General features: G+C 41.5%; 2 protein-coding genes and 1 long non-coding RNA gene across 9 annotated transcripts; 1 reads left to right on the plus strand and 2 right to left on the minus strand.

Moving 5' to 3' along the window:
* Positions 1 to 39,184: 39,184 nt before the first annotated feature.
* On the minus strand, positions 39,185 to 40,961 carry LOC105012843. The gene is made up of 7 exons (XR_004576405.1): positions 40,875 to 40,961; positions 40,532 to 40,645; positions 40,241 to 40,294; positions 40,015 to 40,104; positions 39,823 to 39,903; positions 39,536 to 39,618; positions 39,185 to 39,250 (listed from the first exon to the last, which is right to left on the minus strand). It is a non-coding gene; the product is annotated as an uncharacterized LOC105012843 (long non-coding RNA).
* Positions 40,962 to 49,417: 8,456 nt separating this feature from the next.
* parp14rs1 (poly(ADP-ribose) polymerase family member 14-related sequence 1) lies at positions 49,418 to 78,752 on the minus strand. Of its 2 annotated transcripts, XM_010873949.5 has the most exons (17): positions 78,525 to 78,752; positions 78,249 to 78,355; positions 78,080 to 78,113; positions 71,716 to 72,006; positions 65,756 to 65,983; positions 62,493 to 64,768; positions 61,666 to 61,896; positions 61,128 to 61,349; positions 60,769 to 60,853; positions 60,483 to 60,629; positions 60,190 to 60,252; positions 54,205 to 54,381; positions 53,178 to 53,390; positions 51,868 to 52,491; positions 51,228 to 51,364; positions 50,756 to 50,930; positions 49,418 to 50,502 (listed from the first exon to the last, which is right to left on the minus strand). In XM_010873949.5, the coding sequence occupies exons 1-17, from the start codon at positions 78,694 to 78,696 to the stop codon at positions 50,219 to 50,221; spliced, it is 5,466 nt and encodes a 1,821-aa protein (XP_010872251.2). In that variant the 5' UTR covers positions 78,697 to 78,752; the 3' UTR covers positions 49,418 to 50,218. The 2 variants fall into 2 exon arrangements, with proteins under 2 accessions (XP_010872251.2, XP_034150940.1); XM_034295049.1 differs by lacking the exon at positions 53,178 to 53,390.
* An 18-nt stretch (positions 78,753 to 78,770) lies between these two features.
* parp9 (poly(ADP-ribose) polymerase family member 9) lies at positions 78,771 to 105,020 on the plus strand. 6 transcript variants are annotated; one of them, XM_020051025.3, is made up of 8 exons: positions 78,771 to 79,077; positions 80,191 to 81,161; positions 81,280 to 81,504; positions 95,890 to 96,108; positions 100,027 to 100,102; positions 100,451 to 100,923; positions 100,997 to 101,159; positions 103,790 to 105,020. In XM_020051025.3, exons 2-8 carry the CDS (start codon positions 80,223 to 80,225, stop codon positions 104,080 to 104,082), a joined length of 2,388 nt encoding a protein of 795 aa, XP_019906584.2. In that variant the 5' UTR covers positions 78,771 to 79,077; positions 80,191 to 80,222; the 3' UTR covers positions 104,083 to 105,020. The 6 variants fall into 6 exon arrangements, with proteins under 6 accessions (XP_019906584.2, XP_012991155.2, XP_012991156.2 ...); XM_013135701.4 differs by having other exon boundaries at positions 78,773 to 79,077; positions 80,191 to 80,261; XM_020051026.3 differs by lacking the exon at positions 78,771 to 79,077 and adding an exon at positions 79,124 to 79,147.
* The last annotated feature ends 9,525 nt before the right edge of the window (positions 105,021 to 114,545 follow it).

Below are 114,545 nucleotides of genomic sequence, written 5' to 3' on the forward strand. Positions count from 1 at the left end.
CATGTAAACATACAAGGATCCAAACTTCAAGTATTGGTGTTTATTCACACTCATCAAAACCAAGACAAAGTCAGAACACAAAATAGTAATTTCACAAAAAAAAGTAAAAGACAATCAGCCTACATCATGTCGTCTTTCTGGGTCCAGCCACAAAATTTCATCCACATCGCATGCGATATCCTCCAGTCCAAGGCACCGGGGAAAATATCTCCTTGAATGCCGTATCCAGGCCTGACATGATGCCTGGTCAATATCTCCACATGCCTCCTCCATTGCCTGTAAAAGGGCTACCTGTTGATGAGGATGACGGTCGTACACTTTCCAGCGCCAGGCAGAGAAGAACTCCTCGATGGGATTTAAGAATGGAGAGTATGGCGGGAGGTTGAGTGCCATGAAGAATGGATGGTCTGTAAACCAGTTGCGGACCAAAGCAGCCCTATGGAAACTAACATTGTCCCATATGATGACATGGTCTCTGAACAGTGAGCATGTCATGTAAGGTGTCCAGGAGTGCAATAATGTGTGCAGTGTTGTATAGGCCATGGTTGCATGATGGTGAACAACACCATTTAGGCTTATAGCTGCACACATGGTTATGTTACCACCACGTTGTCCTGGGACATTGATGGTGGCACGGCGTCCAATAATGTTCCTGCCACGTCTCCTGGTTTTACTGAGGTTAAAACCGGCCTCATCTACAAAAAGTAACTCATGTCCCATGGACTTCCAAATTCAGAACCATTGACACTATAGCTTACCTGCCCATAGTCATATCGCAGTTGCTTTACACGTTCTGTGTTTTTCTCGAAAGGAACTCTGTAAATTTGCTTCATTCTCATTCTGTGGCACGCAAGTACACGACTCAGTGCAGAAATGCTTACACTGTGTATATTTTGAAAGATGGTGTCATTATCAATTATGCCCTGCTGTATTTCGCGCAGTCTTATTGCATTATTGGCAATCACCATGTTCACTATATGGGTCTCTTGCTCTGGAGTGAACATTCTTCCTCTGCCCCCAACATCTGGACGTCTAGCAATTCTGTAAAGTAACAATTTCAGTATTTTTGCATGTATGGTACTGTTGTGTTTCTCATTAGAGTATGGCAGTGCTACAAAGTACTTACCGATTCTCATTTCGAAATTTCCTAATGATGCTTGCCACAGTGCAGCGGCTCAAATTAGGCTGAACCCATTGGCCAGCTTCCCTCAGGGTCATCCCATGGTTGATGACATGGTCCACTATTGTAGCTCTGATGTCATCAGTTATTCTATTTCTTACTCTTCTTACCCTTCCTCTTTCCCCTCCTCGTCCTCTTCTTGCTCCTCCTTGTCCTCTTCCTCTAACTTTCTCTAACCCTCTCGCTTCTTCAACTCCACGTCCTCTTCCTCCAACTTCTTCACCTCCACGTCCTCTCCCTCGGCCTCCTCTGATTCTCACTCTTCTCACTCTTACTGCTCCTTCCATTGTACTCCACACAGACAGCTTACCTGTGGCTTATTTATAGTGCTTAGGCTGATTGCAAAGTGAACTAATTATCTAAAACAGTTTTCACATGTGAAAGTGTCCCAGACAGTTGGCAAAATGGTGTTAATGATAGCCATACATGTGTATAATTTTGCTAGGAGTGTGTTGGAAATTTGGTGATTGAGTGTAAGCAGTGAGTTGTGTTTAAAGAGTGTTGTGCAGTGAATTGTGCCTACAGTTTTGCAAAGTGTGTGTTACAAAATTGCAAACTGAGTGCAAAGCAGTGTTTGTGCTTTTAGTTTTGCAAACTCAGTGAGTGGTTTTGCTATACGTATTAATAGTTTTAGAAATTGTGCTACAAGAATCATGATTAGCGCTTAAGCATTCAGAAAAAACTGTAAAAACAACATTGTGTAGGTACACATTCTGTGTACACAGACATACTTAGGCATAGATGTACACACACCAGTGTATACTGTCAACAACTACAATGATGAAAAATATTTCTCAACTTTCTTCCTGACGAAAACTAAAAAATAACTGCCGGATTCCTTAAACAATGGTATATTTTGTAATCAAATTTGGATTTAGTTGATATAATGACATCAGATTTATAATGGAGAGTGCAGTGGTCTCTTAATTTTTTTTGGAGCTGTGTATTATCAGTTCTCCAAGGGTATGCAAAGGTTTGAGCACAACTGTATATGTATATTACATGTGGAATGTGCAAATAGTGGAAGTCAGAAATGTTACAAGTATTAGGAATAGTGTATGTTACAAGTGGGATACTAGTTATTCATTGATGGTACTGAGTTGGAGCGTGGGTCCAGCATGTCCACATCTCAGAGGACCTCTCCTGGACCCTCAACACCTCAACCCTGGTCAAAAAGGCACAACAGCCCTGTACTTTTTGAAGAGGCTGAAGAAAGCCTGCCTGTCTTCCAAGATCCTTGTGAACTTCTACCTCTGCGCCACAGTGTGGTTCAGCAGCTGTTTCATAGCCACCCAGCACATCACTGGTGCCCCGCTTCCTGTCATCGCAGACATCCAGCAGAAGCGGTGTCTGTGCAGGGTACACAGGATCATCAGGGACCCTTCACACCCATGCCCAAAACTGTTTGCCCTCCTACCATCAGTGCATGCTGAAGGTCCTGGTTTGAAGGGGCCAACACGACAACATCATCTGCAAAGAGCAGAGACAAAATCGTGTGGTCCCCAAACCTGACACCCTCCGGCCCCTGGCTGCGCCTAGAAATTCCGTCCATAAGGATGGAACGGGAGATTGACAGACGGATCGGTGCAGCTTCTGCAGTAATGCGGTCGATGTATCGGTCTGTCGTGGTGAAGAAAGAGCTGAGCCGCAAGGCAATCTATGTTCCTACTCTCACCTATGGTCATGAGCTTTGGGTCATGACCAAAAGGACAAGATCCCGGATACAGGCGGCCAAAATGAGCTTTCTCCGCAGGGTGGCTGGGCGATCCCTTAGAGAGAGGGTCACCCGGGAGGAGGTGGCTTGGGCATCTGTTTCGGATGCCTCCGGAACGCCTTCCTGGGAAGGTGTTCCGGTCTCGTCCCACCGGGAAGAGACCCCGGGGAAGACCTAGGACACGCTGGAGGGACTATGTCTCCCGGCTGGCCTGGGAACGCCTCGGTGTCCCCCCAGAAGAGCTGGAGGAAGTGTCTGGGGAGAGGGAAGTCTGGGCATCCCTGCTTAGACTGCTGCCCCCGCGACCCGGCCCCGGATAAGCGATAGATGATGCCATGCCATGCCAGTTACTTAAGTGTTTAAAAAAAAATAATCTATTGTTTGGTCCATCATTTAAATACCTCTTTGATAAATCACGCAATAGATTTTTGATAAAACTGAGGTTGAGGTCTTTCTTAAAAATAAAAATGGTTTTGTTTTTAAAATAAATGCATTTTGCCCACATATGTTGTGACTTGTTAGCTACAGATAAATCATTTTAAATAGTTAAACGTGTGTTATTAGATAAGGTGCTGAAAAAAGATGAAGAATGAAGTTGAATTTTGAAAAGTTACAACATGCAAGTAGAACCAGCAGGATTGTCCCTTTAAGGGGAATGACCCTTTAACTAGTGGTGGCTGAAGTTAATTTAATGTCTGCAATCAGGGGCGTAGGTTTGATTTCAAATGTGAGGGGGACAAACAGTGGCGTAGTGTGATGATGCCAGTCCGGGGTGCAAGCTGTCCTTACATGGACACCCCAGGATGAAATATTGTGAAGCGGTTTATATGCATGGAAAGACTATCCTGACGTCTGACTGTGATCACCAAATAGAAACACGATAAAAATACAATTACAAAAAACATTTTTATAGAGGTCAAGCACGCCAGAGCGGATAGATATGTTTCTGCTAATGCCCATGGTTTTGGAATGGGATCGCCAACAAGCTCATATAGTTGTGATGGTCGGGTGTCCACATACTTTTGGTCATATGCTGTATGGGCACTGATGGACACAACAACTCATTGATTCTGCTAAAACAAAGCTCTTAGTGAAGAGCTACTACCGACAAGATTTGCCATGCTAGACTCCTACCCAAAAAGACTGAGTGCAGTAATAAAATCAAAAGGTGCTTCAACAAAGTATTAGTTTAAGGGTGTGCACATTCATGCAACCAGGTTATTTTGAGTTTTTTATTTCATATTTTCCCCCCTCAAAGATTTCAGTTTGTTTTTCAACTGAATTGTAGGTCACATTAAAAGTGGAAAAAGTTCAGACATTATCTTTGTCTCATTCATCACAAGAACCTTGCATTTTAACAAGAGTGTGTCGACTTTTTATATCCACTGTATGTAGGGGACTATAACGTTAGCCAACTTTTCAAGAGATCAACTATTACAGTATTTCTGAATTGCTAAAACACATTTTTTGAATGTTTCTCTCGATTTCTCAAAACCTTAAACACAAATCACCAAACTTAAGCTACACTGTCAAAACCGTTGACTTGTCTTGCTATATCAAACAATTGCCTCAGAACTATGTTTTCTTTAACCAAAACCAAACACTGTTTTCAGATAACACACACATCCAGCTAATGCATAAACGCTACACAGCAGTCATTACACACTACAGAGATAAATGCAAAACACTGCTCTCAGGGCAGAGCAAGGGGGAAATTATATTTATTATGAAGTACTTGCACAATCCTGCACACATATAAATGTAGTCACAAACAAAATATGCAGCAAATCGATAGCAAGCAATGTCTTGGAATCCTTCTGCCTCAGCATCATGCCTCTGGGCGTGGTCAGGCCACAGGACCTCATCACCGTCTCAGGCAATCCTGTCTCTTGCTAAACAACGGGGAAAGAACCCTTTAGCATGCCGAATCCAACCTTGATTTGCATCCATTGACTGAATGAGATTTTCCTGTGCATAAGGATTTCTGTCATAGACCTTCTACCTCCAAGCAGAAAATAATCTTCAATGGGATTAAGGAAGGGCGAGTTTGGTGGGAGGCACACATTTATAAAACTTGGGTTATTTTCAAACCACTCACGAATTCCAGGACCACGGTGATAGTTCACATTGTCCCAGATTACCACATACATGGGATGCTCTGCCTGCTCATCACCTCTCTGTTCACGTCTCTGTAGTGCTTCCTGTAGAGCATACAGAAACGTCATAAGATGGGCAGTGCTGTAAGGCCCTACAGTCACATGGCGATGAATAACCCCGTAGCTGCTGATGGCAGCACATATGGTCACGTTGCCACCACGCTGCCCTGGCAACTCTACAATGGCACGTTGACCAATAATGTTGCGGCCTCTTCTTCTCCTCTTGGTGAGATTGAAGCCAGCTTCATCCAAGAAGATGCACTCATGAGGCCTCTCCATGGAATCCAGTTGAAACATTCTCTATAGAAATGAACAAAAACATGTGCTGCTACAGACAGGCCTAATGCATTGAAATGTCACCAAATATGTACAATACATAAAATACGATTATACAAGTATATCACTGCAAGAAAAGGGCAAATTTTTTGAGATATGTTACAGTAATTTACTGAGACGATCCACGACTGTACATACTGTACTGTAAGTTTGAGGGACCACAAATGATAGTATACTTACCTGTTCTCTTCTCTGAATGTCCTGACAATGGAGGCCACAGAGAACCTGTTTATATTTGGTTGAACACGTAGTCCTCATACTCATTCCATGAACCAGAACATGGTGTATGGTTGTTGCTCTAATTTAATTGGAAATGATGGCTCTTGTTCTTCCTCCTCCTCCTCTGTCTCTTCCTTCTCCTCCGCTGTCTCTTCCTTCTCCTCCTCTGTCTCTTCTTCCTCCTCCGCTGTCTCTTCCTTCTCCTCCTCTGTCTCTTCTTCCTCCTCCTCTGTCTCTTCCTTCTCCTCCTCTGTCTCCTCCTCCTCCTCCTCTGTCTCCTCCTCCTTCTCCTCTGTCTCTTACTCCTCTGTCTCTTCCTCCTACTCCTTCTCCTCTGTCTCTTCCTCCTCTGTCTCTTCCTCCACCTCTGTCTCTTCCTCCTCCTCCCCTGTCTCTTCCTCCTCCTCTTTCTCTCCTGCCCTCCATTGTGAAAATCACACATGCCATTTGGATTTGACGTGGCTTTATATCCTGATTACTGATTAGGTGCAACACATTACTGATTTGAAACAGGTGTGTTCAATATTGACTGCTTGTGTGTTATCGATGACAACAGTGTGTTGCTTGTGTTTCACTTTTGTGTCTGTGTTGTGCCATTTTGAGTTGAAGTGCACCACAATGCTACATGTGCTTTGTGAATGACAATGTGTTTACAGTTTTGCACAAAGAGTGATTCCGATTTGCTGGTTGTGTCTAACCACATGAGAAGTGTTTAAAGTTCTGCAAAATCTGTGATTCAATCAATAAAGTGGTTTGTTCACTTGCAACTTTGGTTTTTCAAATGGATTTGAGTGTTGTAGCAATTCAGAAATACTGTAAGCTAGTTAGTTAGTTAGTCCCCTCCAAGAACTGCCACCTTAACGTGGTGGAGGGGTTTGAGTACCCGAGTGACCCTAGGAGCTATGTTGTCTGGGGCTATATGCCCCTGGTAGGGTCTCCCAAGGCAAACAGGTCTTAGGCGACGGGTCAGACTAAGAGCGGTTCAAACCCCCCTTAATGAAGAACAACATTATGAGTACCGTGACGTCGCCCGGTATGGCGCAGCCGGGGCCCCACCCTGGAGCCAGGCCCGGGATTGGGGCTCGTATCGAGCGCCTGGTGGCCGGGCCTTCCCCCATGGGGCCCGGCCGGGCTCAGCCCGAACGGGTGACGTGGGGCCGCCCTCCCGTGGGCTCACCACCCACAGGAGGGACCATAAGGGGCCGGTGCGAAGAGGATCGGGCGGCAGTCGAAGGCAGGGGCCTAGACAACCCGATCTCTGGACACGGAAACTAGCTCTAGGGACGTGGAATGTCACCTCGCTGGCGGGGAAGGAGCCTGAGCTAGTGCGTGAGGTTGAGAGGTTCCGATTAGAGGTAGTCGGGATCACCTCTACGCACGGCTTGGGCTCTGGAACCACACTCCTTGAGAGAGGATGGACTCTTCACCACTCTGGAGTTGCCCATGGTGAGAGGCGGCGGGCTGGTGTGGGTTTGCTTATATCTCCCCAGCTCTGCCGCCATGTGTTGGAGTTTACCCCGGTGAACGAGAGGGTCGTTTCCCTGCGCCTACGGGTCGGGGATCGGTCTCTCACTGTTGTTTGTGCCTACGGGCCGAACGGCAGTGCAGAGTACCCGACCTTCTTGGAGTCTCTGGGAGGGGTGCTGGAAAGTGCTCCGACTGGGGACTCTATTGTTCTACTGGGGGACTTCAACGCCCACGTGGGCAACGACAGTGACACTTGGAGGGGCGTGATTGGGAGGAACGGCCCCCCTGATCTGAACCCGAGTGGTGTTCAGTTATTGGACTTCTGTGCTAGTCACAGTTTGTCCATAACGAACACCATGTTCAAGCATAAGGGTGTCCATCAGTGCACGTGGCACCAGGACACCCTAGGCCGCAGGTCGATGATCGACTTTGTTGTCGTCTCATCTGACCTGCGGCCGTATGTCTTGGACACTCGGGTGAAGAGAGGGGCGGAGCTGTCAACTGATCACCACCTGGTGGTGAGTTGGATCCGATGGCGGGGGAGAAAGCTGGACAGACTCGGCAGGCCCAAGCGTACTGTAAGGGTCTGCTGGGAACGTCTGGCCGAGTCTCCTGTCAGAGAGATCTTTAACTCCCACCTCCGGCAGAGCTTCGACTGGATCCCGAGGGAGGTTGGACATATTGAGTCCGAGTGGACCATGTTCTCCACCGCCATTGTCGAAGCGGCCGCTCGGAGCTGTGGCCGTAAGGTCTCCGGTGCCTGTCGAGGCGGCAATCCCCGAACCCGGTGGTGGACACCGGAAGTAAGGGATGCCGTTAAGCTGAAGAAGGAGTCCTATCAGGCCTGGTTGGCTTGTGGGACTCCTGACGCAGCTGACGGGTACCGACAGGCCAAGCGGGCTGCAGCCCGGGTGGTTGTGGAGGCAAAAACTCGGGCCTGGGAGGAGTTCGGTGAGGCCATGGAGAAGGACTATCGGCTGGCCTCGAAGAGATTCTGGCAAACCATCCGGCGCCTCAGGAGAGGGAAACAGTGCCCTACCAACGCTGTTTACAGTAGAGGTGGGCAGCTGTTGACCTCAACTGAGGATGTCGTCGGGCGGTGGAAGGAATACTTCGAGGATCTCCTCAATCCTGCTGTCACTTCTTCCATTGAGGAAGCAGAGGATGAGGGCTCAGAGGTGGACTCGTCCATCACCCGGGCTGAAGTCACTGAGGTGGTCAAGAAACTCCTCGGTGGCAAGGCACCGGGGGTGGATGAGATCCGCCCTGAGTACCTCAAGTCTCTGGATGTTGTGGGGCTGTCTTGGTTGACACGCCTGTGCAACATCGCGTGGCGGTCGGGGACAGTGCCTCTGGGATGGCATACCGGGGTGGTGGTCCCTCTTTTTAAGAAGGGGGACCGGAGGGTGTGTTCCAACTTTAGGGGGATCACACTTCTCAGCCTCCCCGGGAAAGTCTATGCCAGGGTACTGGAGAGGAGAATACGGCCGATAGTAGAACCTCGGATTCAGGAGGAACAGTGTGGTTTTCGTCCGGGCCGTGGAACACTGGACCAGCTCTATACCCTCTACGGGGTGTTGGAGGGTTCATGGGAGTTTGCCCAACCAATCCACATGTGTTTTGTGGATTTGGAGAAGGCATTCGACTGTGTCCCTCGCGGCATCTTGTGGAGGGTGCTTGGGGAATATGGGGTCCTGGGTCCTTTGCTAAGGGCTGTCAGGTCCCTGTACAACCGAAGCAGGAGCTTGGTCCGCATTGCCGGCAGTAAGTCAGACTTGTTCCCAGTGCATGTTGGACTCCGGCAGGGCTGCCCTTTGTCACCGGTTCTGTTCGTAATTTTTATGGACAGAACTTCTAGGCGCAGCCAGGGGCCGGAGGGTGTCAGGTTTGGGGACCACACAATTTCGTCTCTGCTTTTTGCAGATGATGTTGTCGTGTTGGCCCCTTCTAACCAGGACCTTCAGCATGCGCTGGGACGGTTTGCAGCCGAGTGTGAAGCGGTGGGGATGAGAATCAGTACCTCCAAATCCGAGGCCATGGTCCTCAGTCGGAAAAGGGTGCCTTGCCCGCTTCAGGTTGGTGGAGAGTGCCTGCCTCAAATGGAGGAGTTTAAGTATCTAGGGGTCTTGTTCACGAGTGAGGGAAGGATGGAACGGGAGATTGACAGACGGATCGGTGCAGCTTCTGCAGTAATGCAGTCGATGTATCGGTCTGTCGTGGTGAAGAAAGAGCTGAGCCACAAGGCGAAGCTCTCGATTTACCAGTCAATCTACGTTCCTACTCTCACCTATGGTCATGAGCTTTGGGTCATGACCGAAAGGACAAGATCCCGGATACAGGCGGCCGAAATGAGCTTTCTCCGCAGGGTGGCCGGGCGATCCCTTAGAGATAGGGTGAGAAGCTCGGTCACCCGGGAGGAGCTCAGAGTAGAGCCGCTGCTCCTCCACATCGAGAGGGGTCAGCTGAGGTGACTTGGGCATCTTTTTCGAATGCCTCCGGAACGCCTTCCTGGGAAGGTGTTCCGGTCCCGTCCCACCGGGAGGAGACCCCGGGGAAGACCTTGGACACGCTGGAGGGACTATGTCTCCCGGCTGGCCTGGGAACGCCTCGGTGTCCCCCCGGAAGAGCTAGAGGAAGTGTCTGGGGAGAGGGAAGTCTGGGCATCCCTGCTTAGACTGCTGCCCCCGCGACCCGGCCCCGGATAAGCGGAAGAAGATGGTATGGTATAGTTAGTTAGTTACGTAGTGAGGTGAACCTAGTATAATGTAGACTGTTTGCTAGCTAGCAAAATAACGTTAGCTAGCAAGCTAATATATATTTTGCAACTATCATTCATATATAACATTACCCTAACTACACCTTACCAGTTTTAGTTAAAAACACTCTGATAAAGATAAATATCTACCTCATTCATATGTTACGCGAGGTAATTAGCTAGAGGTAATTTCAGCTAGGTTACCAAACTTTCATGAGCCAGAGATCACAGATACTAGTTGCAACTATGGCCTCAACTCGTATGGAGTTAGATATCTGCCAAAAGGTTAAGCGCATGTATTGTTTGGAATGTAAGAAGATCCATAGGTAAATTGATATGATCGTAAAGTAAAATATGAATCGTAAACGTGAAATTAGATATGTGAACATACAAACACCCTGTTACGATGACGGACTAATACCTTTTGCTTGTACGAATCTAGTTTTACAATTATAAAATACAGCATTACGATCTGGAGTTTTGGCTGTTTCACATCATATTCCCAAAAAATGTCATAAAAAGTAGGGGGGGGGACAAAATGCCATTTATTACAACCCCGTCTACAATGGCTGTTTAAAAGAAACTGAACCATAGATTAAGGTTTCCCTTGGCTGTTCATATTTTTATTTAACATTAAACTGTAAAAAAGTGGAATCATCTGTGAAAATGGTCTTGATAACCAACTTGAAAACTTCAATAGGACAGACTGATAAGGTAAGGCATTCATGTTTATCTGTCCTGAGATGGACAAGTTGCTTGTAGCATAAATCTATAAATTGTTTGGTGGAGAAAATAGACTGCGCAACACACACCGACACTCACACACTTTGAAGACGTTCAGTGACAGTGCCTGGTGCCCCACTTTGGCAGAGAGGCTTTTCATCACTTTCATCTGTCCTCCAGCTCTGCCAAGATCACCTTCCCCTTCCCTACACACAAACACATACTGTCACAAGCATGCACCCACTTCAACATAATAAATACCATTTCACATGCACATACACACAGACTGAAATCCAGTTCACACACAAACACAAGCACACACAAACATTAAACAGTATTTTACAGTTGTATGGACTGGTCTTACTGCGAGAGGAAATAAACTGTGACTTACTAAAACTATTAGTTTATTCAAGATTAAAAAGACAAAATTGAATGTGTAAACGTGCGTTGGTGAAGATGGTTTGAAAATGCATATTTGTGTTGCATATTAGTGTGTGCATTACCGCTCAAAAAGACAATATCCTGTGTTAATGCCTATGTGCCTAAGATTGTGTATGTGTGGTAGTGTGTAGTTCTCAAAAATATTTACCCCCATCTGGGTAGTCCACATTTAATTTCAATTAGTCCATTATGTCAAATGAAAAATAAAATCTGCAAATTGTTCTAAATTATTTACAAATATATCAGAAATTAACTGATTGCATAAGTATTTGCACCTTTTGCTATAACCCACTTGAATGAGCTGTGGCGCAACCAAATGTCTTTCGAAGTCATGTAGTATGTTAATTGGAGTCCACCTGTCTGCAATTAAGGTGTTTCACATGTACTCAGATTAAATACACCTGTTACTGGAAGGCCCCACAGTTAATTAGAACAATTCCTAAAGAAAAGTACATTTTTGAACATTCAAAGCAAATCTTCAGCACCAATATCTAAGAAATATCTTAGAACATTTCCAAGGTGTTAAGCATCCCCAGGAGCACACGCCGTTAGAGTTGCGGTGAAGAAGGGTTCTGAATTCAGTGTAGCTGGATGTGTTAAAGTTTCTCGATTGCTAAGACACAATTCTTGAAAGCTGCTCTCCTTTTCTCTAAACTTTTCTCTAGCACTTGTAAAAACAAACAGAAATCTTAAGCGTTTGCCACTTGTGTACAGTAAGCCTATGTAAAAATAAAGTACAAAAATATACAAATAAGTGCATTACTCAGCCACAACATCATGTCTCCGTACTGGGTCAGGCCACAGGACTTCATCCACATCACAGGCCACATTGTGTCTGGCCAGGCAAGCCCTGGCATACCGTATCCAGGCTTGGCATGCCTCCACAACTATGTCACCACAGGCAAGTCCCATGGCTTGCAGGAGATTTACCCTGGTGTAAGGTTGGCGTTCATATACCTTCCACCGCCATGAGGAGAAGAATTCCTCAATGGGGTTTAGGAAAGGGGAGTACGGTGGAAGGCAAAGACTGATAAAATCTTGGTTCATATTGAACCACTCTAACCTGGAGGGCTCTGTGAAAACTCACATTGTCCCAAACAACAACATAGATGGGATGCTCATCCTGCTGCCCTAACAGAGCATCTCACATGTGATTGAAGAAAATGAGGAGCTGGTGAGTGTTGTAGGGCCCCAGGTTGACATGATGGTGGACAACCCCATGATTGCTGATGGCAGCACATAATGTGACATTGCCACAACGCTGCCCAGGAACACCAACAATGGCCCAATGGCCAATCACATTACGGCCTCTCCTTCTCCTTTTGGTGAGATTAAACCTAGCTTCATCCATGTAGATGTATTCATGGGGTTGTTCCATTGCATCCAGTTGAAAAACCCTCTGTAGAAATGTAGTTTTGTAAGTGATACGGAAAAAGTGATTTAGGCCACTACAGTAAATCACTACTTAGAGTAATCAACATTGAATGTGTCTGGATATATACCAACCTGTACATACTGGAATCTTTGCTCTTTGACTCTGTCTGAGTTGCGATCAAAGGGCACTCTGTATAGCCGTTTCATGCACAGTCTGTTGCGCTTGAGGACACAATCAACAGTAGAGAGGCTGACACTGTTGATACCCTCAAAATGTACATGGTCCTCAATGATCTTCTGCTGAGTTTACTATACAGTAGGCCTATGTGTGTCTGTATTAGGGTAAATTATATCAAAATAGGCTATGACTGAGGGGAAGTGAAAATACAGGGTACCCATGAATATTTAACAAAGAATTACTACATAGTTATGAAAAGAACTACTAAGAAATTACTGAGGGAAAGTGAAAATAAAGGGAACCTATTAGTAATTAATAAAGAATTACTGCATAACGGAGGGAATTACCTAGAACTTGGAACAGTATTCTAAAGTGAAAATATAGGGAACCCATTAGTAATTAATACAGAATTACTACATAACTCTGAGGGAATTACCTAGAACTTGGAACAGTATTCTAAAGTGAAAATATAGGGAACCCATTAGTAATTAATACAGAATAACTACATAACTCTGAGGGAATTACCTAGAACTTGGAACAGTATTCTAAAGTGAAAATATTCAGGGAATACCGTTGCCATGAAAGGGTGCACATGGTCTGCAACAATGCTCACGTAGGTGGTACATGTCAAAGTAACATCCACATGATTGCAGGACCCAATGTTTCCCAGCAGAACAATGCTCAAATCATCACACAGCCTCCGCCAGCTTGCCTTCTTCCCATAGTGCATCCTGGTGCCATGTGTTCTCCAGGAAAGCAATGTACATGCAGCCAGCCATCCACGTGATGTAAAAGAAAATGTGATTCATCAGACCAGGCCACCTTCTTCCAGTGCTCCGTGGTCCAGTTCTGATGCTCACGTGCCCATTGTAGGCGCTTTCGGCAGTGAATAGGTGTCAGCGGGGAAGAGGGTGGCCTGGTCTGATGAATTACATTTCCTTTTACATGGATGGCTGGGTCCATTTGCATTGCTTTCCTGGAGAACACATGGCACCAGGATGGGAATAAGGCAAGCTGGGGAGCTGGTGGATGCAGTGTAATGCTTTGGGCATTGTTCTGCTGGGAAACATTGGGTCCTGCCAATGTGGATGATACTTTGACACATACCACCTACCTAAGCATTGTTGCAGACCATGGCAGCGGTATTCCCTGATGGCATTGGCCTCTTTCAGCAGGATAATTCGCCCTGCCACAAAGCAAAAAATTTTCAGGAATGGTTTGAGGAACACAACAAGTTCAAGGTGTTGACTTGGCCTCCAATTTCCAAAGATCTCAATCCAATCAAGCATCCGTGGGATGTGCTGAACAAAGAGATCCCATCTATGGAGGCCCCACCTTGCAACTATCAGGACATAAAGGATCTGCCGCTAATGTCATAGTGCCAGATACCACAGCACACCTTCAGAGGTCAAGTGGAGCCCATGCCACAACGAGGCAGGACTGTTTTTGCGGCAAAAGGGGGATCTCCACGATATTAGGCAAGTGGTCATGGTATGGCTGATCGGTGTATGTATTAATTAAAATAGTGCACCCTCAAACTAATTGAATTGTGTATGCCAAGCATATTCTAGTTATGAATTAAAACAAACATAACTTTCATGGCCTTTTATTTGGACAGTAAAATCATTACTACTGTGGGGAGAACACTGTCGATTTTGCAGGTTTTCCCACTTACAAAGCATGTAGAAGTCTGTCATTTTTATCATAGGTACTGTTCAACTATGAGTGACGGAATCACATTATATGATTTTTAAGTAATTAATTTGCATTTTACAGTATTACATAAGTATTTGATACATCAGAAAAGCAGAAGATAATATTTGGTACAGAAACCTTTGTTTGCAATTACAGAGATCATAGGTTTCCTGTAGTTCTTGACCAGGTTTGCACACACTGCAGCAGGGATTTTGGCCCACTCCTCCATACAGACCTTCTCCAGATCCTTCAGGTTTTGGGCCTGTCGCTGGGCAATATGGACTTTCAGCTCCCTCCAAAGATTTTCTATTGGGTTCAGGTCTGGAGACTGGCTAAGCCACTCTAGGACCTTGAGATGCTTCTTACAGAGCCACTCCTTAGTTGCCCTGGCTGTATGTCGTTGTCATGCTGGAAGACCCAGCCAAGACCCATCTTCAATGCTCTTACTGAGGGAAGGAGGTTGTTGGCCAAGATCTCGCACTACATGGCCCCATCCATCCCCCCCTCAATACGGTGCAGTCATCCTGTCCCCTTTGCAGAAAAGCATCCCCAAAGAATGATGTTTCCACCTCCATGCTTCACGGTTGGAATGGTGTTCTTGGGGTTGTACTCATCCTTCTTCTTCCTCCAAACAAGGCAAGTGGAGTTTAGACCAAAAAGCTCAATTTTTTTCTCATCAGACCACATGATCTTCTCCCATTCCTCCTCTGGATCATCTAGATGGTCATTTGAAAACTTCAGACGGGCCTGGACATGCGCTGGCTTGAGCAGGGGGACCTTGTGTGCACTGCAGGATTTTAATCCATGACGGCGTAGTGTGTTACTAATGGTTTTCTTTGAGGCTGTGGTCCCAGCTCTCTTCAGGTCATTGACCAGGTCCTGCCGTGTAGTTCTGTGCAGATCCCTCACCTTCCTCATGATCATTGATGCCCCATGAGGTGAAATCTTGCATGGAGCCCCAGACCGAGGGAGATTGACCGTCATATTGAACTTGTTCCATTTTCTAATAATTGCGCCAACAGTTGTTGCCTTCTCCACAAGCTGCTTGCCTATTGTCCTGTAGCCCATCCCAGCCTTGTGCTGGTCTACAATTTTATTCCTGATGTCCTTACACAGCTCTCTGTTCTTGGCCATTGTGGAGAGGTTGGAGTCTGTTTGATTGAGTGTGTGGACAGGTATCTTTTATATAGGTAACGAGTTCAAACAGGTGCAGTTAATACAGGTAATGTGTGGAGAACAGGAGGGCTTCTTAAAGAAAAAATTACAGGTCTTTTAAAGACAGAATTCTTACTAGTTGGTAGGTGATCAAATACTTATGTCGAGCAATAAAATGCAAATTCACTATTTAAAAATCATACAATGTGATTTTCTGAATTTTTGTTTTAGCTTCCGTCTCTCACAGTTGAAGAGTACCTATGATAAAAATTACAGACCTCTACATGCTTTGTAAGTGGGGAAAACCTTCATAATCTGCAGTGTATCAAATACTTGTTCTCCCCACTGTATTTATACATTTTTTGGTCCGTGGTTTGTGTCCTAAACCCAAACCACAGGCCAGCGTCCCTGGTCTGGGTTCCTGGTCCTGGCCATGCAATACATGAGCAACCCACTATCTATATGACACTTGTCATTGATGCTAGTACCAATGCCTTGTGATGAGATGCGTGCAGTCTTTGACTCGGCTCTATTTCTGATAATAGGTAGATGTCTCCAACATCCTTTTTATAACACCCAACTGACTTTGTTACTGTGTAGGTATTTTTACGCCACCAACTTTATATGTTGCTTATCACCTTATCGTTGCAGGCTACGGATTCAACAAAGTAAGTAAAAGTACCGTACGTGATACAAATCCACTTCTTCACCTCATCTTCCCAACCATTCATTACAGAGGGTAAAGGTAGGCTAATATTACCCTTTTGATCTTCAGATTGTTCCCACATCATTATTAGTTTGGCATGGGCTTCGTGAATGAATGAAGAAACCGTTTGTTCACTTCAAACTGGAAATAACGGCCATAATTCGCGCAAGGCATTGTGGGACACTGGAAACTCATGGATGGATTCTGATTGGTGTGTTCATCGTTCATGTGTTAACTTGAACCAATTAATTTCCCGGGCAGACTATTCCAGAGACGCAAAGTTTAAGCCCAATGAATGAGTCTATTCAAATGTTTATTCATTTTTAAGACTAGCTATTACATTTTATTTTAGAAAACCATTCTCGCCCCCACTCTGGTGAGACACTACTTCTGTGTCTGGTTTAGCTTTATGAGTGCAAAGTTTTGCAGTGTGTAATGCAAGTAATTACATTTGAAGAATGTAGTGAGTTATATGTAATGTATTACAATTATTTTTATATCATTTTTTTAATTTGAGTAACGACCCCAACACTGGTGATGAGTATCAACAGGCAAGGGGGCAGCTGGTCACTTTTGCCTCTTGGTCCTTCCATGTTAACATGGAGCAGTGCGCCTCATATCTGTCATTTAGGCCTTGGTTTTTGCTAGCTTGTCACCAGTGGTGGATATCCCAGATATGGAAACAATTGTTAACAAAATGTGCATTGTGTTTCTAAATGGAAGATCAGAACACCCATTGGGGACAGATGTGCTTGCGGACCAGTTGCCTCTTACCTTCCTTTGTGCATTCTGCCTTATCCAGCTTCCACCCTTATCCAGCCGACTCACTCCCACAGTGGTTACTCGCTCCTGCAGGTTTATGCAACATTTGTTAAGTATGACCTTAATTCCCACAGGAAGTAGCACAAGTATTAATCCAGGTAATGGGTGTAATGTTCATTGATATTGTCCTATAATTTAATCCCTGAGGCATGTTTAATCAACTGATTCCATTTTATTAACCTTGGGGGACCTCTATCGCCATCACCTAATACTCTCCTTAACCCATCCAGCACTTAAGTCCATAATACGTCATACCCTGTCAAATCAACTGTAGCTTTTAGCATTTTAAAAATAATTATTCAAATGAGATAAATCCTTTAAATAAGTAAGATAAACAGATAAACAAGTATCACAATACTTTTTAAATCTTACATTCAGTAGGTTCAGTGCAATTCAAAAGGTTACATTAATAGAATGATTCTAATAGTTTTGACCCTAATCTGTGCAGATCTTGTTGGATCCCTCTGTGCTGGCAGGCTCTGTCACATTGGCAGGGTTACAACATCCGTTTTGCTGTTGGATGCTGACAGAAGCACCACACTGCAGCGTTGACAGTGGACTTGCACTGAAGTCATATTTATCGCTTCTGTCTGTGCTGGCACTGCACTCTCCTGGCATGCACAGCCTTTTGACGAACAACCTGTGGCTGCGGTTGCTTTTAGTAGGAAGTATCGATCTGGGTCATTGACTCATTAGCAGGTGAGCTGGTGACTTCAGACCGGTGACTGGAGTGTTGCAGTACTCCAGCAAGCTAAGGTAGGGACCCTTCCTTTCTGCTCTGACTTTATCCAGTATCTTGACTGTCTGTGTCAGGTCCTGTCTGGGGTCCTGTAGGCATCTCTATGTGCCTGGGGGCCACAGTCAATACCTGACCGCAGTGATGCCTCTAGGCAAGCCTCTGCCACCACTGCCTCCGGAGTGGCGGACTGATGAGCCCCTCCCGTTGCCACCTCCCACTTTTACTCCGGCACCCCGTCTTGCTTTGGGGGTGGAGCCTCCCACTGCTCAGGACCTCTGTCCTGCCTCAGGAGCGGAGCATCCACCTGTCCTGGAGTCCCTTCCTACTCTGGGGGCAGAGACTCCACCTGTCCCGGTGCTGCATCCTGCTCCGGGGGGGAGCCTCCACTTGTTCAGACCCCACGCCCTCCCCCTCTTGGATGTTCCGGTCTTGCGGTCAGGATCCCACACCTTGGGGGGGGGGGGGGGGGTACTGTCATGTCCTAGGCATCTCTATGCGTCTGGGGGCCACGCCTCTAGGCGTCTCTGTGTTACTGTTTACTGTTCTCTCCAGCTGCACCATGTTGTCTCTCATTGGGACTCTCTTGAACTGATGTATTTTTGTATTCTACAAATGGGTAAAGGAATTACTGGTTTAAGTATTGAGTTCATTAAATGCTCTTGAGTTCCTGTGAATAACAAAAGGATGTTGGTTGTGCTTTAACTGTGGGAATTAAAGAATGAGGTAAAAGTAAACCATTTGTCAGAATGGGGGTAGATGCAGATCAGTGAGTTTTAGGAAGACGCACAACATGGTATAGGAAGGATTAGGAACATATGTTGTTTTTACAGTACGATCACGCAGATTCTTACCCCCACCCATTCTTGTATAAGTACTGAATATAGTGATTCTCCATAATTACCTTGTGACTGTGTATTCTCTCTCCTTGCAAGAAATAAAGCTGTTGATTGTGCAATAATTTTCCTCTGTCTTACCTACCATTTTCGTAGACTTTTGAATTGCCATTATAGGACCATATTTAAGTTGCCCTTTTGGATCTTCAATTTGTCGGTCATTGTTTGCTATGTGCTTCAGTTTGCGGTTTGCCTCTCCTTTTGTTGTTTTCTGTTCGAGTTATGAAGAAGAACATTAAAAGGATGATTCCCTTAAACCCTGCGCCTGTGTCCTGCCTCCCACACCATGACAGTCAGGATCTTTCTTTCTGCAAGACCATCACTGTGCATAGTGGGGGCTAGAAATTATGTTGTTAAACTCTCATGCTTCTGCACATTTTTTGAATTCTCTGGAGCTGTAACAAGGACAATTTTCACTGATATCCTTCTCGGGTATCCCTTGTCTAGTAAAGATGGCTTTCAGTTTGTGAATGACGGCAGACAAAGTACTGTGATGTAATTTTTTGATCTCAAAGTATCAACTGTAGTAATCTACAACTACTATGTACTCTTGTACCTCAGACGTGAACGAATCTGTACCAACAACTTGCCATGGCCTCTCAGGAATAGGATGCGATATCATTGGTCCTTTTGTGTTTGAGCTGCAGGGCTCTACATATATGGAACATCTCTCCACCACTTCCTCCATCCTCTGCATTCATGCCGGGTTAAATAGCATGTCTCTAGCTCTTTGTATGCGCTTTTCTATTCCCATGTGTCCTGTGTGAAAACCTGTACCGGTCAACCACACTTTTGAAAGTTGTCAACATAGAAGACTCTTCTGTTAGTTTGATGGCCCAATAGCTTGATCGTGCATCAACCACACTGCAATACTGTGCCCTAGACAGCTTTGTTGTAATACCATCCGTTTTAGGCATTGAGTATTGTGCTGGGTTTTTCAACAACCAGCAGTGTATTTACCTTTTCTTGATGATTCCACCTCTTTCCATCTCATCCAGCTCCCCTTTCAAATGGTTGCAGAGTTTGTGTGGAATCCATCATGGAAGGTACACCACTGTTACTGCATCTAGTTTCAAGTGGGTGGTGCATTCACCTGGGACCTGTCCAATGCCCTTAAAAACATCAGAATACTCATTTATAACATTAGTATGTTCATTTTGTACTGCATCAACAGTGAATGAGGCCTAGGGTAGGTGGGGCCTGTGTACTGACAACATAAAACAATTCTATACCCGATTATTTCATCACTGTTAGCATAGTTGCAGTCTTTAGCAAGTAACTTTAGCTTTGTTACAAAATGTTCAAAAGACTTGCCCACATGTTGCATCTTCTCATTAATCTTGTACCAAAAATCTCCATGATTGAGCACTGAGTTTAGATTGACATACTGTTTTAGTCAATGCCTGGAAGGGAAATACCTTCAACTTCTTGATTATTGATTAAGCTTATATCACTGGTATATCCAAGCATTTATTATATTATTTTGTAAAATGTTCCTAATATATGCATTGATACTGCTTCGTGTCTAAGTTCTGTATAAAGCTATTAGGTTTTCATTTTTCTTCAGATTCACAGGCTGACCAATGATCCTTCAAAATTGGGGGTTTTATCCAGAAAATGTGACAGCAACTTTGACGGTTCACAGGTGTACAGATGCCGCTCCTCTAATTCCAGCTCCAAGGGGGTGGTCCGTGACGGGGCATGCCTCGTTATACTGCCGCACATTACGGTGCCATGCGGCATGGAAAAAAACATTAAAAAAAAGAAGAGTGGCCACCAGGGGGCACCTGTGAGAGCATTGACACCCACTTGAAACTGCTGTTATTGAAATGTGTACTGCTTTTAAATAAAGACTGTCCAATGGCCATAATAAATAATTCAAATCAGTACAATATTGTCTAGCATAATCCTATTCATGGATTGCTATATTGCTGTGTTTGATTCTATAAACTCCCAACTGTCAAGCAACCACTTAATATTCATCCTCAATGAATTACAGTTGCCATAACTGTTTACTGAATCACCCCGGTATCTCAATCCTCGCTCTCCAGCACTTGGATAAACTCGTCAGTCCTTTTGTGACATAATACCTACATTGATGTCTAAACAGCAGCACCAGAACTTGCATTACTCGTCATTTTCACAGAGGTTATTCCTCTGATAGCACCAGAACTTGCATTATAGAAAAAACATTGGCAAAACATAGCAAAATAGAAATAGTATAACAATGAAATAATAAAACACTGAATCAAAGAAAGAGAGAAATATAAAAAATACATCATAATAACAAAACATTGAATAAGAAAATTTTAATATTCCATCAGAAATGTATTCAAGGCCTAAACCATTCAGTGATTTAGAGACTAAAAGCACCACTTCTATTATGTAACTTATTGGAAGCCAGTGCAAAGATTTAAGAACCTGAGTAACGTGCTCTGTTCTCTCTGGTCCTGGTTAACATTCTAGCAGCAACATTCTGAATGAGCTGCAGCTGTTTTACAGTCTTTTTTGGGAGTCCAGTTAAGAGGCCAATGCAGTAGTCAACTAGAGATAAAAGCATGGATGAGCTTCTCTTGGTCCTTTTGGGACACCAAGCCCTTGATTTTGGCTATATTTTTAAGATGATAGAAAGCTGTTTTGGTGACCGCTTTGATATGACTGGTGAACGTAAGGACTGATCAGAACACCAAGATTACACACTTGGTCCATGGTTTTTAGGACCCAAAAATTAAGCTCTTTACTAATAGTAGTTCTCTTACCTTTGTTGCCAAACACAATAATCTGTTTTATTAATAAGGCCTCATTCTTTGTTTAATTGTAGACAATTTTGGTTCATCCAGGTACAGTGGGGAGAACAAGTATTTGATACACTGCCGATTTTGCAGGTTTTCCTACTTATAAAGCATGTAGAGGTCTGTAATTTTTATCATAGGTACACTTCAACTGTGAGAGACGGAATCTAGAACAAAAATCCAGAAAATCACATTGTATGATTTTTAAATAATGAATTTGCATTTTATTGCATGACATAAGTATTTGATCACCTACCAACCAGTAAGAATTCCGGCTCTCACAGACATGTTAGTTTTTCTTTAAGAAGCCCTCCTGTTCTCCACTCATTACCTGTATTAACTGCACCTGTTTGAACTCGTTACCTGTATAAAAGACACCTGTCCACACACTCAATCAAACAGACACCAACTTCTCCACAATGGCCAAGACCAGAGAGCTGTGTAAGGACATCAGGGTATGCTGTTAGCATACAAAATTCTGTGAGCTACCTTGCGCGGTTTAGTGTACTGTTACTAAATGTGATTTCTATAATGAAATGAAGTTATAATATTTACATGTATATACAGTACAACAGTGTTATCATTTTAGACCACAGTTAATTGTTATCTTTAGAAATAAAGAAATATACATTCGCACTGTATTTAAAGTACTATCCTGTATCATCCTACATTGGACCATAGCCATTTTGTACTCTTAAATAAATAAATTATTGAAAACTATTTCAAATGGATTTGTTTGTTAATATTCTGAAAAGTACAGAAATTATATGTATTATGCTATGAATGACAGTGATTTTTTTATATATTATTAAGGAAATGTAACTGTTATAAGAATTTAAATGCCACTTGTTTGTATTGTAGATTGTTTAGAACAGGTCCCATGTAAAATGGCTGTCAAATTGCTCCATTCTGATTTTAATGAAAATGTAATCGCTATTATAATACATTTTAGTGGTTCACTTAATAAAAAGTGCAGACCAAGTGGCAAAATAATGAATACCAGACTCTAATTTAAAATGTATGATTGAACTTTAGCTTGCATTGAACATCACATAAAGGGTACTTTAGCTTAGATAATTTAAATAAAAAGCTATTTCTATATGAAAATACTATAAGATTTGCTCCACTGGTTTTGTTTGTAGGGCACTCTAATAGGCCTAAATTATGCTCAAAATGCCACAATAGTCTATTGGCTACTGTCTGAAACTATAACTTAAACTGGATACAGGCTCAGTGTTTGCAGTAATTGCGTAGCAGGAGTTGCATAGAATTTTCAGAACTTTTGTTTTCGTACAAAAGTCCAGACAGTTTCACAGAAATACATAAAAATAGAGGGAATTGAAATACTGTATAATTTTGCTCTTTAAAACAATTCTTATATTAATTTTAAGTGTACTGTACATTGAGAAACACAGACCAAGTATTTTCTTCCCCAGATCAATACAACTGTTAAAAAAATAAAAAGGATGTAGTGAGTGAGTATAAAGTCAGTGGGATATTTCTGGTCCTAGGCGCCCACCTGCCCACAGTCAAAGGTCAAAGGACTAGAAGTTAACATTGCCAGCTGCTGGGAGAGGCTACATCCCAAATGGTACCTTATACCCAAAATAGTGTAATACTTTTACTTTTAAGTATTTTACTTAATAGGGAACAGGGAGGTATTTGGAAGAGACCCAAAGAGTAGGTTGACTGTTTCTTCAAACACCCCATCTTTAATCGATGTTCTTCTGTTTCGTACTGGTTCTCCTTGCCTGCGGCTCAGCATGGGAGGAGAGTGGAATGACGTGAGGGACGAAGGGGAAAAGGAAGGGAGGGAGGGAGAAGAAAGCGAGGAGAAAGGGGGAGGAAGGATGATGTGCCTTTTCTTTCTCTTATGCATTTCCTTTTTCATCTTGCTCTCCTCTCTCTTACTTTCACGATTTCTCTCTTTTGTCACTACGCTGAACATCTTTGACTACTGAACCGCTCAGTTGAATTCCCAGAAGTGGACATGCTAACAACTGATAAAGATACTGTAAGGTTGCTCATAACGGTGGTTGGCAGAAATGACATGTGTTTTTTCTGACCTTGTTCCCTTTTCTCTTGCCGCAGACAACACTCTGAAGATAGTTATGTGCTCATCAGCTACAAACTCTATCCTGATAATTGCTTTAGTCCAACATGCTACTGCAGAAAAACAAGACACGCTAAAGTAAATACAATCTCTCCCACACACGCACTTGCACAAACACACATGCAAACACACACACATTCACATATACAAACAATGAGAATCCAGACGCGCATCCACACTCCCACACGGCAGTGGGAAGAGGACAAGAGCCATTCAGATTGACTTCACTCAGCGCCAGATTACCATGGCGACAGAGGTGATCTCATAATGCCTAACGGAAAACTACCAAACTTGATGACGAACACAGAAACAGAACCGCTTTAGCACTGTGTTTGTCCTATGTCCTTAATAGCATCCTATGTCCTTATTAGGAGCAATATTTATATATGGGGACATTTTATTCTTTATATGACAGAGAGCACTGGGAAATAGATAGAGGACCGGCTTTTATAACTTATGTTAAATGAATATGTTGTGGCACAAATGTTCTCTCGTCTGCTTCAACATTGCACCAACTTCCCAAGAAAAAATGTTGGTAGATGCCAGAACATACCAATGATCACATCAGGACCTCATCAGGGCAGACATAAGAGGGCCCCATCAAAGCACCTCTGGGGAGAAGAAGACGAGACAGAAGGAAAGAGAAGAAAGTGTGCAATGCCAGAAACGGATGCTCTCTACACAGAGGTATGCTTTTCAGGTTCTTTACTTTTCTTCTATTCCTCCTGTGAATTTTTTATATAATGCCCTCTATTGTCCTGAACACTAGTTATGTGTGCATTCCTTGTTTCTCTCACCATTACAATGTGCTCAAGTGGCAGCAGGCAAAACCACTCGACAACCTTAGGCCACGGAGCACTACTTTCTAACCAGGATTTTGGTCAAAAGCAGTGAAGTATATAGGGAATAGAGTGCCATTTGTGATCCATATTCTGTATTAAGAAAGAATATTACAAAAGAAGACATAAGTTAATATTACTTTTCAAATTGATTATTTGATTCCCAATTTGCTGTTGCCCAGGTAGATGCTACTATTCCTGGCTACTGTTCTATAATGGCAAGAACCAAAGGTTTAGCCTTCCAGCAATTTGAACTATACCAATGTATTTTTTCTTTATTTAATTTATATATATTTTTAGACCTTTTATGCTTGGTTGAAAGAGGCAGTGAGGAAAGACAGGAGGGAAAGTTTTTGTTGAGCACTGGGCCAGATTTGAAACCATATTGCAGCTTTACATGTGCACTGGAGGCAGTGGCTTTGACAGCTGGACCACTTAGGCCACAGAATTATACCAGTGTTTGGGCCCCTTGAGAGGTCATGGTTGGGAACATGAAGCAAGCAACACAGAAAAAGTTGCAAGCAACACAGTGAAGACAGTCATCATCAAGTGGAGAAAAAATGGCACAACAGAGACATTACCAAGAACTGGACGTCCCTCCAAAATGTATGAAAAGACGAGAAGAAAACTGGTCAGGGAGGCTTCCAAGAGGCCTACAGCAACATGAACGGAACTGCAGGAATTTCTGCTACATGTGACAACAATCTGCTGTATTCTTCATGTGAACGGGCTATGGGGTAAGGTGGCAAGACAGAAGCCTTTTCTTACAAAGAAATACATCCAAGCCCGGCTGAAGTTTGCAAAAACTTCCCCAAAAAGCATGTGGGACAATGCGTTATGGTCTGATGAAACCAAGGTTGAAGTTTTTGGCCATAATTCTAAAAGGTATGTTTGGCGCAAAAACAACACTGCACATGACCCAAAGGACACCATACCCACAGTGAAGCATGGTGGTGGCAGCATCCTGCTCTGGGGCTGTTTTTCTTCAGCTGGAACCAGGGCCTTAGTCAGGTTGGAGGGAATTATGAACAGTTCTAAATACCAGGCAATTTTGGCACAAAACCTTCAGGCGTCTGTTAGAAAGCTGAAGATGAAGAGGAACTTCACCTTTCAGCATGACAATGACCCAAAGCACACATCCAAATCCACAAAAGCATGGCTTCACCAGAAGAAGATTAACGTTTTGGAATGGCCCAGCCAGAGCCCAGACCTGAAAAGAATTGAACATCTGTGGGGTGATCTGAAGAGGGCTGTGCACAGGAAATGTCCTTGCAATCTGACAGATTTGCAGCGCTTTTGCAAAGAACAGTGAGCAAATATTGCCACGTCAAGATGTGCCATGCTAATAGACTCCTACCCAAAAAGGCTGAGTCCTGTAATAAAATCAAAATGTGCTTCAACAAAGTATTAGTTTAAGGGTGTGCACACTTATGCAACCAGGTTGTTTTTCATTTTTCCCCCTCAAAGATTTCAGTTTGTTTTTCAATTCAATTGTTCACGTTATAGGTCACATTTAAGGTGGAAAAAGTTTTGACATGATTTATCTTTGTCTCATTCTTTTACATCACAAAAACCTGGTACTTTAACAGTGGTGTGTAGATTTTTATATCCACTGTACCAGTATTTTGTCTTTTGTTTCACTATTAAACTGACTGATTTGTTTGTTTTATTACCCTGAAAATATGTGTGTGTGTGTGTGTGTATGTGTGTGCGTGTGTATGTGTGTGTGTGGAGAGAGAAACTGACTATCTATCTGTCAACAGGCAGGTGAGAGGCCAAGACTGTTGAGGGAGGCTGCCCCTGTGTTGTCCTTCTCTATGTCGTCCATGCATGTATTCATTTGGGCTGATGTGCTTATGGAGCCTAAATAAAACACATCACTCATGGAGTAATGCCTCCAGTCCAGTAGAAATATTCAATTACACCAACAGGCCAATTCAATTACCAGTGGTGCTGACAGGGGCCCGTTGAGCCATCTCACACACCTTAACATATACACAAACAGGGAAACACCTTAGAAATGTTTGTATGCACGCACGCACACACACACACACACTCACATGAGATGTATGAAATATTAAACATGTCAACATTTTTCGTACAAGCTTGTCAAATATTGCTTGCAAGCACAAACTAGATGTACAAACTTGTGACGATAAGCTTGCAAGTCCCTACATAAATGTACAAGCTTGCAACATGTCATTACAGATTTGAGCATCAGTCTTGCGACCACGGCCTTCAATATAAGACCACAAATGTTGTGATATAAGTGCACAGAGTTTTGACATGTTTATTATTCCATAGAGGAGGAACCCACACAATACACACATGGTCAAAGTAATAACATAAATGACTACCTGAACAAAGCCTGTCTCTATCCTTATTCTGATATGACCAGCCAGACTTGACTGAGATATTTTATTGCCTCACTTGAAAAAGATCCCAATTGAACAATGGCATCCCATCCGATTTATAATGCTTTACTTTTGAACAGATCCTTATGAGCTATAAAATGTAGCACACTTTATTTAGAATAGTATTTTATGGAAGCACCCCGAGTGTCCAAGTGGATCTATGTGTAAATACAAAAAAACCCATATGAAAAACCACCACAGAAAGTGAGCTAAACTAAGCAGGACACAGATGCTCACGGCTTTAATGCTCCATAGCTTTTGCCCGGGAGAGAGTGGCCTTGTTTGGGCCGATGCGCCAGATGCTGATAGCTCATGATTCAGCTACCCACTCTCCAGAGAGGTTGTGGTCGTGTCTCTGAAATTTGAATGTCATCTATTTGTAGGTTAAAAAGACATGTTCTTTCCTTTCTAAAATGAATTCATTAATATGTTATTTTACATAAGATATTTTTTCATAAGATTCCAAAGTAAAGAAATATTAGATCCATGGCAGCAATTGAATGAAAAAGATCATCACAAATAACTGACCTTAAATATTTATAGTCCCCAAAATCCTGTGAATGTCCTGAACCTCCCTGACCAGGTGTCAATGGGGACACTAGAATTGATCCCGTATTGCTCGACACATTCACTAAATTTGTAATGAGTTCTAAACCCATAAACTGTCAGCTAGACCCGATTCCAACAAAATTACTGAAGGACCTATTTCCTGTGCTAAGACAGCCTATATTGAACATAATAAATTGCTCCCTTTCCTCTGGATGTGTACCAAACTCACTAAAAACTGAGAAAATTAAGCCTCTTCTAAAAATATCAAATCTGGATCCCGACATATTAAACAATTATAAGCCAAAATCGAACCACCCATTCCTCTCAAAAATCTTAGGAAAATGTGTTTCCCCACAACTGAATGCCTTCCTGAAGACAAATAACATTTATGATATGCTCCAGTCCAGGTAACAAATGACCTTCTAATGGCCTCAGACAAAGGTTCCACATCCGTCCTGTTGCTTTTTGACCTTAGTGCTGCTTTTGACGCTATTGATCACTCCCTTTTCTTAGAGAGACTGGAAACCCATATTGGGCTACGTGGACATGTTCTAGCCTGGTTTAAATCTTATTTGTCCGAAATATATCAGTTCGTAAGTGTGGATGGCATATCCTCTGACAAATCAAAGGTATGTTTTGGTATTCCTCAAGGCTCGGTTCTCGGCCCATTATTGTTCTATCTATATATGCTGCCTCTGGGTGATGTAATCTGGAATTACAATGTGAATTTTCACTGTTATGCTGATGACACACAGTTATATATTACAATTAAGCATGGAGAAGCCCCAAAATAAGCTACTTTGGAAGCATGCGTTTCAGATATTAGGAAGTGGATGACGGAGAACTTCTTGCTGTGACGGTAAGGTGACGGACAGCTCCATCATCTTCCGCTCTTCTCAGCCACAGCCTGTTAGGGTTAGGACTGATTTTAAGGTTTTATTGGTAACCTATAAATCAATACATGGACTTACTCCTACTTACCTCACTAAAATGATCCAGCCATACATACTTAGACGTGACCTTAGATCGCAAGATGCAGGCCTTCTAATTGTACATGCAATTTCTAAACAAACAGCAATAGAGGCCGGGCCTTCTCTCATAGAGCTCCACTACTGTGGAATGATTTGGCAATTAAGGTGAGAAATGCAAATTCAGTGCAAACTTTCAAGTGTCTACTAAAGACTCATCTCTACAGCATGGTCTATGATTAAGTGTAGCCTGGCCCAGGAGCGTGAAGGTGACCAGTAGGCTTAATACTGTCCACCCTTGCTGTCTTGCCAGGTGGGCTCTCATTGCTATTGGGATGCCCTCCCTCCAATGTCTCTCGGGGGAAGAGTCACTGGCTTGTTGTTGTCTCTCTGTTGCGTACTTGTGCAGTTGGGCTGTACTCTGCTGGCAATACTTGGCCCTCATTCAGGGTGGTTGCTGTTGGTGGGTGTCCCTTTGGTTGATGCTTGGCAATGTGGGTGGATTGATTTCCTGCCTGTTGGGCCCTGTCTAGAGCCTCCCCCGGATAGGGCCAAAGTGTCACTGGACCCCCTGTCTCAGCCCCAAGGTCTTACACTGCTATATTATTGTGCTGGGGGAGTAGGGTCAGTTCTCCTTCACTATAAATCCCTGTAGATCTAAGAAATGCCTTTTCTAAATGTTCCCTGTCTTCTGCCGTTTTAAACTAAGGAGGACATGAGGTCTTTGCCCACACCTGAGGAGTACCAGGCTTGAAAGACCTGTTGTTGTCGTCCCTGTCCACAGTCCTCCTGGTTGTGTTGCAGATCAAAATGATACCTGACGATTTCAGCTGCCACTGTGCTGACATCTCCCCCCTCCCCCGTGTTGTCCCTGTCCTTGTCCATCTGGTCATGATTCCGACCTGGACTAAATTTAAATAGACTCTAGACTCAGCACACATGCATTTACTAATTATTACAATTTGTACTCTTAATATGTTCACCCGGTGCAGCCAGAAAGGAACTGGCCACCCCTCTGAGCCTAGTCCTCTCTAGGTTTCTTCCTAAATTTCGGCCTTCTTAGGGAGTTTTTCCTAGCCACTGAAATTCAACACTACTGCTGTTTGCTCCTTGGGGTTTAAGGCTGGGTGTTTTGTAAAAGCACTTTGTGACAACTGCAGATGTAAAAAGGGCTTTATAAATACATTTGATTTAAATTTGATTGACTGCTCAACCAAAAAGTGCTGGCTTACACTAGACTGGGGAAGTGCGCATTCCCCTGCCAACAGCAATTTGCAGGTGCCCAACTTACGACAGGAGTCAGTAGAAGGCAATTAGACAAGGCAACCCTATCTGCCATTCATCCCAGCCACCTGGGAAAGTGCATCCAGTTTGCTCTGCCCTATACAAGACCCCCTGGCACTGTTGGCATGCTGCCACTAGGATACTACAGGCCCAAAGGACACAGCTGTACTGCAGTGACTTGGACCACTGTGCCACCATGTCCTATAATTCTATGAATATCTCGACCGTTAAGAATGCTTTCTAGAGTGGATCATTTACACCACTGACCATAGAAGCTCCAACAAGGAATGCTTGGCAAAGAAATATGCATGTTACCACACTTCGTGAACTCTCCCCTGACACACTGCATTGCCAAACATGTAAACGGTCTTCATGTCTGAGGCCATAACGTCTTTACTCTCAGCTCCAACAAAACAAGAGCTGCTCTTAGTTTTTTTTGTCAACATTTGGAACATCAATACAAATTGACTACAGCGACAAATATTAACACCCATGAAGAGTGTGCTTTATGTCTGTTTCCTGGCCTGGTACAAGGGGCTCTATGGATTGCAGTGCAGAGGGCTTCCAGGCTTCTATGATTGATGCCAAGGGCGTCATAAAATACTTCATAGAAAAAATCCATGAGTGGTCAACGATCGTCCAGCAGTCTAAGCCACTGCCACTGGTGCATAATACTGTAGTACAGAATCATGTCAAAAGAAATACAAAATTACTACAAATATTATTTAAAGTGTACAGAATCTTGTCTGCACAGATTCACCCAAATGCCTCAAAACTATTTGGACAGCACTTCACCTCTGTAGCACAACAATGACTCCAAAAATACTACTAAAGCAAGAGTTTTCAGGGTTTCCATGACTTTCATGACCAAGTCAATCATCAACCTGAAGTCAACTGAGGATGCATTTCACTTGCTGAAGAAAAAAAAAGCCAATATCCTGAAAGAAACAGGAAATGAAGATAGCTGCAATACAGGCCTGACAGAGAAGATACCTAGCGTATGTGTATGTCTATGGCTTGCAGTCTTCAGGCAGTCCTCAAATGTAAAGGATTTTAAATATGAAAGCTTTATTTAACATTGTTAACTTGTCCAACACAATAACTTTTCCTACTCATGTTAGCATAGCATACTAGTTAAGTAGAATTATCAGCAACTTTGTAACAGTAACACTATACACTCACCTAAAGGATTATTAGGAACACCATACTAATACTGTGTTTGACCCCCTTTCGCCTTCAGAACTGCCTTTATTCTACTTGGCATTGATTCAACAAGGTGCTGAAAGCATTCTTTAGAAATGTTGGCCCATATTAATAGGATAGCATCTTGCAGTTGATGGAGATTTGTGGGATGCACATCCAGGGCACGAAGCTCCCGTTCCACCACATTCCAAAGATGCTCTATTGGGTTGAGATCTGGTGACTCTGGGGGCGATTTCAGTACAGTGAACTCATTGTCATGTTCAAGAAACCAATTTGAAATGATTCGAGCTTTGTGACATGGTGCATTATCTTGCTGGAAGTAGCCATCAGAGGATGGGTACATGGTGGTCATAAAGGGATGGACATGGTCAGAAACAATGCTCAGGTAGGCTGTGGCATTTAAACGATGCCCAATTGGCACTAAGGGGCCTAAAGTGTGCCAAGAAAACATCCCCCACACCATTACACCACCACCACCAGCCTGCACAGTGGTAACAAGGCATGATGGATCCATGTTCTCATTCTGTTTACGCCAAATTCTGACTCTACCACCTGAATGTCTCAACAGAAATCGAGACTCATCAGACCAGGCAACATTCTTCCAGTCTTCAACTGTCCAATTTTGGTGAGCTCGTCCAAATTGTAGCCTCTTTTTCCTATTTGTAGTGGAGATGAGTGGTACCCGGTGGGGTCTTCTGCTGTTGTAGCCCATCTGCCTCAAGGTTGTGCGTGTTGTGGCTTCACAAATGCTTTGCTGCATACCTTGGTTGTAACGAGTGGTTATTTCAGTCAAAGTTGCTCTTCTATCAGCTTGAATCAGTCGGCCCATTCTCCTCTGACCTCTAGCATCAACAAGGCATTTTCGCCCACAGGACTGCCGCATACTAGATGTTTTTCCCTTTTCACAACATTCTTTGTAAACCCTAGAAATGGTTGTGCGTGAAAATCCCAGTAACTGAGCAGATTGTGAAATACTCAGACCGGCCCGTCTGGCACCAACAACCATGCCACGCTCAGAATTGCTTAAATCACCTTTCGTTCCCATTCTGACATTCAGTTTGGAGTTCAGGAGATTGTCTTGACCAGGACCACACCCCTAAATGCATTGAAGCAACTGCCATGTGATTGGTTGATTAGATAATTGCATTAATGAGAAATTGAACAGGTGGTCTTAATAATCCTTTAGGTGAGTGTATATTCATCATGCTTCCTTCCTAAAAGCATGTCTAGATAGCTACCTAGCTAGCCCAACAGTCAACACCAAACCTTAGGAAAAAGCCACAGCACTAATTTGTAAAACACACATGTAATTGGTAATAGTCAAGCTGGCTTGTTATGTTAACAGATTGACCTTTCCCACTGCCCAGAAGTTAGGTCTATAGAAAAGGCAATGTAAGTTGCACATAACAGAAATGTTATAAACAGTTCTATGTTTAAAAGGCAAATGAGGAAAACAACAAATCCTATGTGAAGGGGAAAATATAATATTAGAACCACTTTTTCTCTACAACTCTGGTTTGAAAACCACATTGGTTTTATTGTTGTTCAGTGACACCTGACTCCTACGGTGAAACAGTGTACTGTACGTCATTCAGTCTCCCTTTGTCAACATACTGCATCATCTCTCACAGTGTCTCATCCTCTCTCATCATGGGGGGGAATCTCCAGTCACAGCTGAGTCCTGTTCATTAGGTTAAGAAACACAATATGAAAAATAAGCATTTTGTTAATGCCATCTACAGAAGAACCAATGTCCCTCACATTATTCATTTTACCTCATTGAGGCTGTTTGTCTAGGACACATTGACCTATTTAGTGTGATCCAAGAGGAAGGTAGGTAGTCCTGGGAAATCATAAGATCATTGAACAGGTGTTCCTAATAATCTTTTAGGTGAGTGTATAACTGCCTTAGTTACAGTTTTTTACAATTGCTATGACAGTTTTTTCAATACATAAGTTTCCTAAACTCTTAATACGGCTAGCACAACATCCATCTTTGTAGGCTATACAATTAACACATTTCTTGTTGCTTTGACACAAAATGCATACAGTTAACACAAATTTAAAATGCTTGAACTTCTTTTACACACAAGCTCAACCAAGACCAAAACAATGTAATTTTACAGTCAAATTTACAAATGCTTTCACACTGTATGTCAGAACAGATAACACCATGTTCTAAACCTAACCTTAGAGGCTAAAGTCAAGGTAAACAGCTGTGTATATTGTGAATTGAAACACAAATATATTCCCTGTATCTTATTCCATTGCTATTGAAGTTATGCAAATATATAAATCACAGCTGATTCCCATCTAGGAAGCACACTCAGGTGTTGAGGTTCTTTCAATCGCATGATCATATGTTCTAAAAGAGTACTCTTTGGGCTGATATTGTGTGGAAAAGGAACAATATGGAGCAACACAAAGAAAGAAAGAAAGAAAGAAAGAAAGAAAGAAAAAAATGCCTGCACGACGGAGAGGAAGACGAGTACCAGGACAAGGGAGAGGAGTGGGACAAGGACAAGGACAAGGGAGAGGAGAGGGACAAGGACATAGACAAGGGAGAGGAGTGGGACAAGGACAAGGGAGAGGAGTGGGACAAGGACAAGGACAAGGGAGAGGAGTGGGACAAGGACAAGGACAACGGAGAGGAGTGGGACAAGGACAAGGACAAGGACAAGGGAGAGGAGTGGGACAAGGACAAGGGAGAGGAGTGGGCCAAGGACAAGGGAGAGGAGTGGGGCAAGGACAAGGGAGAGGAGTGGGGCAAGGTAGAGGATGAGAACATGTGGCCAAATGCAGAAGACCGGGCAGATTAGAAGATTACTTTGTTTTTGTTATTATTATTCCAGTGCTTTTTCTGTTTGTATATCTTGCAGCAATATTCTTTTACAAATAAAGTCTTTACTGCAGCAATTCTGTCTCTGTCTTTTTTTTTTTTCATAAACTGTACATTCTAGTTACTCTAAGATGGTCATTCATTTTTTGTATTGAATTTCTGCGAAAAAGAAACAAAATGCATGCATTTACTAAACCCAACAAAACAAAAATGTAGAGAGGCATCAAAAGAAACTGCAGTGCAAAACACAATCTATGATCAATACAATATACTGTCTATTGTATAAGGGCAGACCTGATACATAAAATAATGCAGTTTCTGTAATTTCAGCTGATGATAGTGTTTTTTTTGTCATTGTGTTATGATTGACTAAATGTTCCTGTTGGAAGAGAACATGTGTTAGTGTTTTGAATAATTATTTGATTTTGAAACATGTTTGCAGTGTTTTGTTAGACATAGTGTATTGTGTTAGTGTATTATTGTATTTTGTAAATTAGTTTTGGAGTTTAGTTTACAATGTGTGATTTTGAGCATGAAATTAACCGTTTTGCCAATTTTGTGTTTTAGGTGTGTTGGTGCGTTAAGAGTTTAGGAAACTTGTTAAATGTATTGAAAAAACTGTCATAGCGATTGTAAAACACTGTAATATTAACAAAGAAGAATACATGTTTATTAAGACATATAATTCATGTTTGTTAATATTTACTACATAATTTACTAATGTCAATTAATATACCCTTATTGTAAAGTGTTACCAATAGTTTTGTAGGTCAATGAAATGTTGTATTTTTTACCTATTTTATAAAAATTCCCACTGAGTATGATTAATAATAATACATAATAAAAACATATTGGCTATTTGATTTATGCTTCTAAAAGTTAAAGTAGTTAAAACTGATGTAGCAGCTGACAACACATTTTTAGCAGCTGACAAAACATGGATGTAATTGTAACATAAACAGATATTTACCATCTACACATGAATGTGCAACAGTATAATACAAACAAAATAAAATAAACAAGCACCTTATAAAATGTAGAAGGACCAAAAACCATGTAAAACCATAATGTTCCCCTTGTTTTATTATTAAGGTGGTCTGCCTCGGGTGGTTAGACTGCCCCATGTTATTTAAGGTTGTTAGAGTCTCCCTTGTTTTATTTATGTTTTTATTCTAGTATTTGTTTTTATTCTATTATATTTTTAAACTTATATTTTTCTTTTTAAAGCACATTGAATTGCTTCTATGTAAACGTACTGACATTCATTGCCCATCTTATCTTTACTGTTACTGTTGCCATGCCAATTAAAGTTTTGATTGCTGAACCACTCATCCATTCATATAATTTGTCTGTGGGCAGGGTACTCACCCAGTGCAATAAAAATTGTCTTTTCAACTTGCATATTTCACATCCGGTCAAGTGTCCTTTGACTCACTTAACATTTGGGTCATTATCTTATAGGATTTCCGATAGAATTAGCAAAATGCGTGCATCTACAAATTATAGAACGGGTCTCCCGAATTAATGTCAAATGGACTTCCATTTCAATTATTCAGTTTCAAATCCTATTAGATAACTTTTCAAAACCTGGGAACTGATGTGATTCCTAATAAGAAGCACAGGTTTTTCCTATATGGTTCATGTAGTGTGGATCATGTAGTGTGGATATCTGTGAGGTATAATCAATATAGAATGCTATTTAGAATTAATACATATCAATAAGAGAGAAAAAGGGTGATGTCTGTCACACATTCAGTCCCTTCAGAGATGCCTCTCCCTTCCCTAAGGCGATCTGGGTCGCCACCCTACTGGCTGCCACTGTCAACCACCATCACCTGCTGTCTTGCTTTGTACATTACACACCTGGACTTCATTACCAATAACCACCTGTATATAACATCCTCTTTTTTTTTCCTGTATTTGTCGATTATTGTGTGCTACGCTCCTGTCATGTTCCTCGGCTCCTTTACTTTGTACAGGCAGTTACTTTGTACTCATTTTCCGATTGTTATTAAAACCATGATCTTTTACTTACTTACTTGCCTGTGTCCCATCTACAAGACAATGTATTTTCACGGTCTTCAGGAGACACCTCCCTCTTCTATTTTATTACCATCTCAAACCTCAGGTTGCTTAGTTTGAGAGGAATACACATCCAGAGACTTGATGTTCAGCCACTTGCTCTATGACTTAACCCAACCAGGCTACATTGTACAATGGAGCTTGAATCCATGGAGCACCTTTGTTGTAAATGCATTTATTTAATATTTTTCTGGACAAGCATTAAATTGTATTTGAATGATGAAAGTCACTTCAATATCTCATTTTGACGTTCTATTTTGGAGAAAATTGTATGTTTAAAAGACAGAAGGATATGCAAAAATAGAGTATTTTATATAATGATTATCAATGCAGGGATTTAATCCAGAAGATGAATCAAAATGAAGTGAAAATGGCATCCACAAAAACTGGAGCAGTTAATTGTCCTGAACAATCAGCTGGGTTCCTGAAACTGTGTAAAATAACATCTGATATCTGAGATCAATTCACGGCCAAACAACCAAATTAACACCCCATGTCTGCTTGTACACAATTACTGAGACCATGTGTATTCATTCCACCAAACAATCATGCTTAGTTGTTTACTGTTTAGTCAAAGTGAGTTTATATTAGAAAAATTATGGTTAAGTATCTCCCAGTTTTCTACTGATTGAAAAAAAACTGAACAAAACCCAATGTTCAATCCATTCTTTCCCCAAAAAACATTTTGTTTTTGCAACTGAAACCTTTTATTTTGTGGAATGTACACCCTGCAGATTAAATATAATGAGAAAGAGAATATGTCTAAAGAGGGACATTGAATTATAGACACTATATAGAAAGAATAATGAGATATACAGTGGGGAGAACAAGTATTTGATACACTGGCAATTTTGCAGGTTTTCCCACTTACAAAGCATGTAGAAGTCTGTAATTTTTATCATAGGTACTCTTCAACTGTGAGTGACGGAATCAAAAACAAAAATCCAGAAAATCACATTGTATGATTTGTAAGTAATTAATTTGCATTTTATTGCATGACATAAGTATTTGATACATCAGAAAAGCTGAACTTTATATTTGGTACAGAAACCTTTGTTTGCAATTACAGTCATCATACGTTTCCTGTAGTTCTTGACCAGGTTTGAACATACTGCAGCAGGGATTTTGGCCCGCTCCTCCATACAGACCTTCTCCAGATCCTTCAGGTTTCAGGGCTGTTGCTGGGCAATACAGATTTTCAGCTCCCTCCAAATAATTTCTATTGGGTTCAGGTCTGGAGACTGGCTAGGCCACTCTAGGACCTTGAGATGCTTCTTACGGAGCCACTCCTTAGTTGCCCTGGCTGTGTGTCGTTGTCATGCTGGAAGACCCAGCCACAACCCATATTCAATGCTCTTACTGAGAGAAGGGGGTTGTTGGCCAAGATCTTGCGATACATGGCCCCATCCATCCTCCCCTCAATATGGTGCACTCGTCCTGTCCTCTTTGCAGAAAAGCATCCCCAAAGAATGATGTTTCCACCTCATCAGACCACATGACTTTTTCCCATTCCTCCTCTGGATCATACAGATGGTCAGTGGCAAACTTCAGACGAGCCTGAAGTTTGAGCAGGGGGACCTTTTTATTCATGACTGCATAATGTGTTACTAATGGTTTTCTTTGAGACTGTGGTCCCAGCTCTCTTCAGGTCATTGACCAGGTCCTGTCGTGTCCCAGCTAGCAAAAAGACGTCTATTAGACGTTGAATAGACGTAAACCTTCAACGTCTAATTACGGTCCACTGAAGGTTGAAAATGAAAATTGAAAAGACGTCGAATTTGTCCAACTTTTCAACGTTGAAAACAGGTCGATCTTTAACGTTTACTCAATGCCTATTGACAATTGTCAATTCTCAAGTCTACACATTCAAATAACATTTTATATTAACATATGAATGAAACAATGCTTTAAAGGGTTAGCTTAGAATAACTTTATTTATTAAACACATTTTAATTAGTGCATAACTAACAGATTTTACAGCGTCAGTGCAATAAACGGTCCAGTAAGCAACACATTCCAAGAGTTAAAAACAAAAAAACCAACTCTAAAAATGTACAATACACAATGTTCAGACTTTGCGACGACCTCCACCTCCAGCTCTCCCGGGAGCATGTTTCAGTGTCTCAGCCATAGCAGCCCTAATTTCAAGTTCCGTGGCAGTTTTACTCCACTTCATTACTGCAGCTGCAAAGAAAGAAAAAAATAAATCAATGGTGCATAAATAAACCACATCTTACATCATTAAGACTCCTACTACACATTGTATTTACATTTTATCAATTAACAATTGCATCGATTTGCATACCTTCCCAAAAGAAATACTTCTCAATAAATTATGTTGTGTAAGTTTATTTTAGGAATTCAACTTAACAGGTGAAACTAGTATATTATATAGACTCATTACATGCAAAGTGAGATATTTCAAGGCTTTGTTATAATTTTGATGATTATGGCTTACAAGCTTATGATACCAATTTCAAAATCTCAGAAAATTAGATTACAAAATCAATAAAAAAAAAAAAGATTGTAAATACAGAAATGTTGGCCCTCTGAAAAGTATAATCATGCATATGTACTCAGCAGGGCAATTCCAGGATTTTATGAATGGAGGACAAAGAACCAGTGAGGGGGGGCCCATGGGAAATCAGAAAATTAAACTGGAAATAAATACTTGTTTAGAAAATAAGCATGATTTCAAAAATATTTGAAATGCCCAGTGCTCTAATATAGATGGTATTAAATTTGGCACTGCATTTATTGGACCACACAGTTTTGTTCTAAAAAATACAAATAAATTCTGGAAATAAATACTTGTTTAGAAAATAAGCATGATTTCAAAAATATTTGAAATGCCCAGTGCTCTAATATAGATGGTATTAAATTTGGCACTGCATTTATTGGACCACACAGTTTTGTTCTAAAAAATACAAATAAATTCTGTTAAAAAAGAACAAGTACAGAGTATGCATGATTATACTTTTCAGAGAGCCAACATTTCTGTATTTAAAATTCCTTTATCGATTTGATGTAATATTCTGAATTTGCAAGATTTTGAATTTGTGGGTTTCATAAGCTGTAAGCCATAATCAAATGTATAACAAATAAAGGCTTGAAATGTCTCACTTTGCATGTAATGAGTCTAATACATTGGTCTCACCTGTTAAGTTCCTAAAATGGATTGACTTTTTTCAATATTCTAATTTGAGAAGCACCTGTATAAACATGAAAAATGCAGTTACCTTTTACCAAAGAGTAAAAAACTGTATCCTGGAAGGCTTTTTTCTCACTGCGACCCTGCCCCTTCATGTTGAAACCAGCCATTAGATTGTTGGTAAAAAGCCTGAGAAAACATGCAGAAAATCATATATATAGGTCCATGCCTACATTCTACAAATATTCCTTTATGCTTGCATTATTCCTAATGAATCATCTCTTTCTATATTTTTGCTTTTCTAAGTGCTAAGAGGGCGGTAAACAGAGCAGGCAATGAGTAAAAATTTCACTGCATAATTACATTCTATATTCTGACCATGTGACAGTTGTTTATACCTCTCCATCACTTTATGGACGCAGTCTTTATGGTTTCTCCCTCCCACCTTTGAGAGCTGGGACACCTGTACACAACACATGAAAAGCCACTCAATACATTATGAATAAACCAATGGTGTTGGTAATATACTGATTGTTGCCAGATTGAGCTTAAATGGGAACTGGTCATGTTGACTCATCCATACATGTTGAGTCCATGCTAAATATTATGGGACAGTAGTATACCTCTAATACAAAGGCATGAAAATACGCCTTCAAAAAATTGTAATTGCAGCTGCTCCTGCAATAATGTCAATAAGTGAGGTAGGAAAATTTACAACTATGAAGAATGAAATTGATCATGGACTCACTGGATGAGGATGCCCGACTCTTTCTGCTCCCGGACTGTGATGGCTTTCAAACTCCACGCTGAGGTGTGCAAGATCCATAGATCCTGAAGAAAAATAACAACAAAAATACTGCGTTGAAGCTCATTGAAATAGTTTTTTGCTCCTGCAATAATGTCAATAAGCGAGGTAGGAGAATTGACAACTATGAAGAATGCAAGTGATCATGGACATGAAAAAAAAATTACTAGCCAATTTCAATTGCCAAGGTGTTTGTAGGGGGTTGTAAAAAAAAAAAAAAACTGACCTACTGGCAGACTCTGGACTAAATGCTTCTGTTGATTCAGACCTTGTGGGTGAACGGTGAGGCGTTGGACGAGAACATCCAGAAACTGAAAAATGAACAGGAAGGTTGAAAGACTTTGTTTTGAACCCAGACTTAAAAATACTCTATATTCCATTTGCATTGTGAGCAAGTAGAATAAATAAAAACATGAAATTACTGTCTGAAGATGCAGGACTCGCTGGTTGTCTAATGGCGGTGTTAGCCAGTTCTGGGGGTGCAGGTAACTCGAGCAGCCTTGCATTTTGTCCTGTGGTTGTTAAAAGAAATTCCAAAACCAGAAGCATTACAGCAACTTAAATGACAGAAAAACTCATATTGCCAACCATTCCCTGAAGTTTGATGACTGAATTATACCACTGGACCAGCCCAGCTATTTTACTCACCCCTATGTGAGAGCTTAATCTTTGGCGGAGGAACCGGAAGCAAGACTGTATCCTCTTGACAAGAACATGCACAATGAAATTAATCACAGTAAGATCACGATGAATACTAATACAGTTTACACAAACAACTTAATTATACTGTACTCGCCCTTTTTCTTGTCTGGCAAGGACTCATCCTCCTCAGGAGACAAATCTGACCTTGCCAATATTATATTTGTCACTTATGATATGTGATTGTTTACATTATACGCTCATTGTTTGCATGTCCTTAAATAGGACCAAATAAATTACCTTGAACATAATCTTCAAATGTCCTTATTTTCTTCATTCTCTTTTGACTGACTGTGTCCTCCTCTTCGGTTTGAGCTGAGGTGTAATTATATTTTTCACACTCCTGTCGGTTTACTAAAAATCAAGAATGAAAACAAACACTACTAGCGATAGTAATACGAATTTGAGTATTATAGTATTTTAACTGGAAAAAAAATAAAAAAACATGCCAAAAATAACATTCTAAATATTTTTTTTCATCTGATGTCACTTTGACTTTAACAAATTCAAAGCTTAACCAGTCCTCTTGTGGTTGTAAAAGGTGCTTATGTGCCACAGACACGTTTTTTAGAGGCCATCGCACCACTTTGGTCTCTGTGTCGATCCAGTTCAATGGCAAAACTTCTTCCATCTGCTTCCCATTCTCCACCCAAACAGCCCCTGCGTATAGCATTGCCTGAAACACAATTGGATTATTTAATGTAGAACTACACATTTCCTTTTCTACATGATGCTAACAGTGCACTACTATTTTGAATAATAGTAAATATTACATTCTCAATCTTGAACTTCACCATCTAGGTAACAATGGGGTTTCGTGCTTGCTAGCTTGAAGAAAAAACACAAAACTAACCACTTAGCCTTATGGCAAAATTCTCATTGAATCCTCATTGCATGTATCTCAATCGCAGTTAATATGTATTTTTTTTATAACTTTGACGCAATATGTAAAACTCATTTACATTTATTTAAGATAATGAACATGGTTTGATCATTTGTTTTCTCCGTTGTTTTAGCATGTATAACAGATTATCTAGCTATCTTAGATTATCAGTTGAAAACATGATCAGTTGAAAACACGTAGTCAAACAGTCCAGCCGAAACTACTTAGTTGAAATCACGTCGTAAACCAGTCCAGTATTTTCAACCATATTTCAACGTTGAAAGACGGTAATTGTTTACTGGGGTAGTTCTGTGCTGATCCCTCACCTTCCTCATGATCACTGATGCCCCATGAGGTGAGATCTTGCATGGAGCCCCAGACCGAGGGAGATTGACTGTCATCTTGAACTTCTTCCATTTTTTAATAATTGCGCCAAAAGTTGCCTTCTCACCAAGCTGCTTGCCTGTTGTCCTGTAGCCCATCCCAGCCTTGTGCAGGTCTACAGCCTTGTGCAGGTGATCAAATACTTATGTCATGTAATACAATGCAAATTAATTATTTAAAAATCATATAATTTGATTTTCTGGATTTGTGTTTTAGATTCCGTCTCTCACAGATGTTGTGTACCTATGATAAAAAATAACAGACTTCTACATGCTTTGTAAGTAGGAAAACCGGCAAAATCGACAGTGTATCAAATACTTGTTCTCCCCACTGTACATATGCATAAAGAGGAAGATGGTAGTTCTTTAGAGACACACACCATAGCGCAGTGGTTTCCAAACTCCTATCCTTGACTACCCCCACTCTTCTTCCATTCCCAGACTTACAAAATATTTTAAATTCAATTGAGGCCTTATGATTAGCTGACAAGTTGAATCAGGTCTGACACCAAACTGGTTGAATTACCCACTTGATGGCAGTGTTGCATCAAGAGTGAATCAATGGTAATATTGTGGAAGAAAACATACAGTATTCATGGTCGCAGTGTAACTATTTTAATCAGGGGGCACAGACAGTGGCCGAGCACGAGTCAGTTTGCAATAGATGTGGAGTGGATGGAGGAAGCATGCCCATCTGCATTATTGACGCGCATTGCACTGACCGACAGACAAACTACAAGACTCATTCAAATTTGGCTGGTAGAGGCAGGATCCTTTATGTTAAAACATGCAGGGAAAAGTAGGGGATATTTATTTTGAGAGAAATATGCACTCTAGCCATTTTATTAGGTGTATCAGCTCGTTAATCCAAATATCCCAACAGCGAATCACAATGTTGGGATATACTCTCAATGTATAAAGCATGCAGACAAGGTCAAAAGATCTGATCGTTGTTGTTTGACTAGCATTAGAATGGGGAAGATGTTAAGCTTAGCAACTGTGATAGTGGTATTATTGTTGATGCCAGATATGGTGTTTCCAGCACCTCAAAAAGAGCTCACCTCCTGGGATTTTCACACAATACAGTCTCTGTAGTTTAGAGAGAATGGTGCAATAAATAAAGTAATCTAGAGAGCGGCAGTTCTGAAGGCAAGACACCTTGTTGATGAGAGAGGTCAGAGGAGAATGGCCAGACTTCATCAAGGTAACAGAAAGGCTACAAATACTCAAATGACCCCTATTTACAACAGTGGTGTGCAGAAGGGCATCGCTGAATAAACAGCAGGATGTTTCATGAAGCAACAGGAGTAGAAGACCACTCCTGGAGTAGAAGACCACTCCTGGAGTAGAAGACCACTCCTGGAGTAGAAGACCACTCCTGTCAGCTAAGAACAGGAAGATGAGGATATGCACTTAAGGTTATCACATCATTTATGCACTGTAAATTGTGTAATTAGGTGAAATACTACAAACCTGATTCCAAAAAAGTTGGGACACTGTACAATTGTGAATAAAAACCGAATGCAATGATGTGGAAGTTTCAAATTTCTATATTTTATTCAGAATACAACATAAATGACATATCAAATGTTTAAACTGAGAAAATGTATCACTTAAAAATAAGTTGATTTAAAATTTCATGGCATCAACACATCTCAAAAGAATTGGGACAAGACCATGTTTACAAATGTGTGGCATCCCCTCTTCTTTTTATAACGGACTACAAACGTCTGGGGACTGAGGAGACAAGTTGCTCAAGTTTATGAATAGGAATGTTGTCACATTCTTGTCTAATACAGGCTTCTAGTTGCTCAACTGTCTTAGGTTTTCTTTGTCGCACCTTCCTCTTCATGATGCGCCAAATGTTTTCTATGGGTGAAAGATCTGGACTGCAGGCTGGCCATTTCAGTACCCGGATCCTTCTTCTATGCAGCCATGACATTGTAATTGATGCAGTATGTGGTCTGGCATTGTCATTGCCCTGAAAGAGACGACGTCTGGATGGGAGCATATGTTGTTCTAGAACTTGGATATAGCTGTCAGCATTGATGGTTTCTTTCCAGATGTGTAGGCTGCCCATGCCATACGCACTCATGCAACCCCATACCATCAGAGATGCAGGCTTCTGAACTGAGCGCTGATAACATCTTGGGTTGTCCTTGTCCTCTTTAGTCCGAATGACATGGCGTCCCAGTTTTCCAAAATGAACTTAAAATGTTGATTCGTCTGACCACAGAACACTTTCCCACTTTGCCACAGTCCATTTTAAATGATCCTTGGCCCAGAGAAAACGCTGGCGCTTCTGGATCCTGTTTAGACACGGCTTCTTTTTTGACCTATAGAGTTTTAGCCGGCAACGGCGAATGGCACGGTGTATTGTGTTCTGGATGTTTTCTGGAAGTATTCCTGAGCCCATGTTGTGATTTCCATTACAGTATCATTCGTCTGAGGGCCCGAAGATCACAGGCAGCCAGTATGGTTTTCCGGCCTTGACCCTTACGCACAGAGATTGTTCCAGATTCTCAGAATCTTTGGAGGATATTATGCACTGAAGATGATGATAACTTCAAACCTTTTGCAATTTTTCTCTGAGAAACTCCTTTCTGATATTGCTCCACTATTTTTCGCCACAGCATTCGGGGAATTGGTGATCCTCTGCCCATCTTGAATTCTGAGAGACACTGCCACTCTGAGAGGCTCTTTTTATACTCAATCATGTTGGCAATTGACATAATAAGTAGCAAATAGATTTTTGGAATCGGGTTTGTTTGTCATGTATCATGATGATCTCTACCTCGGTATCATTTTACCCATCAAAGAGGGATATGCAAAGTTCAAATGCATGCACCACATTGGAAAAAAACATTATTCTGGCCAGCACAGGAAGACACAAACCAGTTTGAAGACATTTTTAATTAATCCATTTACTGAGCATCACAAGGAATTTCAAAAAGACATTTTAATGAGTAAAATAAAAGACAAAGTGAGTCTGAGCAGCCCAATGGCAAAAAGCTCAGTCAGCTCTTTGAAGGGAAACATCAAATTCAATTGCCAAGAATATCACATGAAAGACAACTTCCTGAGTATTGATGTTATGCTATCTAATTGACTGTTTATGAAATTTTTCCTGATAAGTGTTTTGTGTTACATGATCCCAGGAGAAAAGATAGGGTTGAGGCTTTAGGACAAATTCTTACACAATATTAATGTTTGTGAGTTTGTTCACCCTATGACAAATTAAAGGAAAAACCTGAAACAATTAGGGAAACATAATGAATGCAGGTGCTTCCATACAAGTGTACTGCATGATACAAACAATGAATGAACATCTTATCATGCTCTGTAGCAATTATACAAATGCTTAACAGACTAAGTTGACCTGGATTTGGGATGAACATGGCAAGAGGAAAGGATTAAAGTGACTTTGAAAGAGACTTCATTATTGGGTCTCTTCCAGGATGATAATGCCCCTTTTCACTGTCAACATGGTTTGATGAGTATGAAATTGATTTGAATCATATGCTACGGTCTTCGCAGTCACCAGGTCTCAACACAACTGAACACCTTTGGGAGATTTTGGACCAACATGTTAGACAGTGTCCTCTACCACCATCATGAAAACACCAAAGAAGGGAAAATCTTTGGGAGAAATGGTATTCCATCCCTCCAGTAGGTTTCCAAAGACTCATACAATCCATGCCAAGCTGCATTGAAGCTGTTCTGGTGGCTCGTGGTATCCCACAACCATTCAGCCCTGTTGCTAACAACCTTTCTAGACAAAATCTTTTGAACTTTCTAATAAATTACTTAAAAACATACATGAAAATGTTACAGGCCAATAATTCACTCTTTTGTTTATTGCCTTATAGTATGAATTGCAATTCCTTGGTTGAATCAATTAAAATAAGTATTTTTGTGTTCATAATTTCAAAAAGCATTCCATAGTCAATAATTGTTCAAAATCTTTAATTTAGACATTTTATGTTAGGTAACAGGGTTGACATTGTGTCAGAAACCTCTAATAATAATTTTTAAAAACATCCTGAGGTGGCACAGTACATTTTCGATACAGTTAAGGATGTCCTCGGTCCAACAATATACTTAAAAGCCCAAAAAGTATACGATTGTTTTTTCAAAACTAAAAGGGACCCATTTCATAGAATGACCCTAATAGTGTGAGGAATGTTCTCTTGGCAAGAAATTAGGTACCTTAATACCAGCTGAGAAACATTTGAATATGACAGCATACCTAAACATTGTTGTTGACCAATGTGCATCCCTTCATAGCCACAGTGTACCTGTTTTTACTTTTACTTTCAGCAAGATAATGCACCATGTCACAAAGCATTCATTATCTCAAACTAGTTCTGCAAACAATCACAATTACTTTAGTTTACTCCAGTGGGCTGAACAGTCCCCAATGCTCAATAGAGCACCTTTAGGGTGAGGTCGAATGGGAGGTTTGCAGTATGCACATGTGATTGAAATATCTTCAGGGACTGTGAGATTCTATCTCAGCATGGATCATCAATGATCATCAGCATGGACCAAAATCCCTAAGCTATGTTTCCAGCAACTTGCTGAATCCATACTATGAAGAATTTAGGTTGTCCTGGAGGAAAAAACGGGGCTCTATGTGTAACTAGATTAAGTTAATAAAGTGGACGCTAAAGGTATCTTTGCATATTCATTGAATTTCTAAGCCCTAAAACTAAGTATATCAAGGTACAGAATAATTGTTTTGGGAAGCGTTTTACCAGCTCCAAATGACTAATACTCCTAATCACAATGATTAGTTATTTTAAAATGGTAATTACTGATAAAACTTCTAAGTGGTTTACACTGTCTAGTCCAAAACTATTGTGACTCTTTATAAAGGTGGAGCAAGAAATACATCAACAACAACAAAAACACTAATAATCCTAAACTAAATTAAATATTTGAAAATGATTCAACAGAAAAACAAACCATTCAGCGGTCTAACTGAAGAGTTCATGGTCACCTGTGAGAGAGGTGAGCAACAGAGACTCCACCGACACCAGAGTCTCCAAGGCCGGCCATTGAAGTGAGGACTGGGAGGAAGTGGAGGGCCCAGGAGGCTGTGGACCATGCAGAAATGCTGCACTGTGTTCGGGATGGATCAGTGGCAGTTGGACGTGCAGGACTCAGCAGCATTCCAAGAACCAGCGACGATAAGGCCAGAGGCAAAGATAAAGGTCACATTTCACCGCAGGAAGAGTGAAAGTTAACTCCGGCAGGATTTGTGGGGACGCAGCAACAGGGCGTGTGGATCAAATGGGAGCTCACTTTGGAGATACAGTGGCCTGAGTTCTGGAAGGCAGAGCCGTTCTTTGTACGATGTTCTTCCCAGCCCAACCAACCAGTATTGCTCTGGGTTGGCGGAGACTCCAACATACCCCGGGTCAGAGAGGAGGATCACTCGAACATATCTTTCATAGGTTATGCCAGCCAGGTGTTCTTCAGGGCCCTCAAGCTCCTTAGCATCACAGGTCTGTACAGTAAAAAAGCCATCAAAAATACCACCTACGCAACAAATAAGGCATTCAGATTGCTATGGATCAGGTGGGGGGGATTTGAAATGTGGCCAGTGAAGAGGGCTGGTTAGCCAATCCCCAATATACAAACACAAGGTACATGTGTACGTAACCCAGAAACAGAATCTGTGCTGAACAAATAGAACAATGATTAGACCGAGAACAAGTGGTGCTTTCCAGGTCTGGGGAGGTTGTCGAGTGTCAGTCAGACAAATGCACTGGATTCCCAATTGCACACATTGTTAGTCTCATTCGAGACTGGTGCACCAACCCACGTGCCAATTGTTTTTGTGGTTTTCCTGATGCATGGACCTCACATCCCCCGCATTTAAAACCAAGGACGACGCACCACTTACTTAGTATTATATTTCCCTGTCGGTATTTTGTGTATTTTTTGTGTGAGTGTGTGACTGATTGTGAAATTATGCATTCGAAAACTAAAAGAGAAAAAAGAGGGGGTGCAGAAATGACGCTAATAATGACAGTATTCACCATTGACTAGGGTAGACATTAATGACTGATCTGCAAAAAAACGAAAAAAAGAGCTGGGAATTCATGGGTTCCATGTGCCGTGTTTCCACTGGTGCTTTACCCCGGGACCAGGGCTACACCGGTGATTTACGCTAATGTTGGCTCCAGACTTTCCTGTTTCCACTATACATTTGGTACTATGATGGCAATTTCATCGATCAGAACTCTAAAAGGAGGAAGTACAGAGACAAAATTCTCTTGGCATAATTAACAGTTTATTTGCAAATAGAGAGACGCGTCAAACACTTACAAAATAATAATCTGAGGAGTCTCTAACTTAATACATGAACAGTCATCAGTACTTATAGTGGAAAAAGGGGTGTAGTAAGATGCTGTCCTAAGTCAACAGAACACTTTCCCTTTGTTCTATTACTACCTAGGTTTCACCCAAGGGGTCAAGCTGTCCTTTCCCTCAAGGGTAACATTCTCACATTTAGAAGTGGACTAACAGCATCTGGACAAACAACAGATTGACACTAATGGGTTATACAGATTAACGAGTAACCCTATAATCTGCTGTTTCCAGTCAATGATGGCCCCTAGGCAAACACCAGATCCTCCTCTCCTACATTCCTTTTCTTATCCAAACATGGGTACTCAGTACTTTAACTAGTAACCCATTTATACATGTATAGGACCAAGTATACATCAGTTCATGAATTTCCACAACAATCCATCCTCTTGATACCAAATCAACCCTTGGTATCAATCCTTAAACAGTTTACTCATTAGGATGTAGACTGCAACAAAACAGCACTCTTTAACAACTTACAGCCAGTGTTGCCAGTAAAAGACAAATTTCCAAAATACGTTTGCTCAAAACCAGTCCAAAATGCCTGAAAACTAGCCCAAATTTTGTTGGTGCAAAACAAGTGACCCCCACCCCGTGAACAAAACTTAAGATGCGGTATAGACGCATGTGAAGCCGTAGCTGACATCACTTCTCTGATAACAGCATAGAAACACACAATATGGCATATAAATACTGAAACGGTGTGGCTGCGATGAAGTTCAGAAGGAGTCCTAAAACCTGCCACCCGCGACCAATACATTTTCACCTTTGGCTTTTGCGGCCAAAACAGCCCTGACCCATCGAGGCATGGACTCCACTAAACCTCTGAAGGTGTGCTGTGGTTTCTGGCACCAAGACATTAGCAGCACATCCTTTAAGTCCTGTAAGCTGTGAGGTGGGGCCTCCATGGACCAAACTTGTTTGTCCAGCACATCCCACAGATGCTCGATTGGATTGAGATCTGGGGAATTTGGAGGCCAACTCAACACCTTAAACTCATTGTATTCCTCAAACCATTCCTGAACCATTTTTGCTTTGTGGCAGGGCTCATTATCCTGCTGAAAGAGGCCAGTGCCATCAGGGAATACCGTTGCCATGAAAGGGTGCACATGGTCTGCAACAATACTTAGGTAGGTGGTATGTGTCAAAGTAACAATCCACATGAATGGCAGAACCCAATGTTTTCCAGCAGAACAATGCCCAAAGCATCACTCTGCCTCCGCCAGCTTGCTTTCTTCGCACAGTACATCCTGGTGACACGAGTTCTCCATGAAAGCAACACACACAGACCCAGTCATCCATGTGATGTAAAAAGAAACGTGATTCATCAGACCAGAGTATGGAAAAACTGATGTTCTGTTGTAATCAAAACATAAGCATACATTCATATAATTCCAGTTACATCACTGATGTCTCCAAGCACATTGTAAGATGTATTCAATAACAAACTAACACAAACCATTGCTCAGGGGAAGACTCATATGCATATAAGTAATAGATTTATTTATATTTCGAGGTTTCAGTCTTTTCATTAATGAGATTAATATATGTAATTCCATTGGCAGTCAATTGGTCAATGAAATGTAACAATCAATAACATGTTTTGTCACAAAGTGTTAAACAGTAAATCCGGTAGTAATAAATCAATCCCTAGGACTCAGAAGGATGAAACTGAAACGTAACAAACCCCTCTTTCTAAAGCATGAAGAAGGATTAGATAACATAACAAACAAGGCCAAGAGAGTTATCCAATCTAGAATGTTCAAACATCTACTTGCTGGAACAGATATTTTCTTTCCTTTTCATTTTTCATTTGTAAACACATTTACTAAATATTCCATTTGCTGTCACATGATTGATTTCTCAGCAGTCTGGTACTTTCCAAAAGTATTATTCTCTATCCATAATCTAATGCAATAGAAAGTTATGGTCATAAGGCAGTGATATTGATTTTATGGTCAATTTGATAACACTGAACTAAAATCCTAAATAATATTCAGTGAATTACTGTGAAAATCTGTGGTTGTCCCCTAGAGAAAAGCACTAAACCCTAATTACACCTCTAAGTCTGCTAAATGGCTACAATATAAATGTAACAAGTATGTACATTCACAGGAATCCCCATGCATACACTAAAAAGTGGCATCAGTATTTTTCAGTTCTCAAGAAACATTGTGTACAATGTTAAGTGTGTTTAAAGCAGAAAGGTTAGTCATCTAGGCTCCAGAAATCTCCAAAGAATATAAAGCTTGTGTTGCATTACTTTTCTGGTGGTTTTGTGGTTTAGCGGAACGTGATCAAGTACTCAGGATATGCCTGAATGTCATTGAATACAACAAACATGGACGGCTGTGCCGGGTTGTCTGTCACGCTGTCGTAGAGTTGAGCTGTTGTAGGATTTTTTGCTGGAGGCACGATCATCCCCTGTTGTCCCTTGGTAAAATCTCCAGTCAGAACTCGACACAAATACATGTACTTCTGCCCCTGCAAATCTGGCTTTGAATAGGTGTTACTGGCTGAGTATCTTGCAGCAACAGCAAAGTAGGTTCCATTTCCATGTACGGCAGCTCAGGGAAAAAAAGTTTCACAGCATAGTTAGGACAGGACACTGGAAGATATATCAGGATTGATATTAACAATATATCAGGGTTGATTTACTTCCTTTCAGGAAAAATAGTTTGAAAAATAGTATATGTTATCCAAGAAAAGTCACGCAATCATTAATAAACACTGAGACACAGACATTTTATATAATTTACCAAAATGTATCTAGCATATTGCCCTTCCCTTGTAAATGTACTGTACTGTTTATAAACATACCATTTTTCCCAGCGTAGCTCCGGTTGAAACCATGCTGGTTGATGTGATTGATGGTAGTAGGACACATTCCATGGAAGAGCCTCTTTTCATTGTTCTTATGACTGTTCCTGAGCTCCATTTCACCTTTCTTGATCTGGACGTTCATCCAGAGGCTTGGGTTCTGGACCCTCTCAATCTAAAAGCAAAGAAAACAATCTGCCATTAGAACTTAAATATGTCCTACATATTAAATAGGCTAAAAAGCCTCAAACCAACAATAGATAGCTGGCCACAAGGAGGACAAACTGAGCAATTTGGTGCTTTCATTTTTTGAATGTGCATAATGGTTAGGCCCCAACCGAATACAATCAAGGCAATTAATAAATAAAGAATTCCATACTGCACATTCTGGTAAGAGACCAGGTGATAGCAAAATTTAATAAATCCCAAGACCCAGCATATCGTCAACATAATAGCTACAATAGACAGCTACCTTTATAACATTGTTGGTGCAGGTGGCTTGGAACAGTTTCAAGACTTCCTGGTGCTCTGGGCTTCCTGGCTGGACGAGGAAGGAATGGCATGACTTGTTGGCTGGCATGGCATCCCAATGTGGAGGGAGAGTGTCAACTGGTTGAGATGGAAGGAGCAGAACACAAAGGTAATGAATTGCAAACGGCCCCCTGCCAAATGGCCTTGAACTTGCTTATATGAAAATGATACATGTAAAACAACAGCCCAATATGTCTTTTATTTATTATTGTAATTCACCCAAATATTGTAGACCTAATGTCCTAATTCACATGTGGCCTATGCCTAATTTAAAGAAAATTATTTTTAACTTAAACAGACCTTTAAAAACATTCAGCTGGATCATGCCATCCTCTTTATAGAGTTTAAGCAAGCCAAATAGCAGTCTGTAGAAAAATTTGCTGGCCAATTAGTGGCCAACAAAGAAAAGCTGCTTTTACATTCTGAATTAGATGTTTTTGGAAGGATTTTTTTTACATACTGTAAGTCACTAAAGTCTGGGCAGTTACTTTCCCTAAACCGGCTGGATGCAATCTGAACATTGAAACCATGTTCTATTGGAAGTTGAAAGGTTTGAAGTAAAAACTAAAAGTGAAGAGTACCTTCTAACTTGTTGATTCGTCTTATCTTGAGGCTGTTGCCATGGGTATCAGTTGCAGGCCCGTCAGGCAGGGCGACCTTATACATCTGCCCCTGGACAGAGACCTCCGTGTGAGGCTGCTTCCTCTCCAGCGCCTGTTCCAAAAGGAAGTTGGTGATCTGGTCAAAGCTCTGGTACTGCCTGCCTGGCTGCTGCTCATACTGCCACTCCACCAAGTTCCTAGCCAACTCCACATTCTTGTCGAAGGTTTCTTTATCCCTGGCCTTCCTTAGCATCCCCTGGATGTCGTTGATCGCATTGAGGACGTCCTTGCTGAGGCCCTCAATAGTGAGCTTGGCTTCCTGCTTTAACGAATTGTATTCCATCCTCACACTGACTCCCATTGTTGTCTGCATAGAATCGATGCACTGGCGGTCGGTATCTGACAGGTTGAGTATAGCATTGTCTATGATACTGTTGCTGACTTGTTCCTTCAGGATTAGATCCTTGATCCAATGCTTGGCTTGGTCCACCCCGACCTGAGATTTGCCACAGATGTGGAAAAACGCTGGATCCCCTTCCTGGCCCTCAATGATAAAGTCCTCATCCTTTAGTGGCTTGTCTGCTTTACCCCAGGTAAACAATGCTTTGAGAATTATGAAAACATAAACACAATTAACAATCAAATAATGCTCTGAAAAAATATATCGATGGGTTATTATATCTTTACATTTTTGCAATTTATTTAGCAGCCCCCCTTAAACAGAGCAATTGTCCGCATGTACCTACTGAGCTACATGGGGCCCTATTAAAACATCTCAAAACAATTATTCATCAACCAGCAATTGTTTCCCCTCTGAAGACTAAGTAGCTGTATGTAGCTGTATAGGCCTACCTTTCCTGTTTGCATGTTTTTAGTTGCAGGTTATGTTTCTTGGTTATTCACTGTGATGACTTAAAAAAAGCAGTTAGTTTGCTAAAACAATTTGTTGAAATTTCCATGCACTCACTTGCTCCAGGGAGGGTGGGTATGGTTCTGGAAAGTAGTATGTGAGTGTGTATTAAACGGATTGCATTTTGATGTGCAGCATGTGTGTAATATTTGCTGGGAGTAGTGATATGCGACACAGGGGAAAATAAGTACGACAAAATGAATTGAAAAAATGAAATGAGGAATTGAACCTTGTGTTTCATGCATGCAAGATAGACACAGAAATAAAGACACTCCCAGTGTCTGCTTCTCATAAACAAAAACATGGGAAGCAACATTAGACAATATGTGGGGCTTTGTTTTCTTAATCTTGATTTTGTAGATAACATTTTTGTTCTTACACTTAATTGCCCCCCAGATGCTGCTATTCTCCTTCAAATCAACCCTTGTGTCCTCCTTCTTCTGAATTGACTTATGAAACTCTGTCAGCATTGCTGGCTGGAAGATGACCAGCCGGATCAGTTTCAGACTGTTCTGAGACTTCTGTCTCACAAACTCCACAATAGCATCCAACATAGCATCCGCCACCTGGCCAGCTTGCACATTGCCTTGGCCTGAGATGAGAAAACAGGCTAGTTACTACACTTAGCAAGTATGAAGTTCCACAGTCTGCTTTTACTGTCTAGGGGAGGGCAAAGATTTTTTTAAAGTGCATAGCAAAAAGTTAGTATTCAATTAGATCGTGTACCTACAGTCCTATAGATACTCAAAAACAGTCCGATAGGGTTTCAAAATTCCAGAAACTTCAACAAAATTCCCAGTTGGAAGATTAGAATGACAAATAAATCTGGGAACCACCATCCATGATTTTAGGAATACCGGGGTATTCTAAGACAGTTAACAGAAAAGTTCAACCTACAATCTGTTAAAACACCTTCAGACCCGTGTTTAGCACTGTAATTGAGCAGATTTCCGGTGGCAGAAATCCCATTCATGGCTCAGGGAGAATCCCTTACACACTGCTACAGCTGCTTAAAGTTTATTTTCCAATTCTGATCTCCACATTTAAAGGAAGAAAAAACACCTCTCCATACATTTAATTTTATTGAAAAACATCCAAAAAAGCATGATAAAGAAAATAAATTATAATACTGGGCAGAGTATGCCCAAAGCTCGTGTCTGAGCAGTGGAATTAAATCAGATTGTGACAGACAGCTGGTAGTCCAAAAATTTTGAAGTCCGACTCAAATGTTAGTCAATTTAAGCACATTACACTTGTTGCTCCATTCTCTTCACATACTTTGGTATCTAGATATTACCATTTAATTTTTGTGACTCACCCCTGCTGAGAGCAAATAATTAAAAAGCATCTTGCTTAGGGAAAAGTGCAAGGATTCAAGTGGGTCAATTCCTTCCATAATCTCTTACCTGTGCCGAGCGCAGGGAAGGAGATGGATGTGAGGTTGTTCTCTGCGCACATCTGCAGTGCTACTTTGACCACCTCCTGTATCTTCTTTGGGTCTGTCTGACCAACCAAGTGGATGATCTTCTTACACATCAAATTGCCTGACTGGGAAAGTATCACTCCATTGTTAGGCTGGGCTCCTGGAAATATGGATTTTATTAGGGATGTGAATATTGGTTTACAAGCACGATTCAACATGCACCTAGATTTGTGGATTTTCTAGTCCACAAGAGTTCCACAAGGAAAATCCTAAACCCTATATTATACAGGTGCTGGTCATATAATTAGAATATCATCAAAAAGTTGATTTATTTCAGTAATTCCATTCAAAAAGTGAAACTTGTATAATGTATACATTCATTCCACACAGACTAATATATTTCAAGTGTTTATTTCTTTCAATTTTGATCATTGTAACTGACAACTAATGAAAACGCCAAATTCAGTATCTCTGAAAATTTGAATATTACTTAAGACCAATACAACAAACAGATTTTTAGAAATGTTGGCCAACTGAAAAGTATGAGCATGTACAGCACTCAATACTTAGTTGGGGCTCCATTTGCCTGAATTACTGCAGCAATGTGGCGTGGCATGGAGTCAATCAGTCTGTGGCACTGCTCAGGTGTTATGAGAGCCCAGGTTGCTCTGATAGTGGCCTTCAGCTCTTCTGCATTGTTGGGTCTGGTGTATCACATCTTCCTCTTCACAATATCTTATAGATTTTCTATAGGATTAAGGTCAGGTGAGTTTGCTGGCCAATTAAGAACAGGGATACCATGGTCCTTAAACCATGTACTGGTAGCTTTGGCACTGTGTGCAGGTGCCAAGTCCTGTTGGTCAGCAGCAGGTGCCAAGTCATGAAAAGTTGGTCAGCAGCAGGAAGCATGAAGTGCTCTAAAACTTCCTGGTAGACGGCTGCGTTGACCTTGGACCTCAGAAAATACAGTGGACCAACACCAGCAGATGACATGGCACCCCAAACCATCACTGACTGTAGAAACATTACACTGGACTTCAAGCAACATGGATACTGTGCGTCTCCTCTCTTCCTCCAGACTCTGGGACCTTGATTTCCAAAGGAAATGCTAAATTGACTTTCATCAGAGAACATAACTTTGGACCACTCAGCAGCAGTCCAGTCCTTTTTGTCTTTAGCCCAGACGAGACGCTTCTGACGCTGTGGCTTGTTCAAGAGTGGCTTGACACAAGGAATGCGACAGCTGAAACCCATACGTCTTGACGTCTTGCATACGTCTGTGCGTGGTGATTCTTGAAGCACTGACTCCAGCTGCAGTCCACTCTTTGTGAATCTCCCCCACATTTTTGAATGGGTTTTGTTTCACAATCCTCTCCAGGGTGCGGTTATCCCTATTGCTTGTACACCTTTTTCTACCACATCTTTTCCTCCCCTTTGCCCCTCTATTAATGTGCTTGGACACAGAGCTTTGTGAACAGCCAGCCTCTTTAGCTATAACCTTTTGTGTCTTGCCCTCCTTGTGCAAGGTGTCAATGGTCGTCTTTTGGACAGCTGTCAAGTCAGCAGTCTTCCCCATGATTGTGTAGCCTACAGAACTAGACTGAGAGACCATTTAACCTTTTCACGCGTGAGTTTCAAATATTTTTTTACCGACCCCCCAGCGTGAGTTTTTTTGCACGTGACTTCAGTACTCTGCAGCATTTGAACTCATGCTAGCATTTGAACAGTCACCTTGCTAGGTAAGGAACACTACATGCATTGCATTGCAAGCTTCTCTCGTTGACTCGAATTCTAAGAGCTGCAAAAGTTGGTTGATTTATTACTGTAGCTAGCTAGAAAACGTCAGCTAACCGCTAGCAAACGTCAGCTGCCCGCTAGCTAACAAATCGTGACCAGTTATTCAGTGCAGTGAAAATGAATAAACTATATAAAATGCATACAACGGGGAACGTAACTTCTAGAACGATTTTGCAATGGTTTTGATCGGTAGTAGTCGCTAATATAATTTGTTTTTGTGCATTAGTGTTGGCTGTCTGTTGGTACGTAACTAACACTTCTTGTCCCGATTTGAATGCTTTCTACCTGGTTAATATCATAGTATGGTCTTGAAACAATTACAATCAAGAAATAAAGTTATAAACACTGTTTGAGCTAAATGTGAGTAAATAATAGCGCGGTTTTACCAGCCATTGTTACGTTACTTGTAGCTAGGTATGCTAATGGTGCGTTCTAAACATGACGTTCTAATCACACCGGTGTGATCGTACGCTCCAGGGACCACTCTAGATTGATCACACCAGTGTGATCGTACGCGCCAAAGGGTTAAAAGGCTTTTTCAGGTGTTTTGAGTTAATTAGCTGATTAGAGTGTGGCACCAGGTGTCTTCAATATTGAACCTTTTCACAATATTCACATTTTCTGAGATACTGAATTTGGGGTTTTCATTAGTTGTTTGTTTTAATTATCAAAATTAAAAGAAATAAACATTTGAAATATTTCAGTCTGTGTGGAATGAATGTATACATTATACAAGTTTCACTTTTTGAATGGAATTACTGAAATAAATCAACTTTCTGATGATATTCTAATTATATGACCAGCACCTTTATGCTCACTCTGTATTTACAGAGGGGAGAACAAGTATTTGATACACTGCCGATTTTGCAGGTTTTCCTACTTACAAAGCATGTAGAGGTCTGTAATTCTTATCATAGGTACACTTCAACTGTGAGTGATGGTATCTAAAACAAAAATCCTGAAAATCATATTGTAGGATTTTTTAATAATTAATTTGCATTTTATTGCATGACATAAGTATTTTCTCACCTACCAACCAGTAAGAATTCCCGGCTCTCACAGACCTGTTAGTTTTTCTTTAAGAAGCCCTCCTGTTCTCCACTCATTACCTGTATTAACTGCACCTGTTTGAACTCGTTAATTGTATAAAAGACACCTGTCCACACACATAATCAAACAGACTCCAACCTCTCCACAATGGCCAAGATCAGAGAGCTGTGTAAGGACATCAGGGATAAAAAGGCTGGGATGGGCTACAGGACAATAGGCAAGCAGCTTGGTGAGAAGGCAACAACTGTTGGCGCAATTATTAGAAAATGGAACAAGTTCAATATGACGGTCAATCTCCCTCAGTCTGGGGCTCCATGCAAGATCTCACCTTGTGGGGCATCAATGATCATGAGGAAAGTGAGGGATCAGCCCAGAACTACACGGCAGGACCTGGTCAATGACCTGAAGAGAGCTGGGACCACAGTCTCAAAGAAAACCATTAGTAACACACTACGCCGTCATGGATTAAAATCCTGCAGCGCACACAAGGTCCCCCTGCTCAAGCCAGCACATGTCCAGGCTCGTCTGAAGTTTGCCAGTGACCATCTGTATGATCCAGAGGAGGAATGGGAGAAAGTCATGTGGTCTGATGAGACAAAAATGTAGCTTTTTGGTCTAAACTCCACTCGCCGTGTTTGGAGGAAGAAGAAGGATGAGTACAACCCCAAGAACACCAACCAAACCGTGAAGCATGGAGGTGGAAACATCATTTTTTGGGGATGCTTTCCTGCAAAGGGGACTGCACCGTATTGAGGGGAGGATGGATGGGGCCATGTATCGCGAGGTCTTGGCCAACAACCTCCTTCCCTCAGTAAGAGCATTGAAGATGGGTCGTTGCTGGGTGTTCCAGCATGACAACGACCAGAAACACACAGCCTGGGCAACTAAGGAGTGGCTCCATAAGAAGCATCTCAAGGTCCTGGAGTGGCCTAGCCAGTCTCCAGACCTGAACCCAATAGAAAATCTTTGGAGGGAGCTAAAAGTCTGTATTGCCCAGCGACAGCCCCGAAACCTGAAGGATCTGGAGAAGGTCTGTATGGAGGAGTGGGCCAAAATCCCTGCTGCAGTGTGTGCAAACCTGGTCAAGAACTACAGGAAACGTATGATCTCTGTAATTGCAAACAAAGGTTTCTGTACCAAATGTTAAGTTCTGCTTTTCTGATGTATCAAATACTTATGTCATGCCATAAAATGCAAATGAATTACTTAAAAATCATACAATGTGATTTTCGGGATTTTTGTTTTAGATTCCGTCACTCACAGTTGAAGAGCACCTATGATAAATATTAGAGTGGGAAAACCTGCAAAATCAGCAGTGTATCAAATACTTGTTCTCCCCATTGTAAATTTACTCTTTAACTCTGTAAGAAACTCTACGTATCACTTTTATGCTGACCAGACAGTGATATAAACTAAAGCTTCATCACTTGAACAAGTTTTTGAACACCTGCAGTCTGATTTCCAACTCATGTATCTGTAGGTTGGTTGAAAATGCAAATAAAATGTAATGTATGCTCTTTTCTTGGTCAAAGAACTTCTTAAAATCTTAAAATTACTAACTTAACCCAATGTTTTATAGAATGTGTCGCTTACTACAAATACCCTGGGATTTGTTTAAATTAAAATCTCTTAAGTTCAAGTTTCAAGTTTATTTTTCAAATGTACCGAATAACACAGCGTCATCCTGCACATTGAAATTCTTGTGACATGACACCAGATATCTATGTAATAAGAATTAAAATATATATCAAGCAAAATATACAGCAAAAAAATTAAGCGATAATATACATAACACTGTAAAACTAGCAGAAATGTAAAAAGAGTACTGAAAAACGAGCAGCAACTGGGTAGTAGTATAGTATGTATGGCAAGTATGACAATAATATACAAGTGTAGAAATAATGTACATAAAGTAAACTAGCAGCAACTTAGGAGGAGTAGGATTGGGAAAATGCACAATACGGGTAGAAACACCATTAGTGAATAATATAATTTACATGCAACTTTTATGTCGCCTAGATTATGGTGATGTACTGTACACACATGCTTCAGCTTCTGTACTCAAACCTCAGGATGCAGTCTATCATTCGGCCTCTGTGTTCTATCTCTGGTGCAAATTTTCAACACGCCACTGTCTATTAAATAATTTAGTTGGCTGGGAGTCACTGACTAGAAGGGCCAAACATTGGTTGATGTTTCTATTTAAGTCAATCATGGAAAAAATACTAATTTGTTTAGTAAACAGCAGTTACTAAACAAGCTCTCAAGACTGGATAGTGCTGGAGATGCTGAGGGCCTATTTGGGGGCCTATTATCAATATTTTGCCCCACACCCATGGAATGCTATCCAGTGTGATCTTAAGTTAAACGTTTTAGTGTCTATAACACTTAAAATGTCTTATTAATTATCTTGTTATTCTCAGTTGTGATTGTTTTTCTTCATGTACGTCTTAGTTCCATTTTGTTTGGTTTTATTGTTGTACCACAGGGTTCAGCTGTGAAAGAGACCGTGGTCTCAATTGATTTCTTTGTATAAATAAAATAAAATAAAATGTATACTGTACATGGGCTCGGATAAGAAATAAAATGGACATCTAAAGATATTTCCCCGTAAGATAGCAAATTTCCATATTTAAGAATTCAAGAATGTTTATACTGTATTGTACCCTTTTATACAGACAAATGTTTATCACATTTTGTTGGCTTGCACATTTTATAAAGACACTGAGGTAGATAATGTTTGGAGGGGTTTAACAAAGTCCATTTGGTTACGTAACCCAGGGTTATGGAGACCCCTTTAGGACCATTAACACAGGCTAAAATCAACAGTACACAGTCTACAGTACTGTGAACATTATTCAACATCTTGTTGTGTCAGTTTCATGCATTAAAATTACTTTATTTTCACTTCTACACACCATACATTTTTATTACATGGTGAAATTTTCCACCCCCCTGGGTTACTTGGCAGAGGTATCTTTGGCAATTAATAAAGACAATTTAAGAGAAAGTTCTGCCAGTTTGCTGACCAATCCGTGCTTCAATCAGTTAACGCAACCAGAGACAGAGCAAAACCAGGAGGAATGTTTTTTCTCTGTTATGTTAAACATAGGGCACTCACCCAGTTGTTGGCATTCTGCTACCACAGTTTGACCAGCTGCATCAAGAATGGCCTTAGACACCCCTGGGGATTGTAAAATGAGATAAGGGAGGGTTATAACTCTTTAAATGACTTTAAAGCAGTCAAATAAAGCATTGCCGTAATTCACTCTATGTCCATGGATTGTCTTAACTCTATAAATTTGCTTTGCTTAACCAAATCCAAACATATACTAAGGGCAGATGGATCAGCTAGCACCGAAAATCACAAGGTATACACCAAGATAAACGACAAAAAGGAAAGGTCAGCTTTACCAGAATGCAGACTAAAGCTGACATTTGAGGAGTTGACAATGACATCAGTAATTTCCTTGGTGATGTCTCCAGTGACAGCCTGTATAACAACCGCTCCCATCTTCGTTTCATGCTGTCCTGAGCTTGAGATGACCTTAGAGAAAGGGCCTAGTTGGAGGGGGGAAATGAAAGTCGATTTTATATTGAACCATATTGAATCTTTCTCACAGTTTTCTTTACAAGCTAAAATCCAAAGTATGAAACCACCCTTGTTCAAAATATATAGATATCTAAATGCTAAAAACACCTTTAATATGTTGACTGGATGCTGCCGAACTCCCTTGCGTTCCCAACTGGGATGTGAACGTTTTGTGAAATTCATTAGTGAAAGCCTGTGCAGAAAATTAGAAGCGATTAAATGTGGAAAACATTCAAAGGGTTTCACACAGGTTTTATTAACTAGATCAGGGTCACCCAGACATTTCATATCTTTGTTTAAACCTTAAACCTTAAACTGATTCAATAAGTCAACTAACAACGTCTTTGACTAACGGAATCAGTTAGTTAGAATCAGTGCCAATTCAAGGTTTAAATACAAGTTTGAAACATGTTGGGTCCAAGCAGAGGATTGGGAAACTCAAAACTAGGTCAAACTCTCTGCCTTACCTGGATCGTTGGAGCATCACCAGGGTGGAGGACGAACACCACCTCTTTCAGGCTCTTAGGGTGTTGTTTACGGCTGAACCTGAGGACTTCTTGCAGCACCAGACAAGCCGCCAGGTCTTTAGGGAAGCCCAAGTTTCCCGTGCCAATGGCAGGAAAAGTAATTGAGAGGAATCCCTGCTGCTCTGCCATACCAAGGCACTGCTGAACAATCTTGCTCATGTTCTAGGTACATTTCAGTTAGACATCAGTTTGACACACATGGTTAAACAATACTTAGTATATACTGCTTCGGCATAGTTAATTTCACAATGCGACTAAATTATAAATAAATTAGATTAGCACACCCCTTCATGCACACAATTTTAATAAGTTCTCCTCCCCTCCCAATTTTGTGATATCTGATTTTGACATTCCCTCAGCATATTAACTCCTCTGGCAGGACCCTCAAGAACAGTCAGTTGCTGCCACCTGCAACTATTCTGATGGGCAGTAACTTAGACCATTTTACCACTCTGGGGCCCCAAACAACCTAATTTACCTTTTGTGCTGGTCCTTGTCCATTGTCCCAGTGAGGGGCAATGGTATGAAACACCTGCTTGCTCTTTAGATTACAGCCAGCTGTGACAATTACGTCCCCAACTCTTCCGCCATGGGCCTGTTGGTCTACCAAGGTCTGTAGTTGGGGCCCAGCAACAGTAAGGATGGCCTTGGAGACTGCACCATGGTTAAGTGCTAGGTCACTGCCCACAGTGTTGACAACCACTTCCGTCTGTAACAGTAAGAACATCTAAGAATTAGATGCCATGTCAAACTGGTACATTGGACATTTTTACTTGAAATAAACAGTCTTGCATAGAATTGATTATAACATGGATTGTCCTTCAAATTCTGGTATTTCAATACTACAAAAGGTTTGTGTAGAAAAAACTTAACATTGCCTTTCAGATTTTAATGCACATGTCAATAAAAAAAATAAACCTTATGCAGACATTTAAGTAAAGTATTTTACTCAAATTATAGGCACTGGGAATCTGACAAAATATGTCATTAATCTTTAGACCACATGGCACTTTTTTTTGTTGTTTTAAGGACCAATATTAGAAGTTTTTACCTAAACTACATGCAGCACATTATATTCCTGAAAAAAACAGTGATGTTGATTTGCAAGGGATAAGTATTATCAGAAGATAAGTTTAATCGGAGTTTACCCACATGGTAATTTACTTTTTTTAAATAACATATTTTAGTGCATGTGCACATAACTACATTATCTGAACCCCGTAAAACTATACCTGTCCCACTGCGGCGTAAGAGCATTGAAATGCATTTGACCAACAAGAGCTAGTTACATTTGAAACAATTTACCACAGAGTCTTGGATGTTCCCTTTCAACAAGACAATAGCCAGTCCCTCTTGCGTCTGCACTCTGTCGCAACCGCTGGTTCGTTGAACTTGACTACCAGGCTGGCTGTGTGTGGCTATTGTGCGTTGATTCTGTTTTGGAATACTAGTCCCATGGCTCCCAAACACGTTCCGTACTGCTACCTCCATAGCTTGGACAGTCCGCTCATCTTTGTTCACCAGATGGATCTTCTGCAGAGTGTTATCCCCAAACTTGTCATCACAGTATTCTTTAACCGCTTTGACGATGGTGTCTGCACACAGGGTTAGAGGAAAGCCTAGATTTCCAGAGCTAATAGCAGGTATGGCCACATACAAGCAGGTGTGTGTCTCTGCTAAATCAAGGCTCCCTTTCACCGCCCTCCTTAACTGTCCAATGGCCTTCTGGGGGTTTGCCTTGTCAAACCTGGGCCCCACTGCATGAATGACAGACTTGCAGTGCAGCTTCCCTCCTGCACTAGTGATAACACTGTCTCCTGGCTTGAGGTGACCCTTGTTCTTGATGATCTGGTCACACTCATCCTGCATTTGAGGGCCAGCAGCATCCAGAAGAGCTCCTGCCAGACCTCCAGTGTGTTTCAGGTCAAGAGCAGCAGCGTTGACTACGGCATGTACGGAATACCTGCATATGTCAGCTTTACAAACAGCTATCTCCACCCCATCAGTTGTCTGAAGCTGGTAGGTAGGTTTCACTCCTCCTGACAGCTTAATTTCTTGTATACTCTTGTCACTGTAGTCTTCTACCAGCTGGACCACACAGCCTGTCTGACTCATGATTGTAGAAACATACATGGCCTCCTTGTCCTGGAAGAACTTCTTTGCTCCAGGCATGGAGAGTGTCAAGGTGTCAAAAAACGTGGAGGACACCAGGTTTTCGAATAATGCTTTGCAATCTCTTACATGAACTCTGGTTCCACTCAGGTAAATGGCTCCATCCTTAAAAGATACTTGAACTCCACTATCTCTGACTCTGTCGGACCATGCATCTTTGTGTTGTTCCTGAATGAATTTACCAATGACTTCAGGTATAACTTCAATAGTTTCGTTGTCACTAGTGTTTTGGTGTAAGAAATCCTCCAATTCATTCCTGACTGACAGAACAGTTTCCTTGAAACCAGACACTACAACTTGTTGAGCTGAATAGTCATCTGCTGTCTGGATCATTACTTTCCTGAAAGGAGTGTTTGAAGAATCCCCCAAACGGATGACTAGGTTCTCCCACTCTGACATTTTCAGGACATTCAAGTCTTCAACATCTATGTATTGAGACATCAGAAGTGTATCCAGGAGAAGTTCTGCATCGCTCAAGACCTCCTCAGAGACAGCAAGAAGCAGCACTCCTTTTCTTTCTATTTCTAGTGCTGCATTGATACTCTGTGATGTCAATAAGGAAATGGTTAGCTTTTCCTGGTCTTCATCCTGCAGGAACTTAACAAGGTAGTCATCCAATTCCACCAGCCTTCGTTTCAGGGCTAGTACTCCTTCAATAAGCTTTCTGTTAGCACCCAATACCTCTTCTGTCAAGCCATAGATTGTCACACTCTGGTTCTGTTGATTATAAGTCAGCTTCAACTCTGGGAATTCACTGACAATCTTGTCTAACAGGCCGTCTTGCAAAAGTACATGGTAAATACAGGGAGTCAGAGGGAACTCCTCCGTTATGCTCATCTTTTCTCTGTTGATTCTTCGAGCAATCCTATCCATGATCCCATCCAGTGTCTCCCTGAGCCCATCCACATCTCCTACAAATCCCACAACAACCAAAACACTTCTGGCCTGGTCAGGGACAACCATCACAGACTCCCTGGACAGAGCCCTGCGAATATCACTTTCAGACTCTTCCCACGCTGTGCCTTGAACTTTGAGATCCAAAGACTTAAAGTTAGACAAGGTTTGGAATAAGGCTGCCTTAGTGGTATCCTTCCACTGTTGCACATGCTTAGGTTTCACACCATTCTGTTCGAGTAGGCATGGCAGTGGGCTTAACTTAATGGTTGATTGTTGGAGGTCTACTTTGCAAAAGTGTTTGGTCATTTCCTTGTGGATGGTATCTGCAGCTTCCTGGTTTTCACAGAGGAATCTCCAAATGGCAGGGTCAATGTTTTCGGTAAAGGCAGAAGGAAGTGTCAATATGGGTCTGTCTTTACCATACAGGGCCGTTCCCAGAGAATCATAGAAGGGGAAAGCCTTGATAGGCTGCTTCTCGATGTAATGTGGCTTTTGTAGGACTCTGTGAACAGCTAAACAAAAAACAAACAGGTTTGTTTATTCATCATACATAATAAATCAGTACTTAAGACATAATAACTCTATGATAACATTAAGATGTGCGCTTGTGTAACTGATGCCTTGTCTATTGCTCTCCTCCTCCATTTTGGTTTCTTAATTCTGACCAAAATATGTTAGCTGCTTTGCTCATTTTAAAACCAAAAAAAAGATAATGATAGGTGCTATTATATTAAGACAAACAGTGCATTGCGTTCGCATCTGTTCTTAATTGCAAACATTGTCCCCCACCCTCTCCATAAAAGAGCCTTTCAGGGGCTTTTTGCAACACACAATTATTCATTACTTTAATAATTCACTATCAATTCATATTATACATTAATAATTGTACTTTTCAGGTTTGTTAATGGTATTTGTACTGATCTCCTACACGTTATAATAATATGCAGGGCTGCTTGAAAGTATGTGAACCCCTTCTGGAAATTCAGATTTAATTAATCCTTTTTTTACGATTCATTATATCTTTATTCAATCACAAAAATAGTAATGGAATTTGTTTAAATGTTTGAGTAAGTTTGTTGGATTTTGAGCTAACAGAATCACATAACAGATATTCTAAAAGATACACAAACTTTGCTCGCAGCATATTCATTTCAACAAAACAGAAACATGGTCTAGGGAAATGTTCGGCTGTTTTAATATCTGGCTATTTTAGGGTTTCGGGGTCATTATATTTGACCCAGATGACCGAGCCCGGGCTCACGTTTTTATTAAGAGGCCTTTGGTTGGACCGTACTACTACATACATACATAAAAAAATTAAACAAACACATAACCATTCTTTAGAAACAGAATTCTTGAAGTAAAACCTTTAGCAGTACTCAACATGTATTCAAGGGGCACAAGACATTCAAGGCTCAAGTTCCATTCTATGTCTGAGGGACGGGCTAAGAAAAGTGAAGGTGGTTTTATAATGTATACTTCAATAGTGTTGTGTTTACCTGTAGGATCCTGAAAGGTGAGTATTGCGGTTTGGTCTTCTTCATTCATTTCAGCGACTTCCACTTCTTCACCCCCTTTTCCAAATGACAGCTGGACGTGGTCTGAACAGACATTTGGAGGTATGTTTTCAACTTTAACCTTTTGTGTTATTTCTAAGAGTCTTACAGACAGTTGCTTCTGCTTGAACATCCTATTGCTGGTACAGCAGGTGATGAAGTCCTTAGCATCTGAAAAAAAGTTTAGTAGATTATGCTGTTGAGATTTGATTTGGTTTTAAAGAGATGCTGTCATAACATTCAGTAAAGGTTCGATGTCTTTCATTAATTGTTCAATTTACTTTAAAGAAGGGAATTTCACAGCTTTGAAAATATTATTTACATTTCAGTCATTAGCTTTTACTGACTTAAACCATGGTTCACTTTGTGGTCACTTATCCATGAACACATACATGAAATTAGTTTGAATTGGAAATATAGCAAAAAGAAGGTTAGAAATAATAATTTTGATTGAATTAAAATGTGCTGTGCTACAACAGGCAACCACGCACAGCCATCCAAAATAATTATTAGCAAATGTAATCGTAGTCACAACTAAACTCAACAAATTACTATTATTACTACAATTAGAACAGTGGGAGAACAAGTATTTGATACACTGCCAATTTTGCAGGTTTTCCCACTTACAAAGTATGTGGAAGTCTGTATTTTATCATAGGTATTCTTCAACTGTGAATGACGGAATATAAAACAAAAATCCAGAAAATCACATTGTACCATACCATACCATCTTCTTCCGCTTCATCCAGGGCCGGGTCGCGGGGGTAGCAGTCTAAGCAGAGATGCCCAGACTTCACTCTCCCCAGACACTTCCTCCAGCTATTCCGGGGGGACACCGAGGCGTTCCCAGGCCAGCCGGGAGACATAGTCCCTCCAGCGTGTCCTAGGTCTTCCCCGGGGTCTCCTCCCAGTGGGACGGGACCGGAACACCTTCCCAGGAAGGCGTTCCGGAGGCATCCGAAACAGATGCCCAAGCCACCTCAGCTGACCCCTCTCGATGTGGAGGAGCAGCGGCTCTACTCTGAGCTCCTCCCGGGTGACCGAGCTTCTCACCCTAAGGGATCGCCCAGCCACCCTGCGAAGAAAGCTCATTTCGGCCGCCTGTATCTGGGATCTTGTCCATTCGGTCATGACCCAAAGCTCATGACCATAGGTGACAGTAGGAACGTAGATTGACCGGTAAATCGAGAGCTTCGCCTTACGGCTCAGCTCTTTCTTCACCATGACAGACCGATACATCGACCACATTACTGCAGAAGCTGCACCGATCCGTCTGTCAATCTCCCGTTCCATCCTTCCCTCACTAGTGAACAAGACCCCTAGATACTTAAACTCCTCCACTTGAGGCAGGCACTCTCCACCAACCTGAAGTGGGCAAGACACCCTTTTCCGACTGAGGACCATGGCCTCGGATTTGGAGGTACTGATTCTCATCCCCACCGCTTCACTTTGTTTAGATTTTTAAATAATTAATTTGCATTTTATTGCATGACATAAGTATTTGCTCACCTACCAACCAGTCAGAATTCTGGCCCTCAAAGACCTGTTAGTTTTTCTTTAAGAAGCCTTCCTGTTCTCCACTCATTACCTGTATTAACTGCACCTGTTTGAACTTGTTACCTGTAAAAAAGACACCTGTCCACACACTCAATCAAACAGACCTCTCCACAATGGCCAAGACCAGAGAGCTGTGTAAGGACATCAGGGATAACATTTTAGCCCTACACAAGGCTGGGATGGGCTACAGGACAATAGGCAAACAGCTTGATGAGAAGGCAACAACAGTTGGGGCAATTATTAGAAAATGGAAGAAGTTCAAGATGAAAGTCAATCTCCCTAGGTCTGGGGCTCAATGATCATGAGGAAGGTGAGGGATCAGTCCAGAACTACACAGCAGGACCTGGTCAATGACCTGAAAAGAGCTGGGACCACAGTCTCAAAGAAAACCATTAGTAACACACTACGCCGTCATGGATTAAAATCCTGCAGCGCACGCAAGGTCCCCCTGCTCAAGCCAGCGCATGTCCAGGCTCGTCTGAAGTTTGCCAGTGACCATCTGTATGATCCAGAGGAGGAATGGGAGAAAGTCATGTGGTCTGATGAGACAAAAATGTAGCTTTTTGGTCTAAACTCCACTCGCCATGTTTGGAGGAAGATTAAGGATGAGTACAAACCCAAGAACACCATCCCAAACATGAAGCACGGAGGTGGAAACATCATTCTTTGGGGATGCTTTTCTGCAAAGGGGACAGGAAGACTGGACCGTATTGAGGGGAGGATGGATGGGGCCATGTATCGCGAGATCTTGGCCAACAACCTCCTTCCCTCAGTAAGAGCATTGAAGATGGGTCGTTGCTGGGTGTTCCAGCATGACAACGACCAGAAACACATAGTCAGGGCATCTAAGGAGTGGCTCCGTAAGAAGCATCTCAAGGTCCTGGAGTGGCCTAGCCAGTCTCCAGACCTGAACCCAATAGAAAATCTTTGGAGGGAGCTGAAAGTCTGTATTGCCCAGCGACAGCCCCGAAACCTGAAGGATCTGGAGAAGATCTGTATGGAGGAATGGGCCAAAATCCCTGGTGCAGTGTGTGCAAACCTGGTCAAGAACTACAGGAAACGTATGATCTCTGTAATTTCAAACAAAGGTTTCTGTACCAAATATTAAGTTCTGCTTTTCTGATGTATCAAATACTTATGTAATGCAAAAAAATGCAAATTAATTACTTAAAAATCATACAATGAGATTTTCTGGATTTTTGTTTTAGATTCCATCACTCACAGTTGAAGAGTACCTATGATAAAAATTACAGACTTCTACATGCTCCCCACTGTATTATCGTGTACTGCAGTTTTGCGTGTGGTTTGTTCAAGTGGTGTTGCCGTACCCCAGCAGAAGCTGTTTTGCTCGAGTGCTGTGAGTAGCATAGGTCAAATCAATAAATGTCAAAAACAGTACTCTCTCTATATCATTATTTTCAGTTGTATTAAAAAGTTTAAAATCCAAATGTAATATGTGTTACATAGGGTATATCACTGTCGGCTGTGATAATTTTAACGACAATGTCAGTATATTGTGTCACTTTGGTGATTTATGACCCTGGTGGGCGGGGCTTCCAGATTGATTTGACAGGTGGATGGGACATCCGGTTTGCAGGGTGAGACCTCCGGTGTGATGTATGGACTTCCTGTATGACGTGTTAGGGCTGGACTTCTGGAATGACGTATGCATGTCCGGTGACTTTGTAATTTATGATTTTATGATTAAATTGATGTGTCCATGTTTGATGTTTTACAACAACGGACATAATGAGTGTTTTTGGGTTCCGGAATGTTAAATTCCAGACAATAAATAATTGTTATATTAGCGGCAAGATGTTTGGTGTTTAACAATTCTAGGGTTCAGCAATTCTATAACCCCCCGGCATTTTATGTTCCGATAAGTGCTAAAACAGATTACATGTGGAAACCATGCTTTTCTGTGTAAGATATAAAGAAGGGGTTAGGACTTACGATTTTGGAGAGTTTCAGCCCATTTTTATTTTAACAAGAGATGGGTCTTAAGATCAGATTTGCCCATAATAATAGTCCCTAAATAACCACTGGTACAAACTGTAGTATATGCAGGTTGAAAAACATCCCGTGATTCACACAAGGTTTGTAGTCCAACAAAGCACTACAGTAAACAAACATCAGATGAGCAATGCTATTATTTTGAAGGAACAATGTATCCCTGGACCGACCACACATTATGACTAGGCTGATTGTGTAGTGGTTGGGTTTAAAAAAAAAAAAAAAAAATAATAAAATAAATAATTTTGGTAGATGTGTATGTAAGACCAATGGTGATTTTTGTAATGAACATGGTTGTTTTGAGTAGGCATTAACTTTTAAGTTGCATTATATGGCAAAACGTTATAAAGTTACCTGGTAGCATATACATTTTCATTAACAACGGTGAATCGTTGACAGGTCAATATATGTTATTTCAGGTAAACAAAACTTCTGTAAACGCGTCTTATGAAATTGTACAACGGGGATCAACACAAGATTGTTTACTTCACATTGGTAGAAATGTTTAACAGGCAACGATGGTTACAAACTGTAGTATTTGCGAGTTTGAGAATACCTGTCTGTGTTAGCGTGGGCGGATGCTGGGACTTCCGTTAGATGCGCTGCATTCTCGTAATAACTTGAAGCAACTTGTGAAACCCAATTTTTTATTGCTGTATTATGGTCTTGTGTTTGTTAAATGTTGAAGAGATTAATGGCGATGTGATGACAATAGCCAGCGTTTATATGCAAGCGAATGAGTTTGTCGTTAATAGAACAAATTAATGATGTGATGTCACAGCTGAGCCGCGATAACTAGCAAGAACAGCGTTTCTACCGGAGAGGAAGTATCAATATATTTGTTTGTCAAACGTCAACAACTATCTGAACTTACTAGTTAAGCATTATCTAGAATTTTTGTCATTGTAGGCGGTATAGTTCTAACGTGTAACCAATGACAAAGTTAAGAGGCGTGACCTGCTGGAGGCACTATGGCTGCGATGTAAAAACAATATTAAATCTGCGGCTTCCACAGAAGTCAGCTGTTGTTTCCAGCGCGGAGTATGTCGTTTACTTTGCAAGTGCAAGTTATTTTATTTGAAGTAATTTATTTGAATTGTGTTGCAATTACAAACGCTAACAAACGACACATATAAACTTTATAGGAATGTGTAAATAAATTTTACGAGTGAGCAATCCATGCGCTTTTATCTGTCTTTCATATTGTCTGTTTAAATCTCTCGTTTAGGTTGAGCGGAATTAAACCCACCCGTGTTTGGTAAACACATTTTTGTGCCTTCAAATCTCGGTAAGTAGACTTTTGACATTATTGTTAATCAGCTTTAATTACATGTATACGCTTTTTAACCCACTTTGTATTTATTTCAGACCAAGTGACCAGCTTCACTGTCAGTTGGACTGGACGGTTGTGATCTTACACAACCTGAACAGATACTTTTTGTGTAAGTCTAATTATTTACAGACATTTTTAGTCTTGTACTAGAATGTTATTAACAACTACGACAATATGCATACAGCTGAACCTTTGTACTGTATTTACCAACCAACAGATTGAGGACACCCGGTGATGATACAGAGTACATCACCGTAATGGCTTCAGTTACTGACACCCCCCCCCCACCTTGTGGCTGCACAGCGTCAGGGGATTTTTGTTTCATTGTTTTCTTTCATACATATATGTATGTTGGAGTTAGAATATTTACACATTTAAGCTAGGAAAAGGGCGAAAGATAATGCTAACAACAGACCCGACACAGAACAACCAACATCGACACATAATCAACACCCCAAAATACAAATTAACTGACCGTTACTTTGTTACACAGCGATGCACACAATAATCCTCAGATGCCAGGTTTGTTAACCGAGCTTAGCAGCCCCCATTTTTCAAATGATCTAGTTGACTCTCCTCCAAGTTCTCTGATGCAAACTCAGTGCAATGTTGGCGATGTTAGAGTTATACAACGTAATGCGTTTGACAACGTTGAATTACAACAGTTGATAATTTTACAAAATACTGGTGAAGCTGGTGATTTTGGCGCATTCTATGCAATCATTATGACAGGCTTGGATACTCTGATTGTTAGAGCTTCAGACTTTGTACACAGGCCTGGTGATCGTCTGCAGCTTGAGTTTATTGGTGAATCTCTGATATCCCCTGTGAGAGTGTATAAATATAACGAATGCATGTTTGGTAATTTACTTGAAAGTGTTATACAGAGTAATGCAAAGATTATGCTGGTGGTACAAATTGTCAACAACCGTGAGAGTGGTGCCCCATGATGTAATGCTCGTGGCTACGTCATAATGTTGAAAAAAACATTTTGATTTACCTTTTCCATGTTGGAAAGTCACCACAGCTAAACTGGTGTCTAGTGCAGGTTGAAGGATCTCCAGACTGAAGAGTTCAGTTGCAGAATCACAACCAGAGGTGTTATGGGCACTCAGAATGTTCTCAATCAGCATCTCCAAGAACTCCTGGTTCATGCTCTTCTCAATGTTACCCAACACTACGGAGGTAGACACCAGCTCTTCCTCCACTTCTATTGGATCAACCTCCATCTCTGTCTCCTTCTGGGACTCAGACAGGAGGGTGTGGCTATCTCCATGCACACTCTCTAGGTCTTTAAAATAAGACAAAGATGAGAATGACAGTATTTGTATAGGTACTTTGTTGCATTCTACAAACTACAACTGTTCTAATGAACATTTTCAATGTACAGCTTACCAGTTATTTGCGAAATCAGAAGTTATAGTCTGTTAGCTTAAATTAGCTATGTGACAAATTTATTCGACACAGAATTTTTTTTTGCCAATGGAACAAGACAATTTAACTATATTTGAGGAAATATTTGCTTGATGTAAATGAAATGATCTGCCAATGGAACAAGAAATATTATATGATATTCAAAGCATCTTTTCTAAAAACAAGCGGTATAATCTAGCTTGTTAAGAAAAAGATACCACATTTTAAGGATGGTAGGGTATTCAACCTGAAAATAAGATAAATATACTTGATGATAATTTTTTTTGCGGTGTATATGTGGAATCTTAGGGAATTGGTGCATTTCACAAAGTTTTGATAGAGTTTTAACTAATAAGGAAATCCATCATTTAAAATAAAGTCTTATCTATGCATTTCAAATTACACATTTGCTTTATGTGTATAGAACACAAATGTTTTTGTTTAGTATCAATCAATCAATCAAATTTATTTATAAAGCCCTTTTTACAACAGCAGTTGTCACAAAGTGCTTTACAGAGACACCCGGCCTTAAACCCCAAGTACACATTCAATGAGATATCTGGCACCATGCCTATCTGTGGTTTACTGTCAATTTTGTCCACAAACGTCAAAACTGTAAAAAGCTATATAGGGTATTTTGTATTTTAAAGATATTTCACAGCAACTTTGATGGTACAAGGATCCAATACTTAACACAATCTAGTGCATGTTTTCCTATAACAGAAATATTGTTAACATTTTCATTAATGACAGAGAATTGTCCACTTTACTCTGTTGTGGTTGAGTAGGAGATGACATTGTCTATTAGTAATAGACAAAGATATGAGGTCATGGGAGGGAATTTTTTTTTAAGAGGTTGATACTGTGGAGACAGTTAATTAGTGACAGGCAAAGCATTTTACACATTGCTCCTTTAAGTTTGATACATACAATGCAAAGACTTGTGTAGAATACATGTAGATTTCATTCAAGACATTTCTTTCACCAGTGGTTCCTAAATTGTTTCTGATATACTGGCATTCAGATGCAAACAAAAAGGAATCTCACAAACCCTTGACTGATATCAGAAAGTGATAAAAATACTTATTATCGGTTTAACATATACCTACTAACCAAAAGCCTGCTTTATGAACCCTAGTATTTTCTGCGAAAGAAAACGAGCTTCAGCCTTACATTTAGCTGACTCTGGTGATGGCCAAACAAGGCTTCAAAATTATGATATTTTAGCAGCAGGATATAATGCTGACAGCACTCAGATTTTATTTTTCAAAATAAAAGCCACCATTGACATTAACAAGGCAATATAGTTAACAATCTAGTCTGTAAAAAAGAAATGACAAGAACAACATTGGAACGGATAACAAACATAAAACGTACATACTTCATTGTTAACTATACTGCTTTATATATTTCAATGATAGCTTTTATTTTGAAAAAGAAGATCGGAGTTAGCGCTGCTAGCATAATATCCTGCTGCTAGAAGAATGGTAAGCCTCGGTGGCCATCATAGCTGACTCCTTGAGCTATCCGTCCATTGGCTACCTTATGTAGATGTATTGATTGTATGAGTTAGTGAACTGTTGTAAGCTGTTGTAACCAATGTAGATGTATTGATTGTATAAGTTAGTGAGCTGTTGTAAGCTGTTGTAACCAATGAAACAAAATATTAATTGTTTGTAATATGAGCTGAAACTGAAGGAGCAAGTAGGAGAATAGGAAACCCTGTTCAAGTGGTTGCCTGGGAGAGAAAGATTTAGTATGTCTGTTTTGTGAGAAACAGGTCACAGGTCAGAGACACACACACATAGTCGGACAGACAACACAGAAACCACGAGGGGGGGCAAGGGGGTACTTGCAGTTATCCTATAAGGAATAGAACTGGGATTGGGCCAAGGGCACACTTGCTTTGTAAGTTAACGCCTCTATCTTTATGGGCGGAGTAGAAGTATAAAAATGATGTTTTGACTGTTGATCCTTAGACATTGTGCGGCGACACTTGTCTCCAAAAGCTTTTGTAATAAACGGAATATACGATACGGTAATTGACCTGACTCCTGGTGTTTTATTCTCCTTTCCAACAAACCAACTCGGGGGAAGTGTTAGACTTCAACACTTACCTGACAAATTGTTGGAAATACTGCCCCACTGATGTTATGGTGTACAAGTATATTATGTGACTAAACAGTCAAAAGGTCTAGAACCCTTAAACTCAACTCTGGACCTCAAAGCCAGCTCCACTTAATATTTTCATTGCAACCCTCTGAACAGGGACTTATATAGATATTTAGATCTGGGATACCAAGTTATTCATCAATGATGAATAAAATTATGAGTACCGTGACGTCGCCCGGTATGGCGCAGCCGGGGCCCCACCCTGGAGCCAGGCCCGGGGTTGGGGCTCGTATGCGAGCGCCTGGTGGCCGGGCCTTCCCCCATGGGGCCCGGCCGGGCTCAGCCCGAACGGGCTACGTGGGGCCGCCCTCCCGTGGGCTCACCACCCACAGGAGGGACCATAAGGGGCCGGTGCGAAGAAGATCGGGCGGCAGTCGAAGGCAGGGGCCTAGACAACCCGATCTCTGGACACGGAAACTAGCTCTAGGGACGTGGAATGTCACCTCGCTGGCGGGGAAGGAGCCTGAGTTAGTGCGTGAGGTTGAGAGGTTCCGATTAGAGGTAGTCGGGATCACCTCTACGCACGGCTTGGGCTCTGGAACCACACTCCTTGAGAGAGGATGGACTCTTCACCACTCTGGAGTTGCCCATGGTGAGAGGCGGCGGGCTGGTGTGGGTTTGCTTATAGCTCCCCAGCTCTGCCGCCATGTGTTGGAGTTTACCCCGGTGAACGAGAGGGTCGTTTCCCTGCGCCTACGGGTCGGGGATAGGTCTCTCACTGTTGTTTGTGCCTACAGGCCGAACGGCAGTGCAGAGTACCCGACCTTCTTGGAGTCTCTGGGAGGGGTGCTTGAAAGTGCTCCGATTGGGGACTCTATTGTTCTTCTGGGGGACTTCAACGCCCACGTGGGCAACGACAGTGACACCTGGAGGGGCGTGATTGGGAGGAACGGCCCCCCTGATCTGAATCCGAGCGGTGTTCAGTTCTTGGACTTCTGTGCTAGTCACAGTTTGTCCATAACGAACACCATGTTCAAGCATAAGGGTGTCCATCAGTGCACGTGGCACCAGGACACCCTAGGCCGCAGGTCGATGATCGACTTTGTTGTCGTTTCATCTGACCTGCGGCCGTATGTCTTGGACACTCGGGTGAAGAGAGGGGCGGAGCTGTCAACTGATCACCACCTGGTGGTGAGTTGGATCCGATGGCGGGGGAGGAAGCTGGACAGACTCGGCAGGCCCAAGCGTACTGTAAGGGTCTGCTGGGAACGTCTGGCCGAGTCTCCTGTCAGAGAGATCTTTAACTCCCACCTCCGGCAGAGCTTCGACTGGATCCCGAGGGAGGCTGGAGATATTGAGTCCGAGTGGACTATGTTCTCTACCGCCATTGTCGAAGCGGCCGCTCGCAGCTGTGGCCGTAAGGTCTCCGGTGCCTGTCGAGGCGGCAATCCCCGAACCCGGTGGTGGACACCGGAAGTAAGGGATGCCGTCAATCTGAAGAAGGAGTCCTATCAGGCCTGGTTGGCTTGTGGGACTCCTGACGCAGCTGACGGGTACCGACAGGCCAAGCGGGCTGCAGCCCGGGTGGTTGTGGAGGCAAAAACTCGGGCCTGGGAGGAGTTCGGTGAGGCCATGGAGAAGGACTATCGGCTGGCCTCGAAGAGATTCTGGCAAACCATCCGGCGCCTCAGGAGAGGGAAACAGTGCCCTACCAACGCTGTTTACAGTAGAGGTGGGCAGCTGTTGACCTCAACTGAGGATGTCGTCGGGCGGTGGAAGGAGTACTTCGAGGATCTCCTCAATCCCGCTGTCACTTCTTCCATTGAGGAAGCAGAGGATGAGGGCTCAGAGGTGGACTCGTCCATCACCCGGGCTGAAGTCACAGAGGTGGTCAAGAAACTCCTCGGTGGCAAGGCACCAGGGGTGGATGAGATCCGCCCTGAGTACCTCAAGTCTCTGGATGTTGTGGGGCTGTCTTGGTTGACACGCCTGTGCAACATCGCGTGGCGGTCGGGGACAGTGCCTCTGGGATGGCAGACCGGGGTGGTGGTCCCTCTTTTTAAGAAGGGGGACCGGAGGGTGTGTTCCAACTATAGGGGGATCACACTTCTCAGCCTCCCCGGGAAAGTCTATGCCAGGGTTCTGGAGAGGAGAATACGGCCGATAGTAGAACCTCGGATTCAGGAGGAACAGTGTGGTTTTCGTCCGGGCCGTGGAACACTGGACCAGCTCTATACCCTCTACGGGGTGTTGGAGGGTTCATGGGAGTTTGCCCAACCAATCCACATGTGTTTTGTGGATTTGGAGAAGGCATTCGACTGTGTCCCTCGCGGCATCTTGTGGAGGGTGCTTGGGGAATATGGGGTCCTGGGTCCTTTGCTAAGGGCTGTCAGGTCCCTGTACAACCGAAGCAGGAGCTTGGTCCGCATTGCCGGCAGTAAGTCAGACTTGTTCCCTGTGCATGTTGGACTCCGGCAGGGCTGCCCTTTGTCACCGGTTCTGTTCGTAATTTTTATGGACAGAATTTCTAGGCGCAGCCAGGGGCCGGAGGGTGTCAGGTTTGGGGACCACACAATTTCGTCTCTGCTTTTTGCAGATGATGTTGTCGTGTTGGCCCCTTCTAACCAGGACCTTCAGCATGCGCTGGGACGGTTTGCAGCCGAGTGTGAAGCGGTGGGGATGAAAATCAGTACCTCCAAATCCGAGGCCATGGTCCTCAGTCGGAAAAGGGTGGCTTGCCCACTTCAGGTTGGTGGAGAGTGCCTGCCTCAAGTGGAGGAGTTTAAGTATCTAGGGGTCTTGTTCACGAGTGAGGGAAGGATGGAACGGGAGATTGACAGACGGATTGGTGCAGCTTCTGCAGTAATGCAGTCGATGTATCGGTCTGTCGTGGTGAAGAAAGAGCTGAGCCGCAAGGCGAAGCTCTCGATTTACCAGTCAATCTACGTTCCTACTCTCACCTATGGTCATGAGCTTTGGGTCATGACCGAAAGGACAAGATCCCGGATACAGGCGGCCGAAATGAGCTTTCTCCGCAGGGTGGCCGGGCGATCCCTTAGAGATAGGGTGAGAAGCTCGGTCACCCGGGAGGAGCTCAGAGTAGAGCCGCTGCACCTCCACATCGAGAGGGGTCAGCTGAGGTGGCTTGGGCATCTTTTTCGGATGCCTCCGGAACGCCTTCCTGGGAAGGTGTTCCGGTCCTGTCCCACCGGGAGGAGACCCCGGGGAAGACCTAGGACACGCTGGAGGGACTATGTCTCCCGGCTGGCCTGGGAACGCCTCGGTGTCCCCCCGGAAGAGCTAGAGGAAGTGTCTGGGGAGAGGGAAGTCTGGGCATCCCTGCTTAGACTGCTGCCCCCGCGACCCGGCCCCGGATAAGCGGAAGAAGATAAATGGATGGATGGATACCAAGTTAGTGCAATTAATGATGAGGTAGAACAGAAAATCAGAAGGTCCCAAACCTTGTAGGGTAAGAACTGAATACCTCTGGTCTAGAAGGTTCTGTATGCAATTTTATTCAAATTAATATTCTGACAGTCCGCCTCTGTTCAATGTTCTCTACCTCTATAGTTTTCAAAATCCCCCATTGTAGTTATTCTCGAAATAAAACAATAAATAAAATAAAACCATTCAAACAAACATTCCGAATGTTATAGCCCATAATCTCAGTCCAAAGAGCTGATAATGTCTTATGGTACCTGTATGTCTTAAATAACACAAAGGCTTGCACAGCATGTCATGTTAAAAAGTTTATATGGGTTTATAATATTGCCCTCCTTGTTTTCCAGCCAATCAACCCTAGATTCTTATACAAAATAACATGTATGTAGGCTACTTACATGAGCTGCCTGAATTGATGGGAGACGGGGTATCCTATACATGGAAAAAAAAAGTTTGGTAACTATTTTGTCAACTCATACGTTTATGTACAACGTGGAGACTTGCAACCATAAAGGAAGAAATAACATATTTCACCATAATACGAAGGAATAGCATAGGACTACTGACCTGCACACATTTTGTGACCTCATCTGAGGGCAGTCGAATTATAAGTTTTAGCACTCCTTGATCCAACCGAATCACGTGTTCTTTCTTCTCAAGAACTCTCTGCCTAGCTGTTAAAGACAGGAACATCTGATTCAGAGTTCATAACTAATGCTCAGACAGAATCCCACATAATACTGGGCAGTAGTCACACTGAAACGCAGTGTTAAATGTCATTAAACAGCTGCGATACAGCCAGGCCATTTTAAAACAAAATCTTCTCGAATTTCAATAACTTACCCGCCTCTGTTTTGAACCGCACCACTGCTTCTTCATCTTCATATTTCACTAAACAATCACCACCATTGGACTTTTTACTTTGGAAATATTTTACTAATTTGTTTTTCAGTTTCGGAATATTGTGATTACCCTTAAACTCAACAAGCAAAGTAAATGCGTAAGCGTCTGCCATTGCTGTCTAAAAACCCTTGTGGTAGCTACTACTGGTGACAGTGAATCTGAACTCTGAAGTAGGTGGGGTAGACTATCCATTTAGTTTCACTTTTGATTCTGCTGAAACGATAGTCCTATTTATTGAAGTTAAAGCGCATTGAAATAGTATCGCAAGCCTGATCGGATAGTTGGTATAGCCTACATTTGTTTTACAATAATGCATGTACTTTATTTGATACACAGTAATACACTATGCGCCTCCAATAAATGATGTTGGCCTGTTCTTAAGGTATTTTCCAGTTTAAGGGGGCGTGTTTAATTTCCTTCAGTTTCGAGCTTTGTCATCAAGATAGATTTGTTAGGAGAATTCGTTATTGCTTACGAACTTCGCTGCTCTCAGGTGAGGAAGATTCACTAAAGCTTTGCTGGTTTCTTTGATTAAGCGGATGTAAAAGTAGCAGTTTCACTACGTAGGTATTGTGAAAATTTAACAAACAATAGTTTTTGGAAGTTGTACGTTGTAATTTCGTAATTGTAATTGGTTTCGGTTTTGAACGGTTCGCTTTCCTTTTAGGAAGACTATAATACGAATATGTGCAGTGCACCCTTGTATTGCAAACGTTTATCGCTACTGACTATACTAATAACTATCTCGATTTGGTATTGCATTTACTTACATTGCTTCGTCTTCCTATAACATTAGCGAAAAAGTCACTTGCGTGAAATTGGAAGAGATCTAATTTTACCCAGTGTGCGTTTGCGCAGAAGCATGGGGATTGGGGACAGTTATTATTATTAGTAGTAGCAGCAGCAAAACGTTTTAATGTAATTGTGTATATCAAGGCAGCAATCGATGACCACGTTCGGTTGCGTTTCATTCGATCTGTTAAGGCAGGTGGATCGCATGGGAAGGCACTGTGTGCAGTTTTCGGTTGGCCATTTATTTCAAGTGAATTACTGTAAACAAATCGTTGGCAAAATCGGTCATATCTCACATTTCGTATTCGACTAGTGTTTTCTAAAGTGTAAAGATAATAATTCAGCCATCACTGCTCTGAAATGTTTATCATTTTATAAATTATATTTATAATGTGCTCCTATTTCAACTTTAGGATAAAACCATATTCAGTAGCAAACTCCGTAGCACCACAAAAAGTATTTGACTCTAGCCACAATTTGAACCAAAGGGTAATTTCGTGGAAGGGTAATTTCGGCGAGACCATTCTCCTGCCTCCAAAATCCCCCCCATTTTAGTTTTTCTTGCTTTATTGAATATTTTTTGTACTGACCCCCATATAATCATTGCAAACACCATGCTCTACCAACTTAGCTACATGGGAGTAGGCCTATACAGAATATGATTAATTCAAGCTGTTACAAACAACCCACAACAACTGATACTTGAGTATGAAAGGCTTTTCATTAATTAGATGCTTATTTAACCCATATAATTTATTATTTAATGTAATCATTAAGCATTATCTTACACTCAATCTTTCTGCTCTGTCCTTAGATAATCATTGGATTCACTGTACTCTGCAAGCCATGGCTAAGACACATGCCATTCCTCTCGATACGGAGATGGTGAGCATCCTTAAGCCATGTGGAACAACTTTTACATACGTTCTGCAAAGCAAGTTCGGATGCAAGGCTGTGCTCCATGGTGTGGAAGCTGCAAGTACAGCACATTACAACAAGCCATCTCCTGACAAAAGGTTTTCTGTCCAACTGGTCAGTGGCATCAGTTTGTCCGTATGGATGGACGACCTTACCACTCATAATGCAGAGGCGGTGGTCAATGCTGCCAATATGGATCTTCAGCATTGTGGAGGTCTTGCACTAGCACTTAGCAATGCTGGTGGCCCCAGTATCCAGAAAGAGAGTGATGAGTACACAAAGGCCAAAGGAAGGTTGAAAACAGGAGATGCCATTATTACCAATTCTGGATCTCTTCCATGCAAGAAAATCATTCATGCTGTGGGGCCATGCCTGCCAAACAATCCAACTGAATATGAAATTATTGAGGCAATACCAAAACTGCGCAGAACCATTCTAAGCATTCTAAAGGAAGTAAGGAAAGAGAATCTGAAGTCTGTTGCAATTCCTGCCATAAGTTCTGGCCTGTTTCACTTTCCTTTAGATCTCTGTGCCGACGTCATTGTTAAAACTTTGATAGAGTACAACAGCACCTACAATGGAGATCCTTTTGAGGTTCGCCTGGTCAATCATGATGAACCATCAGTCAGGAAGATGGAAAGTGCATGCAAAAAGATACTCTCGTCCTCAGCGGCTCATATGCTTAGTCATCCACCAGCGGCTCAGTGGCAGGCATCCTCACACAGTCCGCTAAGGATGACTCAGCCCTCCAAGACTTCATACAGTAATGCTGTGAGCCACAGAACAAAATCCACTCCACACCAACATTCTTTTAAAATCAACAATGTCAGTCTGAATGTCAGTACAGGATACATCGAGAAACAGAAGGTAAAATAAGACCAAGTGGTGACCATAATTGTACGGGAATTGTAAGGAAAGTGTATGAATATTTGGCTCTGGTTGATTAAGCTATGATGAACAGAATCTACGTTGTCTTTAATTGCAGACATACAGTATTGTGAACACAATTTCTCCTGATCTTGATTTGTCGGCTGGGAAAATATCCGGATCCATTCTAAAAATGGCTGGACTAGGCATCCAGGAGGAGATACGGAACAAATACTACCCTGGCAGCTATGCTGATGTACTTGTGACCGCTGGACACAATTTGTCATGCAATGTTGTGTACCACACAATATGTCCTCAAAGAACTGATCAAAGATCTGAGAAGGTAAGAAAAAAAAAAGCAGTGTGATGAAATATGAAAATGTGATTCTAAAATTGTTTTAAAGACTCAACCCCATTGAAATTATGAAGCTCCTTCATGCTGTCTAAAAGTGACCTTTCCTATTCTCAAAAATTACCGTCAATCACGATCCTAATCAAATAAGATTTTGGGGTGTACCAGGTTTTATTAAGCTATAATTAATTGTAACCCATTAAGTACTAGAAACTGTTTCTTTGCAAGGTGCCAGTTTTCAATAGGAAAGAGTAACTTCATATTCAAAATGTTGGGGTCACTTATAAATGTCCTTTTGACATGAAAACATACATGAAATAAGTTTGAATGGGAAATATAGCAAAATGAGTAGGAAATACCATTTGTCAAGGTAAGAAAATGATTTTTTATTGAAATAATAATTGTGCCCTTCAAACTTTGCTTTTGTCAAAGAATCCTTCATTTGCAGCAATTACAGCCTTGCAGACCTTTTGCATTTTAGCTGTCAATTTCTTTAGGTAATCTGAAAAGATTTTACCCCATGCTTCCTGAAGCATCTCCCACAAGTTGGATTGGCTTGATAGGCACTTCTTACATACCATTCGGTTAAGCAGCCCCCACAACAGCTCAATAGGGTTGAGATCCTGTGACTGTGCTGGCCACATTATATTGTTTCTGGAAATTTTGAGCCTATAATTAAACCCACAGTTACTGATGTGAAACTGAGTTAACCCTCCAATACACTGGCCTAAAAGGTGCACTCCGGTCACATGAACATACCATTCAAAATGTTTGAGGTCACTTAGAAATGTCCTTATATTCAAAAGAAAATAAAATTTCTTGCCCATTTAAGTAACATCAAATTGATCATAAGTACTGTGTAGACATTGTTAAAGTTGTAAATGACTTGTGTAGTTGGAAACGGCTGATGTTTAATGGACTATCTACATACAGTGGGGCAAAAAAGTATTTAGTCAGCCACCAATTATGCAAGTTCTCCCACTTAAAAAGATGAAAGGGGCCTGTAATTTTCATCATAGGTACACTTCAACTATGAGAGACAAAATGAGGGGAAAAATCCTGAAAATCACATTGAAGGATTTTATTATGAATTTATTGGTACATTCCTCTGTAAAATAAGTATTTGTTTACCTACAAACAAGCAATATTTCTGGCTCTCACAGACCTGTAATACCTTCTTTAAGAGGCTTCGGTCCTCCACTCGTTACCTGTATTAATGGCACCTGTTTGAACTTGTTATCAGTATAAAAGACACCTGTCCACATCCTTAAACAGTCACTCTCCAAACTCCACTATTGCCAAGACCAAAGAGCTGTCAAAGGACACCAGAAACAAAATTGTAGACCTGCACCAGGCTGGGACGGCTGAATCTGCAATAGGTAAACAGCTTGGTGTGAAGAAATCAACTGTGGGAGCAATTATAAGAAAATACATAAGACATACAAGACCACTGATAATCTCCCTCGATCCGGGGCTCTCACCCCGTGGGGTCAAAATGATCACGGTGAGCAAAAATCCCAGAACCACACGGGGGGACCTAGTGAATGACCTGCAGAGAGCTGGGACCAAAGTAACAAAGGCTACCATCAGTAACACACTACGCCGCCATGGACTCAAATCCTGCAGTGACAGACGTGTCCCCCTGCTTAAGCCAGTACAGGCCCGTCTGAGGTTTGCTAGAGAACTTTTTGGTAATAACTCAACTCGTCGTGTTTGGAGGAGAAAGAATGCTGAGTTGCATCCAAAGAACACCATACCTTCTGTGAAGAATGGGGGTGGAAACATCATGCTTTGGGGCTGTTTTTCTGCAAAGGGACCAGGACGACTGATCTGTGTAAAGGAAAAAATGAATGGGGACATTTATTGTGAGATTTTGAGTGTAAACCTCCTTCCATCAGCAAGGGCATTGAAGATGAAACGTGGCTGGGTCTTTCAGCATGACAATGATCCCAAACACACCGCCCGGGCAACGAAGGAGTGGCTTTGTAAGATAATTACAAGGTCCTGGAGTGGCCTAGCCAGTCACCAGATCTCAAATCTTTGGAGGGAGTTGAAAGTCCGTGTTGCCCAGCAACAGCCCCAAAACATCACTGATCTAGAGGAGTTCTGCATCGAGGAATGGGTGAAAATACCAGCAACAGTGTGAAAATCTTGTGAAGACTTACAGAAAACGTTTGACCTCTGTCATTGCCAACAAAGGGTATATAACAAAGTATTGAGATTAACTTTTGTTATTGACCAAATACTTATTTTCCATAATTTACCAATAAATTCATAAAAAATCCTACAATGTGATTTTCTGGATTTTCCCCCCTCATTTTGTCCCTCATAGTTGAAGTGTACCTATGATGAAAATTACAGGCCTCTCTCATCTTTTTAAGTGGGAGAACTTGCACAATTGGTGGTTGACTAAATACTTTTTTGCCCCACTGTAGGCGTATAGAGGGCCAGTATCAGCAACCATCACTTGTGTTCCAATGTCATGTTGTTTGCTATTTAATGTTAATCATTTTAAAAGGCTATGTGACCATTAGAAAACTCTTTTGCAATGTTAGCACAGCTGAAAACTGCCGTGCTGATTAAAGAATCAATAAAGCTGGCCTTCTTTAGACTTGAGTATCTGATGCATCAGTAATTGTGGTTCTGGGATGTTTGTATACCCAAAATTAAGTTTTCCAGTATGTATTCCAGTCTGTGTGTATTCAATTTTGTCCCCCAATTTTTGGCTAAAAAGAGCGAATGTCTCTTACTGACTGACCTTGTTAAATAACGTAGTGGTTAGAGAAGCGGATCTGCAAATTATAGGTACTGCGTTCATATCTCCTCACAGTCAAAGCGAAGTACGCATTATGAGCCGAGCTTCTCACCCTATCTCTAAGGGATCGCCCAGCCACCCTGCGGAGAAAGCTCATTTCGGCCGCCTGTATCTGGGATCTTGTCCATTCGGTCATGACCCAAAGCTCATGACCATAGGTGAGAGTAGGAACGTAGATTGACCGGTAAATCGAGAGCTTCGCCTTGCGGCTCAGCTCTTTCTTCACCATGACAGACCGATACATCGACCGCATTACTGCAGAAGCTGCACCAATCCGTCTGTCAATCTCCCGTTCCATCCTTCCCTCACTCGTGAACAGGACCCCTAGATACTTAAACTCCTCCACTTGAGGCAGGCACTCTCCACCAACCTGAAGTGGGCAAGCCACCCTTTTCCGACTGAGGACCATGGCCTCGGATTTGGAGGTACTGATTTTCATCCCCACCGCTTCACACTCGGCTGCAATCCGTCCAAGTGCATGCTGAAGGTCCTGGCTTGAAGGGGCCAACAGGACAACATCATCCGCAAAGAGCAGAGACGAAATCGTGTGGTCCCCAAACCTGACACCCTCCGGCCCCTGGCTGCGCCTAGAAATTCTGTCCATAAAAATTACGAACAGAACCGGTGACAAAGGGCAGCCCTGCCGGAGTCCAACATGCACAGGGAACAAGTCTGACTTACTGCCGGCAATGCGGACCAAGCTCCTGCTTCGGTCGTACAGGGACCTGATAGCCCTTAGCAAGGGACCCAGGACCCGATATTCCCGAAGCACCCTCCACAGGATGCCGCGAGGGACACAGTCGAATGCCTTCTCCAAATCCACAAAACACATGTGGATTGGTTGGGCAAACTCCCATGAACCCTCCATCACCCTGTAGAGGGTATAGAGCTGGTCCAGTGTTCCACGGCCTGGAGGAAAACCACACTGTTCCTCCTGAATCTGAGGTTCTTCTATTGGCCGTATTCTCCTCTCCAGGACCCTGGCATAGACTTTCCCGGGGAGGCTGAGAAATGTGATCCCCCTATAGTTGGAACACACCCTCCGGTCCCCCTTCTTAAAAAGAGGGACCACCACCCCAGTCTGCCATCCCAGAGGCACTGTCCCCGACTGCCACACGATGTTGCACAGGCGTGTCAGCCAAGACAGCCCCACAACATCCAGAGACTTGAGGTACTCAGGGCGGATCTCATCCACCCCCGGTGCCTTGCCACCGAGGAGTTTCTTAACCACCTCTGTGACTTCAGCCCGGGTGATGGACGAGTCCACCTCTGAGCCCTCATCCTTTGCTTCCCCAATGGAAGACGTGACGGCGGGATTGAGGAGATCCTCGAAGTACTCCTTCCACCGCCCGACGACATCCCCAGTTGAGGTCAACAGCTGCCCACCTCTACTGTAAACAGCGTTGGTAGGGCACTGTTTCCCTCTCCTGAGGCACCGGATGGTTTGCCAGAATCTCTTCGAGGCCAGCCGATAGTCCTTCTCCATGGCCTCACCGAACTCCTCCCAGGCCCGAGTTTTTGCCTCCACAACCACCCATCCATGTTTCTGGCATGGAAAAGTTAATCTTCAGTCTCACTAGCAATTGCTTATTTCCTATGACTACTCCTGGGAAGTTAGTAGATATTACTAAGCCTATTAATGGCTAACAAGCTGTTAAAATGGCCAGTGGCAACAGCCATACAGTTCATAGACGCTATTTGTGGTGGAGGTAAACTTAGTAAGAAAGGTTATTCAGTTTAACTGTATCAATGTAATTCACAAATGGCCAATTAGCTGTTAAAACGGCCAGTGGCGAAAGAGGATTTGTTCAGAATAGATACAACAGACTATACTGACACCCACCAAATGTACGTCTTTGTGGTGTAGTGGTTAACGACAAACTCAATATTAAGTAAATAATAATATTATAATGTCTTCTATTTCTGTAGCCAAGTTTTGCGTGTCAACCACACGGCTTCCTCTATACGCGCAGTCCCTCTTTTCTCACACAAGCTGTCATTGAGCCGATGACTGACTAATGTTGTAGCTCTGGATGCTTAAATGAAAAAAGAGGGAAATATCCTGAAAAATAGTTAACATAATTCAAAACGGCAATGCTTTGTTGTTGGTTATTGGAGTATGGAGTTAGATGTGTCAAAAATATATTTCAAAATATGTTTCAAAATATAAATACAATCTCTGAATATGTAAAAACATGTTTCACAAATTAAAACATTTGAAAAACATTTACAGCTGCTGCTTAACATTTACCAGTGTCAAGGGGTGTTGTTGTCATGTGCGAGGAAAGGAGCCAAACGCAGGGAGGTCTGTAATATATAGTTTCTTATTCAAAGAAAGTAGCAACGTACCGAGGAAAAAAGGCGTACAAGCGCAAAATGAATTGTGCCAATGGTGCACTATATTTACAACACCAAAACATAGAACAATACCCCACAAAAACACCCAGAAACAAGGGAACTAATATAGGCAACCTAATGAGGGAATGGACAGCTGGTGCTTGCAATAACAAGACATGACAGTGCCGTGGGAGGAGGAGCTGTGTGACTAGAATGACGGCGATGATGCATGCCAAACCGATACCACGCTGGGGGGGAGGGTGTGCGTGCGTTTTCCACGCATGTGCATCTGTCCCCCGATGCGCGGCTCCGGCAGCGCGCCGCCGCTGGAGGATGTCGCGCAGGTCGATCAGGGCGCCGACGATGGAAGTCGGCGAGGAGCTGAGGATCAAAAACATCCACCGCCGGCACCCAGCAACGCTCCTCCGGGCCGTATCCCTCCCACTCCACCAGGTACTGCAGGCCCCTCCCTCGGCGCCTCGAATCGAGGATGGAACAGACAGAGTACGCCGGGCCCCCCAGAGACGTTATGAAAATCAACGGACAAGTGAGACCATGCGACGTCTACCTCGGCCGTCCAGGTGATCCGGCTCAGCCCATCCTTCAACAAGGAAGTAATAGGAGCTGCTACCTTGCCCAAGCCCCGTATAAACCTACGGTAGAAATTAGCAAACCCAATAAATCGTTGCACCACCTTAACCGTGGTTGGAACGGGCCAATTACGCACGGCTGACATGCGATCAACCTCCATTTCCACCCCACCGGCTGAAATCCGAAACCCGAGGAAGGAGGCGGCTCGCTGGAAGAACGCGCACTTATCCGCCTTGGCGTACAGGCCAACAAACGCTTCAGCACCCTGCAAACGAGAGACACATGCTCAGTACACGTAGCAGAATACACAAGGATGTGTATTCACGCGCGTCCTCGTTACAACCAGTGTAGACTTATATTTACAAATCTTAGGTTTATTTACTGATCTGAATTTTATGTTTTGAAACATTTTTTTTTTTACCTTTTTGAAACACATTTTCCTTCGGGCGACAAGTGTGCATTGTTTCAGTCAGAGGGCTTGCTTGGTGGGACGTATGGAATATCCCAACTGGAGCCTGGTAGATTGGAGTCTGTAGCTAGGACACGTTTTTCCTGAAATGTGAGTATAACGTTTCTTTGTATACATTTTTTTGACTGCATCACCAATGGGCGTGTCGAAACACGCAGAGCGTAAGGCAACTAACTTAAGCAGTTTTATTTTATTTTTTTCAAGCAGTTATGTCAGCCTACATCTGATTGGCTAGCTATTTATGAATATTTACCCAGTTCACTCAAAATATTCATTCAAAAAGAACAATTCGTTCATGATTCCGGTATCACTACATCTCACGAGTTTGCGGTAGCCAGAACAGATCTCTACTTGATGAAGCAGGTAAGGGTGTGATGATTAGCTGATAAGTGGATGTTTGCTAGCTCTGGAATCTAATACATCTAATAAATGGACTTGCTGGGGGGTCCCCAGGAGAGGTTGGAAAACCTCTTTCCTACCAGTTGCCCATGGCCACTATTGTTCAAAGTTCTCCACTGGCCTGCTTCATCCTGGCTGATCTGCAAGGTAGATGTGCAGCATAATATTAGTTATTATATACTGAACGAACCACCCATTTTGGCCCTTCCCTTTTAAAATATAATGTTGCTGGTAAAAATTATATAGATACATGGAGTAGCAGAGACTGTAAAATGTTGAAATCTGACACTAATATCTGGATCAGAATACATGACATTGACAACAGAATTATTATTTGATCTGTCAGGCATGTCATATTGTCAAAACAAAGTAGCAACATTTATTTTGTTTTTACATTTAAAGTAAGTAGGTAAAGGGCAGGGCACAGGAGTAATGAGATGCACAACTCTGATGTTCCGAGGTTTGCTTAAAAATTTCAACCAGGTCTGATCAAATTTAAAGGGCTGGGGCTTGCATTGGTGTGAATCAGGGGCCGAGCTTAGCTTTCTTTCCCATGGGTGCAAACCAAGCCGCGGAAGCACACACCCCCCCCCCTGCAAATCTTACTACCGCTACCAAATGTCCCAACTAAAAGATGGAGGAAGATAATATTAATATTTAATACTTCCCAAAAAATATGTTAGTTTCATGTATAATAATGAACAGACATGTTATTAGGCTACAACAAAAAACGTACTTGAAGTTAGAAAACTTCGCTGCTAGCTGCTGTTGGACCTGGATCATAACGGTTTCCCCCATAGACTGTATATATAATGGACGACGCCCTTTCGCTCTTTTCCATTGGTGAAAAATGAAGCCACCATTGTCCTGATACGGCGCTGACATCTTGGACTTGCGTCTGCGCAGATAGCGATCTTGGGACCAGTTCTGCGCAGTAGTTATGTGCAGTAACGAGAAGGAAGTAAAGCCCTAAAGCCGCGAAATCAACGGCCCCACCCCTGTGCCCCGCCCTCACTCTCCCTCGCAGAATGCGCATACCGTAATCAATCGCAAGTCCAAGTACAGTACAACCTTTGCTTGTTAAACCTAGACGATATGTTATAGCCTAACTTATATCATGTTTAACCTTAATTTAGAATAGGCATAATACAAAAATAATTGGTAACTTCTAGCTAACGATCACCTGCTAGCTATTAACATGGCTATTAACGAGGCTTGTTGTCTTTTAGCTAACGTTAGCTAGCCCATTACATTTATTTACTAATTAAATAGCTTATAAATTTAACTTACCGAAAAAAATTCAAAGATCGATTGGAAATGCCAGATCGGTTAGCACAATGTACTGCAGAACAACCCATTATGTCCGTGTGAAATTATAGAAATTTAGAGATTAAATGTAAAGTTCCAATCTCCTCAGTCCTCCGAAGATTCAGTGGCTCCTCGGCTCAGATAGCTGTCAATCACAGCTGTGAATCACGACGTCACACCACCGTTTTTAGAGCATTAAATAACTAACTAAAAACAAACTTATTTTAAAAACAAACTCTTGAATTTACATTAGGGTGATACAAACTACAGTAAATGACAGAAACCAGCTTCGGAAAAAATTAATTTGAAGGGTAATTTAATTGTTTAGTTGGTCTCGCGTCCCATTGAATAACATGGGGAGGGCGGGATTTATGACCTATACTGGGACCACTCACCAGGGGGCGATCGAGACGTTTTGGTTTTTACTTTTCAGGGCTTGTGCGGCACGCTTGGTTTCCCCCCTCACTTAAAGCTGCGATGCTGCTCCCGTCATTGTTACGTCAAATCTATTCATCTTCTCATGCTTCTGCTTCTCAACAACTTTACGAAATACGTTTCTCAAGGGCACATATCAGTATATTAATATTTTTATAATGTATTGCTTTTATTTCCATGTTCCATCTTTGTTTTGTTGCTTAAGCTAGCTATCTTCCACAGTTAAAATCTTTAGCAAATGAGCCGACAAGATCTGACGTAACACCCAGGGTTGCCATATATCACTGACATTATACTGCCCAACCACCTGCGGACTCCACATAAAAACTACACAACCGCTACTTCTTCTATACAACCCTATTCGCATCTAGCAACACAGGATACACCCCCACGGTCACATTGGTCATCATACAAATGCATTATGGAATAACAAAACAAATACAGATATTTATCATTTCAAGGTCAACTAAATAGTATCTAGCAAAAAATCTTATTTTGCTTGCAATCTTTTTTTTCAACCTTAAGATAACCTTCTTCTGGGGCCCTCTGATTGGCTGCCATGGGTGCCATACACTCATCACACCCATTTAAGCTTCTACGGTGGTTCGCAGTCAGTCGATGCCTGATATTTTTAAACACTAACCTCTACTGGTCACCATATTTAGTAGTTTCTCTGTGTTAGACATAACAGACATAACCAGGAGTTAATGCTCAACCAATCTGGAGTACCTGATGATTAGGTGCAGGCCTTTTTACTTGCCCTGGGAGTTCATGTACATTTTTGTCCATTGTCCAAATTTTTCTTAAATAAGCATCACTACATGTATGGCAGCCATTCCATTCTAGTGTCTGTTAAATTCCAAAACAGGCACACCTAATTTTACTTACGGTACTTATTAGGTGATTACCTGAACCAAATCCAATGTAATGAGGAAAAGTATAAAAACCACTGCTTTTCCAGCAGGACAATGCTCCATGCCACACAGCCAGGTCCATCAAGGTGTAATATCACCCAACAGCAATGTGACAGACTGGTGGAGAGCATGCCAAGGCACATGAATGCTGTGATTAAAAATCAATTTTATTCCACCAAATATTGATTTCTGAACTCTTCCTAAATAAAAACATTAGTATTTTGTAATTGAAAAATGAATATGAATTTGTTTCCTTTGCATTATTTGAGGTCTGAAAAGGATATTTTGAGTAGTTGTCATTTTCTACAAATAAATACTTTGAGAATATTTTTATTTGGAATTTGGGAGTAATGTTGTCAGTAGTTTATAGAATAAAACCAAACTGTATATTTTACTCAAACACATACTTATGAATAGTAGAACCAGAGAAACTGATCATTTTGCATTGGTCTCTTAATTTTTTCCAGAGCTGGACCTCTGGATGCTAAAGCTACATTAGCAATGAAAGAACTCCAGGCTGCTATTAGCAAACAGCAAACTGCACATCTGGATGGTGCTTTTATTGTTGCAGGGGATTTCAACCACACATCAGAAAAAGTTTTTCCCCAAATTCCACCAAAATGTCTCCTACCCCAACAAAGGATACAATACATTAGACCACGTGTATACAAATATCCCAGAGGCCTAAAGAGCCCCTCCTCACCAGGAACAGTATAATATCCTTTCGCTGTTCCTACTCCCCAAGTATTTACCCCTCATTAAACATGTGAAACCATCAGTGAGGACAGTCAAAGTGTGGCCAGAGGGGTCAGACTCACAACAGCACCACTTTCGACACACTGACTGCAGTTTGTTCACCACTCCAAGCCACCCTTGACTTCCATATGGAGATTGAAAAATATGCTTCTTCCATTCTGATTTGCATCAACAATGTCACCACTCATAAACAAAGAAAGACCTTCCCCAACCAGAAGCCTTGGATGAACAGAAAGGTCTGACAACTGCTAAAGACATGCAACGCTGCTTTCAGATCTGGCGATGCGAAGGCCTACGGCTCATCCAGAGCCAACTTGAAAAGGGGCAACAAGATGGCTAAACTGCAGATCTAGGAGCACTTTAACCACAACTCCGAACCCTCTATGCCTGTGGCAGGGCATCCAAGCCATCAGAGACAAATAGCAAAAGACCCAACCCCCACAGCCATCAACATCTCCGTCACAGACGAATTAAACAGATTCTATGCTCACTTCGACAGGGACAAGAAAGATCCAGCCTTTTAAAGCTGAGCTCCCCCCAGACTATCAAGATGTGTTGCATTGAGCAGGGTGAATGCACACAAAGCTTCTGGTCTGGTCCTGATGGCATCCCTGGGCGTGTGCTCAGACCATGTGCTGGGCAGCTGGCCGAGGTCTTTACAGACATTTTCAACCTGTCAAATGTTCATAACATTTCTGACATGCATTTTTCTGGATTGTTTTGTTGTTATTCTCTCTCTCACTGTGCAAATAAACCTACCATTAAAATTATAGGCTGATCATTTCTTTGTCAGTGGGCGAATGTACAAAATCAGCAGGGGCTCAAGTCATTTTTTCCCCTCACTGTATTTACTGAAGGTTGTATCCAGCAAAGTTCTTGTCTATCCTGAACAAATCCTCTTTTGCCACAGGCCATTTTAACAGCTAATTAACCATTTGTGAATGTCAATACAGTATTTATCAATATAGGTGAGGATAACTTACTTTTTTGTCAATTGAAAAGACAGGAGAATCATGTAGCCAGTGAAGTGTTTCTCTATCCTGAACAAATCCTAATATCTACCAGAACAGTTTTATTTTAGGCTTCCTATTACGTAGCTACATAAGGTTGTTGCCAGCAAAGTTTTTGTCTGTCCTGAACCTCAGGTATAATGTATTTTGACTGTTACGGGAGTCGAATGCGGGACCTGTTGTTCGATAGCCCGCATCTCTAGTCACTACGCTATTTAACAAGGGTCGGTTGGTTGTTCACATTTGCTCTTTTAGGGAGGCTACATTTACGCAGCCCTTAAAAAGTGCCTACAATTATGATTTTGATCATGACATACACAAAGGCTCCTTTTAACAATAACGTGTGTTATTTTTCACAACTCCATTAATAGTGGCACCCTTGGTAAATGAGGAAAATGGGCTGCTAAAAAATGCCTTTACTATTTATCCTCTTGAACTTTAATTCAATATATTAACAAAAATCGAATCTTTAATAAAAAGTAAAACAATTGAAAGAAAAAATACATTCTTATCATAATTATTTTCCTCAAATACATGTGTGACGCAATTATGGGCACACCTACATTCAATACTTTGTGCAACCTCCCTTTACCAAGATATCAGCTCTGAGTATTCTCTTACAATGGGTAGTGAGGTTGGAGAAAACATGGCAAGATATCTGAGACAATCTTCCCATACAGAATCTCTCCAGATCCTTTAGATTATGAGATTCACGCTTTTGGACATTCCTCTGTCCCACAGGTTTTCTATGAGGTTTTGATCAGGGGAATGGGATTGCCATGGCAAAACCTTAATTCTGTGGTCATTTTTTTAAAACATTTTTAGGTGTGCTTTGGATCAATAGCCCTTATTCATGAAACCTTCTAGGAAAAGATCTCAGATACGAACGTTGGAAGAGACATCCCCAAGTGTGATTCACAAAACTGTTGCACTGACACACCTGGTCGAAATTAGCGTAAATGTTATCGTAGATTGATAAGTCACGGAAGCAAGAACGTGCTGCACCTGTCCTTATTTAAATATAACACACCCATAATTTATGGGTCAGCAACCTAAGAATTGACAGATTTCAACATAAATTATACTCTGAAACGGCTAATTAACAATTTGTCATTCACCGTTACAAAATCAGCGCAGTTACGGACACTTTTGCGTGTCAGCACAGAGCAGAGTCCTTTAAAAGTCCTTTAAAAGAGCGAGCTCTGCCATAGGGTAACTGCTCGACCCAGAACCTGTGGTTTATTTATCCTCTCACCAGTCAATTTAAGACCTGTTTGCTAATCATGATGCCTGCCACAAAAATAATCATGACCGTTTATGATCTCCAAGTATGTCGATACGGCAAGTTTATACGCATGAACAACAAAAATAAGAAAATGCAGAATATTGTGAAATACATAATACAATAATAGCCTACAGTAGTGATACAATATTTAATATTGTGGTAAGTTTTTTGTTATATTCCTCATCATCTTATTTTATATTACCTTTTATTATAATTGTGGTTGTTGTCACTGAGGCTGTTACAATGGATGTTTTTCGTAATAATGTTGGTCTTTTTGCGAATCAAGCCTGATCTTACTTTGTAACGTTGGTTTATGCAGTCTCTGATCAGACATGAGTTTGATCGTAGGTATACATGAAATGATCGTACGATCGTTTTAAGATAACATTTGTTCGTATGTACGTTTCATAAATGAGGGCAATTATCTTGTCTGGAAGATCCCACCACGGCCCTGTTTTAGCTTCCTTGCGGAGGCAGGCAGTTTTTGATTAAATATCTGAAGGTGACCAGAAGGCTTGATAGTGTCCACCCTTGCTGTCTTGCCAGGTGGGCTCTTGTCGCCACTGGGATGCCCTCCCTCCAATGCCTTTCGGGGGAAAAGTCACTGGCTTGTTGTTGTGTCTCTGTTGTGCACTTGTGCAATTGGGCTGTACGCTGCTGGCAATACTCGGCCCTCATTCAGGGGGGTTGCGGTTGGTGGGTGTCCCTTTGGTTGATGCCTGGCAATGTGGGTGGATTGATTTCCTGCCTGTTGGGCCCTGTCCGGGCCCAGGACAGGGCCCAACTTTTCTCAGTCTCCTCCAGTTTAAAATTTTAGGAGGAGATGAGGTCCTTGTCCACACTTGCGAAGTACCTGGTTTGGGGGGTCCGTTGCTGTCCTTGTCCACCTGGTCATACTTTTGACCTAGTCTAGAATCAAATAGACTCTGGATTTAGCCCAGAGAAATGTATTTATTATTCCAATTGGACTCTTAATATCTCACCCGGCACAGCCAGAAGAGGACTGGTCATCCCTCTGAGCCTGGGTCCTCTCTAGGTTTCTTCCTAAAATTTGGCCTTCTTAGGGAGTTTTTCCTAGCCACTGAAATTCAACACCTACTGTTGTTTGCTCCTTGGGGTTTAAGGCCGGGTGTCTCTGTAAAGCACTTTGTGACAACTGCTGTTGTAAAAAGGGCTATATAAATGAATTTGATTGATTGATCTGCAGAGAATTAAGGGGGTCCATGATACCATGTATCCAAACAAGTTCAGGGCCCTCGGAAGAAAAACAGCCCCACAACATCAAAGGTCCACCAGTATACTTCATAGTGGGTTGAGGTACTTTTCTGCGTGGCTTTTCTGCATCTTTCTGTCTATACCAAATCCACCATCGAACTTTTTGGAAACAAACACCAATTTTGCAGGCCGGTTGTTTACTTCTCCAGTGGCTTTAAACTTAATTATTGCTGTGATTGCTTAATGGTTGAAAATGAGCATTTGCACTATTTTCTTATAGAAATGTTCTGATTCTTGCAGCTCAATTACTTTTGTTCCACATTACTGTATTCTCTGTTCTTTCCGTAGTGATGGATGACTGGGAATTTCGCTGCGTGTGACCTCATTTGAATCCTAGAGAAACCGGAAGTCATGGCTTACCACTTAAGTGATTCTAATCACTCCGCTTAAAAATGTAAAATATGAACGGGAATATACTTTAGTTAGATTTAATTCATAATAATATGTAGTGTGCCAATTATTGTGGCACATGTTTTGGAGAAAAATATTTCCCTTTTATATTTTATTTCATTTTACTTTAATGAAAGGTTAGATTTTTGTGAATATTTTGAATAAAGACCAACAGGATAAACAACAAAGATATTCACAATCCATTTGCTCATATTTACCAAGGATGTCAATATTAGTGGAGGGAATAGTAGTTATTTTCAAAATATTTATGTGCAAACCATGAAGAGGTCCTTGTACCCTAAGAAAATTACTTTCCAGTGGGTGTACATACTTATCACATGACTGTATAAACTAGACATTAATTTAAGTGTTCTGTATTCCTCTGTTAACAGGTTCTTGCTACTCTTGTCGAAAGGTGTCTAAGCAAGGCACAAATGATGGGTGTGTCATCAATCTCCTTTCCAGCCATTGGCACTGGTGTGCTTGGCTTCAGCAAGCAAGAGGTTGCCCAGATCATGATGGACACTGCAGTTAAATTTGCCCACCACAGTGATGAATTACAAATGGATATCCATTATATTATATATCCAGGTGACTCTGAGACACTTAAGGTATTTATAAGTATTTCCACTAAGTACTACCAGTCACTTTCATACATTGAAATAATTTAGCTGGCACTCTTATTCTGAGCAACTATAATAATAAATGTGAATTGAATGCAGCTTGTGGGAGCAATACCAACTGAGTTACACAGTACCCATACTGCAAAGAATTCAATAAATATAGACCTAATTTGGCAAATGATCAGAGTTGGGGAGTAACAAATTACTTCAATTGAAAAAGAGTAGGTGCACGAAATAATTATGACATGTTGTATGCTTGATTTTTTTATTTGTTGTTTTAGAAACATAATTATAAACCAAAATAACGATTGAGCGCCTCAGTTGTTGTGTGTGATCATCAGGCGTGCAAAGGTGGATGCACATAAGCAGTTTAGTGACCGATGAAGCGCTAATTTTATTGGTAAAAACAGAGTGTATCTGCAATAATATTAGCTGACCCATTTAAATGGATCTTTCTCAGAACAAATGCATCTTTCTCAGAACAATGATAGGCGATAGGCCTACCTCGTTAATATATATTTAAAGTTTCAAGGTTTATTTGTCAAATGCACAAAACAACATAGCGAAGAAGAGTTGCACTGGACAAGACAGGAAATGTTTTTGAAGATTAGGCAACTATTTGTTAGATAACTGTAACATGGGGCTGCTTTCAAGATAAAACAGTATATGGAATTAATCACGATATTTAAGGAGAAAAGGTGTCTTGCTGAAGGATGAACACTGTCCATACAGGTAGGCCATTTGATTCTGCTTGCTTTGCATTTCAGAATATTGCATCCATTGGTTATAATTGGCTGCTGATGACATTGACTTTAAGCTAAGGTGCAGGTCTATGATCACAGTTTTTCTTTAATTTGCGTGAAAATCCATCGCTGGTGGGCCTAATAATCACATTTTACGTTTGCGCGAGTAAAATATATGTGCACGGATGTTTATGATTGCAAATGTGCATTGGCATTCTTGGGATTTCTGCAACATTTTGACAATGTCGGTGGTTGTGGAGCAAAACATCAGACTACTGCAGATTTAGTTTACGTGCGAAAAGCTATGCATATCTAGATTTTTATGCACAACAGTGTCAATACCCTTTTTAAGAAATTGCCATTTATTTTTCAACAATGGTTTGAAGCAATTAAAAGCAATAATTTAAAAAATAACAGAAAAGGCTAACACGTCGATCGATTTTGGGTTATGTTCAGATAAACAGCCAAAGAACAACATAAAAAACAGCCATACAACAACATAAAACCAATATCAATCAAATTTCAATCAAATTTATTTATAAAGCCCTTTTTACAACAGCAGTTGTCACAAAGTGTTTTACAGAGACACCCGGCCTTAAACCCCAAGGAGCAAACAACAGTAGTGTTGAATTTCAGTGGCTAGGAAAAACTCCTTAAGAAGGTCGAATTTTAGGAAGAAACCTAGAGAGGACCCAGGCTCAGAGGGGTGACCAGTCCTCTTCTGGCTGTGCCGGGTGAGATATTAAGAGTCCAATTGGCATGGCATCATCATCTACCGCTTATACGGGGCCGGGTCGCGGGGGCAGCAGTCTAAGCAGGGATGCCCAGACCTCCCTCTCCCCAGACACTTCCTCCAGCTCTTCCGGGGGGACACTGAGGCGTTCCCAGGCCAGCCGGGAGACATAGTCCCTCCAGCGTGTCCTAGGTCTTCCCCGGGGGCTCCTCCCGGTGGGACGGGACCGGAACACCTTCCCAGGAAGGTGACCAAGCTTCTCACCTTATCTCTAAGGGATCGCCCAGCCACGCTGCGGAGAAAGCTCATTTCGGCCGCCTGTATCCGGGATCTTGTCCTTTCGGTCATGACCCAAAGCTCATGACCATAGGTGAGAGTAGGAACGTAGAGAGAGCTTCGCCTTGCGGCTCAGCTCTTTCTTCACCACGACAGACCGATACATTGACCGCATTACTGCAGAAGCTGCACCGATCCGTCTGTCAATCTCCCGTTCCATCCTTCCCTCACTCGTGAACAAGACCCCTAGATACTTAAACTCCTCCACTTGAGGCAGGTACTCTCCACCAACCTGAAGTGGGCAAGCCACCCTTTTCCGACTGAGGACCATGGCCTCGGATTTGGAGGTACTGATTTTCATCCCCACTGCTTCACACCCGGCTGCAAACCGTCCAAGTGCATGCTGAAGGTCCTGGCTTGAAGGGGCCAACACGACAACATCATCTGCAAAGAGCAGTTGATGTTCTTTGAGTCCAATTGGAATAATAAATAAATTTATCTGGGCTAAATCCAGAGTCTATTTGATTTTAGACTAGGTCAGAAGTATGACCAGGTGGACAAGGACAGGGACAGCAACGGGCCCCCCAAACCAGGTAATCCGCAGGTGTGGACCAGGACCTCATCTCCTAAAATTTAAAACTGGAGGAAACTGAGAAAAGTTAGTAGTACATCCCTCATATCCCCCAGCACAATAATATAGCAGCGTAACACCTTGGAACTGAGACGGGGGGGTCCGTATAATGTAATATCACCTTACAATAACTGAAATTTGAGTGGTAGTGTTTTTAAATAAAATTTGAATTGAATGACATTTCAAAGTAACATTTGTAATTAAGTTATATGAGACTATTAGTCAGGAGATTGAATACTTTTGCAAGTAGAGCGGCGTGATATCGCCCAAAACCTACACCACTATATATTCAAGATTTTCCGTTAATACGATAGAAATGACAATATATTTATTTCTATATCTATGTGGTCATTATTATCTTAAAATGTACTTTACAACAACACAACCTTTTTTATACACAGTTATTATAGGTCTTTTTTTTGACGAACACAAGTGCCAGCGTGTTTAGCTGCGCACCGAGTCATGCTGTCAGTGTGCTCAACTAGATTAATGTTTCAGATGAGAAAACATTTTTGTGGAGTTTCTAGTCTGTGTTAGTACTACTTTTCTGCATTTTATGAGATAAAAAAATACATGAAAATCACTTCCATGTTACAGAAGTGGTACGTCGCCTAGTGGTGACTATTACTTTTTCCACAATATCGGCCATTGAGGATACCCTCATACGAATTACGTTCCATTGCTATGTCTGGAAGCTAGTGAGTTGCTAATGGGTATGCCCTCTATTTGTCTGGTCAGATCTTTTAAAATATAACTAAGCCAACTCACTTACCGGATGAAGCTTAAGAAAACTGTTTGTATCAAATATACACAAAGCAAAATTAGCAGTATTGCGATATACAAGATAATTTTGTATTATTGAATACTTTTTTTAAAACTTGATAATATTTATAGTCTCAAAATTAACATGTTAAATAACACTATTTGATGTGTATAATATGTTTATTGACCAATCAGCACTTGACCAATCAGCACAAACATCATCACGTAATTCTTAAACATGTACATTCTTTTTGCAAAACATTCTCCACTAAACAACACTCTTTAGGTCTATGGCATTATCTGGTTACCTGGGATGGCGGGTCAGAAAGAAAAGCTAGCTGATGGATGCAAGTGATGTTCTCCCAACCAAAAAAGATTACCAAATGTTTTCATTTTCCGTTAATAACTAGCAAGATGTTATTATTTCAATACTCGTGATTTGTAAAAATGTTTTTGTTGTTCACGTTTGGACCCTGTCCATGTTAGTAACAAGAATAGGAAATTGCTAAAACTATAACTTTTGCTGGGAACAACAGGGCTACCTTGTTTAGTATGTCTTTAGTTATTTTTAGGTTCAACTGTTTTAATAGAAAAAGTGAATATTATCAAAAGAAGCAAAATCATTGCTTAAAAAATCAAACATGAATGCAGTTGCTGATCTTTTGATTTCAGGAATTTTATTTCTTTATCTAAGTGTTATTTAAAGCGGCATATTTCTCATTTAGTTTCCAGTGCTTAAATAGTCCTGCCCCTTTCCACAGGCTTTTGAAAATAAACTGAAGTCTCTTAGGGGCGCAGCATCATATCCTAGCTCCTTCAACAGTTTCTCGTTTACAGGTAAGATCCTAGTCAAAACTAGAAATTGTGTGTTATTACCATTAGTGTATTACAAGAACGGGACAACAAAGAGCCTAACGGCTATAGTATCTGACCAGTAACCTAATGGGTGTTAGATCGAATCCTTATGCCGTCCTTGCCAGACAAAATATTTTGTTCTGTATCAGAGCAAGGCAAGGCCTAATTGCTCATAGAACAGTGCTGTAAATAAGATGTTCTCAGTCAACGTAGTTGGTAAACTAAGAGTAAAATAACACTTGATAAAACATTTTTCACAGCAGTAATAGAAAGTTTATATAGTATGTGTGCTAATTCTAATGTTACATTAAATAATGTTTTCTCTTTAAGAACACGAGTCCAGAACTGACCATTATGACTCCAGAGATGCAGTGAAAAGTGCCCAAGAATATATAGAGCTCACTACTGCCTGTGATGAGATGTTGAGAGAGGCCCTACGCTGGTATAATGACATGCTTACCAACAAACATGGCTTCAGCATTCACAACAATTTCATCCAGCACTTTGGTCAGGAGGAGATGGATGAGCTGTTGAACATTCAGACCAAGTGGGGAGTGTTCATCAAGGTGTTCTTTCAAGATGGCTACGCAGGTGTGAACTTGCAGGTGGTTTCTGGAGATATCAGACCTGCAGTGTTAGAGGTGGAAGCCATGTGCTGCCAAGTCCAAGAGGATTTTGCAAAAGAAGAGGAAAGAGACATGTGCCTGAAAACCCCCATCAGTTTCTCAAGGAAGCCTTTAGATGCAAACAGTGCTGTGTATAGAGAAAAACTGAAGACTTTTTCTGGGTTTCAAATTGTCAGAGTGAGTGTTAACAGAATAAATAAGATTGAATATTACTATCTGGGAAAACTTACCTTACATTGTTGTATTACAGGTTGAAAAGTTGGAGAATAGCAGCCTGAGGCAGCTATTTGACCTTAAGAAGAAGCAATTGCAGGTGTCTACCACTCCTAAGCTGATGTACCAGCGCTTGCCAGCACAATTCTGTAACCTGCTTAGCCGAGTGGGCTTCCAGAGGGAATTTGCACCACCGTATGGTATGACAGAAGCAAATAAAACGAAAATGTTTTTCACATGAATTTGGAATTTAAACAATAACTATAGAGTTAAAGAGTAGACCAGGGGTGGGCAAATTAAGGTCTGCGGTAGGATATAAAATAGTTTTATGGGGAAGTAAAACACAACTCACCACCCCATTCTTATACATTTAAATCTGAATTTAAAATATTTAGACATTATAAAGGACCTACTGTATGCATGTTTTAATTATTGTCCTTTTCTGAACAGCAAATATTTATGATTAACAAATTATGAAACAAATGTGGCCCTCCATTTAATTTCAAAATTCTGATGTGGCCCCCAAGCCAAAAAGTTTGCCCTCCCCTAGTGTAGTCTGTCAGTTTTACAGTGAGGAGAAAAAAGTATTTGATCCCCTGTTGATTTTGTACGTTTGCCCACTGAAAAAGAAATTATCAGCCTGCAATTTTAATGGTAGGTTTATTTGAAAAGTGGGAGACAGAATAACAACAGAAAATCTAGAAAAACGCATGTCAAAAATGTTATACATTGATTTGCATTTGAATGAGTGAAATAACTATTCAAACTCTCTGCAAAACATGACTTAGTACTTGGTGGCAAATGGTGGCAATCACAGAGGTCAGACATTTCTTGTAGTTGGCCACCAGGTTTGTACACATCTCAGGAGGGATTTTGTCCCACTCCTCTTTGCAGATCTTCTCCAAGTCATTAAGGTTTAGAGGCTGACGTTTGGCAACTCTAACCTTCAGCTCGCTCCACAGATATTCTTATTCAATTACGGTCTTGAGACTGGCTAGGCCACTCCAGGACCTTAATGTGCTTCTTCTTGAGCCACTCCTTTGTTGCCTTGGCTGTGTGTTTTGGGTCATTGTAATGCTGGAATACCCATCCACAACCCATTTTCAGTGCCCTGGCTGAGGGAAGGAGGTTCTCACCCAAGATTTGACGGTACATGGCCCCGTCCATCATCCCTTTGATGCGATGAAATTGTCCTGTCCCCTTAGAAGAAAAACACCCCCAAAGCATAATGTTTCCACCTCCATGTTTGACGATGGGGATGGTATTCTTGGGGTCATAGGCAGCATTCCTCCTCCTCCAAACACGGTGAGTTGAGTTGATGCCAAAGAGCTCGATTTTCGTCTCTTCTGACCACAACACTTTCACCCAGTTCTACTCTGAATCATTCAAATGTTCATTGGCAAACTTCAGACAGGCCTGTACATGTGCTTTCTTGAGCAGGGGGACCTTGCGGGCGCTGCAGGATTTCAGTCCTTCACAGGGTAGTGTGTTACCAATTGTTTTCTTGGTGATTACTATATGGTCCCAGCTGCTTTGAGATCATTGACAAGATCCTCCAGTGTAGTTCTAGGCTGATCATTGCAACTCCACAAGGTGAGATCTTGCATGGAGCCCCAGACAGAGGGAGATTGACAGTTCTTTTATGTTTCTTCCATTTGCGAATAATCGCACCAACTGTTGTCACCTTTTCACCAAGCTGCTTGGCGATGATCTTATAGCACATTCCTGCCTTGTGTAGGTCTACAGTCTTGTCCTTGACATCCTTGGACAGCTCTTTGGTCTTGGCCATGGTGGACAGGTGTCTTTTATACAGGTAACAAGCTGAGATTTAAGAGTGTGCTCCTAATCTCAGCTCTTTACCTGTTTAAAAGACACCTGGGAGCCAGAAATCCTTCTGATTGAGAGGGGATCAAATACTTATTTCACTCATTAAAATGCAAATCAATTTATAAGATTTTTGACATGCGTTTTTCTGGATTTTATTTGTTGTTATTCTGTCTCTCACTGTTCAAATAAACCTACCATTAAAATAATAAACTGATAATTTCTTTGTCAGTGGGCAAATGTACAAAATCAGCAGGAAAATAATGTTTTCCCTCAATGTAATTTGAGGGTATTTTTTCATCCATATTTGATGATTTGAAATGTGTGCATAATCCTCCCATTTTGGGGTGGCAAAGGTATTTGTACTGATTAATGTTAAGTAAAATTAGACTAGTCATGTTTAGTATTTGGTCACTGGGTATCTTCCTTGGTGATGCTGTTTGCACTGCTGCAATTGTCAGTTTCTGCTTGTTTCAAGCCTTTTTGCCAACATGAGTAATGCTACGTGCACACTGTCCGCTTGCCCAAATTGCTCAATCTCTGGCAAGCTGTTGTTGAGCCTTTCCTAGCATGCACATGCTCGGGTGGGGCATATCTTTCTAACTTATGCCAGCGATAACCAGTCAACCAGCATAGGGGAAACACCAGTCTCTGCAAATAATAAGTATTTTGTATTTGCGTGACTCCACTACTAAAAACGTATTATCACTACAATGCCAAGTCAATGATTTGTCAATGTTCAAATAGCAATTTACTTCGTTTTACATTATGCATGTATCACTCACCCGTGATCCCAACGACCTCTGAAACTTCAATGCATATTTTTGGAATTATATCTCTGTATGTCTGCCAGAGAAGCATCATATATAATGGGGAGTATTGTCACCCCCCCCCCCCCCCAAAAAAAAAAAGTTATAAATAATCATACGACTTATAAACCTTCAATACTTAGATTATATTGGAATGGTGTCCTGTAATGTTGTAATATTGTTACTTTTATCCACAGAGCAAAAGCAAGGAGCGGGGATCTACTTCAGTTCCTCTGTAAAGCAGGCAGAGAAGCTCTGGAAAGGCTTGGCAGATGAAGAGTACATGTACTTCGTTGAAGCGGTTGTGCTGACAGGGAAGTCCACTGTTGGATCACCAGATCTTATTGTGCCACCAGAGATTCACAGTGGTGACCCTTTCTCCCTGTATGATAGTGTAACAGGGGGCATAGATACCCATGTCATCTTCAATGGTCACCAGGCTCTACCTGAATATCTGATCATCTGCACACAAAAAAACACATTGAACTAAGCAAATGTTTAAATGATTAACAAGAACTCGGATTTGAAGGTGTTGAAAATGTGAAGGAAAAATATCTATCTGTAATAATCATATAGGTCACTCTGGTTCAATGATTGTCCACTCTATTGTACAAGCATGCGTTTTGATTAATCAACTGATTCATTAAATGTTGACATTTACATTATTGTTTAGTTTAATTTCTGTAAAAAGTTTTGTCAGTATCAGCTCAACAGTATAAGTTTATAACAAGCTAATTATTGCAGTTTTTATAATAGATGTTCCAGCAACAGGTAATAATTGTGGGCTGTTTTTATTGATATTACTGGGAATCTTTATGTTCATGGCTTTTATAGAGTACATCTTTTACATATTAACTACCAGTGGATGTAATGATAGGACTCTACTATTGACATTTATAGAATTAAAAACAATATTTCCTCCTGTTAACTCCCAATTTCATGATATTCAATTGTACTTACAACCTCTGAGATTTGACGATCTGGACAAGCATACTCTGAGATGTCCCGTCAAGCTATTGTTCTTTTCACACTGCTCACTCAGCCAGTCAGGGAAATTAGAGAATGGGAAGAGCTCCTTTGTCTATCAACATTAGTTAAGCTACATTTGCTAAAGCACTGAGACAAGGAAAAACCCTGCTGTCAAATGCCTCCCCTTCTCCCTTATTGGACAGGTTTTTCCTGCAAAACAGATTCTGATCAATGGGTTTATTCTAGGTTGAATAAACCATATGTACAGATTTAGCCTAGCTTATGCTAATCTTGTAATTAATGTAGTGTATTAATTGTAATCGTAATGTAGTGTAGTTGATGAAATATGTACTGTGTAAGTTGAACAGTAGGGGGCAGACAGGGGAGAAGAGGGGGGAGCGAGTCACGCATGTAAGAGGTAAGACGATGAGGGTTGACAATAAAATAAATAAATGAAGACAGTAGTTTCATTATTGGACAACACAACACATAAGAAGAAGCAAACGAGAACAAAACGTGTTTGATCGAAGACATTTTAAGATCGGATGCAAAAATCTATTTAATGATTTTAGCATACACTTTTACTATGATTGAATCAATTTAATGATTTTAGCATACACTTTTACTATGATTGAATCAAATTTTTTCATACAATTGAATTTAGTTTTTTCTTACTATGAAATATTTCAGTTAGGTGTTTCTCTTCTTACAGTCAATACATTTGAGCTCAATTTGGCTCCGTATAGGTTGCGCAAAAAAGCCAGTGTTGTCCAATAATAGCGCTTATTTGAGTTAAACCCTGTGACAAAACAACGTTTTGGCATTCTATTTGTTGTCTGACCACTTCAAAAATAGCATTGAAGGAATGCAATTTAGAATTTCTCTTCTATGTGACGAACTGGAGTTTTTCCACCAACGTTGGGTGTGGCTTTGTGTGACTTGACACAGATGCTGACAAATTGTATCTATAGCCCTGTCTCATTGCAGCTCCACAAGTATTCGATGGAGTTGAATTTTGTGAAAAATTGCTAATGTTTAATAATGTTAAATTAGGACTTAAATGGAAAAATCTAATCAGATATCAGAACATTTAACATCGCCCAGAGCACAGTTTAGAAACAGAAAGAACACAGGACCTCTGTGAATCTATCTACCACAGGCTAACCTCAAACATTTAGTACCAGATGAGAAGTGCGATATTCTGGGAGGCCACCTAAAAGCCTATTATAACTTTAGGCAAAGGTAGGCAGCCGCATATAGCCCCAGAATACTCAGAAATAAAATAATTTAAATATAATAATTGTTTTTCGTTATTTTCTGTCTTAAGATCTGATCGTGTTACTCAACCGCGTGGCGGTCAGGGAAAGTGCCTCTGGGATGGCAGACTGGGGTGGTGGTCCCTCTTTTTAAGAAGGGGGACCGGAGGGTGTGTTCCAACTACAGGGGGATCACACTTCTCAGCCTCCCCGGGAAAGTGTATGCCAGGGTACTGGAGAGGAGAATACGGCCGATAGTAGAACTCGGATTCAGGAAGAACAGTGTGGTTTTCGTCCGGGCCGTGGAACACTGGACCAGCTCTATACCCTCTACGGGGTGCTAGAGGGTTCATGGGAGTTTGCCCAACCAGTCCACATGTGTTTTGTGGATTTGGAGAAGGCATTCGACTGTGTCCCTTGCGGCATCCTGTGGAGGGTGCTTCGGGAATAGGGGGTCCTGGGTCCTTTGCTAAGGGCTGTCAGGTCCCTGTACGACCGAAGCAGGAGCTTGGTCCGCATTGCCGGCAGTAAGTCAGACTTGTTCCCAGTGCATGTTGGACTCCGGCAGGGCTGCCCTTTGTCGCCGGTTTTGTTCGTAATTTTTATGGACAGAATTTCTAGGCGCAGCCAGGGGCCAGAGGGTGTCAGGTTTGGGGACCACACGATTTTATGTTGTATATTTAATTTTTCAATTCTATTCAAAAAATCTAGTCAAAATAAAGTAAATGATCTAACATGTTATGATATTAATAATGAATGTTGCTTACCCTAAAATAAAGGGGCATTTGTGAAGAAATGTGGTGTCTATAAGAGATCCAGGAGATTACAGGAGACTTTATCTCTGTACTCCAACCAGGTTTAAACAGAGCATTCTCTATGGGGGAAGTTTCATTATCACAATAGGGAATTAATGTGAATGACAAAATCAAATAGTCATTTAACATTTTATTACATTACAAATTAAATAAAAAACCTCCTTTTTGAAAATAGAAACGTAAATATTTGAATTTAAACCATTTGAACAATGAAAGAGCAGCTATACACAAATACTGAGTGGTTTACAAAAACATAAAATACAGTGTTTATAAAACAAATAATTTTGAATAATAATAAGCAAAACCTAACTTGTAATAAATACCAATGAACTTAAAATGAATAACAAATATCAACACAGAACCATTGTATTTCACAAACCTTTGTTTTTAAAATAAACTTTCTTAGCAACAGTGCCAAAGAAAAACAGTGTTGATCATCATGGCTAGACAAATGCTGATTCAATTAAACTTTTCAATTGTATAAAATCTGTTTTATTTCTAGAATGTACCTAGTAAAATAAATGTATTTCTCACAGCTGTAGAATAATATAGTAAATCTAAATATTTAAATATAATAACTTGACTATAAGCATGTTCATTGCTCACTCAAACCTGAAGATTTTTGGCCAAGAATATCCATCTATTCACCACTACAGGCTTAAGACATGACCATTGGCAAGTGACATTGTTGCCACTTCTACCGAAAAGCCTCTCTGAGGGGGAACTTGTAACGGGAATGGATAGATACTTGCAGGCAAGCTTGGCGAGATGAGGAAAGCTTACTATGTGTTTTCCACCATGCAAGTAGATCTTTGTCTATGGACAGCTGAGTGTGAAGCGGTGGGGATGATCAGTACCTCCAAATCCGAGGCCATGGTCCTCAGTCGGAAAAGGGTGGCTTGCCCACTTCAGATTGGTGGAGAGTGCCTGCCTCAAGTGGAGGAGTTTAAGTGTCTAGGGATCTTGTTCACGAGTGAGGGAAGGATGGAACAGGAGATTGACAGACGGATCGGTGCAGCTTCTGCAGTAATGCGGTCAATGTATCGGTCTGTCGTGGTGAAGAAAGAGCTGAGCCGCAAGGCGAAGCTCTCGATTTACCGGTCAATCTACGTTCCTACTCTCACCTATGGTCATGAGGTTTGGGTCATGACCGAAAGGACAAGATCTCGGATACAGGCGGCTGAAATGAGCTTTCTCCGCAGGGTGGCTGGGCGATCCCTTAGAGATAGGGTGAGAAGCTCGGTCACCCAGGAGGAGCTCAGAGTAGAGCCGCTGCTCCTCCACATCGAGAGGGGTCACCTGAGGTGGCTTGGGCATCTGTTTCGGGTGCCTCCGGAACGCCTTCTTGGGAAGGTGTTCCGGGCCCGTCCCACTGGGAGGAGACCCCGGGGAAGACCTAGGACACGCTGGAGGGAATATGTCTCCCGGCTGGCCTGGGAACACCTCGGTGTCCCCCGGAAGATCTGGAGGAAGTGTCTGGGGTGAGGGAAGTCTGGGCATCTCTGCTTAGACTGCTGCCCCCGCGACCCGGCCCCGGATGAAGCGGAAGAAGATGTATGTATGTGTTACTCAAACTGATATTCAATTTAAATTATGCCTTCTAATACATTAAAAGGCACCTCCCTCTGCAACTGGATTTTGGACTACCTGACAGGCAGACCCCAGGTGCTAAGAATAGGCATCCTCACCTCCTCTACACTGACCCTAAGCACCGGAGCCCCCCGGGGCTGCTTACTCAGTTCCCTCCTGTACTCCCTGTTCACGCATGACTGTGTGGCCACACACAGCTCCAACATCATCCTTAAATTTTTGGATGACACAACCATCCTGGGTCTCATCTCCAACAATGATGAGACCGTAACAGAGAGGAGGTAAAGAACCTGGCTTCGTGGCGCCAGGACAACAACCTCTCTCTTAACATCTGCACGACTAAGGAGATAATCGTGAACTTCAGGAAGCTTCAGAGGGGGGGTCATGCCCCTATACACATCGATGGAGCTGAAGTAGAGAGTGTCTCCGAATTCTCTCAGTGTTTCTCAGTGTGTTCATCAAACAAGCAAACATGAGAGTGAAAACTGCCCAAAAACAACTATACTTCCTGAGGAAACTTGGCATGTAAAAACTCTCACCAACTTCTACGGGTGCACCATTGAAAGCATCCTCTCAGGCTGCATTACTGCCTGGTACGGCAGTTGCTCCGCCACAGACCGCAAGTCTGTGGTAAAGTCTGCGAAGCACATCATCGGCTGCCATCTTCCCTCCATGCATGGCATCTACGATGCCTGAGGAAATCATGGAACATCATCAAAAGATCACAGCCACCCAGGCAATGGTCTGTTCACACTGCTGCCGCCTCGTAGATGCTACCGGAGCTTTGGGGCACGCACTTCCTGACTCAGAAGCAGTTTTTCTCCCTCAGGCCATAATGCTCCCCAACCAGCAACACTGATCTATGATCATACTCATCACACATGAACATTCAAGATGCTCCACATGCTGATGTCTTTTCAGGTACATTTAATGTTCATTAGAATATTCCTTTGCATGTACCATTCATAAGCAAATTACACTCATATGTATCTATAATATAAAATACGACACATATTGTTCTTAGTCCCCATCCTACTCTTTCTAAAATTGCTGCTGGTTTACATTATGTATATCATTGCCATTCTTGCCTTATCTATAATATTCAATACTACTACCCATATTGCTGCTAGTTTACAAAATGAAGATATATATTTAACATTTAGATTTAACATTTAGATTTCGATATAACATTTTGATATAAATTTAACATTTAGATTTAGATATAACATTTAGATTTAAAATGTAACATTTAGATTTAGATGTAACATTTAGATATACATTTAACATTTAGATATAACATTTAAATGTATAATGTAACATTTAGATATATATTTAACATTTAGATTCAACATTTAGATTTAGAGATAACATTTAGATTTTGATATAACATTTAGATATATTTAACATTTAGATTTAACATTTAGATCTAGATATAACATTTAGATTTAACATTTAGATATAATATATATCATTTCTGTCTCAAATGTGAGGAAAATGCGCTAAATGTGAGGAAAGTGAGCTAAATGTTGAAAGTGTATCAGCAAAAAAATGTTAACCGAACGTTTACATTCGGCACCCCATAGTGAGGTGTGTCAAGGTGTTGTCGGGCATATTGTAACCAGGCTTTTTTGTGGCATTGGTGCATTATCCTTACATAAAAGACATGTCATATTTTCAAAATCAATGCCAAAATGTCACTATTTCTGCCAGGGTAGGCAAACAACTGTATATACAACTGTATATATAGAGGAAAGCTTGCCTTAAAACCTAACCCTGAAATACAATAGTATTTTTCTGTGAGAGAACTGCACACATTTTAATGCTAAAGACATGTCAGAATGCCTTTCCATGGGGTTTTGAATTTTCCTGAAAGTTACAGTCTCCGTACTGACTTAAATCTGCTTAAAAACATTAGGGATACGATTTGTATATTGCTATCCATGATCTGCAACCAAGCTTACTGATCTTGATTAAATGTGGCAAAACAATTGATTGTTATCCACAGAGTCCACAAAATCCACAAAATTAATATGGGTGTGTGCAAAGAAGAATGATGTAAGTAGATATTTTCTGAAAAATATGACATCACTGAAAATTATATTAGCAGTACAGTTCCTTTCACTTTATATTTCAAGTCAAAGTAAAATTACAACAAATAATCATTTAATTACTTCTTTAATAATTACTATGTCACAAAACAATGGACAAATGTAGTAGTTGCACCCACCAAGCAGATACTGATGTTTAAGATAAAATATACATGTCCCTGCTTTCAGGCACCTTTTGCCAACACAAGGTAATTTGCAGTGTCATCAATAAAAATAAAAATAAATTACCAATATTTTACCTTGCATTATCACTAAAAGACATTTCTGAAATGTTGGTGAACAAGCATTCTTGCAAGATCTTTAACTAAGTAAGCTTTACTGGATTTCTGCTACACTACAAGCCAAGCTAGTCCTAAAGCAGTTTGCAAGTGTTTTCATTTCCATTGCAGATAGGCACACTATGTAATCAAATCCCATGTTCACTTATGATAGCAATGGAACTCCACCTAAATTCTGGAAAACAGTAAAAAGCCTGAAAAAATCTTTCCTCATCCTCATTGGCAAAACACATGCTTTTGGACTGTTGGTTTTGGACTGGGCTCATTACTAATAAAAAGGCAATTGTTTATGCTTTAATTTACCACTTTTTTGCAGCATGCTCTCAATTTGAGAGAACTGTCATTAGTACCCCAAATGTAAATGAAAAAGCACTAAATGATAGTCAAGCATTTCTACAGGGACACTCAGATTACTTAATAATCAAGGTTTTTCACTGACACTAACCATTGACGTTTTTCACTGACGCTAGCTATTAAGGGGGTCAACAAACTTCACTGGTCAAGGATGCATCACTTACAAACCCGATTCCAAAAAAGATGGAGTAAAAAAGGAATGGAATAATTTACAAATCTCATAAACTTATATTTAATTCACAATAGAATATAGATAACATATAAAATGTTGAAAGTGAGACATTTTGTAATGTCATGCCAAATATTGGCTCATTTTGGATTTCATGAGAGCTACACATTCCAAAAAAGTTGGGACAGGTAGCAAAAAGTTAAATGTAAAGATAAGGAACAGCTGGAGGACCAATTTGCAACTTATTATGTCAATTGGCAACATGATTGGGTATAAAAAGAGCTTCTCAGAGTGGCAGTGTCTCTCAGAAGTCAAGATGGGCAGAGGATCACCAATTCCCCCAATGCTGTGGCGAAAAATAGTGGAGCAATATCAGAAAGGAGTTTCTCAGAGAAAAATTGCAAAGAGTTTGAAGTTATCATCATCTACAGTGCATAATATCATCCAAAGATTCAGAGAATCTGGAACAATCTCTGTGCGTAAGGGTCAAGGCCGGAAAACCATACTGGATGCCTGTGATCTTCAGGCCCTCAGACGGCACTGCATCACATACAGGAATGATACTGTAATGGAAATCACAACATGGGCTCAGGAATACTTCCAGAAAACATTGTCGGTGAACACAATCCACCGTGCCATTCGCCGTTGCCGGCTAAAACTCTATAGGTCAAAAAAGAAGCCGTATCTCAACAGGATCCAGAAGCGCAGGCATTTTCTCTGGGCCAAGGATCATTTAAAATGGACTGTGGCAAAGTGGAAAAGTGTTCTGTGGTCAGACTAATCAAAATTTGAAGTTCATTTTGGGAAACTGGGACGCCATGTCATCCGGACTAAAGAGGACAAGGACAACCCATGTTGTTATCAGCGCTCAGTTCAGAAGCCTGCATATCTGATGGTATGGGGTTGCATGAGTGCGTATGGCATGGGCAGCCTACACATCTGGAAAGGCACCATCAATGCTGACAGTTATATCCAAGTTCTAGAACAACATATGCTCCCATCCAGACGTCGTCTCTTTCAGGGAAGACCTTGCATTTTCCAACATGACAATGCCAGACCACATACTGCATCAATTACAATGTCATGGCTGCATAGAAGAAGGATCCGGGTACTGAAATGGCCAGCCTGCAGTCCAGATATTTCACCCATAGAAAACATTTGGCGGATCATGAAGAGGAAGATGCGACAAAGAAGACCTAAGACAGTTGAGCAACTAGAAGCCTGTATTAGACAAGAATGTGACAACATTCCTATTCATAAACTTGAGCAACTTGTCTCCTCAGTCCCCAGTCTGTTATAAAAAGAAGAGGGGATGCCACACAGTGGTAAACATGGCCTTGTCCCAACTTTTTTGAGATGGGTTGATGCCATGAAATTTAAAATCAACTTATTTTTCCCTTAAAGTGATACATTTTCTCAGTTTAAACATTTGATATGTCATCTATGTTGTATTCTGAATAAAATATAGAAATTTGAAACTTCCACATCATTGCATTCTGTTTTTATTCACAATTGTCCCAACTTTTTTGGAATTGGGTTTGTACAAGCATAAACCCCCCCGCTCTATTAATGACCTGCAACTTGCCAACGACCTGAATGAGTTCTACTGCAGACCTGAATGAGTGCTACTGCAGATCTGAAAGTCTAAGGGGAATTCCTGACAACATACCTTCTCCCTGAGAGTCCAGCAATCAACACCAACCCCCCACCATATGGGCCCATTCACAATAAGCCATCCCAATCAACCCCACCTCTGCCACTACATTGGAACTTTCAATCCTAGAGGGGATGTTAAACTATTCAAGAGAAAGAACCCCTGAAAGCAGCAGGGCCTGATGGTGTCTCCCCATCCACCCTAAAGCACTGTGCAGATCAGCTTTCTGCTGTGTTACAGACATCCTCAACGTCTCACTGGAGACATGCTGCATCCCGGCCTGTTTCAAGTCCTCTATTATCATCCCGGTCCCCAAGAAGCCAAGGATCACAGGACTTAATGACTACAGACCCGTAGCCCTGATCTCTGCGGTTATGAAGTCATTTAAGCCCCTTGTGCTGTCCCAACTCAAGACTATCATCGACCCTCTACTAGACCTGCAGCAGTATGCCTACAGACCCACAAACAGGACCTCAAGTGGGAGCTGAACATCACTTCACTTACAAAGAAAGCCCATCCTGACCTCCTCCATCACAGTCTGGTAGCGTATCCTCTGCTCTGCCGTGAGGGTGATTGGCTGCAATCTGCCGTCTCTACAAGACCTACGCGCTTCCAGGACGCGAGCGGCAAAGATTGGGGCTGATCCCTCTCACCCTGGAAATAAACTATTCAGAACCCTCCCCTCTGGCAGAAGGTTCAGGTCTATCAGGACCAATACCTAGAACTGTTTCTTTTCTACAGCAGTAGGCCTCATGAACAGGTTAATTAACTCAATTAACATAATTAAATATGTTTTTAGCTGCTTGGTGATAGATGTACTACAATTGGCAATAGATACTACACCTTTCTGTTATCAAGCAATTTACCAAAGCTCTTGAAAACGCATTACTCATTAAGCATCTGTAAAAAAAGCCTAGCTAAAAACCTTGGGTAATCAGCAACTTTAGACCAACACTAGCAGTTATAGAACACCCTGATTTTTCCAGTTGTTTTTAAAAGTTTAAGTTGTTCAAGCCCAGTCAATAACCGGAAATGATACAAAAGTAAGTGGTAAAGTGCCAGAGCAAAAAAATGTAGGTTACCAATAACAAGAAATTATGTACATTTCAGAGTAATAAAAAAAGGCCTATTTCAGGGAACCAAGTAATGGGTTAAAAACCTACAGATGTTCTGCAGCCAGAAAAGTTGATGCTAACAATTCCCACAGGTGTCCCAACTTTGTGGTTTCTATTGACCTATAAACCTTCAACTAGGTGGTGTTTTGTACATATATATAAGCATATTATTGATAATCCACAATGCTCAGAATCCAACTATTATTATCCAACTTGGTGTACATGTTCAGTACCATGGCAGGACATATCGCGTGCAAGCATTTTCTGATTAGCCACAAGGGAGCAATGTACTGCAGGAAGCAGTATATTGCTATCATAATGCAGAGAACAAGGCAACTAAAGGAAGACAAACATACCATTATTTTCCCTTAATAGTGTAGGTCTTTCCTTTAGAGTATCAGGTGGGCCGCCATCGATTGTTCATCGATTGCTTTACGACTCTCTCTGGCTGACTGAACTATGCGCACCATAGAGGTAAGCAAAGCCTTTCACTGTAGATTGGAGAGTTGCATTGTTTACACTGGAGCTGGGAGTGACTAAGTCAAATTCTTTCAAACAATATAACAGTTGATTATGGATGTTACATAATTTATTGTTGTTTCAGTGTTATAATATTGTAGTGTACAAGATGTAATATATAGAAAA

Source organism: Esox lucius, chromosome 11, assembly GCF_011004845.1.
Source record: "Esox lucius isolate fEsoLuc1 chromosome 11, fEsoLuc1.pri, whole genome shotgun sequence".
Classification (NCBI taxonomy): Eukaryota; Metazoa; Chordata; class Actinopteri; order Esociformes; family Esocidae; genus Esox; species Esox lucius.

Bases quoted from the DNA above. Each gene is read 5' to 3' on its own strand.
- parp14rs1 (XM_010873949.5), bottom strand. From the start codon at position 78,696: ATGGCAGACGCTTACGCATTTACTTTGCTTGTTGAGTTTAAGGGTAAT. The intron at 78,356-78,524 runs GTAAGTTATTGA...TGTCTTTAACAG, and splicing joins GCGGTTCAAAACAGAGGCGG to CTAGGCAGAGAGTTCTTGAG. The intron at 65,984-71,715 runs GTAAATCAAAAT...ACTTTTTTTCAG, and splicing joins GACTTTCCAACATGGAAAAG to ATGCTAAGGACTTCATCACC.
- parp9 (XM_020051025.3), top strand. From the start codon at position 80,223: ATGGCTAAGACACATGCCATTCCTCTCGATACGGAGATGGTGAGCATC. The intron at 81,162-81,279 runs GTAAAATAAGAC...CTTTAATTGCAG, and splicing joins GATACATCGAGAAACAGAAG to ACATACAGTATTGTGAACAC. The intron at 100,103-100,450 runs GTAAGATCCTAG...TTTCTCTTTAAG, and splicing joins CAACAGTTTCTCGTTTACAG to AACACGAGTCCAGAACTGAC.